At 40.0% G+C, this 144,179-nt stretch overlaps 2 protein-coding genes, 1 long non-coding RNA gene and 1 other non-coding gene across 5 annotated transcripts in view; 2 read left to right on the forward strand and 2 right to left on the reverse strand.

Moving 5' to 3' along the window:
- HOMER1 (homer scaffold protein 1) overlaps positions 1-8,003 on the forward strand; it is a 135,012-nt gene extending 127,009 nt beyond the window's left edge. For both annotated transcript variants that reach the window (XM_040225900.1, XM_040225899.1), the window contains exon 9: positions 1,022-8,003. In XM_040225900.1, coding sequence (XP_040081834.1) covers positions 1,022-1,210 — 189 coding nt within the window. In that variant the 3' untranslated portion in view covers positions 1,211-8,003. The remainder of the gene's footprint in view (positions 1-1,021) is intronic.
- A 10,399-nt stretch (positions 8,004-18,402) lies between these two features.
- LOC120852575 lies at positions 18,403-24,561 on the forward strand. Its single transcript, XR_005718588.1, has 3 exons — positions 18,403-20,906; positions 22,117-22,202; positions 24,250-24,561. It is a non-coding gene; the product is annotated as an uncharacterized LOC120852575 (long non-coding RNA).
- Positions 24,562-28,464: 3,903 nt separating this feature from the next.
- JMY (junction mediating and regulatory protein, p53 cofactor) lies at positions 28,465-106,743 on the reverse strand. Its single transcript, XM_040225901.1, has 11 exons — positions 103,742-106,743; positions 78,121-78,294; positions 63,636-63,786; positions 59,980-60,149; positions 56,767-56,932; positions 56,084-56,271; positions 52,013-52,099; positions 43,369-43,464; positions 41,594-42,191; positions 40,219-40,529; positions 28,465-33,734 (listed from the first exon to the last, which is right to left on the reverse strand). Exons 1-10 carry the CDS (start codon positions 104,780-104,782, stop codon positions 40,222-40,224), a joined length of 2,979 nt encoding a protein of 992 aa, XP_040081835.1. The 5' UTR covers positions 104,783-106,743; the 3' UTR covers positions 28,465-33,734; positions 40,219-40,221.
- TRNAC-GCA lies at positions 69,242-69,313 on the reverse strand. Its single transcript has one exon. It is a non-coding gene; the product is annotated as a tRNA-Cys (tRNA).
- Positions 106,744-144,179: the final 37,436 nt, after the last annotated feature.

The following is a 144,179-nucleotide window of genomic DNA, read 5'->3' on the forward strand; positions in this document are numbered from 1 at the left end:
GGTTACTTTCTTATATGTATTCAAATCAGTTTTTCAATTATTTTTCTTAGAAGTTTAATTTTGCAGGCATTGTAGGATATGTGGATTTTGGAAAGAAGTGTACATAGTCCCAACAACCAGAAGGGTTTCCTATTTTCTACGTGTACTTTCATTCCCATCGTTCATCTTCACACACACAGCTTTGCCTTCTTGTAGTTAGTGCACTGCTTCAAATTCTGTTACCAGATTCTTTAAATAATTGTTTAAAAATCTACTATCCTTTAGATATAGTATATAGTAACTTGTGAATAATTTGTAAGTACGCCAGGAATTCTGGCATTTATTTTTAAAGTTTAAAAAATTTTTGTTGTCGTGAACTTTTGGCTTTCCTTTTGGCATTCTTTTTCTTCCCTTAATCCACAGTATGTTGGAATTGTTTTTGTCTAATTCTCTTACGTGTACAGGTCTTCACTACAGTTTTTCACAGGTGAGCTATGTCCTCTACCATACACATTCATTTGATACTGAGGTGAAACGAAGGATAATTAACATATTCAGAGGATCCTAAAACTTATTTGAGAGAGTCATTTCCTTCTCCAGATCTTTCTCCAGCATTGCCAAGAAAGAGAAAAAATTAACTTGTCTTTTTTTTCTGCCTGCTTTCACTTGAGATTGCTAACAGTTGTGCCTGAGGAAAAGGAGGTGGGCACAAATAGAAATGAGATGTACCTAATCCACAAAATGCGTCACCAGTCCTATCCTGGTATTTGAAGCACCTAGACGAATGTTGCCTTCATGGAGCAGGCAGGGAGGAAATTTGTGCTTAGGGATAGATGGATTCATGAGCAGCCAGTCAGTAAAACTACATGGATTTCTTAGATGGCACAATCTGAAAACCTCCTTACGTTGTGTTGAGATTCAGAAGCTCATCCTGATTATCAAACTGCATGGACCATCACAGTATTCTAATAATAAAAGTTATATTGTTTCTTAAATCTTCGACTGACACACATATCTATATATCACACTTTTGTTTCTAAAGGAAGTAGAAATTCGGAACAAAGACCTGGAGGGACAACTGTCTGACTTAGAGCAACGTCTGGAGAAAAGTCAGAATGAACAAGAAGCTTTTCGCAATAACCTGAAGACCCTGTTAGAAATCCTTGATGGAAAAATCTTTGAACTAACAGAATTACGAGATAACTTGGCCAAGCTACTAGAACGCAGCTAAGGAAAGTTAAATTTCAGTGCCAATTGATTAAAAAAGATACTGTCTCTCTTCGTAGGATTGTTTGGGCTCCGCATCAAGATTGCACAAAAAAGATTTGAATATCTCTTCTCCACGAGGAGGATCTTTTGAAAATTGGAATTGTATATTTCAGTGTAAATTTTAAAATTCAGCTTGTAGCTAGTTGGGGAAAAAAGAGATGAAAAACTTGAACTACAAATTACCTCCATGTATATCGTTGGCCATAGTTAACTAGAAAGTTATAAATAGACACTTAATGCAATCTTTTTTTCTGATATTAGCCACTGGGAGAATTAACAAATGTCTGGGTCACACCCCCCCCTTTTTGTGTTCAACACAGTGAAGGTTATCTGCTTTTCAAATTAATTTATTTATGATATCTAAAGCTGTGTTTTGTGCAAAACCTTAGTGATGAAAGCCCTGTCTTTTGTTGTAATCTGAATAATTTCTCAGGATATTTTTGCACTGCCAAAGGCAGTGCCATTACCAATTAATTCTTGCCAGGAGTGAAAGAGAGCTGCATCTTTAATTGAAACACACTATAACTGGGTGTATAGAGTTCTTCCCTTTTTTTATACTGGAAGATATTTCACTCTGGTGGCCACTCTGATACACTCTGGTGTTCTCTAATCTTGTCTGCTGTATAGTTTACTTTTCCATATTGATTCCATGTATTTATGAAAAGATACTGTCTCCCATTTTATTACACATTTTAAAGCCAACTAATGAAGGCAGCTGAGTCCCTCCAAAATTTTTCTTTTTAAATTTCTAATAAATTTGACACACCGTACTGAAACATAGCAGCCCGTCACTGACGGTCTGGTCTAGCAATGTTAAGTATATTTACAGAATATGCAGTTACATTTATTTATATATTTTGCAAGAAATCTTTTCTGAATGATTAATGCATTTCAATTTACAAATACTAATGGTTGTTGGGGAACTGTTTATTATAGATCATTTTAAGGTGTATAGCTATTTTAAAGGTGATCCATTTCCATCAAGCAGCCAATCAGAGGACTATTGGGATAGGAGCCGTTTACTCTGTCTGGGTCTTCACATCAACCACATCTCTAGTCAATCCTCACAAGGCAATATTCTAAACTGTTAACTAGGCATTTCAAAAGAGGAATTCAATTCAGTGGGCTCTCCTCAGTGAACAGGTTTTAATGTTGTTTTGATGTAATTTTAAAGGACTTTTAGCAAACAGGCATTTCTTTATATATTTCTTTCAAGGAGCTGTTTTAAAAAGTAAGTCAAGTGCTGGCTAGTCTGCTTATGGAATAAGAATTGCATCAGAGTCCATATATTCTTGCTGTACAATGCTTGTGATGTTGAGGAGGGTTCTTTTTTAACGTGTATGCTTGAGTATCGACTCCATGAAGTCTACACATGCACTGACTTTTTGTTTGTACCCCCAAATAATTGAATTGTTAAGTACAAAATTAAGCTGATTAATCAATTTGTAACCATTTTTTCACTCACACAGCTACTCAACACCAGACAATTTTGTTTTATATATGTATGTGTATGTATGTAGATACATACATATTAATTTATATTAGAGTGAAAAATAAATGGTTTGTTTCTAAAGTTAGTTTCTAAAGTGAGTTTTCAGGTGTCTCTGAAAAGTTTATATCAGACACTTAATCATCATGTATTATATGTGCTATAATATCATGTACCTCCATCTATTTTAGGGTATTTTCCTCACCTATTTCTTGTAGGGAGGATAATTTAGGTACACAAGCTCAGAGCTATTTCTCTGATAAATCAGGTAATAAAATTTATTTGATTGATGGAATTTTGAAGTAGATGTGACTTTATCCATCAGTTTCTGAGTACAGAGCACCATATTTTAATTTAAATAGGGGATTTAACACTAGGGATCAGGGAATTTAGTTATGAAGAGTTAAAAAAATTAAAGAAAAAAAAACAGTATTAGCTATTGAAATGGTAAGTGAATTATTTTAATGATGTAATAAGATATTTTTAAATTTTGACATAGTTGTCATTTAATGGGAAAATAAGTCACCAAACTGTCTCCACTTGAATTGTATTGATATATGAGACATGTGTGTAATTCAATATATACATATACTCATATGTATATACAGAAAATTATTTTTAATATTTTCCTACTGATGTGAAATTTAAAATTGGAAATTTTGTGAGTTTTTTCCTTTCCAATAGAGTCTACCTTTTTTTTTCTTTTTTTAAGTGATTTCAACAATTTCTTGAGGGCTGCACCTTTAAATTCCCAGATTGTCTTTAGACATGTATAGTATATGGGATAAGGTGGACACAAGTGCACATATAAATAAAATCTTCTTATTAAGACTATTTTAGACACTCATTTACAGTAGGAGAGTACCTAGAAATCATCGTCTACAAGTCATAATTAGGCTGTGTGCCTACCGTCATTTTCTCCATTTCTGTATTATATAAATAAACGTTTGCATATTAAAATTTGATTTTTTTCCCAGAGACAAATATTATATAATGTATCTATATTTAGATCAAACTGTGGTAATATATTTATCAGAAAATAATGTTGGGGGACTATAGCCTGAAGATGTGGACTGGAAGTGACGCAGGGAAGGAGAGCAGAGATTGATTCCATTGTGTAGAAGTTATTATATGATGACCGAATTCTTGTACAAAAAAACAACTGAAAAAAAGAAAAACAAAAATACAGTTTTTATTTTGAAATACCTTTGTTGTTCTCTGAAGAATGTAGTTTATCTTTTTCTCCTTCAGTCTTTTACAGATATTTTTAAAGAAGCATTTAAGTAATGGCAGCATTTACTTAAATCTTACAGGTGCTACTGGCTTTTGCATTAGTGTGTTATGTTGTGAAATCCTAACTTTGACATAAAAGGTTTTATAAGTATTTCCCTGCCTGGAAAATTAGTTTTTGTTGCTCCTCTCTCTTTCTCCTCTCTTTTTTCCTCCCTCTTTCTTCCTGCAGATTAAAAAAGGCCATGAAGTTGCACCCCTTCTGTCCCTATGGGAGAACTCCAGCATCACCATAGATTTAATGTTTTGCTGTCATTGAACTATTGAGAAGCAGTTAGAGGAAAAACTTATACCATTTTTTTCAAGTGGAACTAAAAGAGACACTCACAGTTGAACCACAGCCACCTTTTAAAACTCATTTCTCTGCCTTGTTAAAATTAAATGTGGTGTTTCACATGTGTGCTTCAGTCTTCCATGTTCTTACTTAACTCTGGAGTGTGTTCATCCGCTCTCTCCCTTCTGACTTTCTGACAGCTCTGGAACGGGAGGCGAGACACAGGAAATATTTATTTGGTGGCAGTGGTTTATTGTCGTTTTTATTTATTGAAATCCTTTTGTTTGATATCAAATGACTTTAACCTCCTGATATTGTGATTGAAGTCATGAAATAGTCTTCATTGAATTTTTCTCTTCTGGATACTTAGCATTGTTCCTTTACCCTTTGTGAAGTCAATTAATTTATATAAATCTTAAAGAGGAAAACTTTCAGGTAAGAAGTAGTTGAGAATGACACATGTAAGAAAAAAAACATATTTCTCCAGTAAGATACTATGTTATAATCAGTATTTGCTGTAAAGATAATTTTCATGTGAGAAAACATTTAAAAAATTGCTAGAAAGGGATCATTTGGGGATGGAAACAGATTTATCATTCACCTTACTCTAAATTGTGCGAATGTATTTTTTAATAATATTCATGTTAAATTGGACCTTAACTTTTTTTTAGCCTTTTATTTTGTACTGGAGTATAGTCAATTGAACCTTTAATTTTTATGGCAGTTTTTCTCTGTGGGAAACTGATGTATGGTTGTCACAGAAATAAGCATAGTTAACGAATTGAAGAAATGAATGGTTTTCTCTTTTTGTTTACATGTTGTAAAATAGCTTCAAATAACTAACAATTTTACTCAAGAAAAGACTTGATCAGCTCTACACTGCCAAGTGATTTGTGCTTAGTATACTAGATGAAAAAGAACGGAGTTGTTTTTACCAAAAACAGGTGATCCAGGGAGAGAAATTGCACCCAGAATAGGAGAAAGGCCATAAGCTCCCAATAGATTTCTAGTCAATTCATTGATCTCTGTAAGTACCCTTTTTATCTCTTAGATTAAAGCACACATTCCAGAGGATACCAGGAGTGTATGGGGCGAGGAGAGGATATTTTTCGTGAAACCAGGACCAGCAAAAGAGTAGGAGCATAATGCCCTCTGTTTTCATCTAAGACACGTCAGGATAGAAGGAACGTAAAGTGCTATTTCCTACCTTGCTGCTGCTTTTAACTAAACAATTTGGGATGGCCCTCATGAATTTCAGAGGCTTTCAAAAGATCCTCTCGTTTTTGCCTGTCAGGATTTATAACCTAATATGACACATAACGTTCAGAACTCAGCATTCTGTGGCATTCTGACCTACTTTGTCAATTATTTTCACGTCAGATTTACCCAGGGACAGAAAGATTACTCTGTTGTCTCCTAATAAAACCAAATTAAGTGACAATGGGTGCCTAGTAAATGCAAAATTAAGCCCATTCTGTAATATAGAAAAATTTCTTCTGTGGGTATTTTTTCTAACTACATTCATCATTTTATCTTGTTGTCTGTGGTTTATAACTATGTTACTATATATGCATAAATATATAGTAAGTCATATCTGTATGACTTGTATTATGACTTTTTGGGTTATTATACCTTAAGTGGAATGACTGTTTCAGAAAACAGGGCTAGAAGTAAATGTTTTCTCAACAACTTCAATATGAAAGCAAATAGAAATAGGTGTTTGTTGAATATCTGCTATGTGACAGGCACTGTTCTGTTTGATATTTCATTTCTACATATAAGGTCCCTGCCAGGGGTGTTCCTTTGGAGGGGGGATGCAGGGAAAAGGCCCAAATGATTGCACCTGCTGTGTTCCCCAGCAGTCAGTCTGGCTATCCTGTCCACTGTCGAAGGTGGAGATCTTGCTCATGTAGCTGGCACCGTTTTCCCCTCGAGCTTGCCTGCCTTACCTCTCTGTAATATCTCTGTTAGGACACTTCTTAACTCTAAATCCTGTGTTCGCTTTTCTTGAACTTCTTCCTGCAGCCTCCTTTGGTGTTCACAATGCTTATCAGTCAGTCGCAGGCCATACTTTGTTTGTGAGTGTCATATTTATGCAGTATGTTTTCCTCTCCAGTTTTTTGAATTTATAGACTTCAGATAATCCAAGAAAAGTAACTTTCATATGCAGAATTTCAGTCCGTAAAATTTAAGGAGCAAACTGCTTATGAAGGCCTTGGGGAGACAAATTACCTGATAAAGTTCCTAGTGAAATAAGTTGTAGACTTGTAAAACTCCTCCCCCAACACTAAATTAGTAGCTAAGCAGGATGTGGGTTTTGCAGTCAGCACTGGGTAACTTTGTGGTCAGTTCTGGTTCCACAGAAGTTAAAGCTGCTTCAGGTTGATCAAGACATTCGATCAGCCACAGAAGTGACTCATGGCCCTAGGTACTTTAGATGGGTGATAGTCCTCATATAAAGGAATCCTGTATTGTGTCTTTTTTGCATCTGACTTAATGTTTTCAAAGTTTCCATGTTGTGGCTTATATCAGAATTTCATTCCCTTTCATTGCTGAATAATATTTCATTGTATGGCTATACCATCCATTTATCTTTTGATGGACACTTGGACCATTTCCACCTTTTGGCATTTGTGAGTAATTCTGCAATGAATATTCATATACAAGTATTTGAGTCGTGCTTTCATTTCTTTGAATATATACCTAGGAGTGGAGTTGCTGGATCATACAGTAACTATATCTTTAATCTTTTAAGAAAGGGTTGGGTTTGAACTAGAATAATTTAAAAGTCTTATGGAGCGAGGTGCCATCTCATTGGGAAATAACAGTTGTGGGGTTAGTATTTGTTAATAGACCTGTAAGTGATCCATTGGTCTCTTATTTGTGCCTTCAACTCTCTTAAACCTAAAACATAAACAATCTAAAACATCTGTTAAGCACCTGCTCTATCCCAGGAATAGAAACATGAAGAGAGATGCTTATCCTTTGGTGCAGAACATAGTTCACAGTGCATAAATGCTGTGCTAGAGAGGAGCCCTAGTATGAGGGGGACCAGAGGGAAGAAGAGTCAAGAAATCTTTCCCAGAAGAGGTGATCCCCAACTGAGTTTTGGTGGAGAAGTAGGGGCTAGCTAGTGGAAGAAGGGGTGTGAGAGAATTGTAGAAAGTGTGTCGTGTGCAAAGACTTGGATGGATGAAGGCACTGAGGCATTTGGAAAATTAGAATGCGTTAGTATACTGACACATAGGGTGTTAGGGGAGGGTGTATGGCAAAAGATAGTGATTGAAGAGTAGGCAAAGGGTCGATCAGGAAAGCCTTTTTAAGCACATGAAAGATTTGGGTTTTATTCTCTAATAATCTGGAGATATTGAAGGATTATTTTTGTAGAGAAGTAATGTAGTGTTAAAATAAATGGTTTAAAAATCTAGGTATTGAGACTCCCCTTGGTGGTCCAGTGGTTAACTCTGTGCTTCCGTTACAGGGAGCGCGGGTTCGATCCCTGGTCAGGGAACTAAGATCCCACATGCTTATGACCAAAAAAAGAAAATAGAGTCTAGATAGCTCTGGAGATCGCAGTAGTCTCTGTTAAGAGGCTGCATTATGTGGCTATGCTGGAATAGAAAAGTTGCAATGGATTCAGAGAGTATTTGGGAGATAGAATGAGTACGGCTTCTTGGTAGAATCAGTAGATGGCAAAAAAAAGAGAGGAGAATACAGGCTGATTCCTAGCTCTCTTGAGTTGGACAACCAGGTGAACAATCCTATTTACTGAGACAGTGAATTCAAGATGGGGAATGGCTTAGTTTTGGTGAAGGCAAGACAAAACAAGATGAATGATGGGTTAGATCTGTTTTAAGTTTAAGATATCTGTGAAATATCTGAGTGGAAATATGATTCTAGTTGGGGCTTAAGAGAAAAATTGATGAGCTGGAGATAAGCTATTTGGGGGTTATCAGCATATGTAATTATAATTGAGAGCATGGAAAATGGGGTGATTACAAGATGAAAATGTCACTTTGGGCCAGGTGTAAGACAAGAGCTTGCGAAAGAAACAGAAGGAATGACCAAGAGTACTGAGTAGACGGCCAGAGTTGGGGACTCATGGAAGCCCAGGGTGGAGTTTCAGAAAGCCAGGTTTCACATGAGGTTCAAAACACTGACATATCAACTCATATCTTGAGGTAATGATATTCCAAGTATGTTCTGCTGAGACCTTTTGTTAATATTTGCTTGATATATTTTAATATAAAATTAAAAATGAACAAACTCAGATATGCAGTTTATAACATTTTAAAACATTGAAATCTGGCAAACATCAGCACCAGGTTAACTGTTTTTGTGCAGATGCCAACATAAAGCCATCTCTGGGCAACTGAAGAGCATCTTGGTATTTCAAGGTGAATTATTAAAGAACCACTACCATTTCTTAATGTGAATCGGAAATTTCTCAAAACTGTGCAACTAAAACAAAATATAGAAATAGGATCAACATATGATAATATCTGTCTTCTGTAAACCTTAAATGCTGTTTATGAAAATAGCTTCAGTTTTCTTATTGACATATTATTAAATTAAATGTTACATACCATTCTGTTAATGGTTTTCTATGAAGCTGTCATTTCTAAAAAGCTATAAGGATGGGGAGGGGGGTCACTCTTTCCTAGTATAGCTTGGCTTATTACCTTTTCTGTGGCCGAGCTGCCTCTCCTCAAAATCAAGTTCTAGAAGCTTGAGTGTATTACATGTATCGTTTTTAAATGTGTTATTTTGATATTGAATTCACCACTAGGACCAGATGGCATTTGTGTTTTCATTGCTATAGAAAGTTTAGAGAGCTAATATTTCTGTTAATCTTAAATGATCCTTATTCTTTTTCATATTGATTCATAAACAGGTCACTGTATACAAATTATCTCTGGTATAAATGATCTCAAACAAGGACAACAACAACAAAATATTCTCTGTACTTGGTTTTAGAATGCTGTATGGTATATTTGATTTTTATTTCTAGTTTGAGTTAAAATTAGCTTGAATTCCTTGAGTAGACACGACTTGCACTACTTAGGCAACAAATTAGAGCATGTTAGATATTCCAGGAAGAAAAGAGGAGCTTCTGGTTTTCAAATTTGGCTCCAACTAATCCATAAAATTTGCAAATCACTTGTGAATTGTCAAATAAACTCTTACTTTTAAACCACTTTTGTTCCTATTGTTCTTATGTAGTGGTTAATCCTGGTCTGCTTTGGCAGAGCCTTTATTTTAGATTATGTCCTGTGCATTAAAATCCTCTTATATAAATGGTGCAGAACACCACTGTCTATGGCACGTGTCCTGCTCACCGCACTCACAACCAGTTTTCACAGCAGTGTTGTGACTTCAGTGTTATTGTTATCCTCATTTTATAGATTTTGTAGAGTCTGAGGTTCAGCACCATTAAGAGATGAGCCAAGTAAGAGGCAGAGCGTGGAGTAGAACACAGGTCCTTTGCCTATTCATCCTGTTCCCTTCCCACTGCATCGTGTCTGAACTATGAACTGCAGACCTTTTGTAAGAAGGCAGGTACAAAATTTACCAACTCACAATATTTAACAAGCATTACTTAATGAGAAAAATCATGTTTTCTTTCAAAAACATACTATGTTTTGAATACCTATCTCTCTGCTTCTCTCCTTTTTAAGGAAAAAATCCTTTATTTTTCACTTAAATTATGGAAGTGGTTCACATATGCTTTCCTTTTGCAAATATCTTTAATAGTACAGATAAAGCAAAAGTCACCCTTGATCTTTCAGTTCCAGTCCGAGAAATTACTATAATCTGTTTCATGCATATCCCTTTAGCATTTTTATATGTATTTATATGTGCTTATAAAAATAACTAGTTGTGTTTGAGGGGAGGCAGTACCTAAATTTTATCAAATGGTATGTCTTGTTATACAATTGCTATTCTTAATCTCTTAGGAAGATCTGTCCAGGTTAGTACACAGAGACTTGCCTGATACTTTTTAACTTCTTCAGTGTATTGAATTTTATGGATGGGTGATGGTTTATTTAAGCATTTCTGTATTTACTTGCTTTTTTCTTCTACCCCGTCTTTCAGACCCTGATGCTATTTTGTTAAGAGCTAGAGGTATTCAAGATTATTTACTACCCAGTTACCAAATGTTCCACAGTCCCTCTCATGTCCGTAGTAAGAATGAACTCTGGATATTAGCTTTTCCTGAAAACTGAAATTCACCAAAAAAAAATTAACTGGTCTTGATGAAAATCCTTCTGAATTATACTACGTGCAACACCTAGCAACATGCTTTGGACGTAGTCTTTGCTCTTGGAAATGTGCTGAGTGACTGAACATGCCTACTGCCATTGAAAAGAGAGGACTCTCGGTGTAAATGTTCACCTTTGCATAGAGACTGGGTGTACCAACTGTCCAAGGCCACCGTCTGGGGCTGCCTGGAGGACCCCAGGTGTGTGTAGGACAGTTTAAAACTCAAAGTGCTCTGCTTGGAGCCTTCAAAGCAGGAAAGAAGGACATAAGTAAAGACTCACTTTAACCTCACTTTATAAGACTCACTTTTGCAGGAGTCTTTTGTCACCTAAATGGTGGCTTTGCTTCTGATCCATCCCCTACCAGGTGGCTGCTCATTGAGTCAAATATTTTATGATACCTGCAGTGTTGCAAGGAACTGTGCTGGGCCCTAGGAGTGCAAAGATGGTAAGACACATTCCCTGCCTCGAGAAGATTATACTCTAAAGTGAGGAAACGTGTGTTAGCCAGTAGGTGCAATACAGCATGAACCTTACCGTGAAAGGAATGATAACTTCTGGGGAATATACAGGGAGGAGGGAGATAGAGGCATTGAGGAGGGGGCCTTTGAGCCGAGATATAAAAGGGGAAGATCGGTGAATGGGTGGAGAGCCGAGCAGAAAGGCTCATCACAAGAACAGAGCCACGGGCTCAAATTCCGTCTCCTGCTCAGCAGCTTAGCTTGGAGCACCAGAGCAGGAGGGTGGACAGACTCCACGTGGGACCTTAGCGGGTGTCCTCAGCAGGTCTGACTTTCCCTAAGGGGAATGAAAAGCCACCTAAACCTCAGAGGAAGAGAGGAATGGGACTGGATTTACATTTTAGAGAAAGTAAGTCACTCTGGCCACAGCATCAAGAACAAATTCAAGACTATGTGAGGTGATGGAGGTGTTAGCTAACCCTACTGTGGTGATCATTTCACAATATATACATGTATCAAATCATCAGTTGTACACCTTAAACTCACACAATGTTCCATGCCAATTGTAGCAATACAGGTAAGAGACAAAAAAAAAGGAAAATGGAAATGATGTGAAAATAGCTGAACCAAATGCAAAAGATATTCAAGAGATGTGTTTTGAGATGATATGTTAAAAGTTTTAATTTCTGCTGCTTTTCTGGCATTTATTGCTCCTTTCCCCCACTTAGTTGCTATTTAGTTGCAAAGTCGTGTTTGACTCTTTTCAACATCATGAACTGTAGCCTGCCAGGCTCCTCTGTCCATGAGATTCTCCAGGCAAGAATACTGGAGCAGGTTGCCATTTCTTTCGCCAGGAGATCTTCCCAGCCCAGGGATCGAACTGCATTGGCAGGTGGATTCTTTACCACTGAGCCACCAGGGAACCCCTTCTCTCTGCCCTTGCCCCCCAGTTCAGGCAACAGCACAAACATCCTCTTCTCTGGCCCGTGAGATTGGATCGTTACTGTAGTAAACAGAGTCAACTCTCTACTTTTGGATTTCTCCCCTTGAATGATACCTTTTTAAAAAGACACCCCCCTCCCCATGAAACAAGGAAGAGAAACTGAAGGGAGAGAGGTGAGGAGAGGGTGGCAAGAGTCACCAAGAAAAGGCCTGAGCAGTGCCTCTCCTACCGACACGCCAGCCTGAGATCAGAGTTTGGCGAACAAATACGTGAGTCTGCAGAGAGGACGGAGAACCAAAGTGCAGAAGACATCCAACTGCCTCAGTTTCCATGCTTTGCCTAGAGGTTTCTTGGGGGTCCAAGGTGGCCGAGGGCGGAGCTGAGGATTTTCCCTGCCTCGCCCTCTAGCAGGCACATGCCACCAGCAAAGGAACCAGTGAGTCGGGACAGGAGGTCACCTGTGTGGATGTGGCACCAGTGAGCAGATGGACATCGGTGGGTGCTGATTCGGAAGCACGCGAGTGGCCAGAGCCAAAGGGGACTCAGCCGTGTCAGCAATGCAGCATCAACAGAAGTGCTCCGTAAGCAGGACCCACACTTCCCTGGCCCCCCAAGTGCTGATAATGAGGGGAACTTAATTGTAATTGCAGGGAGGAGGTGGTTTCAGCTGGGAAATTCTAATTGGCTGGGTCTGTCTTAAGTTGACAAAAACAATGTTTCTGCTGCTTGCAGGAGGTATTTTAGAATAACAGTCTAGCTGTGGCCTGGGATCATGTATCTGCTAGCAGTATACGTTGTGGGGCTTGGCAACCATCTGGAAGAGCGCTGGGTTCCTAGTCTGGGTCTAGAGAGAGGCAACTGCCATGCCTGGTGACCCTGAGGTGCTCCTCCAGAGGCTTTACGGACCTGAAGCTTGGGAGGTAAGTGCAGGCTAGCAAGATGAGTTTGAAAGTTACCAGAAGACAGGTGATTGGTGAAGCGGCGAGTGGATGAAGGTGGGTAAGGAGGACAGGACCAGAGTCCTGGAAGCACCGACATGTAACCGAGTGTGCAGAGAAAATGGAGTTAGACAAGAGCCTATGAGGAAAGGTCCAAAATAGAGAACCAACAGTTGATACCGGATCTTTCACAATTTATTTTCAGAGATTAAGACTAAAATATTTTTTTGTTCTTTGGGCCTAGGCTTCTTATTTCTAAGCATTGACAGCTACATAAATCCATTATTCCCTTATCACCCTGGCTGCCAGGAAGCTCAAGACCAGATGTTGGGCTTAATTGCTGTGGGGTTCCTCAGATAGGGATTCTTAGAATTCTAGGGTTTTTTTCTTCCTTTTGGCCCTTATTTATTTGTTCCTATTTTCTGGTTTTTTGTTTGTTTTTTTTTTATCAGTAGTTTGGTTTTGTTATACTGGTCTGATATTACTTTTATTTTTATAATAAATTACTCCAAATCTTTTTTTTTTAGTTTGGCACAAAGGATATGTCATCATAATTTTGCAGGGTTTTTTTTAACCTGTATACCTAAGGCTGACCATTGTCTGTCAGTAACTGCTGTCTTCATTTATTATTTGCAAAGGTCATTCTGTTGAATAATCAGAGCATCTTTTTTCTCCATGAAGTGAAAGTTGTTCAGTTGTGTCCGACCCTTTGCGACCCCATGGACTATCCAGTCTATGGAATTCTCCAGGCCAGAATACTGGAGTGGGTAGCCTTTCCCTTCTCCAGGGGATCTTCCCAACCCAGGGATTGAACCGAAGTCTCCCACACTGTAGGTGGATTCTTTACCAGCTGAGCCACCAGGGAAACTTTTTCTCCTTAGTCAACTCATATATTAACAATAGCAAAACTTAAACATGTGATTGATGTAGAGCATTTAAGAAAACAAGGTAACCTCAGTGAAGTGATAAAAAGCTTTCCTTTTTGTCTGTCTGATATCTTTCATGGCCATGTTGGTTAGAATGATGTCCGCTAATCTTGCAAGTCATTGATATAATTTTTTTCCTCCATATTTCATGTCAGAACTGATGACAAGCTTCTCACTCTGACTGTTGACTATCACAAGCAAGAACTCAACAGAAATAAATAATAGCATCGATTCCCCTGTACTGTTAAGTCCGTAACTGTGGGCGTGCATTCATTTGCCACGTCTGTTGGACTCTCATCTCTTCTTTAGGTGTCAGGATCCACTGTTCCCATCACCAGTGAGGACGATTAGTACTAGTTTCCCCTCCAAAGAGCTATTGAAAGAGATTTTGTCAAGCTCAAAGTTTTCCCCAAGAGTCCTGCTGAAGATTGGCCCCTGGAGAGAATGCAGCCTTCTTCAGAGAGTGAAGAGTACGCCATGCAATTCTCCTTTTCCTCTCCTTGCTACTCACTTAATGTTTAAGCCACATATGCCGGGTTAGAAGGCAGTCACCAATCACCATTGCTTTAATTCTCCCAACTCGGTTGGTGCTGAGCCACCTGAACAGAGAGTTGGATGAGATTCTCTGTTGAATAAGGCTCAATGTAAGGACTCAATAAGGACTTAATATAGCTTGGGGGCCTCAGCCAATGCCTGCTAAAGACTAGCTTGGGTTCCTGCAAAGAGGAAAACGGTCTAAACTTTCCTTTTAGCTAATGATTTGATCATCAAATCAAGATATCTCAAACATATAATTCTAGTTTTAATTGATAGCATTCTGTTTGAAAGAGCAGTAGCTTCAAGGGAGGGGAGTAAGAACTTAACCACAGAGCTTGTATTGACCTGAACATCAGGTCATTTGGTCCTTGCAACAGTCCTGGGAAGGGCTGTAGTTCTGCTTCACAGGGAAGCACCCAGGGACCCCAGGAAACCAGTGGTCACCCAATGTCATATAACTAACAAAGGAGGGAGTCTAGTTTGAATTCGCATGAGTGTGACTCCTTTTTTTCCTCTGAGAGACATAGTTTTCTTTGCTGACCTCAACAATGAGAGAAAAAGAAGTAGAAAGATAATCCAAAAAATGGAGTGACTGCTCACTTAAGAGGCTGTAACAAGACTGGAGCTTGGAGGCTATTGCTGGAATCTCCAGGGCATGGTCCTTAGGAAGATTCCTAAATTGCTGACCAAGACTCATTCAGTCCTTTCTGTTGCATGATTTACCATCTGACCCCAAGGCTGTGCCATCAGTTTGGGATTAAAAAAAAGCAAAGCTAAGAATCCATGCAGTGCTCACACCTCCCATCTAATGCCTTGATTCCTGAAATCTTTATACATAATGGGGGAAATACATGTGAGGAAATTTGCATTCAATGATTGAATAGCTCTCCAGATACAGCTTCCCACTCGAGCCAGGATAGATTAATTCCTGTCGACTCAGAGGAGTCTCAGGGACAGGTTTTTGGAAAACCAGACCTTGGGGCTTCTGGAAACTTGGCACTCAGGCTACAGAGCATTCCTGTTCCTGCCTCCTTTTTCCTCTGGAAAGAGTCCCAGGGTTGCTGGTGTTGGGGTCAAATGAGGAGGTCAGTGGTAACACAGGTGATGACATAACCCTTCCACCACCTAGAGAGCCTCCTTAGCCTTTCCCCAGATGTAGTCACTAGTAAAGAACTCCTTCCACTTGAGCCTGACTGAAATCCACAGATTTTAAATGAAGATTTTCATTCAACAGTGTCTAAAGCCTAGGTTAGGGTTTGTTGCAGACTTGGAGCTGGCAGCAGCTCTTCAGAGCCAGAATAGGTAGGATTCCTTGAAAATCTGTAGCATGGGAAGCTCAAAAATGCTTTTTGAGATTCATCTTTGGGCTCTGAAAGCAACTGCATGGTGATGTGGGCTTCTGCTCGCTTTGCAGAACCTAGGCTCCCTTTGAGAATTTGTAAATGTGAATTGAGACAGCTTTTCAATAAGCTGTTACTTCTTCCTCTCTCTTATTTGGGTCAAAGAACTTTCTAATTTCATTCCAGTTCTTTTCACTTTGTATGTTGCAAAAAATAGTCATACCAAGAAAGACTTGACAAACGTACTCTTTTCATATCACATATTCTCAAAGTTTTTTTGTTGTTGTTGTTCTGAGAGGAATGAAAGTAATTTTATTTGTTGGGTTTTGATCAAGTACTTATATATGACATGTTTTTTCTATTAAATACGTATTTTCTGACCTACCTGATTACAGTACTTAAAATGTCATGCGTCAGTGGTATCCTGTCTAAAGTAAGATTCATTGTTACTGCTAAAGATGACTTTATAAATATCCCTTCAAGAATTATGCATAGTATTGACAACAGAAAGCACACATAAATTGATTTTTGTTAATTAGAATTTTGTTAGCCTTATGTTTTGGATTAAGAAAGAGATGTGGTCAATTAATGGTTTAATTCCATTTTAATTGCAAACAAGAATGAAAAAAGGACCAAATATTTCAACACTGGATTCCTCTTGAATGAATTCATTACTAGTGGTTTTGCATCTGGTGAAGGTATGAAACTGTGCCCAGAGTGGCACTGATCTGCTCCACTCAAGGGTCCAGTCCTTCAGTGGGCAGTGCTGGCCTAAGAGAAGTGATCTTCTCTGCACGTCTGTTAAGTCTCAGGGGCTTCTGGGGTTTGGTGAGAAGCTAATGCTAAAAATGATTTTTTTCCGCCAGATTCTAGGTGGAGAAGATATGTCATCCAGTGTAAATGATGGCTGGATTGTTTCTAACTCTGACAGTATGAGCCAGGTCTTAGGACTGTGCAGTTTTGCATGCCATTTCCATCCATGAACAATTTCACACACTTGTGTTTGCCTTTCAGTGTTATTCACACACACAGGACCTGCCAACAGTTTTAGCAGTCCTTGGACTCTGCTATTGACAGACCCCTCACCTCCCCAGGCTCCCATTTCCTCCCTTGCAAAAGAGGAAAACGGTCTATAACTTCTTCCATCTTTAGAATATTCAATACATTCAGGGAAGGAAAAGGTTAAGAATCATTGCCTTGAAAAAAAACTCTCAAGTTTCTATCATCTAAGGGCAAAGATGGCCCGCAAATCATTTTCATTGTCTCAAAAACTTAAGACCTTTTGAAACACACACCTGTCATATGACCCAGCCATTCTACTCCTAGCTGCTTACTCAGGAGAAATAAAAACATGTCCACAGAGAGTGTTGTATCAGCAGCTTTATTCCCAATAACCCCAAGGTGGAAACAACCCAATGCCCATTAACAGGTAAATGAATAAATGAAAAGTTGTACATCCATACAATGAATTATTATTGAGCAATGAAAAGGAACAAACTGGTACATGTGATAACATGTATTAAGCTGAATCAAAGAAGCCAGACACAAGATTACATACTCTCTATTCTGAAGAATGCAAACGAATCCATTACTATTACAGAGGGAGGTCAGTGGTTGCTTGTGGACTGTGGAAGGAAGTGGTGGTCTGTAGTTTCACAGGCGGATCCAGTCCAGGTTCAATACAGGATGCTTGGGGCTGGTGCACTGGGATGACCTGGAGGGATGGTACGGGGAGGGGGTGGGAGGGGTGTTTAGGGTGGGCAACACCTGTATGCCCGTGGAGGATTCATGTTGATGTGTGGCAGAACCAATACAATACTGTAAAGTAAAAAAAAAAAAAAAAATATTCATCTAAATGTACACTTTAAACGACTACTGCTGCTGCTGCTGCTGCTAAGTCACTTCAGTCGTGTCCAACTCTGTGCGACCTGACCCCACAGACGGCAGCCCACCAGGCTGCTCTGTCCACAGGAGTCTCTAGGCAAGAATACTGGAGTGGGTTGCCATTTCCTTCTCTGTTAAATGACTATAACTTATGTAAACTGTTTCTCAAAGTTATCAGGAAAAATTGTTTTGTAAGCTCTTGACTGTTCAACTTAAAACACATAATGGGCAGCAGATCAGTTTTACATGGCCATATCGTCAAAAAAGCGTTGATGAAGCCAAAATGTTCTTAAACATTCTGGAAAGCCGTTTAGTTTCTGAGCAGCATATGTGGATTTGTAGGAAAGGAATTTATCTTCTGTTTTCAGGTAAAGCCCGAAACAAAGAACTGCCATGGGAGCGATGCCAGCTGTGCAGGGGGCTTGAGCTCTGCTTATTCCCTGCCCTTCTGCAGCCCTCCAGAGTCCTGAGAACCAGCTGGTTCCGCAAAGGCAAGTACATGGTGGGGGGCCGCTTTCTGTCTTTTTAGCAAGTCACGCTTCTTAACACCGATTTCTTCCTTTATTCTGTGCAAGGTGGTATGTGTCTGCTCAGGGGTGGATTCCTTTCTACATTTTGAATGTCCATTCAGAAACTAAGAGGGCTTTCCCGGGTAGTGCTAGAATGGTAAGGAACCCACCTGCCAGTGCAGGAGATGTTAAGAGCTGTGGGTTCAATCCCTGGGTCAGGAAGATCCCTGGAGCATGGCATGGCAACCCACTCCAGTATTCTTGCTTGGAGACTCCCATGAAGAGGGGAGCCTGGTGGGCTACAGTCCATGGGGTCGCAAAGAATTGGACACTGCTGAAGTGACTTAGCACTCAGAAAACAGAAAGCTGTAGGGTACCTTCTTTATAGGCTACATGGAGTGACCAGTTTTAGTTGGCACCACTTATAGCATCACAAGATGTGAGATTTGGAAGGAACTTCAGAGATTCTCCTGTCCAAATTCCCAGAGGAGGAAGCTGAGGCCCGGAGAGGGTAAGGGACTGGTCCAAGCACATACGGCACAAGCAGGACTAAAAATCACTGCTCTCCAGGAGTCTCTCCACTTTAATGCACTGGCTTATCACTTACTGAATAAAATGAAGCCCCAAGTCTCTAGCCAGATCCTAAGTCTAAGCTTAATTAGCCTGCAGCACTTTTTTTTTTTTTTTTTTTAATGAAAGCTGTAAAATTGTTGGATTCTAGCTGAGAGAAAGACCACAGATTCTCAGCTGTGGCCTACTGTGAGGAAACTTAAGGATCAAACCTCAGCATGGGAGTGAATGCGAGGCATTTATGATTATTGTGGAACTTGGCCTCAATAACAAAAGCCTGTTCAGTGGTGGAAAGGACCATGTTACATTTCCATTCTTACTGGCATTTGAAAAAATAGAACAAAAATTATTTCTTGGGTAGAAGCAGTTTCTGTGACTGGGAAAGACTTCTTGCTCATTACTCCTCCCTTTACCGTTCATATATTTCCCCTTGATGGCTATTGAAACAGCAGATACTTCATACAGAGAACATTTATCACAGCAGATTCTTGATTAAAGTTGAATCAGGTTCTTCCAGTGAAGCAGTCACGGCCAAGGGAGTAAATTAGGCTTTTTCTGGAAGCTCCACGAACACTCAGTCTAACATGGCTTTAATTTCCAAACTAGAGTTTGGCAGGCCCAGGTCTCAGCAACGTCCCCAGCCTCCTCCTGTCACATCTGACCTCTTGGTACCTGGACAGGAGTGGGGTTTCACGGGGCTGAGACCCCTCAGGGGCTGTCACGCTGCTTCCCAGTGGCACCTGGACGGCACCTGGGATGCCGCTGCTGGTTCGGGGAGATGAGGGTTATAGCTGTGTGATTTCACAGGGGCCTTGCCCCTGTGATTGACTGGTGTGCTGGTAACATACTCTTCACGTGGGTTCCCCAGAAGGTCAGTTGTAGAGTTTGGTAGAATGAGTAGGACAGTAACTTCCACAGGAAGACTTTGGATTGTTAGAAGCTGAAGAAGCAACATCAGTGGCCCGCACTTCTGGGGCGGGGGGCTCCTGGATCACCAAGCAACAGCACTTTCTGGAACTGTTGGCAGTGGTGAGCCCCACCCTTCCTCATGGTATCGTTTTCTGGGTCCCTTTGTCTCATCCTGAGGGCCATGCGTACCCTGGCCGCAGCAAACAAATTTTGTGTGTGGGCTCGGTGCTCGGGGTCGGGGGGCTTAGGGAGGTGGTAGGGGGCCAGGGGGAGGCGGGCAGAGCGCTGTGCCCAGCCAGCCCCTCCTCTGAGCAGTGTGACACATCGCAGACACCTGTGCATCCACAGGGCATGTTGTCAGCACACTGAAGGGTTAAATTACTTGTTAAGCGAGTGGACAACACAAGGACTGACCTTAAATGTGGACTAATCAAACCCGTGTAATTGTGACACAAGAAATCATTGAAAAACTGTGGGAGAAGAGTTGGAACTTTCTCTAGAAAAGTTCATTAATGCCCATTGACAGGGAAGCCTGGCAGGCTGCAGTCCAGGGAGTTGCAAAGAGTCAGACACGGCTGAGCAACTGAACATCATCAATCACTAGAATAGACCATATACAATAGATTATAGATGATATATAATCTATATACAATCATGGAGAACTGAGATGGATACTTGAGAAAAAAAAAGGCTTGTTCTTCCCTCCTCTAATCCTCTGAATTTAAATCACTCCCATCATTGAAGTCAAAGGTGAAGTAGAGAATTTTCTTCTCCATTTCCCATTGATTTATCGATTGTAAACGTAGGCTTGTGCTTACCTAAACGGACAAGAATACAATTAGTATTTCAAGTCACTTTTGCTTTTTTCATGCCCTAGTCTCTCTCACCTTAAAATATACCTTCCCTCACCCAGTGTTTAGGACTCGACAGTTTCGCTGCCATGGCCCAGGGTTCAAAATCTGATGGGGGAACTACCCACAAGCCACTTGGCGCAGCCAAAAAATAAAAATAAACATCTGCCCTTAATCCTTAGAACTATCAGTTGATTTCTCCCCTTCTCATTGAAAAACCTGTGAAAGAATTGTGGGCTCATGAATTATCTCCATTTCCTAGTTTTTTGTTTGTCCTTCAGACTTCTCCACCGTGGCTTCTATTCCCACGGCTCTGCGAAAAGCGCTCCCTCCACGATAGCCAGTAATCTCCATAGCGTCCACTCCGCAGAGTATTTCTGGGTCCTTGTCTTCCTGGAATGTTCCTTGGAGGACCATCTGAGAATCATTCTATCGCACATGAAAGAACCCACTCAAATTGTGGCAGACAAAACCGTTAAGCTTCGCGTATGGTTTCTTTAGTAATTTCCCCCCCTTCACTTCTCTCTTCTAGCATTAATCAGATATTGTTGCTGTTCAGGTGCTAAGTCACGTCTGACTCTTTGCAACCCCATGGAATTAATCCTCAAACTTTTCTCTCTGTTTATTCAGCACTGAGTCCTTGCCTCTCTTTTAAACCTTGTCTTGCATTTGCAATGCCTCCTATCACAGTTTTTCTATCACGTCTTGTTCTCAGATGATTCCTTTCTATTGCAACACATTCTTGTTTCATGGATGTGGTATTTTGCCTTATTTTTTCGGCAAACCTAATTAAAATTTTTCCTCCTACTTCCTGGATTCTGAGTAATGTTGTTTGTTGTGGTCTCTGTCCATCGTGTGGAGACATTCTGAAAATGTCCGTGACTCAAAGCCAAATGTTCACATTCTGTAGGCAGGTCCTGGCAGCTCTAAAGGGACAGGGAGGCTGGAGCTGGTGGACTGGTGGCTTTGAGGCTAGGTTGACTAGATGGGAGGCCAGCTTTGGTCATTTGATAAATCTCCATCTTTCCTCACACCCAAATATCACCACGTGCTGGTCTTTTCCCTGGGGCGATTCTGTTTCTCCAGAAAGGGATCTTCCAGACTCCTCTGGGGAGGGTGGGTGTAGATGCGTAGCTGAGGGCTGTCTCAGGACCAGGTTGAAGAAGGCAGCCAGGGGCCTTGTAGTTCTGAAGGCAGGTTGTAACTGCATCCTTCGGTGCTCAGCATTACCTCTGCCCTCCTCTTGGACCTGCTATTTGAGACCACATCTTCTCTGGCTCAGTTTATCCAGAGGATGAGCCTCTAGACTCCTGCTGTGGGGGAGGAGGGCCTCAGAGGTAGGAGGGCTATTTGAGACTCCCTCCATGCTCCCCCTTGTCACCTCACACTTCATCCATACCTTTCCAATTGTGCAGTGCCTCCCAGTGATGCTGGCCCGTCAGGCGCTGCCGGGCCCCCAGCGTCTCCCAGCACTCGTTCAGGTCAGCTTCCTCCACCCACTGAAGTCACTGACCTTCCATACATCTCTCAAGCCCTTACTTTCCTTGGCCATAACTTTCTCCTCTGTTTATTCCTTTACTGTCATGTTAGGGCTTTAGGAGTATCAATAAACACATTTCAAGCGACCGTATTTAACTAGAAGTATGTTGGCCTTCTTTATAATTTTGGATTATATTTTCTTTAGGTCTGCCTTTCCACAGAAAGTCGGGAAATAGAAATTCTGACTTTTTCAGCTGCATCCAATTCTTTCTACAAAGAGTAAACACGAAGGTAAGGATTTTGCTAATTTAAAATGTTGCCTGTTATATAACATTTTGTGTCATGTAAGTGAAATTATGTTCTCTGGAAGAAGGAAATGTGTATGTTATGTTATGGCTGCTTTCTCAGATTATCCAGGAGCATCTGTTTTACTCTCAGATGTCCTTGCTTCTAAACTACTTAGATCTTTGTAGTTCTTTGTGAAGGATTTTTGACTCAGACCTTCCAAATAATAACAGCTAACATTCATATATGTCAGGCATCCTTCTGTGCACTCATTTAGTTCATACAACAAGCATATGAAGTTCATATCATTATTGTCTCTGTTTTGGAGATGAACAAACTGAAGCACAGAATGTAATTTGTCCAGATTCACACATCTAGCAAGTATCTCAAGAATCCTTGCTCTTAACCACTATGCTATGCTCTGTTGCAAAATCTTTTTCTTTTTGATGAAGTTTCAAAAGATTTTTCCCACCTACTTCCCCAGAGGAACCTTACAATACTAAAATACCTAGAGACAGTTTAAAACACCACACACACACACCAATTAAAGGAAAAGCCAATTAAAAGAAGCTGTGCAGATAAGAAGTCTGAGATGAACTGGTTTTTCCATTGGAATACTAAATTTGGCTCTGACTTCCCGTCAACTAATGGAAAAAAGTGAAATGTTAGATTATATGGTTCTCATTGTTTTGTAGAGCAAGCATGCAAATTATTTTGCAGAGAGGTTTTTGGCAACCGAATTGTAAAAGCCATTTCTAGAATTCTAATAAAAGAACTCTACGCTAGGGTTTTAAAAAACCTTTTTTATTGGAAATGTAATACATAATCAGAAAAATACAAAACATAAATGCACAGCTTATTGAATTATTATAAAGCGAACCCCACCTCACCACTGCCCTGGTCAAAAATAAGAGCTTAGCCCCCCAAAAGTGGTGTGCGCCTTTCTAGTCATGAAGCTCTCCTCTCCCCAACATGCACAGCTATCATGACCTTTGTGCCAGTTGCCTTTGTTTTTTTGGTTATTGTTTTACCACCTAAATAATATCCTAGACACTATGGTTTTGCTTATTTTTAAAAAACTTTTGATTGGAATCATATACTAGAGAGCATTGCTTTTTGCTCAACTTTTTGTCAGTGAGATTCGTCCAAACCGTTTTGTGAAGCTATCTTCATTTTTACTCTACAGTACGCCACCGTATGACCATACTACATTTTAGGGGTATATCAGCTGTCCATTCATCAGCTGATGAACATTTGGGTTATTGGGTTCTTGGCTATTAGGAATGATGCATTCTATAAACATCTTGCATGTGTCCCAGTTCAAGGATACACACATTTCAACTGGGTCAAAGAGGGACCATCTTTTCCTTACATCCCTTCACATCAAGTTCCCTCTATATGTGTCTATATCTAAATTTCCCCACTTCATGAAGATACCTGTCTCAGTGGGTTAAGGCCCACCTTAAAGACCTTATTTTTAAGGTCTCCAAAAATGGACATATACTGTAAATCAGGACATACGAATTTCGAGGGATATAAAGAAGTTGGCCTTACTAAAACAAGGAACATTCTAGGAAGAGGACAGTTTGGGCAAAGGCCCCTAAGTAATGAACAGTTATACACAATGCTGGAGCTGAGTAACTCACTAGGCTGATAGGAAGGACCGAATCACATTTGGCCTTGTGTCCATAGGAAGGAGAGTTGAGGCTTTCTTCTAAGTCCGATGGAAGGAACTGGAGGGTTTTATATAGTGGAGACACATGTTCTCAGCACTTCTGGGTGGAGAACAAGTTGGAAGGAGTAGCCTGGTTGAGAGACAGGTGTGGTCTGGACCAGTGGGGGTAAGGGACAGAGAACGCAGTGGGTGAATGCCAGAGTCAGGGTGGCCAGGACTTGGACAAGGAGGCTGAAGGTGAGAAAGGCAGCAAGAGTACCTACAGGTTCTGGATCACAGAACTGGATGAAGTGTGGGGAAAAAAAAGGTAAACCTGGGAAGAGTTGTTTGGCCGATCCTGTTCGTGATGCCAGTTGTCTTGCTCTATCTCGTGCACAGTGTTCTCTGAACCCAGGGAAGGCAAGGCGCGAGCTCAGAGGCTGCAGGAAAACTCCAGGAGCCATGGGAGCTGCAGAGGCATTTCTTCTCTCCTGGCTGGCACAGCAGCCACAGCAGCAGGCTCGCTCTCTTCTCTCCTCTTGTGGCTGAGCCAGCGGACACAGCCATGAGGCAGCAGGAATGCCACCGCTTTTTAGGTGAGCTCGCACAGGCCTACGGCACGAAGCCGCCAGGATGAAGTGAGCCCCTGTGACACACACGCGCAGTGCTGTGAGCTCAGCTGCTACATAATCATTCCTTACAAAACATGGGGCAAGACCGAGAGGTCGTGGGGCAACAAAGCCTGACCACGCCATCTTGGCTAATTCGCTCTTTCCCTACAGGTTTTAACAGAGTGGGGGGGGGTCACAGGAACCATTTTGGACATGTTCTCTTTGAAATGTATGAAGCGTCCAAATCAAGAGATCGCTGGGCAGTTGAATACATGCAGATCTAGTATTCTGAGAAGAGAGGCGGTGGTGGTTGTGGTTGTCACTGGTCGTGTCCGACTCTCACAACCCTCTGGACTGTAGCCCACCAGGCTCCTGTCCGTGGGATTTCCCAAGCAAGAATACGGGAGTGGGCTGCCATTCCCTTCTACAGGGCATCTTCCCAGCCCAAGGATCAGGCCCGTATCTCCTGCACTGCAGGTGGAGTCTTTACAGCTGAGCAGCCAGGGAAGCCCAAGAAGAGGTATATAGGACAGATAAAATTGGGAATCATTGACACAAATGTCATTTAGAACCATAAGGAGAGGTGAGAGTGAGAAGACAAAGTACTAAGACAAGGAGTAAAGTCTAGCAATACTTCCTTACTGCTTCATCTCAACCATCTGTGAAAACCAAAGCGTAAGATCATCACGCTTCTATACAGTGCAGTGAAAGCACTGCTGGAGTTGGGGAGATAATACTCTAGGTGTTGCCCTCTGGTGATTCACCTTAATGTAATACCAAAGCTTAGATAATATTTGAAATTCATAATAAAAATGGAAAAACCTTTTAGCAAGTGCTGGGTCACAGTGAAATTACTGTTCCGTCTTCTTATGGCTATTGGAAGAGTTACTCTTCTGCTTCAAAAACTTGGCACTGACCCACACACTTGTAGGGGCAGGCCATCCTATTTTTGAAAAGAAATGGGTCACAAAGTGGCCTATAAGTGAGGCCAGAGAATTTTTAAATTCAGATTTGAGCCACTGGAACTCAACATTCACTTAAAGAAGATTCCAGAGCTTTGGGTCTTTAAAGCATGAAAAAGGTAATCTTGGCCTAAAACATTTATGGGCTGCTGTTGCCAACTGGACTGCTTCCAGTAGAACCATAGTGTGGCTTTTGCATAATGTAATTTTGAATATGACTGTACAGCAAAACGCCCATGTTGGCTACTTTCCCTCATCTTACTCCTCCCCCAAGTCAATAATGTTAATTTATTATTCTAGCTTAAATATATACTACACACTATAGAATATCTGCAAAAAAATTCAGAGTAGGGCTTTATTCTAAATCTTTCATAAGAAGTTTTAGGAATAACTGTATGATTGATTCCTGCTAGACTTCATTTTCTCTTCATTGGAAAATGGTTACAAACAATATTTCTTTGTAGTTTGCAAACTTACCATCTTCGATTACACAAAACATCCATTGGTGGAGGAAGTTCAGTGCCCTTGGGGATAAATAACTTTTTAATTGTTCTTGATAATAAACTATTCTGACAGAAATTGGGCAGTAGGTTTAATTGCTTAAGGCTTTTCCTCAAAAACCAGTATTATAGACTTGCAATGACTTGATAAAAGAACTTTAAAATATTATTTCAATATAAAAGGGTTCCAGATGACCATATAAATAGACTAAGACGTTTACTCAGGATTGAAACAAACTGGCTGCAGTCACCGGGAATTTTCTAGCTGTAGCAGCACATGAAGACAGGTAAGTTGCTGAGGCTGAGTCAGCACCAAAGCGTCTACAGCTTGGGGACTGCATGGGAAGTGAGACATACAGTGGTCTAGAAGTTTTATATATGACCATGTATGTGTCCCCAGGATACTCCTCGTGGGAACTACATTCCAGGTAACAAAGTTCCTAAATCCATACAGCATATTAGCCCTGTGTTGTGCTCAAAGCACTTCAAAGGAATGTGCTCTATAACTCATTTATGTCTTAAAATAAGTTACCTCTCAAGAGGTTTGAACTTAATGGTTTTTTTCTGGACTGACTTTATTTGAAGTCACATCTTAATGTCGTTGATACTCTGTTTTTATCCTTGAAAATTTTTAGTGATCAAGAGTTTCTCTAGCGCATCTTGACACAGGGAAACTCAGACCTGGTTTTAACATAAAATGAAGTACTCTTCTCAGTCTGAATTGAATCCTGAGCACACTGGCACCTAACAGGGTTAGGGTGGAGAGGAAGTTGAAGATGCTGTAGGGAATAACAGAGGGGTACGGTTAAAGGAAAGCTCCCTGACACTTGGTAGCTGTCACCCCAGACAATACCTAAATCCCTTTCTTATGCCTCAAATGACTTGTGAAGATTTGATTCTGTAATTCTTCCTTTTGCTTCTTTGCTTTCCACAAGAACATTTCAGACATGTGTGCAGGTGGAAAGGCATGAGCTGAGCATAAAAATGTAGATACTAGAGGTAGGCTTAGGAGACCTACAGAAAACCTTGCAGCATTGGTACTGGATTTCCTTAACCAGCATGGAGGCAGTGAGCAAGGCCTGGCCACTGGAATGACAGGGTGGAGGACGCTTACTGGCCTGAGTGTACATGACGATGATGAAGTTACCCATGGCAACAGGAAGAGCAGGTGGAAGAGGCAGGAATGAGGGAAAGGAGGAGGGGACCATGCCTAGAGATGGACCCGTCTGAACTATAGAAGAATGAGAGGGGTCAGCCATCTGTCAGAGGTTAAGAAGTTTAACAAATAGCAGAGTTTGGAGAATTATGAGAGTGTAAAACTGGTGAGCTCTTGTGAACAACCAAGATTATTAGTAAGATCAGGAGAAGATGTTAGCAGTGAGGAAGAACTAAGTTCCTGGTGAGCAGCCAAGTTGTGGGTGTCTGTGGAAAGAGTATCCACTGGCAGAAGGACAGAGTGTTTGGGAAACATGATTCAACTTCAGTAACCGTCAGAATGTGATGGAATGTTGGTGGTTTTGCATCAAAGAATTTTAAACCTCTTCCACACAGCTTCCTGCAGCAAAGAATTAATGAAGCTTCAACCAGTTTATAGAACTCAGCAAGGTCAAGATGAACGACAGCATCACAAAGACAAAGGACTAAGGAATTCTATAGGGCCTAGATTTCCAGGTGAGGTTTCCGGCTGTCCAGGTAGGTCACCCGGTAAGCCCATTCCAAACCAGCCACAGCATGATTTTCACAAAGATGGACTGCCATATATTGTGTTGAGACTTGAATTAAGTCCATTCATTTTGAGGCTGAATGTGATATTCTGTCATTTTGGCTAAAGCACTTCTATTAACTACATTCTCTAAACTCTCATAGAAAAACCATCTAGTAATCAAAGCCCTCTATTTCGTATACATTTATGGAGGGGATACAAAGGAGTGAGGTCCTTTCTTGTGAGAAATGGCTCCCTTAGCCCTAGAGACCGGAAAAAGTGCCATTTCCTACTTGGCCTATCATTTTATAAATGAAGGGAAGGAAAAAAGGATGTAATACAAGAATGTGGATCTTCTCAAGCAGAGACGAGCCCTGATTAAAAACAAAGAGCCATCTACAAAAAGTCAGTTATCCAAGGAGATGAAACTGACTTGAGCTGTGTGGGGTACAGAGAGGGACTGGAGCCCTTACTCTGGCCCTGGGTGGAATCTGAGACCCAAGTCCATTAACGAAGGTCCATTTAGACTCGTGCATCTTGTGTCAGGGCTGCAGCGAGGCAGCATCGGCTCAGGGAACCTACTAGGCTCTAGTTCAGAGTCCTGTTACTAAATGTGAAGACAACAATCTTCCCCAACTCAGATGATCACAAATTGACTGCTAAAAACATTCCTAAACTGTATTTTGTTACAAATAGTGGTCAGGAAGAGGCAGAGATACAGAGGTGGAGAGTCTGAACCCTGCTCATCATTTAAAAACAAATGTATAGCTTGCTCCTTCTTACTAGAAAGGAAGTGACATTATATACCACCATTATGATTTTAAACAAACAAAATGAGCTTAACTCAATAAATATCTTTTATTAAAGAAAAAAAGAATATTGTTAAGCACCAAAACTGTATGTTGTTACGTTGCATGTACAAGAAGAGAAAGGTGATTGCAATACTTGGTGTACAAGTACTTAACTCTGAAGTCATGAGTGTAAAAAACATGAAATACGAAGCAATACAGTCATTACAATGCAGAAAGTTGCACTAAAGAGCAAAAGGCAACAGTCAGAACATTACCAGCAATCTCGTAGTATTGCTCTAAATGCTTAGGTTTTTTTTCTCTGTACTTTTAATACTTTAGAATGTTAACTGAGCATATTTTAAGTACTGTAAATCTGCAAGAGCTGCCATTTACAATACATTTTGTACAGTGTCCATTTTAGTGTAACGGTGTTAAAGCCATCCTGAAAAGCCAAGCACAATGGCTAGTGTTCTGCCTCTACCACCATAATATTGCACAAGGCCAGTAAGTGGTGAACTGGTTTGCCATTAAAATTTTCATTTAACCGGAATGGCTAAAAGACATGTCAGTTTCATTAGCCCAAATGGGCTTTTTATTCATGCGAAAGGATCGGTAGCCTTCAGTTCTTCATAAATTATATTATGGTTTCACACCTGGCAAGACATACAGTACAATAAGAAATTCAGTGGTTCAATGGGGATCCTGTCCAAGGTGAGGAAGTAGGAAGTCACCTGCATGGGTTGTACTGTCTTCCCTTCTTTGGTCACAAATGAAGGGATAATGTCATCTTGTGATTATGGAGAATTCTTAAAATCAATATAATCAGTATTGGGAAAAGCTAGAATAACTTGTTGATAGTTAACCATAGAACATGCAAGTTTAAAAAACAAAACTTCCCTTCTTAAAATTGAACTCTTGAACCAACACCCATACCTTTTCTATACATCTCAAATCACTTTCCAGAGACTTTCCTGAACTCACCAACTGGAGCCTCTCTTAGTCACAGCTGACCAGAAAACCCCAAACTTTCTCCTTACTCTCAAAACAAGACTGCTTTAAGATTCAGTATAACATTGATAATATATTTAATATATCAGCCTCAGAGGTATTTTATGTACATACACCTTACAGTGGTGTAATTCATGTGTTTGGAGAGGGGGAGAGACACTTATGAATTTGGAATTCAATCAATTAAATCCCTCCACTATCAAGCTGTACATTTACTGTGGGTAAAACAGAAATTTTTAGAATGAACATATCTCTGAAATAATTCAATGAACAAACATTAAACACACACACACACACTCACAATCCAGACACCCTCTCTCACCTTTTTAAAAATCCTTTGTTTACACAGATGACAGTTTAGGCAGCAATATAAACTCATTTCGTAGGAAAAACTTTTAAATTAGACTATATTTATAGGATAAAAAATACCATTGCTTCACTTTACAAAGCAATTAAGCAGAGACTTTTTATGTGCTTTAAACAAAGAGCACTTTGCAGCAAAGTTCAGAAATCACTACTGCATTGTTCAGCAGCGCGAAGTCAACGCAACAATGCTCCACAGTAAGGTGCTTCTGCTCTCTTACCGTCTTCCATCTAAAACCCATCTTGTGATCAGCTCCCTAACACTAAGCATTGTTCTATGCTAACCGATAAATGAGAAATAAAATCTGTTTAAAATGCACATTTAACTTTATATTATTTAAATTCAGTGCAAGAGTCAGGTAAAACTTGTTTGGGTTTCTGCTTTCACTATCAAATGGATGTGTGATAACTGCGTCTGCCATAGTTTTTAAACGTTTTATAGCTGTTCAAAAAGACTTTTTACAAATAATTTGGTGTTATGTATATAAATTTCAACTCCCTGATAAGGCCTGTAACCCATAAGCACTTTACAGTTTGATGTCATAGAGGTTTAAAAAAAAAATTATAAAGGTTTAAAAAGAAAACCTTGTATTTAGTGAAAGAAAAGGCTTTTCTTATATACACAATGAATGAAATTTAAAAACAGTCTTAGGGAATGTATAAATTTAAATGTATTAATTCTAATACTGGTCCCATTTCAAACAGAGAAAGTGCTGCCCATTCATTTTTGTTCCACTGATCCAAGAGTTTTAATTCTTAGTGTCTGCTATGGCCAAAGTATGCTTTTCAATCTAACACATTTTATGACAGAGAGAGGTCATGCCTTGAGTTAACAAATACTGCTACGTATTTCAGCTTTGTAGAAACAAGGCTTCTTTTCCCTCCCTCATTAAACAGAGTAATAAATTTTCTGTGTGTCCATATAATAAGAAAAGCCCCCATATTTTTCACTGTGGAAATACTACTCCTGATCAACTGTTATAGCGGTGCATTGTATAGAAATGTATCAGTTCTACAACAAAGAACTAAAGAATGATTGTTTTTATGCTGCTCACAGACTCAGTAAGCCTGTAAAATATACATTAAGTGAGCAATTCTCATCTTTTAAAATTCTTCTTTAGCCAGGTATTTCTTCCACGTACTGCTGCTACACTACAGTACCATTAGGATTTTAAATCATTAGGAATACCTTTTCTATACAGGCCTTGTTGATTATATGTACATAATTTTAGTTGTATTAGTAAAAGAAATATTTAAAATTGACAGTCAAGTGAGCACTAACATTAACCTCCAAACAACTAAGTCACCACCTACTTGTTTCCCTATTTTAAGTATACTGAGTTGAGACTAGATTGGTAAGTTAACTTATAAATTGATTCAGTATAAGCAAGCAGCTCTCTGGGGATTTTTGATATGGAAATGATATATTAACAGCAATATAACTTTAAAAAATAAACCACAGTAGTAGTATGGGCAAATTTGGAACTGGAAACATGATCATATATAAGCACCGTCCTACCTAAATATATTCAAATTTAATACTAAGGGCAGAGATGTTCATTTTTTTTAGGGGCAAAGATAAAAAGGAAACCATATTTACATTGATATAGATTTTGGGGGGCTCTGAAACTGATTTTTAATTAACATGAGGATTCAATGGGACAAATGGACTGCAGTTATCTGAAACTCTATTATTTGTGAGAACTCCGAAGGTTGATGACCTCCAGTAACACGTAATTTTGTGGAAGGAGGAACCTGAATCTGGAGGAGGGGTGTTGGAGAAAGTTGTTATCAGAGAATGGCCACTGGAGGCTGCTAGTGAGATTCTGCTTTAACCTCCTATCTTCAGGTATGAGGACAACCTTCGCAGAGTGCCAGGGTGGCTTGTGCTTACAGCCATGGATTCACTCCTCAAGGATTCACATGGGTCTGAACACCCTGCATCATCTGCTAGAGATTTATTACAACATGGCTCAGGAAAACAGGTTACAAGACCCTTTTAAAAGGGAGCACTGCCTCTTGATGGAACCCCAGCTGTAACACTAAGTGGGTAGCAATTCCCTCTAGACATATTAAAGTTCCAGTGCTTCTGCTGTTAATATGACGCCAGATCCTTCTGTATTTTTCTAAATGTCAATAAATGAAACAACCCCCAAAAAAACATGATATGAACAAGCATTCAAAGGCATAAAATTGATACATGATTTAAGATTTGCAAATGCGCTACAATATTTTTTTCAAATATATCAATCAAATCAATCATTAGGTTAAAAGGCATGTTTCAATACATTGCTGAAGGTGTGTTACAAAAATCTAACCCACCTCCACTGTAATCAGGAGACTGAGTTAACTATATTAAATCTGTATTTCTAATATTCTCAGACAAGGTATGAGAATGATGCTACAATAAAGCCAATATATTGTGACAATGCTCATAGTCTCATCAATAAATATATTTTCAACATTTAAACAGATTTTTTTAATATAACCTGTTGACAGAAAATTATCTCCATAATTATTTTAAAAGAAATAACATGTTCAAGTGACAAAGGTGTGAGCATAATTTTTCTTCAGGATCACCAACGCAGATACGTTGGAGGACTTCTACTCTAGGACTGCTTTCTGCGTCTAGGCCAGAGAATTGCCTCAAAGTTCATTTTGGTACATCAGCCATTCATGTACAGGTGAAGACCTGTCTTATACAGAATCACACTTACAGAGTACTGTAAACTGAGATCCAGCATATCTACCTTCATTCAAGCCCACAGCAGTCCTGCTGAGAATTCATGTCGGCTCCATGCATTCTTCAGGATTCCATTACAGCAAAATCGGCACCTAGAGCTACATATATATGTTTAAAAATTTATTGACAATAACGAAAGCTGTCTCCTGAAATTCAACTCAAACCATGTGAAGTGTGAAATGCCAAAGAGGCTTTTCTGCCTGTCTACTTTCTGCACATTTGTAGAGCATATTTTTCTCCCACTGTGGAACATAAAAATAAAAACTTTAATGATCTGTGTTAGAAGGACTTAAGATCTGCATCCCTACTACTGAATCCTAATTTTTGATTCTCAATAGGAAAGTCATGTTGAGTTACAGTAATCAAGCAATAGTTCAAACGAAAAGGCTAAAAATAATTTGAAATATTATCAAATTACAAAGTATTGCTTCTCATAAACAAAGCTGCACATGAAATTCAAACTATTATAAATTCACAATTATGAAGAGCTATTTAAAAGCATGGAAATTGTTACTTTGAAACTTTACAAACTGTTACGTGTGTGGGCTTCTAAAAGTATGCCATGTTAAATGTATCACGTTGTGGTAAACACAGTTATAGGTGTATCTCCATGGTCATGTATCTTTTCAGATGTTGCTGAGCATCTTTATGAAAATCTCTTGGAGATGTATAATGTGGGAATTGTCAGTGCATTTCCATCTGATTCTTCCAATTCCTACCCTATAGCTATCACAATTAACTTCTTTTTCAGAGGGTCACACTATTTAAGCTGATACAGAACAAGCTCTGTATCTTGGGCAGGTGACTGTTCAGTGCACTGAACGATAGATTTTAAAGCAGTCTCAACACAGCTCACAGCAGATCCGTCAACCCAGTGTTTCTTCCAACTCATAGCGACCCCGAGCTTTACTGGCCACTATAAGGATGTAAACGGGTGGACAGGTGGGGAAGGTGCTTAAAAACAGGAATCTTCAGAAGGCCGTTTCTTCGTTGCAGTCAGGAACATTGCACATCTAAAACTCAGGTAAACCACCATCTACTGGAATGACTGGAAAAGTGGTAACTTGCCCGTTGTGCTTCCTTTTTCACACCACTGAGCCAATACATTTTGGATCTAATAGAATCCAATCGTGGAACCAAATGTTTACAATTTTTCAAGAGCCAATGTTCAACTGTAGGTGTTTTTTTCATTCTGTTGAGTTACCTGTGTACAGAGTAATACAGTATATTAAATAGAATGGCCTATGAAAGACATTGTATATTATGTTGCCCCATATCTTTGCAAAATCCAGCATGAATAATGGATTTTTTCTTTTAAATGGCCTTTTTATGCCATTTGGCCATTATAAACGACCATTTATACCAGATGATGTATAGAAAACATCAAATAAAAGTGAGACACAAAATAATAGATCTTAATCACTGTTAAAAGGTTGCATGTCAAGATTACTATAGTTAACACTGCTGTAATATATAGGCAAATTGTTAAAAGGGTTCTTATCACAAGGAGAATATTTTTCTTTTAAGATGGAGGTTAGCTAAACTTGCTGTGGTAATCATTTCACAATATATGTAAATCAAACCATTATGCTGTGTACCTTTAACTTATGCAGTAATGTATGCCAGTTACTCTCAATAAAGCTGGAGGAAAGAGTTGTTTTTAAAGATTGTATGTTAGGTTCACTTTCATGTCAAAACTTATACACAAGAAAGAAAAGTAAAATTTAACATCTTTACCTCATAAACTGACAGTATAATAAGAACTATCAAAAGGCATTTTAAGTATATCAGAGAGAATTTTCATAATGAGATTCAGAAGACAGCATTAGTATTGGTCTTTAAATGGATGCTTTTAGCAGGACTTTTTGGAGAAGGAAATGGCAACCCACTCCAGTGTTCTTGCCTGGAGAAGAATCCCAGGGACGGGGGGAGCCTGGTGGGCTGCCATCTCTGGGGTCGCACAGAGTCAGATACGACTGAAACGACTTAGCAGCAGCAGCACTTTTTAAAATTCAAAATAGTTGTGTTGGGAGACTCATGCACTGATCCATGACACATGAGAAATATATATATGACCTGTTTGTCAGATAAAAGCTGACACTTTGCTTTTGAGCACTTGAAATGTGTCTAGTATGACTGAGAAACTGATTTTAATTTGGTTTAAATGAAAATCTTGTATAAAATATTTTTCCATTAATCAAAATGTGGTTGTTTTGGTATGGCAATTTAATTTAACCAATGAATACTTGGCAACCAAACTGAGATGGTGCTATTATTAAAGATGCATACCAAAAAAAAAATAAATAAACTACACTGTGGAATTTTATACTGAATATATCATGTAAAATATTACTAAAATCAATCTCCCCCATCATCTTTAACTTTTTAAATCTGACTCACATATTTCTATTGGACAACATTGCTAAAGTTATTTCCTAAGTTTAAGAAGGGCTCTACAGGAAACAAAACAAATAATAAAAAAATCTATTCAAGTACATGTATTTCCTTATGTTTAGAAATTCCTTTCAAGGCTACTATTACCTATGGCTAGATAGATCTAAGATGAGCTTTTAGAGGAGGGTGAAGCTAAGCATGTCCAGGACCTTAAGTTTTAACTTAATAAAGTTTTAAGAAATTAGTTCTTCAAAAACAAGTATACAATTATATTATTTTAAATCTATAGGAAAGAAACCAATTAATAGGAAATACAAATTATAGCCTTTTAGCCACCTGTAGAAAAGTACCTAAAAATTCAGAGCCTTTAAAAATGACTAAGACCACCCACAGGCAGTAACACATAGCCCTTTATCAATGGCTGCTCAACTGGAAGGGATTACAACTAGTCTATAGTTTGCTTCTGGCGTAGGATACATTTAGTCTTTAGCTGTTTCAGCTCATGCATTTTCTGGCAGTATTTCACTGTTCCTCTTAACATTATACTAGGTATCAGTCATGAACAATCCACCTAAACAGGAAGATTCTAGGCAACTTTCAAAGGATTATTCACTATTGACAGAAACATAACGTAAGGACCTAGCAGAAGAAGAGATTAAGAAGTGCAAGAATACACTGAAGAATTATACAAAAAAATGGCTTCATAACCTGGATAACCATGATGGCATGGTTACTCACCTAGAGCCAGACATCCTGGAGGTGAAGTCAAGTGGGCCTTAGGAAGCATTACTACGCACAAAGCTAGTGGAGATGGAATTCCAGCTGAGCTATTTAACATCCTAAAAGATGAAGTGCTGCATTCTCAATATGTCAGCAAATATAGAAAGCTCAGCAGTGGCCACAGGACTGGAAAAGGTCAGTTTTCATTCCAATCCCAAAAGAGCAGTGCCAAAGAATGTTCAAACTATTGTACAACTGTACTCATTAAGCGTCTGCCTCCAATGCGGGAGACCTGGGTTCGATCCCTGGGTCGGGAAGATCCCCTGGAGAAGGAAATGGTAATCCACTCCAGTATTCTTGCCTGGAGAATCCCATGGACGGAGAAGCCTAGTAGGTTACAGTCCACGGGGTCGCAAAGAGTCTGACACGACTGAGCGACTTCACCTCACCTCACTCATTTCAAATGCTAGCAAGGTAATGCTCAAAATCCTTCAAGCCAGGCTTCAACAGTACATGAACCAAGAACTTTCAGATGTACAAGTTGGATTTACAAAGGCAGAGAAACCAGAGATCAAATTGCCAACAAACCAGACAGCCTATTAAAAAAAGACATCACTCTGACGACAAAGGTCTGTATAGCCAAAGCTATGTTTTTCCAGTAGTCGTATAGATGTGAGAGTTGGCCCATGAAGAAGCTTGAGTACTGTAGAACTGATGCTTTTGAATTGTGGTATTGGAGAAGACTGTTGAGAGTCTCTTGGACTGCAAGATCAAACCAGTCAATCCTAAAGGAAATCAGTCCTGAATATTCATTGGAAGGACTGATGCTGAAGCACCAACACTTTGGCCACCTGATGCAAAGAGCCAACTCACTGGGAAAGACTTTGATGCTGGGAAAGGATGGAAGGCAGAAGGACAAGGGGACAAGGATTTATTAGGTTGGTGTAAAAGTAACTGCAATTTTGCACTGCTGAAGTTTACCATTTGGTATTGGAATACATTCTTAAATGTGGTTATGTTATATATCATTTTAATGCACATTTCTCGCTTTATGTTTTTTGCTAATGACATTACTTGTTTTAAACTAGGGAAATGATGTTAGACAAAAAGCAAATTCGAGTGATTTTCTTATTCAGGTTCAAAATGGGTCATAAAGAAGTGGAGACAACTCGCAACATCAACAACACCTTACACCTTTGGCCCAGGAACTGCTAACGAACATACAGTGCAGTGGTGGTTCAAGAAGTTTTACAGAGAGGATCAAAGCTGATCCTCTTACAACTGCATGAGAAGTTGCTAAAGAACTCAACATTAACCATTTTATAGTCATTTGACATTTGAAGCAAATTGAAGAGGTAAAATAGCTCAAGAAGGGGGTGCCTCATGAGCTGACAAAAAAAAAATTTTTTTTCAAGTATTATCTTCTCTTATTCTACACAATAAAATGAACCACTTCTCAACTGGATTGAGAATGTAAAGAAAAGTGGGTTTTATATGACAACTGGTGACAACCAGCTCAGTGGTTAGACTGACAGGACGCTCCAAAGCACTTTGCGAAGTCAAACTTGTACCAAAAAATGTATTTGGTGGTCTGCTGCCTGTCTGATCCACTACAGCTTTCTGAATGCCACTGAAACCAGTACATCTGAGAAATATGCTCAGCAAATCGAAGAGGTACACCAAAAACTGCAATACCTGCAGCCAGCAACGGCCAACAGAAAGGCCCAATTCTTCTGCACGACAACGCCTGCCTGCACATCGCACAGCCAACACTCCGGAAGTTAAAGCGGACTGGGCTACGAAGCTTTGCCCCATCCGCCACGTTCACCTAACCTCTCGCGGACCTCCTGCCACTTCTTCAAGCCTCTCAACAACTTTTTGCAGGGAAAGGTTTCCATAACCAGCAGGAGGCAGAAAATGCTTTCCAAGAGTTCATCAAATCCCAAAGCAAGGATTTTTACACTTTAGGAATAAACAAATTTATTTCTCGTTGCCAAAAATGTATTGATTGTAATGGTTCCTATTTTGATTAATAATGTGTCTAAGCTGAGCGCCAAAGAATTGATACTCTTGAACTGTGGTGTTGGAGAAGACTCTTGAGAGTCCCTTGGACTGCAAGGAGATCCAACCAGTCCATTCTAAAGGAGATCAGTCCTCAGTGTTCTTTGGAAGGACTGATGCTAAAGCTGAAACTCCAGTACTTCGGCTACCTCATGTGAAGAGTTGACTCACTGGAAAAGACTGATGCTGGGAGGGATTGGGGGCAGGAGGAGAAGGGGACGACAGAGGATGAGATGGCTGGATGGCATCACCGAGTCGATGGACTTGAGTTTGAGTGAACTCTGGGAGTTGGTGATGGACAGGGAGGCCTGGTGTGCTGCAATTCACGGGGTCACAAAGAGTTGGACATGACTGAGAGACTGAACTGAACTGAAGCCTAGTTATGATTTAAAATTTACAGTCCGAAACCACCATCACATTTGTACCAGCCTAATAGATAGCATCACTGACTCAATGGACCTGAATCTGAGCAAACTCTGGGAGACAGTGGAGGACAGAAGAGCCTAGTGTGCTGCAGTCTATGGAGTCATAAAGAGTTGGACATGACTTGGCAGCTGAACAACAAATTAATTATGGACATATTCTTAACACCTGATATAAGGTAATTAGCAGTCCAAAGCTGTAAATAACATCCAAGCCACTTGAATATGTGAAATGCATGCTTATGTGAGGTTCTAGCTGTGGGATTATGTAACCAGTGTGCCAACACAGTAGTTTCTGGATAAGTTTAGCAGCTTATTGAGAGGCTACATGCTAAAGGGGACAAGGGAATGGGTAGCAAGCATTGTGAAGTGGGACACAATTTGTAATCACCCAGTGTGGGGATGGTTCCCAATCAGGCACATCTGAGTCTCTAGACACACTCACACAATAAGTGGACACGTTCACATTCCTTTACAAAGCACAGTGTACATATGTACAAGCACAAAGAACTTGAAATTATTTTGGGATGGAAAAACACTGCGTGACTAATAATTAAGGCCTCCACACCTAACAGGGAAAAAGGATGCCACCAGTCCCAAGACTCATGGCCATAGCAGGACAGTGTTACTGTCAAATGCTGGTTAGAACACACTCAGATTACACACAGCCACTTGTCAGAGTCTTCATGCTTTTGTCAAGCTGCTGACTGGGGCAGGTGCTGGTGGGGAGGGCCAGGGCTGGGAGTGAAGAAGCAGAACATTTTTCTGACCGCAAAAGGATAAAACTGCTTTTAGTAATATTCTGACATATCCAAAATAGTATCTTCCAACATCTAATCAATATTTTTTTTAAAGAACTAATGACAGTTTCTGTTTTTTGGGTTTTTGTGTTTTTTTTTGGAGTAAGTCTTTAAAATCCACATGTATGACTACGTATATATCAGTTCTACTCTGACAGGATCTTTGGGAATGAAGGCCATGAATCTGCAGTTTTAATAAGCTCTCTTGGTAATTCTTAGGATTTGGCACCAGGATTCTTAAAGTAACTGTGCTAAGGATAAGTTTCTCATTCCTCTACCTCACCTACTTCCCCCTTTTTAGTGAAGACCATAGAAACATTCCATCAAGAGAACATAATGATTAACAGAACATACGTGCATATTTCATATCTGTACAAGCATTTCAGCTGTGGTCATACCAGTTCAATATACTATTTGATTTATAGCATGTATTATCTTTGTGTGTGTGTACTCAGTCACTCAGTCATGTCCAACTCTGTGATCCTCTGTCCATGGATTTTCCCAGGCAAGAAATACTAGAGCGGGTTGCCATTTCCTACTCCAGGGTATCTTTCTGACCCGGGGATTGAACCTGTGTCTCTTGTATTTCCTGCATGGCAGGCAGATTCTTTGCCACTGTGCCAGCTGGGAAATCCCTGTGTTATCTTTACCAATTCTATATATTTAGCATAATTTGTGCCAAATAACTATACAAATTAGCTTATTAAAATGTACTTGAGAAAACTCTATTACCTTGGGAGAATACCAACACCCACAGGGTTAACTCAATAAGATATTCATACAATTTTATACAGATAATGCAGTAATCATGATAAGTCATAAATGATAAACTTTAAAGGCTTAGAAAGCTAATTAGACAATGCAATTAGATTCCTTTGTGGGAAACCAACAAAATATCAAGATTCAATATGCGTAACAGTTTGCAACTGAAACATCTAAGTCAGAAAAAGCTTTTCCTATTTTTTTTTTGAAGCTAGAGTAAGACTATCACTTTACTAGAGTAAGGCTATCCTTTTTACTTGCATTATAGCTTGTACTGAAAAAATGTTTAATGAGCAGGATATTAAAAAAACACAGCATTTACAAAGCAACATCTTTGTAAAGAATTTTTTCGTGTTATGTTTCTGGAAACTACAGAAGTAAAGCCTAAAGTTTACAAATTTATGATCCAGGCTCTAACTGACCTATATAGTAAACAATAACCCTCAGATGCAATGAAATATGACAGACCTCATCATCCAACATAAAAGCTGTATACTGAACGCTACTGAAGAAAAGTAAGGCCATTTACTTGTTAGTTTTCCCAGTCTGTGCAAGGCAAAGCCTCCTCTTCGTCCTCTGATTCAGGGGATGCTTCTTTGATTCTTCTAAGAGCTTCATGGATGCTCCGTGTTAAAGGGTCTGTGTCAGGCAGAAGCGTGAAGGATTCTCTCAAGACTTCCTTCTGTACCTTCTTCAATTTTACCCCCTTTCTTATTTGTGCCAAGATGTTATTACTATCATCTTCATCAGGAAAAGGAGGCAGAGTTCGCTGTTCAACCTTTTTCAGATGGAAACTACCACGCTTCAAGGAAGCTAGCACCTCATCCATGGGTGAGCTCACTTTAGAAAATGGAAGAGAACAAACAGCTAGTTAGGACTGCGCTTAAGAGTGGGGAACTATACAACTTTTAAGACTTTAGTACTGTGACAGCCCAGGAAGCTGAAAGCACATCAATAGAAGGGACCATTAAGCATGGACAGAACTTTGTCAGAACACAGGGGATACTAATTATGTTTGTTTAAAAAAAAAAAAGTTCCAAGACTCAAATTCCATGTCAAGCATTACTAGTACTTCTATTGTTTCCTGTGTGAGAGAAGAGAGCAGACTGGGAGCTGTGAGCGGGGATGATCTTTAGTAATATTATGGTTGAGACTCCGAAAGAGTTTCCATAATAAAAATCCAATCTAAATTCAGACAGTGACTGGACTGCACATTTAATTAAAGAAACTTAACTTCTGGCTCATTATGGTGATGATTTTCTTTTTTTAAAATAACTTTCACATATGATACTCTACTTGGGTTATGGTAAGAAATATCCTACAGGATGGTCTCTTAGATTAAAATTTAATGCACAGATAAAATAGTCTCTCCATGAAAGTTAAAGCTCCTTAAGGGCCAAAATTATTCACCATGAAAGTTAAAGTTCCTTAAGGGCCAAAATTATTCACTGTTTCAAAAACAGCTTTATGAAGGCATATCTGAAATGCCCTTTTCTTCTTTGCTTCTTTATACAACAACATACCAGGGTCCTCAATAAATATGTAGCCAAATGTTACATGAATCTGCCAATGTTATTCTGACCAGACAGCTTCCCTGTTCTTATATTTCTGAGATTTAAAATCAGATTCTAACATTAAAAGAGCCACCTAAAATACATTACCAAAGAGATCAAGTCAAAAGATAAAATTTTAAAACATGCCTAAGAGCTCAAGCAGGCCCACATTTATTCGTGTCTGCACCCATCTGCAAACATGGGTTGGTAAGAATTCTGCCAAGGTGAGACATTGAGAACCTGTTTGCTATCAAATAATGTTCAAAAATATAATGTTTAAAGCTTTGTAATTCTGAGGACAAAAATGGTCTTTAACTATATGCCTCAGTCAACAGATGAACTCAGTGTTACCTCTCCTCCTTTGCAAGCCTTCAGCCGTCTTTCTGAGCTTCTTCCTGGCGCTGACGAGCTGGCTGCTGTCGAAGAGGTGTGCTGAAGGGGCACTGGCTGACTTTGGGATCCTCTTCTCGCTCCCTTCCATCTGGGGCAGGCCTTTCTCCAGGGTCTCGGGGGTGCCGTCCTGACCCTCGGGCAAAGGTGGCGGTGGAGGGGGCGGAGGAGGCGGGGGAGGCGGGGGAGGCGTGGGAGGCAGAGGGGGTGGGAGCGGCCCCGCTGGGACGGAGCCTGCTTTGCAGTCAACAGTGTTTAACAGTGGATGAGACACAGGGGGAGGCAGCTCAGCGGTAAAGCCGCTGGGAAGCGCTGAGGTGGCTTCAAGTTGTGCTGATGGATGACCTTCAGGTGGGGTGAGGCTCTGGGCGTCTGCTGCCTGTGATGACCTGAGCTTGGCCCTTCCTTCGTCCACTCCCTCCCGTTTCTCTTCGACCTGCAGCACTCCTGGCAGGCTGTCACACTGGTCTTCACAGGACACAGGGCTGGCTGTACTTCTTCTTCTTGCATGAGCCAGTCGCAATCGGGTTGATTTAAGTATGACCTGGCCTGGGTATCTCTAAGAAATCAGAAGTTATTATAACTCATTAGATTAGAATTTATGAACAAATGACTTTATTTTCTCCATCTAATGCAAGGTGTTATTTTAGAGCTTTTGTGATTTTTCATGGAAAGATATACAGAAAAACAAACATTAAAATGTAATACTTTACAAAAAATTATCACTAAACTCTCTTATTTGCTTATCAAATCCCTATAAAAAGACTGTTAGTAATAAAAGTACTACTTTAAATGGAAAAATATTAGCAGGTAAAATTCAAAACAAATGATGTCAAACATATATATGCTATTTTATTGCTAAAAAACTATTCTTAGTTTCTTATATGTATTTTCCAAATGCTCAAAAATTAAAACATTAGTGTTCTTAAATGGTTAAGTGGTATTTTTTTTAAAGCTTGGAAAACAATATATGCATTTTATGATAAAATTCTGTAAAGCAATTATTCTTCAATAAAAAAACAAATTAAAAAAAATGACAAGAGAATCAACCTACTGAAAAAAAAAAGAAAATGATAAAATTTGTTAGATGTACTGATAGTGCTCCAATCTTTTTATTATGGTAAAACATAGCCATAATGCATTTGGTAAACAACATTTTCTTAATACAAGGCTTATCCCTTTGTTAAGGACCCCATTCCCACCTCACTCTTTCACTTGATCAAAAGCCTCCTTCTCCTGCAAGGAGATCCTTCAGAATAAAGAGGAGAAGTAAGGCCTTGAGTAGCTGCTAAGAACTAAAACTACTGAGTTTAAGCACATTCCTAGAAAATGCTCAGCTGCTGTAGTGTCAGTGTCTGGAGTCATGGATGAGCATGGCAAGAGACCTGCTAAAGCCTTTCTCATGTATGCTAATCCATCTTCTAATTCTCCCACTGGTCAGATTATTACCACAGGCTGATGTGCACAGAATTAATAACAAGCTCATGCTTGAAATGGATGGTTAGTTACTAGCTAACTTTTATTAAACTCAAGAGGAATCCAGACTTCCCAAAAGTCCTGACTATTCCTCTTATACCATTGAAATGGTAAGCCAAGACTGCCATGACTGTAATTGTTTTCTAAATAACAAAAGGAAAATCAAGTTTTTCTCATAAAAGAGATGTTACAATAGGAGTATATATGTAGCTCTGTTTAAAAAGCAATCAACAATAATAAATTGACCACACTTTTACTACCTGTTTAAAATTTCGAAGTCTATCCAGTGTTTTCTGTCTTTCTTGGCTGACCCAGGCACTTTTTCTTTCTTCTTCTTCATGTAATTTATCTCTTTTCTGGTTAAAAAAAAATTAACAGTAATTCCATTATGATGTGTCCCACTGTATTTTATCATTAATAGAAAAAAAGGAGTTTTCTCTCAATATATATGCTGTATTACTCCAAAGAATGATATGTTAAGCAATGTTTTGTGGCATGAAACACTGTTAGCTTTAATAGAAATGAAACTGTTTCACTTTCTACATGTAATACCAATTAAAAGATGTTTACTCTGCAAAGTAAAATAATATTTTCTATGAACTGAAAAATATTTCACATTTGCAGTTCTAGCTAACTCAAATATTAATAGTTGACCTTAAAAATAAAAAATAACCACTTAGTAATTTAGATATTATATATAGGTTAAGCCTGGTCTTCTGCAAATGTCTACTATTACTGAACCTGTTCCTCCTGCTACAAATCTATGTCTTAGTATCTCATTCATTTTTTTTTCCTTCCCATTCCCTAATCCCAAACTGGGAATACACTATCATCCACCCAATGTTGGTCAAGTTAAACGTGAATTCCTCTTCCTAAAGGAAGGAAAGTGAATTCTTGGCAGGAGGTTAAAGACTAGAAGGAGTGTTTCTGACAGACTCACTGCTGAAGGTCAAGTGACAGATATGTGGCTGTCATTGATGGAATGCGCTGAAGAGTGCTACTATGGCCAACCACTTCCCCAGAGGGAGGCACTACCACATACAACAGAGAGCGGCTTTATCTCCTGGTTAGGTGGCTTGGATCCTCTGTATAGAAATCAGCCTCTGGACTCACGATCAGGGTGGGGCAAGGGTGAATAAAGACAGGTCAAGAAGACCCTTTCCCTTTAGAGGGCTCTCACTGGGAGAGTCTGCAAAAGCCATTTATTGGTAGGTTAAGTCAGGTAGTCCAGATTGCCCTATATAATGCTTAAGGTTTCCAGATGGGAAAAGATATGACTTATCTTTTTTTGAAAAGATATGACTTATCTATATTTGAAAAGATATGACTTGAGTTTATTAAAAGAAATAAAGATCCCAGGCAGATTCTCTCCTTTAGAGAGGAAAGCCCAGAGTGGCTCAAGGACACAGTGAGGCAAGAACTTTTTCCAGCTCCTCACCCCTACTCTGTATTCAGTTCCATTTATAAAGCTGAGCCAGTCATATGCACATGTGGTAACCACCTGGAATGGGAGTGGGCATGTACCTTCCCACACTGGGATACAGGCCACAGAACTCTTGGGGACAAAGGGTCTTCTAAAGCCTTGTCTCAGAGATGAACAGTTTTCTGTACTGAGAGAGTACGATCTAATGCATACAGGGCTTAGTACTTGAGAAAAAGTTATCTAAAAGATACTCAGTGTTTCAAACTGTGAATCTGCATCTCTAAACATAATAAACAAATAGTTGGAGTTTCAGAAATATTTGAAATTCAGAAATACAACTGGTCAATCATACTGCTGGTCTGTTAGCAGATATATCCAGAGTCAGATCTTACTATTATCTAAAACACCCCAAATACAAAGTTTCAGACATGTTCAGGTATGAACTAATGAGTTTATAAGGACTTTTCATAAAGCACAGTATTACTGCAACTGAAATCAACAGGCCTGAGTTGAATATCACCCCCTATTTCCACCCCTTGCTAGCTAGCAGCAAGTCATTTAATGAATATAATCTACCCTTTGGGCAGGGAGTGGTATGTATTAATCACTCAATCGACCCTTTTGTGGGTGCATAGAGAAGGCAATGGCACCCCACTCCAGCACTCTTGCCTGGAAAATCCCATGGACGGAGGAGCCTGGTAGGCTGCAGTCCATGGGGTTGCAAAGAGTCAGACACGACTGAGTGACTTCACTTTGACTTTTCACTTTCATGCACTGGAGAAGGAAATGGCACCCCACTCCAGTATTCTTGCCTAGAGAATCCCAGGGATGGGGGAGCCTGGTGGGCTGCCGTCTATGGGGTCGCACAGAGTTGGACATGACTGAAGCAACTTAGCAGCAGCAGCAACAGAGGATACTTATTAGATGGTGACACAAGGAGCTTTGAGTTTCTGTTAACACTGTGTCACCTGGGTGCTGGTTGCATGCATATGTTCATCTCATGAAAGTTAAAACTTATGAGCTATACACTTGTGTGTGTGTGTGTATGCATCTGTAGATTGATAAAGGTGATTTAAAATTAGATTTGATCTAAGCCAACTTTCATTTTCCTCTAGCTTTGCATGTTAAAGAAAGGTGGATTCGTTCTCCTACAATGAGGTATTCCACCCAAAGTCAGTAGTAGGCAAAACTACTAACATGAGGCAGATGACATTTATCTTTGAGATTTCCCCAAATATCAATTTCCTCGTTTTTACTCATCTTTGCCACATAAAATTCTTTGAGAAAGGATTTGACACTCATCCATTCTAAGAAGCTAATTAGCTATTCCATTCACAAAATATTGGCATTTTATCAGAATCCACAATCTTCATGTAATAAACACATTCTAAGTGTGGAATCTAATAACAAGCAGACAGTGTAGGTGCCGACAGTGATAATAGGAGGCATTCTTTTTCACTGAATTCTTTACTGGCCCATAGTCTGACTTTTCTTACAAAGCAGCTCTTGACCCATGAAAACAGTAATGAAAAATAAAAATACAATAAATTTTCTGTTAATTTAAGATTATTTTACAGCTTATGGGTAGTTTGGTTACTTTTTATGTTTGAAATTCAAGAGTTTTAGCTGTGTGCCATAATGAGCTTGAGGGATAACATCAAAACCCCTACAGCAGCAGCTAACATCACTCAATCACAACACATTAGAAGTTTTCTTGTTAACAGATCAGGAAAAGACAAATCTCTCACCACTCCTTTCAATACCACACTGGAAATCCTAGTGAATGCAGTAAGAAAAATAAATAAAAGGTATACGGATTGCATTCAAAAGAACTAAATTGCCTTTATTTGCATATGACATGACTGTATGTATAGAAAATCTGAAAGAAGAACCAAAAGAATATGACTAGAACTAATAGGGAAATTGCAGGATACAGGGCTGACATTGCGCTGACCACAAATTAGGCTCCTGCTGCTGCTGCTAGTCACTTCAGTTGTGTCCAACTCTGCGCAACCCCATAGACGGCAGCCCACCAGGCTCCCCCGTCCCTGGGATTCTCCAGGCAAGAACACTGGAGTGGGTTGCCATTTCCTTCTCCAACGCATGAAAGTGAAAAATGAAAGGGAAGTTGCTCAGTCATGTCCAACTCTTCGCAACCCCATAGACTGCAGTCTACCAAGCTCCTCCGTCCATGGGATTTTCCAGGCAAGAGTACTGGAGTGGGTTGCCACTGCCTTCTTCACAGATTAGGCTAACCTAGTATAAAAGCCAATTAGCCAACTGCTTTCTAATAAAACTAATGAAATGCTGGAATAAAAAACCTTTTATATCCTACCTACAGCACTGTTTACATTCAGTTCAGTTCAGTCGCTCAGTTGGGTCCGACTCTTTCCGACCCCATGGACTGCAGCACGCCAGGCTTCCCCGTCCATCACCAACTCCCAGAGCCTACTCAAACTCATGTCCATCGCGTCAGTGATGCCATCCAACCATCTCATCCTCTGTCATCCCCCTCTCCTCCCCCCTTCAATCTTTCGCGGATCAGGGTCTTTTCCAATGAGTCAGTTCTTCACATCAGGTGGCCAAAGTATTGGAGTCTCAGCTTCAGCATCAGTCCTTCCAATGAATATTCAGGACTGATTTCCTTTAGGATGAACTGGTTGGATCTCCTTGCGGTCTCAGTTCAGTTCAGTCGCTCAGTCGTGGCCAACTTTTTGCGACCCCATGAATTGCAGCATGCCAGGCCTCCCTGTCCATCACCAACTCCCGGAGTTCACTCAGACTCATGTCCATTGAGTCAGTGATGCCATCCAGCCATCTCATCCTTGGTCGTCCCCTTCTCCTCCTGCCCCCAATCCCTCCCAGCATCAGTCTTTTCAATGAGTCAACTCTTCACATGAGGTGGCCAAAGTATTGGAGTTTCAGCTTTAGCATCATTCCTTCCGAAGAACACCCAGGACTGATCTCCCTTAGAATGGACTGGTGGGACTGGTCCCTTGCAGTCCACAGGACTCTCAAGAGTCTTCTCCAACACCACAGTTCAAAAGCATCAATTCTTCGGCACTCAGCTTCCTTGGTGGTCCAGTGGTTAAGATTCTGCCTTGCAGTCTGAGACTCTAAAGAGACTTTTCTCCAACACCACAGTTCAAAAGCATCAATTCTTGGCACACCCCAAAAAAGACAACAAATTTAGGTATAAATCTAATAAAATGTGTACAAGATCTATATGGAAAGAAAACTTTCAGACATGTTTAGGTATGAACTGATGGATATTTATACATAACCATCAGTTCAGTTCAGTTCAGTCACTCAGTGGTGTCCAACTCCTTGTGACCCTATGGACTGCAACATGCCAGGCTTCCCTGTCCATCACCAACTCCACTCCTGGAGCTTGCTCAAACTCATGTACATCAATCAGTGGTGCCAACCAACCATCTTGTCCTCTGTTGTCCCCTTCTCCTCCTGCCTTCAATCTTTCCCAGCATCAGGGTCTTTTCCAATGAGTCAGTTCTTCGCATCAGGTGGCCAAAGTATTGGAGCTTCAGCATGAATCCTTCCAATGAACGTTCAGGACTGATTTCCTTTAAAATTGAATGGTTTGATCTCCTTACAGTCCAAGGGACTCTCAAGAGTCTTCTTCCACACCTGAAGGGACTCTCAAGTGTTTTCTCCAACACCTCAGTTTGAAAGCATCAATTCTTCGGCATTCAGCCTTCTTTATGGTCCAGCTCTCACATCCACACATGACTCCTGGGAAAACCATAGCTTTGGCTATATGGACCTTTGTCAGGAAAGTAATGTCTCTGCTTTTTAATATGCTGTCTAGGTTGGTCATAGCTTTTTGTCCAAGAAGCAAGTGTCTTTTAATTTCATGGCTGTAGTCACTATCTGCAGTGATTTAGAGCCCAAGAAAATAAAATTTGTCACTGTTTCCATTGTTTCCACATCTATTTGCCATGAAGTGATGGGACTGGATGCCATGATATTAGTTTTCTGAATGCTGAGTTTTAAGCCAGCTTTTTCACTCTCCTCCTTCACTTTCATCAAGAGGCTCTTCAGTTCCTCTTTGCTTTCTGCCATAAGGGTGGTGTCATCTGCATTTCTGAGGTTATTGGTATTTCTCCTGGCAATCTTGAGTCCAGCTTATGCTTCATCCAGACTGGCATTTCACATGATGTACTCTGCATACAAGTTAAATAAACAGAGTGACAATATACAGCCTTGACATATTCCTTGTCTAATTTTGAACCAGTCCATTGTTCCACGTCTGGTTCTAACTGGTGCTTCCTGACCTGCATACAGGTTTCCCTGGAGGCAGGTAAGGTGGTCTGGAATTCCCATCCCTTTAAGAATTTTCCAGTTTGTTGTGACCCACAGTCAAAGGCTTTGGTGCAGTCAATAAAACAGAAGTAGATGTTTTTCCTGGAACTCTCTTACTTGTTTGATGATCCAGTGGATGTTGGCAATTTGATCTCTGATTCCTCTGCCTCTTCTAAATCCAGTTTGAACATCTGGAAGTTCACGGTTCACATACTGTTGAAGACTGGCTTGCAGAATTTTGAGCATTACTTTGCTAGCGTGTGAGATGAGTGTAATTGTGCAGTAGTTTGAACATTCTTTGGCATTGCCTTTCTTTGGAATTGGAATGAAAACTGACCTATCTTTTCCAGTCCTGTGGCCACTGCTGAGTTTTCCAAATTTGCTGGCATATTGAGTGCAGCACTTTCAAGCATCATCTTTGAGGATTTGAGATGGCTCAACTGGAATTCCATCACCTCCACTAGCTTTGTTTGTAGTGATGCTTCCTAAGGCCCCCTTGACTTTGGACTCTAGGATGTCTGGGTCTAGGTGAGTGATCACACCATCATGGTTATTTGGGTTGTGAAGATCTTTTTTATATAGTTCTGTGTATTCTTGCTACTTCTTCTTAATATCTTCTGTTTCTGTTAGGTCCATACCATTTCTGTTCTTTATTGTGCCCATCTCTGCATGAAATGTTTCCTTGTATCTCTAATTTTCTTGAAGAGATCTTCTAGTCTTTCCCATTCTATTGTTTTCCTCTATTTCTTTGCAGTGATCACTGAGGAAGGCTTTCTTATCTCTCCTTGCTATTCTTTGGAACTCTGCATTCAAATGGGTATACCTTTCCTTTTCTTCTTTGCCTTTTGCTTCTCTTCTTTTCTCAGCTATTTGTAAGGCTTTGTCAGACAACCATTTTGCCTTTTTGCATTTCTTTTTCTTGGGGACAGTCTTGATCACTGACTCCTGTACTATGTCACCAACCTCCATCTATAGTTCTTCAGGCACTATGTCTATCAGATCTAATCCCTTGAATCTATTTGTCACTCGCACTGTATAATCATAAGGGACTTTTTGATTTACGTCATACCTGAATAGTCTAGTGGTTTTTCCTACTAGTGGTTTTCCTTTCTTTAACTTAAGCCCATATATAACTATATGTAGTTATATAACTCTTATAATAGAAATTAAAAAAAAACTAAAGAGATTCTCAGTTCATGTATAGGAAAACTCAACTACTGTTAAGATTTCAACTACTCCCATCTTGAGCTATACATTCAGTGCTATCTTAATCAAAATCTCAGCTCTTATTTTAAAGTTTGTTTGGAGAGGCAAAAAAAACCTAGATCAATGGAACAGAATAGAGAGCTCAAACAAATATAATCAAAATATCCTCAAAGGAGCAAAGAAAATTCCATGGAAAAATTGCAGTCTTTTCAGCAAATGGTGCTAGAGCAACTAACTACCACATTTAAAAAAGAAGAAAATGGGGGGGGGGGGGAGACAATTTAGCCCTACACTCTTCAGAAATTTTAACTAAAAATGGATCACAGAATTAAATGTAAAATGGGAAATTATAAAGCTTGTAGAATATAACACAGGAGAAAATTTATGACCTTGGGTTTGGTGGTAACTTTTTAGATACACCACCAATGGTACATCAAACAAAGATTTGGTAAGCTGGATTTCATTGAAATTAAAAACTCTGTTTTGGGAGATACTGTTAAAGAATGAAAACGCAAGTCACAGATTGGGAGAAAGTATTTTCAATAGATATATCTGAAAGGGGCTATTATCCTGAAGAAAACAAATAACCTAATTAAAAATGAAAAAGTAACACTTACTAAAGAAGAGGTACAGATGGCAGATAAGCTGTGTGAGAACATGACCAATATCATACAATTAGGGAACTGCGAACTAAAAGCAGCTATGAGATATTACTACACACTTCATAGAATGGCTGAAATCCAAAACACTGACAACACTAAATGCTGGTTAGGATGTGGAGTAAAAGGAACTCTATTCACTGCTAGTGAGAATGTAAAATGATGTAGGCACTTTGGAAGACCGTTTGGCAGTTTACTACAAGGTAAGCGTATTCTTCCTGTAAGATCCCATCATACTCTTTGCGATTTACCCAAAAGAGCTGAAAATTTAATGTACACACATAACCATTCCCACGTTATCAGCTTTACTCCTAATTGTCAAAACTTGGAAGGAAGATGCCTTCATTGTGTGAATGGACAAATACACTGTGGTACATACAGACAATGGAATATTATTCAGGGCTAAGAAATAAGCTACCATGCCATGTAAATAACACAGAAGAACCTGAAGTGCAAATTACAAGTTAAATAAGCAAATACAGAAAAGCTACACAAGTGTGTGGTTCCAATTAAATGTTCTGGGGAAAGGCAAAACAAAAACATCAGTGGTTGCCAGGAGTTTGTGGAGAGAGGGATATGAAGAGGTGGAGCACAGGGAATTTTCAGGGCAGTGAACACATTCAGTGAATACATTATTCACTACTGTAATGGTGGATTCATGTCATCTATTTGACAAACCTACAGAATGGACAAGCACTAAGGATAAACTATGGACTCTGGGTGGTAATGATGTCAAAGTTGATTCAGACTATAACAAATGTAACATTCTTGTGTGGGATTTTACTGGTAGGGGAAACTGTGCTATAATGAAGTATATGCATAATTGGCCCTCTGAATCCACATCCTTGGATTCAAACATCCTTGGATTGAAAATATGCAGGGAGGTGGAAAACACACAGACACACACACACAGACACACACACAGACACACACAGACACACACAGACACACACACACACACACACACACGGTTCCAAAAAGCAGAATTCAAAGAATTTGCCCACTGGCAACTAGTTACATCACATTTACACTGTATAAGTAAGTAATCCAGAGATGAAGAATACAGGAGGCCATGTGCAGGTTATATGTAAGTACTATGCTATCTTATATAAAGGACTGGAGCATCCAGAGATTTGGGGGATTGAGGGATGCGGGTAGGGCAGGTATCCTGGAACCAATTTTCCCACTAATGCTCACATCTAGCTGTAACATTTTCTTAATCTCTGTAGATTTTATTCACTTGGTGATATATAAAATTCAAAGTTTTATTCTAAGTTTTCCAGAATGCAAACTTACTAGTTGTACTGTGTGGTGGGTTCTATACTCATCTTCACTCCGAAGGCGCTGTTGGAATTTTTCATTGTGTTTTGCAATACAAATTTCCTAAAAATACATGAAATGTGTTTTTTAATACAACTGAATAAATTAAATGTTAATCAACATATACCTACACGATAAAATATCAAGTAAGCCACCTCTGGTTTCTCACCTGGAATACTGAAGCAGCATAAACCAGCATAATTTAGTATCTTAAAAGACTCGTTTATTAAACTACAGAATTCCTGATTTCTCCCTTTTTTTGGAAGCGGAGGAATGGCCATGGTAGAGTGGAACGGTATGTGGGAATCTTAAAAGCCTCTTTCAAATCCGAAGATTTAGGCCATAAGATTCTAAGTATTATTATACTCTTTAAAATAGTCTGAACAAAAATAGATATATAACTCTTAAATTCTGTTTCTTAAATGCTCTCTGAGGAATTAAAGAACATGATTTTGCCTGGATTGGTTTAAACACTATCATGAAATCTGAATCTTCTGGTCACTGGTAGATTTCAAAGCTAAAAAGAGACCTTAAAGACAAGAAAGTATAATACAGATATGCTAATTCTAATCACATGAAAATATATTAAATAAGAAATATGTGCTCTTTACAGAATAATGCACTATCTTATCATCTGGCAACTTTCTAGTAGTACCAGGCTGTCTTCATTTTCTCTGGGTCCTACAGAGATACAAAGGTTAACACTAATTTCCAACACTTTCAAAGTTATACCAAAAGATCACTCTTCTAACCTCATTAAGTCATATATGAATAACCTTTCAAGCCAGAAAGCTATATTTTAAAGCAATTGTTTTATCACTTTCCTATCTTCACCCACACTGGGTTGACTATATTGCCTAAAAAGTATTGATCATGAAATGAACCTCTCCAAGGCAATCTCCACAGAGGGAAGTGGTATGATGTAGTGATACAATGGCTCAGGCTTCCAAGTCACACAGACCTTGGATAGAATCCTATCTCTGAGCCATACTTGCTACCTTCCCTTGGGCAGACTTAGTTCCCTTGGTTATAAAAATGAGGATACAAGTCTATAATTCCTTATCTAGAACAGAGCTCAGGTGTGTTTCAAAATTATTTATTTTTATTTTAGAAAGGTGATATGTTGCATATGCCATCGTTTGCCCAGTAACTCCAGCAGGATCCAAAGCAATACCTCACAGTAAGTATCACTAACATTTTTGCAGTGAAATAAATAGTCACAGCAAATAGGATAAAGGAATGTTCAAGTATAAGAACGCTTTTTGGCTACTGGGAGAATTAAGATATAAAAGAACAATGTTGTTTCTATTTATTCTTCCTGAAAAGTTTAATCACAAAGGACAGACCTCAAGTCATCATGGGACAACCAGAGATCATCTTTTGTTCTTTTAAGAGGACAGGCAGGGTGTGATTTACTTGTAGCCAAAGAACTACCCCTGGGTGTGGAATTCTATCATGGATGCCAGATTAACCAGGGAGGCTGTGACTCTGGGAATGCTGATATGCAGACAAGGAATGCAGCTACAAGAGAGTCATCTTGATCTGTCGTACAGTATGTATGGTTCATCTTTCTTTTCAGAACAGTGTTTCTAAATTCCTCTCTTGCCAGCCTTCTGTCACTCCTTTCCCCTGCAGTTCCGTCACCTCAGCTGTGGAACTTGGGGATCTGGGGGCAGGGAAAGGGGAGGGCAGGGGACAAGACCATTTGGGAACCCCAGACTATATGGTGTGATCACTCACAGCAGATCAGAGACTAAGTTTAAATGTGCAGAATCTATACGGCTAAGTTTCTCTACTTCTGATTTAGTTTAATATAAGAATGAAGAGTGAAAACTATACATTAAGTTGGTACACACTTTTATCAGTTCAGTTCAGTCACTCAGTTGTGTCCGACTCTTTGAGACCCCATGGACTGCAGTATGCTATGCTTCCCTGTCTATCACCAACTCCTGGAGCTTACTCAAAACTCATGTCCATTGAGTTGGTGATGCTATCCAACCATCTCACCCTCTGTCGTCCCCTTCTCCTCCTGCCTTCAATCTTTCCCAGCATCAGGGTCTTTTCAGATGAGTCAGTTCTTCCCATCAGGTGGCCAAAGTATTAGAGTTTCAGCTTCAGCAACAGTCCTTCCAGTGAATATTCAAGACTGATTTCCTTTAGGATGGACTGATTGGATCTCCTTGCAGTCCAAGGGACTCTCAAAGAGTCTTCTCCAACACCACAGTTCAAAAGCATCAATTCTTTGGTGCTCAGATTTCTTTATAGTCCAACTCTCACATCCATACATGACTGCTGGAAAAACCATAGCTCTGACTAGATGGACTTTTGTTGGCTTTTTAATATGCTGTTTAGGTTGGTCATACCTTTTCTTCCAAGGAGCAGGCGTCTTTTAATTTCATGGCTGCAATCACCATCTGCAGTGATTTTGGAGCCCCCAAAAATAAAGTCTGACACTGTTTCTACTTTTTCCCCATCTATTTCCCATGAAGTGATGGGACCAGATGCCATGATCTTCGTTTTCTGAATGCTGAGTTTTAAGCCAACTTTTTCACTCTCCTCTTTCACTTTCATAAAGAGGCTCTTTAGTTCTTCTTCGCTTTCTGCCATAAGGGTGGGGTCATCTGCATATCTGAGGTTATTGATATTTCTCCCGGCAATCTTGATTCCAGCTTGAGCTTCATCCAGCCTGGCATTTCGCATGACATACTCTGCAAATAAGTTAAATAAGCAGGATGACAATGTACAGCCTTGATGTACTCCTTTCTCAATTTGGAACCAGTCTGTTGTTCCATGTCCAGTTCTAACTGCATACACAGGTGAGGTGGTCTGGTATTCCCATCTCTTGAAGAAGTTTCCACAGTTTGTTGTGATCCACACAGTCAAAGACTTTGGCATAATCAATAAAGCAGATGTTTTTCTGGAACTCTCTTGCTTTTTAGATGATCCAACAGATGTTGGCAATTTGATCTCTGGTTCCTCTGCCTTTTCTAAATCTAGCTTAAACATCTGGAAGTTCACGGTTCACGTACTGCTGAAGCCTGGCTTGGAGAATTTTGAGCATTACTTTACTAGCATGTGAGATGAGTACAATTGTGCAGTAGTCCGAACATTCTCCGGCATTGCCTTTCTCTGGAATTGGAATGAAAACTGACCTTTTCCAGTCCTGTTGCCACTGCTGAGTTTTCCAAATTTGCTGGCATATTGAGTGCAGCACTTTCACAGCATCATCTTTCAGGATTTGAAATAGCTCAACTGGCATTCCATCAACTCCACTAGCTTTGTTTGTAATGATGCTTCCTAAGGCCCACTGGACTTCACATTCCAGGATGTCTGGCTCTAGGTAAGTGATCACACCATTGTGATTACCTGGGTCGTGAAGATCTTTTTTGTATAGTTCTTCTATGTATTCCTGCCACCTCTTCTTAATATCTTCTGCTTCTGTCAGGTCCATACCATTTCTGTTCATTACTGTGCCCATCTTTGCATGAAATGGTCTTCTTGGTATCTCTAATTTTCTTGAAAAGATCTCTAGTCTTTCCCATTCTGTTGTTTTCCTCTATTTCTCTGCAATGATCATGGAGGAAGGCTTTCTTATCTCTCCTTGCTATTCTTTTCTCAGCTATTTGTAAGGCGTTCTCAGACAACCATTTGCCTTTTTGAATTTCTTTTATACATAAATAAAAATTTCCTTGAAGAGTAAGGTTAGAACCAGTCAATTATAGAGCACCCCTGACCTCCTTAAATAAAAAGGAGCCAGGATTTGCATTACATAGAGTCCTGTAGTCATGCCCAAGCAGAATTACCTTTGGGTGACTGAGGCAAATAGCACATCACCACTGGCTATTCTAACGTGTTTAAGAGGGTAATTCTCTGACAACCATATGTCAATATAATGGCTTGAGTATTGAGAAGACATTATTCTTACTTAGTTTTAAAAGATATGCAAGTATTAGTGACAAATCAGGTTAGAATTATTAGATATGGGTCAAGGATTAAGTAATGAATAAAAGAAAGATGTAAATTAAGGTTACAGTCAAGCAATTATACCTTTTTATTTCTGAGGTATGCTTTCTTGGCCGAAACCCGTCCACGTCTTGCCTCCAGCTGGCGTGCTTTCTGCTGAAGTTTCTGAAGTTCTTCTCTCTGAAAATGCACAGACGCTGCCATCCCTTCCTTCTCCAGCATAGCCTCCATGCTTTCGTAAGTGTCATAGTATACCACTTCATCTCTCTTTTCTGTTACAGAACAGAAACAAGGGGCAATGGTTAACAGCACGGGCTACAGAGCTGGACAGAGCAACTCTTATCCACTCACTAATTCTGTAACCTCAAGCAAAGCCATTACCTCTTGACTTTCTCTGTAAAATTGTGATTATTAGGAAATACATCTCAGAGGGGGTATGTGTGTGCCAGTATCTGGCACATAGTTAAGTATTCAATGAAAGAAGCTATGAACCTTGTCTGCCAAATTAAAAATTTGAGAGTACAGATTCTGGCTGAAACAACAAAGCAAGTTAGAAAGTACTTTACAAAGGTAAGATCATAGTTGAACTGCTACCTCTACTAAATCACTTGCTTGACTTTGCATTAAGTTTTTTTAGCCTCAACAGAAGAAATAAAGCTAGTATCCATGTACATTTTTCCTATGCAAGCAAACAACTACATGGGGAAATTCCATCATTCATTCAAAAGTATTTTTGTGGACTTGTGTTGTTAAGACACACATCATACCTGATATAAGTCTTTTGATGCTTTCCAGTTGTGCTGTCAACAGCAACTCTTCACACTTCAAGATTTCAAATTGCACTTCATACAACTGAAGTTGCAGATCATAATAATCGGCTTCTAACTGATCCAATCGAGCTATGGCTTCTGTACCGCCCTGTAGACTCTGCATCTGCATTGAAAATAAAAATAAGGACATATCTAGTTGGAGAGAACAAGAAATCAAGTTATGTTTGGAAATGTATTCTAACTGATCAGACAGGGTAAATCCATGAAGCAACTGAACACCAGCAGACAATCTGGGGTCAAAGGCTCAGGTACAGATGACTTAAGAACCTACTAAATTTGTGTAGAAAGCTGTGTGTACATGTATTTTTTTCCTCCGAGTAGTGTTTCTAGCTTTCAAATTTACAAACAGAAGAGTCTGTGACCTAAAAAGAGGTGAGAATGATTATAATCAAGACTCAGTTAAAAAGGAGATAAATTTAAAAAGATAGTACTTATTCTAAAGTGTAGTTAAAATTTTAAACAAATAGGATTTTGCTTCCCTGGGTGATATTTAATATTTCAATGTTAATTTAAAAGTTATTCGAAGTTCAGGTTTGTATAATGGAATGTACCACTGTCACATTTGGAAGAAGTCTTTGTTTTTAAAATAACCTAAGGAGACGTAACATATCAACATTTTTATAAACACCTCCTCATAATTCATCAGGGCTTCCCTGATAGCTCAGTTGGTAAAGAATCTGTCTGCAATGTAGGAGACCCGGTTTGATTCCTGGGTTGGGAAGATCTACTGGAGAAGGGATAGGCTACCCATTCAGTATTCTTGGGCTGGTAAAGAATCCGCCTGCAATGCAGGAAACCTGGGTTCAATCCTTGGGTTGGGAAGATCCCCTGGAGAGGCTCAAGTTTACCCACTCCAGTATTCTGGCCTGAATTCCATGGACTGTACTAAGTCCATGGGGTCGCAAAGAGTAGGACATGACTGAGTGACTTTCACTTTCATAATGTAACCCACAGGGTAGGACTGTATCATAAAGCAAGGGATTTGTCTGGGATGGGCTTAATAAATCACATTTGGTCTGTGTCTTATGAGTCATGTGGTTGTGTTAAATTAACTTAATAAAACTAGTGTAGTCATCATCACAGATGTATATAAAAATCACAATGCACATATTATATCACTCAACAAGCATAAACCTGGCAAGAATGACTGACAGTTTTACCAAATCCTTTGAAGAACTCAAACATAATCTAGAACATTCAAAACAGTCTATTATGGTTCTGGGATGACCCCAGGGAAAATGACCCCACCGATAAATGCCAAACCCCCTGGCCCATTTCAGCCTCACCTTTCCTCTACCACAAGGGACCAATTCCAGTAAGAAATGTTCTTGCAATAGCAAAGTTATAAACCTAACTCTCTGCAGCTCTTTTAGGCACCCTCTGTTGTTAGTACTATTCATCCTGGTTAGAATAAAGCTAGTCACTGTGATAAAGAGCAGCACTCTATTTCAGAGTCAATAAAATGCTAGTATTTCAAGTTTTAAAGTTCTAGAACTTAAGAAACATCTAGAAACATAAAGGAGAAAGCTAACTAGAAAAGCAAGTTCGAGTGGAAATGCCTCAGATGAAGAAGAGATAGAGCTAAAATCTGTAAGAGATTCTGAATAGTGTGAAAAAGTTCAGAACAAGTTCTAACTTTTCCTTTAACAATAGTAGCAAATAAGAAGAGGGAAAAATAAATCCATTAACAAAAGTTCTTTCTAGATCAGAGCCATAATATATTATAGATTACCTCATACAGTCTTTTTTGAACAAGAGTTAGACATGCATATTGGAGGTGATGGCTTCCCACTCCAGTACTCTTGCCTGGAAAATGCCATGGACGGAGAAGCCTGGTGGGCTGCAGTCCATGGGGTCGCTGAGAGTCGCATACGGCTAAGCGACTTTCCTTTCACTTTTCACTTTCATGCATTGGAGAAGGAAATGGCAACCCACTCCAGTGTTCTTGCCTGGAGAATCCCAGGGACGGGGGAGCCTGATGGGCTGCTGTCTATGGGTCGCACAGAGTCGGACACAACTGAAGCGACTTAGCAGCAGCAGACTTGCATGTGCACATTCATAAAGCAATGTGTTTTACATAAAGCTATATCAATAAAAGCAGTGATGACATTCTGTTCTTCTCTAGAGTAGAATGTACATCTTTGACAGATACATATTAGAAGCCAATCCAGTCAAGCCACGGAATGGGAGCAAATACTTACAAATCATATATTTGATAAAAGACTTGTATCTGGAATACGTCAAGAACTTAAGAAGCTTCCTTGCTTTCCAGTAGATCCACAGGCCATGAAAAAAAAAGTTAAATGGGCAAATGACCTGAACCAAAACTTCTCCAAAGATGACATACAAGTGGCCAATTTAGCACACAAAAGGATACTAGACATAAATGCCATCAGAGAAATGCAAATCAAAACCCCAAGACACCACTTCACACCCACCAGGATGGCTAAAACAAAAAAGACAGTATTAGTGATAACGTAAAGAAAGATGTGGAGAAATTCTATCATTCTGTACACTGCTGGTGAGGATGGAAATGGTACAGCTGTTTGGAAAACAGTCTGACAGTTCCTCAATAGGTTAAATTGCATTTCACACCAAGATAAAGGAAAACCTTGCCTAAAATGTTCATAACAGCTTTATTCATAAACCTCTAAAAATAGAAAGAACCCAAAAGTTCATCAACTGCTGAATGCATGAAGTGTGGGGTAACTATAGAGTGGCGTATCATTTGAAAAAGAAGTAGACTAAGCAATGAAATGTGCCACAATATGGATGAACTGTGAAAACATATTATGTGGGGTGAAAAGCGTTAAAAAAAAAATCACGTCTTATTATTTCATTTACATAAAATGTCCAGAACAGCAAATCTAGAGAGAAAATAGTTGCCAAGGTGTGGTAAGAGTTGAAGGGGAGATAGGCAATGAGTGCCCCTTTTTCTTTTAACAACTGTTAACAACTGCTGCCTACAGTCATGCTGGGATGCTGTGAAAATGCGATAACTTGAATTCTATCATAGGCCCCATTGTGAAAGTTATCATTACCTCATGAAGATAGTGCTGTCAGGAGGGTCAGAAAAATTTAAGTCTTGTACCAAATATAGCACATCTTAATTAAAAATAATTTTTAATATATTTTTCTCATGGTTGTTACCTCTTCTTTTAGAGCATGTTTCTTCTGTTCCAAACAGATCTCTTTAGCTCTCATCATCTGCAAAGTCTCCTTAGAAACTGCATATTGAAGTTTTTCCATACGTTCAGCAGCTGCTGCCCATGACGCTTTACCAAATTTCTTCTGATCTGCTCGCATTCGATCATACACAGCTATTGATAATTTTAAAAAGGACAATGAGACATTAAGACATGAAACAACTTGATACTAAAGAATTTGGAAGTCTTAAGATCGCAGTGATCACCCACTCAAAGATAAGCACATAAATCCTACCCTCATGATAAATTACCTATACTGGTTCATGACAGATTACCTATAACATGATAAAATACCTATCACCTATATAAATCAATACTATCTTAGATTTTCTCTAATGTCTCCAATAAGAATTTTAAATAATCATCCTGAGAAATAACTTTCTGAAGATGAAACTTAGTTTTCAGGTTAATTCTAAAACTTACTTAAAAATACTCTTTTCACATTTTTCAGTATTATTAAATTTCAAAGTTTCTATAAAACTTCATTCTGTGAAGGTTCATACCTTTTCTGAGGTATGTTACTTGAAATCAGAACCATAACTATTAAAGGTTATTTAAAAATTATTTAAATTCATGTACTTTTTGAGTTCTCTAAATGGATTTTAATGATATAATATATAGGGTGAAATAAGTGTCTAGAGATTATCGTGAAGCTTATGCCGCTAAGGTTACTGCTGGAGTACAGTTAAGCCCCAAGGAAGACACCCAACTTCTGGCCACCACACAAAAAAGGAAAAACTTCCAGTTTGCCACAACAGAGGCCTCAGCCAGGAAACATTTCTTGACACTCAAACACATAATATCTTCCAGTTAAATAAGTTTTAACTGATATCAGTTAACTGTTTAACTGGTAACAGTGTGGTGCTGGCTCATCTTGGGTCCTTATACAATGAATCCAACCATCCTATGTCCCTTCTGCTTAACAGGTCAGAAACATATTTTAACTAACATAAAAGAGGCAGGCAATCTGATTATGAAGTATCTAATAGAGTCTTTAGGTCAATATACATTCTCTAGTAGTTTCTTATGCTCAGAGGTTAAGCGATTAATACTTTTGTATTGCAACTACATCATAACTCTCTGCAAAAAGTATCTCAATAACATCTGCCTCAGAATTTCATGAAATTAAAAAATTTTTTTACAATAATACTGCTGCTGCTGCTAAGTCACTTCAGTCATGTCCGACTCTGTGCGACCCCATAGACGGCAGCCCACCAGGCTCCCCCCATCCCTGGGATTCTGCAGGCAAGAACAGTGGAGTGGGTTTCCATTTCCTTCTCCAATGCGTGAAAGTGAAAAGTGAAAGTGAAGTTGCTCAGTCGTGTCCGACCCTCAGCGACCCCATGGACTGCAGCCTACCAAGCTCCTCCGTCCATGGGATTTTCCAGGCAAGATACCAGAACATACTTAAAAATTAAAATTGTACAGAGAAGCTGATAGTGGAAAGAACAACTTCTCAGGCTCAACTCCCTCCCTCTACCCTTAGTCCCAATGACCAAATGCAACCAACTTGGAACCTGCTCCTGGTAATTACCTGCATTCAAGAACATTACTATTTCTTGACTTAAGTCTTAAAAATCTATTGAGTTTTTATGACAAATGAACAATCCACTTACTCAGAATCATCTCTCAATATAGTTCTTTTGGTTTCTCTGTTTTTCTGTGGCCTTTAACTGCTAACATATTTGAACATTAATCTGATCCTTAATTTTAGGGTTTAACAAATAACATCTACTTATGTTGCCTACATATCAAATGATTCTGCCATTTTAAATCTCTGCCTATCTCTTTAAAAAAAAGTATGGCAATATTTATGCAACCGTAATATCAATATAGCAGTGTACTGTAGGGGCAAAAACAACAGCAGGGGGTTAGGAGACAGCTTCGAGTTAAATTCTCACTTGTACCCATCAACATGTAACTTAAGGCAGAAACTTAACTGTTGTTAGGCTAAATTCCCTTGAATGAAAAACCTAAGGAAATACCGTACGTCCTTGGAAGGCTTGTGGAAATTAAATGAGAGGATAACATGTACTCAAGTGTTTCTCTCACTTTACAAAGCAATATTAACCAAATACGTGGTCTGCTTTGTTTCTTCTCTCCCTCATGCACACAACCACAATCACTCATATTAACACAATGCTATGTTAATTTCAAAGCAGTTTTTCCATGTATTCTATTTATCTGCCTATCAATCCTATAGAATAGGCAAGGTGGCATTATCAACACCTTCAACACAGATATATGAAACTGAAGAGTTTTGGTGACTTAAAATCAAGGAGAGTTAAACTAGTTGCTTAAATACCTAGTCTGCCACTCCCCTGATTTTTACCGGAATCTGTAATCACAACTTAATAAAGCCAAACAAATACAAGCAAAAATAGTCTGGAGCCTTTTCTCTCGCTTTCCACTTAAGGACTATGTATATAGAGCACTTTCTGTCCTAATTCAGTCTCATGCTGTTACCTACTAAAAGAGCTAGTCAATACTTTGTCTACCAACATCTCTTGACAGAATGTATTCTTTCACCTAACTGCTGCTCACTTCACTGGAAATTATTTTCCAATAGCTCAGGAATATGAAGGTAATGCAGAAAATTATGAATACAGAATGCTCCATATGAATATGAATAATTCAAGCTGCTTCTCAGAGAGTGGTGGAAAGAGTTCTGTGGCCTCCTATGGAAAGGAGTTGGAAGAAATGGACCTAGACAGACAGACCTTGTCACATGTATCTCTTCATTTGGCTTGATGTCTATCTTTTTAAAAGAAGTTTCCTCGTTTATTTTTGGCTGTGCTGGATCTTGGCTGCTGCACGGGCTTTTCTCCAGCTGCATGAGCAGGCGCTGCTCTCTCGTTGCGGTGCGCTGGAGATGCACTCACTGAGGTGGCTTCTCTTACCGTGGAGCACAGGCTCTCGGGCATGCGAGCCTTCAGTGGTTGCAGCTCCCGGGCTCTAGAGCTCAGGCTGGACAGTCGTGGCACACGGGGCTAGCTGCTCTGCAGTGTGCAGGATCTTCAAAGATCAGGGATAGAACCCGTGTCCCCTGCATTGGCAGGTGAATTCTTTACCACTGAGTCATAGGGAAACCCTTGATTTCTATCTTTTATAAATTGTAATGGGAACTATGTTTTCCTGAGTTCTTTGAGTCACTGTAGTGAATTTTTCAAACTTAAAAGGGCTATAGCAGAACCACTAAATTTGTAGTCTACTGCTTAGAAGTACAGATGACCTGTGGACACCCCAAATTTGCAAGTAGTGTCTGAAGGGAAGGCAGTCTTCTTGGGAATTTTGCCTTTAAGCTGTGAACTCTAACTGCAAACATTTATTGTCAGAATTGAAATCCGCTATACGAATACCCATTATTTTTAATTATTTTAAAGGTGAGTATATGTCAACACATAATGCCTAGAAAAAGACTGAAAGGATATACCTTAACTTGTTAATAGTGGTCTTCTTTAACTGCTAGAATTGAATGGTCTTTATATTCGTTTCTATAACTATTGTGAACACAAAATATTTAAACCACTCGTTAAGGAAAAAAAACCTCCACTCACTTTTAAAAATACCTAACAAGGCTAACTTTACTGGGAAACTCACCTTTTTGAGCTTTAGCTGTTATTTCAAAGTATTTGACGGTAAGATCTTGAATGGACAGCACGGCCATGTGGGCTTTCCGCTGCCAGTCAGCATCCTCTTTCTGTAGACTTTCAATTCTTCGGGGGCCCAGGTAGTCATTTTCCATAGAAATCTTTGGAGAGAAAAAAGAAAAACTGAAAAAATCATTTCTTTCTCTTATTCATTCCTTAAACATCTACTGAACGTTTGTGTGTCAGGCGTTCTTGGTACTAAAAGAATATTTACTTTTCTCTGCTCTTGAGGAAATGCTATCAATTTACAAAATAATTAAATTAACAATAATGTTGAAGACAGTTAATACAGAAACCTGTTTCCCTTCTCCTCTATTGGATTCTTGATCCTTCTCTCTTCTATATATATATATAAATGAAGAACATAGAACAAAATGTTTGACTAATTATTTTGGGATGCTGAAAAATTTTTATTTCCTCCTTTATGATAATTATATTTTTAGGTTAAGAATTATTTGTGCCAATAAAGTGCTTATTTAATCATCAACATAAATAAATAAGGTTGACAGTATATAAACAATAAGCCTATCTGCCTACTGAAGGCCTCTGGAATAAATAAGTAACAGAGAAAAACTGGCTACATATTATTTATAAGAGCCACAGCTAAAATGAAAGGACAAAGGAAAAGTTGAAAATCAGATAATGGACAGAGATATGCCAGGTAAATGTCACAGAAATAACAATATTAATATCAAAGTACAGAAAAGCACTACACAGGTATGTTAACATGGATTAAAGGTACAGTTCAGGAAGCATAGCCACAGACCCTCTGTATACTCTGTATTATTTTACCACATACCGAGAAAGAGATTAAAAATTGAGCAGTTAAGTTAGTAACACCAATATTAAGATGATCGGGAAAAACTTTATAGTGAAAAATGTTAGCCCATCCCTGGCACACTTAAAAAAAAAACTGATCAAGCAAATTTCTAAAGTAGAAATAATGAGGGTCATACTCTTTAAACAGTACAACTAAAGGAACAGAAATCAAAAGAACAGTCTATAAGATTTGGTTTAGTCTCGAAGCAACAATATACTGCTCCTTAAAGAAACAGTCTTCCAAATAGAGGGAAAAAATGATTCCAGGGCTACCGAGAAAAAATACGTACATGAAATTGCCAAGAATTTCATTTTACCTATGTTAAGTTTAACTCTGCAGGTCATGTTCAGAGATATAAGCTTGGGTACTCTTGACACCTGGGCTTGCTAGGTGGTGCCAGCGGTAAAATACCCACCTGCCAATGCAGGGGGCATAAGAACTGTGGGTTTGAACCTTGGGTTGGGAAGATCCCCCGGAGGAGGGCATGGCAACCCAGTCCAGTATTCTCACCTGAAGAATCCCACGGACAGAGGAGCCTGAAGGGCTACAGTCCATGGGGTCACAAAGAGTCAGACACGACTGAAGCAACTTAGCATACACACACCCTTGACACAGTAGAAGACACTTAAAGCAATGAGAGTGAATAAGTTCATGTAAGGAATCACAATCACATAAGTAGGAAGAGTCAATGGAGGAGAAATCAACTCTATCAAGCACTGCTTAGGTGTCAAGTAGATACACCACCAGTATTCATGGACCTAACAGCATGAACTTGGCAACAACAGCTCTGGAGTACAGGCAAACTCCTTCTGCCTATTAATTCCCATCATATCTTCAGATCTCAGTTCAATTACTGCTTCATGGATGTCTTCCCTGACTCAATGTTATAGCTGTTACAAGCTCTTCGGTGTAACAAATACCTTTCCTTCTTACCTCTTCAGTTCAGTTCAGTTTAGTCGCTCAGTCGTGTCCAACTCTTTGGCACCCCAAGAATCACAGCACACCAGGCCTCCCTGTCCATCACCAACTCCTGGAGTTCACTCAGACTCACGTCCATCGAGTCAGTTATGCCATCCAGCCATCTCATCCTCTGTAGTCCCTTCTCCTCCTGCCCCCAATCCCTCCCAGCATCAGGGTCTTTTCTAGTAAGTCAATTCTTCGCATGAGCTGGCCCAACTATTGGAGTTTTGCTTCAGCATCAGTCCTTCCAATGAACACCCAGGACTGATCTGCTTTAGAATGGACTGGTTGGATCTCCTTGCAGTCCAAGGGACTCTCAAGAGTCTTCTCCAACACCACAGCTCAAAAGCGTCAATTCTTCGGTGCTCAGCTTTCTTCACAGTCCAACTCTCATATCCATACATGACCACTGGAAAAACCATAGCTTCAACTAGACAGACCTTTGTTGGCAAAGTAATATCTCTGCTTTTCAATATGCTTTCTAGGTTGGTCATAACTTTCCTTCCAAGGAGTAAGCATCTTTTAATTTCATGGCTGCAATCACCATCTGCAGTGATTTTGGAGCCCCAAAAAATAAAGTCTGACACTGTTTTACTGTTTTCCCATCTATTTCCCATGAAGTGATGGGACCAAATGCCATGATCTTCGTTTTCTGAATGTTGAGCTTTAAGCCAGCTTTTTCACTCTCTCTTTCATCAAGAGGCTTTTTAGTTCCTTTTCACTTTCTGCCATAAGGGTAGGGTCATCTGCATATCTGAGATTATTGATATTTCTCCCAGCAATCTTGATTCTAGCTTGTGCTTCATCCAGCCCAGCATTTCTCATGATGTACTCTGCATATAAGTTAAATAAGCAGGGTGAAAATATACAGCCTTGAAGTACTCCTTTTCCTATTTAGAACCAGTCTGTTGTTTCATGTCCAGTTCTAACTGGTGCTTCCTGACCTGCATATAGGTTTCTCAAGAGGCAAGTCAGGTGGTCTGGTATTCCCATCTCTTTTAGAATTTTCCACAGTTTGTTGTGATCCACACAGTCAAAGGCTTTGGCATAGTCAATAAAGCAGAAATAGATGTTTTTCTGGAACTCTCTCGCTTTTTCGATAATCCAACGGATGTTGGCAATTTGATCTCTGGTTCCTCTGCCTTTTCTAAAACCAGCTTGAACATCTGAAAGTTCACGGTTCTTGAGCATTACTTTACTAGCGTGTGAGATGAGTGCAATTGTGCAGTAGTTTGAGCATTCTTTGGCATTGCCTTTCTTTGGGATTAGAATGAAAACTGACCTTTTCCAGTCCTGTGGCCACTGCTGAGTTTTCCAAATTTGCTGGCATCTTGAGTGCAGCACTCTCACAGCATCATCTTTCAGGATTTGAAATAGCTCCACTGGAATTCCATCACCTCCACTAGCTTTGTTCGTAGTGATGCTTTCTAAGGCCCACTTGATTTCACATTCCAGGATGTCTGGCTCTAGGTGAGTGGTCACACCATCGTGATTATCTGGGTCATGAAGCTCTTTTTTGTACAGTTCTTCTGTGTGTTCTTGCCATCTCTTCTTAATATCTTCTGCTTCTGTTAGGTCCACAGCATTTCTGTCCTTTATCAAACCCATCTTTGCATGAAATGTTCCCTTGGTATCTCTAATTTTCTTGAAGAGACCTCTAGTCTTTCCCATTCTGTTGTTTTCCTCTATTTCTTTGCACTGATCACCGAGGAAGGCTTTCTTATCTCTCCTTGCTATTCTTTGGAACTCTGCATTCAGATGCTTATATCTTTCCTTTTCTCCTTTGCTTTCACTTCTCTTCTTTTCACAGCTATTTGTAAGGCCTCTCAGACAGCCGTTTTGCTTTTTTGAATTTTTTTTCCATGGGGATGGTCTTGATCCCTGTCTCCTGTACAATGTCACGAACCTCCATCCATAGTTCATCAGACACTCTATCAGATCTAGTCCCTTAAATCTATTTCTCACGTCCACCGTATAATCATAAGGTCATGTAAGTCTGAATTTGGCAATAAGGAGTTCATGATCTGAGCCACAGTCAGCTCCCAGTCTTGTTTTTGCTGACTGTATAGAGCTTCTCCATCTTTGGCTGCAAAGAATATAATCAATCTGATTTCGGTGTTGACCATCTGGTGATGTCCATGTGTAAAGTCTTCTCTTGTGTTGTTGGAAGAGGGTGTTTTCTATGACTAGTGCATTCTCTTGGCAAAACTCTATTAGCCTTTGCCCTGCTTCATTCCATACTCCAAGGACAAATTTTCCTGTTACTCCAGGTGTTTCCTGACTTCCTACTTTTGCATTCCAGTCCTCTATAATGAAAAGCACATCTTTTGGGGTGTTAGTTCTAAATGGTTTTGTAGATCTTCATAGAACCATTCAACTTCAGCTTCTTCAGCATTACTGGTTGGGGCATAGACTTGGATTACCGTGATATTGAATGGTTTGCCTTGGAGACGAACAGAGATTATTCTGTCGTTTTTGAGATTGCATCCAAGTGCTGCATTTTGGACTCTTTTGTTGACCATGATGGCTACTCCATTTCTTCTAAGGGATTCTTGCCCACAGTAGTAGATATAATGGTCATCTGAGTTAAATTCACCCATTCCAGTCCATCTTAGTTCACTGATTCCTAGAATGTCGACGTTCACTCTTGCCATCTCCTGTTTGACCACTTCCAATGTGCCTTGATTCATGGACCTGACATTCCAGGTTCCTATGCAATATTGCTCTTCACAGCATCAGACCTTGCTTCTATCACAGTCACATCCACAACTGGGTATTGTTTTTGCTTTGGCTTCATCCCTTCATTCTTTCTGGAGTTATTTCTCCACTGATCTCCAGCAGCATATTGGGCTCCTACCGACCTGGGGAATTCCTCTTTCAGTATCCTATCATTTTGCCTTTTCATAATGTTCATGGGGTTCTGAAGCCAAGAATACTGAAGTGGTTTGCCATTCCCTTCTCCAGTGGACCACATTCTGTCAGACCTCTCCACTATGACCCTCCCATCTTAGGTGGCCCCACATGGCATGGCTTAGTTTCACTGAGTTAGACAAGGCTGTGGTCCGTGTGATCAGATTGGCTCTTACCTCTTATCACACTCATATTTTAGTTTATATCACCTGCTTCCCACTCTGAATGTTCCGTGAGGGCAAAGAAGGCACAGTATCTCTGCTTGCTTGCTCTTCACTAGTACACTGCCTGGCATGAACTAGGTAATCTAAAATATTTCCTCAAAGAGTGAATAAAAATCCACTTCCATACATGTTTTTAAGGAGGACAGAAATATAGAAACATGTGTAAATACTCTCTTTTCAGAAATCTGTGTAAGTGAATAGGAGAAGGGAATAAGGTTTATTAAGGGTAGGCACTATGCTTCACTGGGAGGCCATGGAGCAGGTTAGAGGGAGAACCTATGTTTTCTCCTGTGAATAAAGAATCCAGTTATGAAAAGAATCTGAGAAAGAACAGATGTATGTATCGTGTACAACTGAATCACTTTGCTGTACACCTGAGAGTAACACAACTCTGTAAAGCAACTATACGCCAATATAAAATAAAAAGTAAAAAAGAAAGAACCCAGTTAAAAGTAAACTGGTAGAGAAGAGGGGAGGAAGAGGACACAAAACAGCTGTTTTTAGATGAAAACAAAGTGGAGTCGCTCAGTTGTGTCCAACTCTTTGCAATCCCACAAACTGTGGCCCACCAGGCTCCTCTCTCCATGGGATTTTCCAGGGAAGAACACTGGAGTGGGCTGCCATTTCCTTCTCCAGGGTATCTTCCCAAGCCAGGGATCGAACCTGGGTCTCCTGCATTGCAGACAAGCGCTTTACCATCTGAGCCACCAGGGAACCCCCTAAAAAAAGCCACTCTGACCCCAACGTGACATGAACACACAACCTTCTGATTGTTTTTAGATGGTAGGATGACAAACCGTTTAGAAAAATTACTAAGCAAAAATTTAAATTTCCTAAGCAAAAACTAAAAACAAGAATAACTAGGGTTAGTGAGGTCACAGAGAGACAAGACACACGTAATATACTGCTGGTAGAACTATAAATTGACTAAAACCTTTTCTGAAAAGTAATTTATGATACCATAATCTTTGAACACATTTAGCTGTTTAGATCAGGACAAACAAACTTTACTGAAGTCTATAAATTGCAGAGGGATTTAAAGGAGGGGTATGATTTTGACAGTTACCTGGGGAGGATATGGGAAAAGAGAATCACCCAAAATGTGTGCTGTAGATAAGAATTAACCTGAGCAGAGCCTTAAGGCAAGTTAAGTTCAATGTATGGTAAAGGACAGAGAGCAGTCCAGCCTACCTGGAGTTCAGGTAAAACAGATGAAGGTAGAGGAAGATAAAACTAGACAAGTAGGCTATGATCACCATGAGGAGGCTGTGGAGCTTGTACTGCACATGACAAGCAACTGGAAACCACTGTGGCATTCTCAGCAGCACGTGGCATATTTAGACTTGTTTGCATTTAAGATTCTAGAAAACTTGTTTTCTGTAATAAAACCATCACCATTTTTGTGCTTTCATTTGTTGTGATTTAAAACAAGTTAAAAAGCAAAAGATTCACAAATATGAAAAAAAGATTTAATAAATTGATCACTGCAGCAAAACTTAAATTCCTATTCAGCACGTTATGACAGAAGTCCCTTTCAATGACATGACTAAACTCCGTCTGTTTATTATACCTAAGACTGTAATTTAGGTTAGCTACAGTTTTTCCCTGACTTTGAAAGTCAAAATGTATTTAGATTCTATCACCTCCAAGTTCAACCTTCTGCCTTGTGATGCTAGGATTCGGGCTCTGAAAACCACATTTAGCCCTTGCCAGGAGGAAGGGCTGGAGAAGATTTCAGAGTTGAAGGAAAGAGACACCTTGCATCTTCCTATCTGTGTCACTTGACTTTCCTGTTTGCTGTTCCTGTGATCATCATTCCAGTCTCGCTTTTTAATCTCAGCATCTAGTACCTTCTTCAAGAAGTTAAAAGAAATGAGTCTGCAGTTTTTTAAGCTCTGCAGAACTGGCCTCATTGTGTGTGCCCAAGACAAAGCAGCACATTAGTGCTTTATCCCCAGGGATCTGGTTCTCTCAAACAGCAGTGTCTTCTTCCTCAAAGGTCAGCTTCATAGGGCCTATCCTTCACCTTTTCCCTTTGTAACCCCCAATCCTATGAGTGGGGCCGTTTCTGCAATTAACTCTGGTACCTGAGAGCTGCCTTATGGTTCTCTGTTGAAATAACCGGTTTGATCTTCCAGTTAGATCCCAACAAACCCAACTACAGAACAGAAAATGTAATAAACAGAATGAGCAGTGCTCATAATTCAAAAATCTTAACTCAGATCATGAAGATAGAAACTTTCACTTGCATAGTTAAACACTGTACAGAAATGAGAATTAAAAAAATATTTAAAAATCTGGTTATTTGGAGATAACTTGTACTTTGTTGTTGGATTATCTTTACCTTCATTGCACATATATACCCAAATACACAGAAGAACATGCTATGCTTTTTAAATGCTGTGTTTTCAACTGACTTCTAAAACTCAGTAGCTAATGCTACAGCCTACTGTTTAAAAATGTGATTATAGTTTATTGTACCAAAGACGTTAAGCTAGGATACTGAGTTCTTTTCCTAACTTGGCGAATCTGAAGATGTACAGCACTGGTCAGCTGGGTCATGTGCTAAAAACAGTGACTCCTCTGTTGTCAATTTCAGTGCCAGAAAGAAAACAGTGTCTGTTTTTAACATGGAAAAAAGTATGTGTCAGTTTAGGTAGCTAGGATAGTGAGACTAGTTTATAAACACAGATTTTCTTAGCAAGGAATTACTTATTATAAAGTACATCACTAGCTTGGATACTCGGTTTTATATGAGACACTTAAGTGTTACTTCTGTTGTTGAGATAGTAATTTTTAAAAAGGCACTCTGATTCTTGGGTAAAACAAATGCAAAGATAAACTTGTGAATATACTGATGCAGTGGTGATCTTAATGCGAATTTTCCAGGTCCAGGAGTTATACGACTCTTGACTAACAGGATGACATAATTAGATTCAGCATCATGTATTTCATGCATTTTTACATTCAAAGTAAATGTTAAATGTAATATCCTCAGGAAAGAGTATGAAATGATGCATTTTTGAAAGTAAAAGGCATCTAAAGATAAGGAAATCAATGAAGAGTTCAGGTGACAGAGAAGTATCTTAATGTACAGTGTTAAGCACTGTATGTATAGTGCTTACATATAATGTATAGTGGGGCTTTCCAGGTGGCTCAGTGGTAAGAAACCCTCCTGACAAGCAGGAGATGTGGATTCGATCCCTGGGTTGGGAAGATACCCTGGAGAAGAAATGGCAACCTACTCCAGGATTCTTGCCTGAGAATCCCATGGACAGATTCTGGTGGGCTCCAAAGGGGCTCCATGGGGTCACAGAGTTGGACACAACTTACCAACTAAACAACAACAACAACAAGCACTATATATTTCACAATGTACACAGTAGAGGATACAGTCGTCCAATGATGTAAAAACTGCACACTGCACAAAAACCAGGAGGTTGGCCAAGCCATCTGTGCTGCTGCATATGCCCACTTGTCTGTTGGAATAGTGTGGAGATGGGTGTCTTTTTCTATTTCACACAAAGACACCTACAGATTTCCCTGGGGGAGGGGAAGGGTGGAGGAAGAAGAGTATATTCAAATTACAACCAGAAAATAGTCAAATTGCAAAATGATATGACTGGATGCAAAGGGGAGGGAAAAGCTGAGGGTGCCTTCTAGTACTTATGTACTTTTAGCAAGTTATTAAAAATAAGTGGACAATGTGTTTGAAATGCTTATAGTTAATCCAGGAAGACTTTCAGTAGGTGAACTCACTGTGACTCATCAAGACACTGGGTTTAAAAATCTAGAGAGGATCATCTGATTTATTTACTTTTACTTATTTATTTAAGCTTCTCTTTTTTCTTTTTTTTTTTTTTTTTGGAGGCAGGGCGTGCTGTATGGCTTGTGTGATCTTAGCTCCCCAACCAGGGATCAAACCCTGGCCCCCAGCAGTGAAAAGTCCTAGTCACTGGACCACCAGGGAATTCCTCAAGAATCATCTAGTTTAATTTTCGTTTTATGGATAAGAAAACTGAGGCCCAAAGTGAATGTATCTTAGAATTTAGTGTGCTCCATACCTTAGCCATTTCAGATTTTATTAGACATGTGGTTCTCAACTTTACAGTGTGTCATACTTACCAGGAAGACCCGTTAAAACAAAGATGGCTGAGCTCTTCCCTAGAGTTTCAGTTAAGGGTATCTGAGGTAAGGCCCAAGAATCTGTATTTCTAACAAGGTTCGAGGTGATACTGATACTCCCTGTCTGGGGGTCACATTTTTCACATGTTAAAGAACCAGTACATTAAAGTCTGGGAGCTTCTGAAAGGGATGAGGCTAAAGAATAAAGGTCAAACTCCACAGGATGATACAGCTTTCTAGGTCCTGACCATACCTTCTCTCCTACAAATCCTCAGACCTGAGGCATACCAAACAATTCATACCCTGTGGAAAAACTAATAGAACAGGCTTTGCAGTCAAATGTGTTTCAGTCCCAGCCATGCCACTTATTGGCCTCCATACACGGTGCTGGGTTGGTGATTCAATAAGGTTTGAATAATTTACTGTGTCTAAAAACCCAAGTACTATGCCTGTTTATTATACCATTCCTATTCTTATATATATGGAATAGTCTCAATTCCAATCTCTAATACAAACATATGTACTCACTTCCTACTGAATTCTTATTCTTCAATAGTGAAGCTCACTAATCCCTCTTTTACCATATGTCTTCAGGCTATGTTGATCGCCTCATTTTGTGTCTCTATATAAACTTGTACATTTCGCTCATTTCTCTCTTAAAAAATCACCTGAGTTATAATTTATATACAACAAAATGCACCCATGTTTTAAACATAAATTTTGACAAAGTTTTATACCCATGTTAACAGCCACCATAATCAAGATTTAAAACACATCAATCTCTCCAAAGGATTCTGTTACATCTGCTTCCTCTCAGAGAATCTCCCCGGCCCCACCACAGGCAACAACTCTTCAGAACAATTTTTTAGAATTCCATGTAAATGGAGGCATAGTTTATACTCTATGTCTGGCATCTTTTGCTCAGCACAACTTTTTGTAAGCTGTTTAATCAGGATTTAATTAATTTACATATAATCAAGTATATCAATCTGTCTAAAGTACGTGATTTGATAAGTTTTGATTGCCATAAACCCAAGAAACAACCACTACAATCATGATACAAAACATTTCTGTCACCTCCAAAATATTCCAATACCACTTTGCCATCCACCCCTTCCACAGTGTATATTCTCTTGTATCTGGCTTCTTCAACTTAGCATGACTTTGAGGTGTGTCTATGTTGCTGTGTCTTGTGTTGTTGCTTAGTTGTTAAGTCATGTCTGACTCTGCAAACCCATGAACTGTAACCCTCCAGGCTCCTCTGTCCATGGAATTTTCCAGGTAAGAATACTGGAGTGAGTTGCCATTTCCTTCTCCATGTGACCTTCCAGACCCAGGGATTTAACCTGCATTGACAGCTGGGATTCTTTACCACTGAGCCACCAGGGAAGACCACCTTTTGCATTGTCGAATATTATTCTATCACTTGGAAATACCGCCTTTTATTAACTCATCCACCTATCGATGGTTATTTGAGCTGTTCCAGTTTGGGACTACCAGGAACCCAGTCGGCACAAACACTGGCAAGTTTTTCCTTTTGTGAACAGATGTTTTCATTTCTCTTGTATAGGTAACTAGGAGACAAACAGCTGAGTTGTAAGATATGTACAGTTGACTCTTGAACAACACAGGTTTGAACTGCATGAGTCCATTTCTATGCAGACTTTTTCGCCAACAAATGTTACAGTGCTGTAAGATCTGCTGTTGTTGAATCCACAGATGGGGAACCATGAATCTGGAAAGCTTTTGTGCCATTAAACATCTGAGAATTCTGGTATAAATGGCAGGTACTGGAACCACACCCAAGGGTTGTTCAAAGATCAACTGTATACGTTTAATTTTGGAAGAAATTGTCAAGGTGTTTTCCCAAGTGGCTGTACCACTTTAAAATCCTATTAGCAGTGTATGAATATTCCAGTTACTCTACATCCTCATTACCATTTGGGAGGGCCAAAATATTTCCATTACACTCACTTGAATAATCAGTGTGTAACAGTGTCACATTCTGGTATCGATCTGTATCTCTTAGGTGAGTGTGTACAGTGTCACACTCTGGCATCAATCTGTTATTTCCTAGGTGAGCGTGTACAGTGTTGGACTCTGGTATTGATCTCTATTTCCTAGCTGAGTGTGTACAGTGTCACATTCTGGTATCGATCTCTATTTCCTAGCTGAGCGTGTACAGTGTTGCACTCTGGTATTGATCTGCATTTCCTAGGTGAGTGTGTTGGACATCTCTGCATGTGATTATTGGCCATATCTTTGTGTCCTTTTAAATATTTAGCTCATACTGAAAATTTGGGGGTTTTATCTTACTGAGTTGCACAGTTCCTTTCTCAGATATATTGATATTACAAGTTATTTTGTCTCAGTGTATGGCCTGCCTTCTCATTTCCTTAATCTTTCAAATAGCAAAATATTTAATTTTAGTGAAGTCCAATTTATCATTCTTTTTATTAGTTTTTGGCCCAAGTTTTCTGCATTGTATCTACAAAAACATTTGCCTTTCCTTCCCAAAGACTGTAAAACCTTTTGCAGTTTGCTTATAAAAGTTTTATACTATAAGCTTTATGTTCTGGTCTAAGATGTACTCAAATTAATTTTTGTGTATGGTGTAACATAAGGAAGACTAGGGTTCATTTTTTCTATATAGATATCCACTTCTGGCAGCATTTGTTGATAAGACTATTCTTTCCCCCTACTGAACTGCCTTGGTACCTTTGTGAAAAACTAATTGAATATGTAACCACAGGTCTATTTTAAATTCCATCCTACTGGAATTTTAATTTGCATCTACAGATCCACTGAGAGCTGACATGTGAACATTATTGACTATTTTAATAGATTTTCTTCTAATCTATTACCATGGTCTATCTCCCATTTATTTATGTATGCTTTAATTCCTCTCAGCAAAATTTTGTGATTTTTCAGTATATAGTCCTTTAATAGATTTTATAAAATTTATCTTTAAACATTTCAAGCATTTTTTAAAATTTCTATTTCAGTTTCATTTCTGGAAGACAGAAAATACAACTGAATTTCTAAGTACGGACCTTGTAACTAAACTTACAGATTATTTCCAGTAGCTTTTTTAGATTCTTATTTTTCACATGTGTGATCACATAATGTATGAATTACAAAAAGCTTTACTTTTTCCCCTAATGCCAGAGAAATAGTGAATAAAAGTTGTGAGAGCAGACAATTTTGTCTAGTTACCAATCTTAGTGGAGGAAGAATTCAATCATTCATCATCACATATGATGTTAAATGAGCTCTACATAATACCCTTTATCAGGTCAAGGGTGGGCTTCCCTGGTGGCTCAGACAGTCAACAATCTGCCTGCAGTGCAAGAGACCCAAACTTGATGCCCTGGTCAGGAAGATCCATCCCCTGGAGGAGGGAATGGCTACCCTCTGCAGTACTCTTGCCTGGGGAATCCCATGGACAGAGGAGCCTGGCGGGCTGCAGTCCCCGGGGCTGCAGAGTCTGACACGCCTGGGCGACTAACACTTTCACTCTTCTCAGGTCAAGGAAGTTCCCTTCTCTGCCTGCTTTGCTGACATTTTACCATGGATGGGCAATGAACTTTATCAAATGCATTTATGCACCCACAGACACTGATTCTTTTTTCTTTATTGATAATATTGTGAGTTACATTGATTACTTTTTGTAATGTTAAACCAATCTCGTCTTTCTGAGATAAACCCTAGTCATGGTATATTATTGAATCCTATTTTTCAATATTACATTAAGGATTGTTACATCTACATTCATAAGGGATATTCATTTGTAGTTTTCTTTTTCTCTGTAATGTCATTTGATCTGGTTTCTATAAGAAATGTGTCCATTATTGTGTCTAAGTAGTTGAATTTTTGGCACAAATGTGTTCCTGTTCTCTTTCTAGCTCATCATTATAGTTGAGAGGCATTAGAAGACCAATGCAGTAAAATAACCATTTTTACCTCTGAAAATATTATAAGGTTAAAAAAATTGTCTGTTCCTCCTCACATATATTCTGCTTCCCAGGAGAAAAAAATGGAGTAGCAAGTGATGCTAGTGGACAACAGAGTCTGACATGGCGGTTCAATCAATTTGCTAATGTTAATACTCAATATAAATTATGCTACTGCTGCTGCTGCTAAGTCATTTCAGTTGTGTCCGACTCTGTGTGACCCCACAGACGGCAGCCCACCAGGCTCCTCTGTCCCTGGGATTCTCCAGGCAAGAACACTGGAGTGGGCTGCCAGTTCCTTCTCCAATGCATGAAAGTGAAAAGTGAAAGTGAAGTTGCTTAGTCGTGTCTGACTCTTAGTGACCCCATGGACTGCAGCCCACCAGGCCCCTCTGTCCACAGGATTTTCCCGGCAACAGTACTGGGGTAGGTTGCCATTTCCTTCTCCTATACAAATCATGATATATTAATAATTAATATGAAAGCAAAAATTCACTAGACGCTGACAGTCAATGTTCAGCTGTATGGAGTATGTCTGCTCTGCACTGCAACCAGTTTAGAAGATGGGGCCTCCATGTCTTCTAGTTCATCCCTGCCTTCCAGTCAAGTTTTCAATGGGCAAAAATTCTACAGTTCATTTTTAAAAATTGAAGGAAACTGTAGTGCCTAAAAATTCTTAGTTACTACTTATCACTTTAACCAAAATGCCAAGTTTATGATAAAACTGCCATTTTTTCCCAAAATGCCCATTTTTTCAAAATTATTAATAAAGAAGAACACATCAATTATGTGATGGTCTGTATGGCTCCATGTTGATTCATTAAAGGGAAAAAGACACACAGACATGCTTTACTTTGTTATATTTTTTCAAATATACACTCATTCTTGCCCCTAAGCATAAGGTTCTCAGAATAATTAGTAATTTCTCACATATAAATTTATTAAATAATGCTCCAAATTAACCCATTATGAAAAAAAAATTTAATATCCTAGTTCAGCAATATTTTCATGTGAATTAAACAGCAACATTGATTTGAGGTCAGCTATAAAACCAAACCCTTAACACTCACCTCAAAAAATGTAGTATTACTTTACACACAAAAATCAAATGTCATGAAGTTTAAAGCACTACCATTAAGGCCTTGTAACTTTTAAAAAGGTCCTCCCAAAACATATGTTCCCAAAACTCCTGCTAAAGAAGTCTAGGAGGAGACTAGACAAGGTCCTCTCAACTCTGCCTACTCAGCACAGTCACCTTTTCAGACGGTTTTAAAATGAGGTATTCAGGCTCTGTGTAACACAAAACTACCAAATTAGCATCTTTGGGAACAATAGACCAGATATATACATTTATAAAAGCTCCTCTAATAATTAAAATGCATAGCCAGCCAGACTGAGGACTATGAAATAGGTAGGTAACATTTTAGGTTTTAAGGAAAGTACCTTGATCTGCTGTCTTCGCAGCATAGCGAGTTCTCGCATGTCTCGGAACGGCTGCAGTAAGTACTGATAGAGTTCAGTTGTGGCTTCTGCGAGGCTGCTGTACGCTTCGTCCTCCATCTGATACAGATCCAGAAGCTCTACCATGCTCTCCGTATTCTTGTGCTTATCCAAGAGCTGTGGAACAAGAGAGTTTCACTGCAAAGAAATCCAACTGGAATAGCCTGTAAACATTTGCGAACTCTCTATCATCTCAGGACTTTGGGACTCTGAAATGAGGAATTAAGAGAGAATGAGAAGCAATGATTGCTTGCATCACTCATCTCCATGACTCACGTGTTTTACTACAAGACCACTGCCTGACACATCCTTTTCTAACTGTGTCTCTAGCTTATTCCGGTTCTCTGCATATTCTGGTATTCTGGAATTCCATACTATCTGCCTACTCGTAACTCTAAAAAAAATTTTTCCAGCATCTAGTAGCTTTCTCCTTTTTTATATAAAATTTTTTTCCCATCATTTATCTAAGGCCTCCTCAGACAACCATTTTGCCTTGTTGCATTTCTTTTTCTTGGGGATGGCTTTGGTCACCATGCAAAGAAATACAGGCAAACAATAGAAAGGGAAAGACTAGAGGTCTCTTCAAGAAAATACCTACAAAACAATACCAATAAAGTTAGGAGACTGGCACTCTCCATTCGACTTCACTAGTTACTAAACCTAGAGCCTATTATACAGAGTGAAGTAAGTCAGAATGAGAAATATAAATATGGTATACTGACACATATATATGGAATCTAGAAAAACAGTACTGATGAATTTATTTTCAGGGCAGCAATGGAGAAACAAAGGTGGAGAACAGACCTATGGACATGGGGGCAGGGAAGGAGGGTGAGGGTGAGATGTATGGAGAGTAACATGGAAATTTACATTACCATATGTAGAACAGACAGCCAATGGGAATTTGTTGTATGACCGAACTCAAACAGGGGCTCTGTGAAAATCTAGAAGGGTGGGGTGAGGAGGGAAGTTCAGGAGGGAGGGCACATGGGTGTACCTATGGCTGATTCTTGTTGATGTCTGACAGAAAACCACAAAATTCTGTAAAGCAATTATCCTTCAATTAAAAAAAAAGTGCCCCCCCCCAAAAGATACAGTAATCAAGACGTTATAATACTGGTAAAAGAATAGATCAATGGAAGAATCTAAAAGCAAACCCACACACAAATAGTCAAGCAGTCTTTTGACAAAAGAGCAAAGACAATTCAATGAAGAGATCAGTCTTTTCAACAAATGGTATTGAAACAAATGGATATCCATGTCTGAAAGAAAGAAAAAGAAATCTACAGACCTTAAACTTTTCACAAAAATTCATTTTAAATGGACCACAGATCTAAATATAGATACAAAGTTATAAAACTCTTAGAAAATAACACAGGACAACATCTAGGTAACCTTAGGTTTGATGACTTATTAGATATAACATAAAAACACAACACTTTTCTGTAAACCTGAACGTGATAAAACAAAGTCTATTAACTTTTAAATGATGATAACAAACCTATTTAAAGACATAGTTTTATATTTCACTGTATGCATGATTTTTTTTTAAATAAACAAAAAATCATTAAAAATAAATCCATAATATTCAATTAACACTGATTTTCACCCCTCTTAAGTCCTAGTGTTTTAAAGTGATTGGACCAATCAATGTCCTTCTGCTTTGTTAACAAGGAGTTTTGGTAGGCTGGTTTTGTTTGCTATTTGTTTTTAATAGAGGCCTACTAGAACAAAAAGAATGAATTCAAACATCAGTGATTTTAACAACTGATAACACACAAACGATTAACAGATGTAGACAGAAGGCCAGACCAAGTGCCGATCTTGCTTTATGCTGAAAGCAAAGAGATGCCATCAAAGGTTTGCTGATTTGCTTTGTTTTTCCTTCAAAAATCTCTCTGGTTCCAGGGAAGCATCAAGGAATACTTCCCCAAGTAAAGGAATCTTGACTTGTTATTCTGAAGGGTAAAAAAGGACTAACTAGGTAAAATGGGGCTTCCCTAATGGCTCAGCTGGTAAAGAATCCGCCTGCAATGCAGGAGACCTCGGTTCGATTCCTGAGTTGGGAAGATCCCTTGGAGAAGGGAACGGCTACCCACTCCAGTATTCTGGCCTGGAGAATTCCATGGACTGTATAGTCCACGGGGTCACAGAGTCTAACTTTCACTTTCTTTCAGGCAAAGTGTAAAGGGAAGACTCGGTCAGAAAAACATAGTGACTTGTCCCTGGATAAAATAAGGTTTATAAATTGGAGCAGACAGAGAAAGGCAACATAATGAAAGACAATTCTGGAGACATCAGCATACATGATGGACTGGAGTTATACTACAGTGGTGACAACGGACTGGAAGGGGCAACAGAGTGGACAAACAGGTTAGTTCATAGCCTCCTAGGTTGGTCCATGAAAGTTGCTGGTAAGCTTAGACTGGAGGAAGAGAAAAGCACGGATTCATGAAATGTTTTGGAGGTAAAAGCAACTGGACTTGTTAAAAGACTGGATTTCCCCTTGACTCTAAGATCTTTGGTCTTCACTGATACAAGAACCCAAGAATAGAAACAGGTTTTTAAAGCAAAGTTTACAGATTCAGGGACAGTGTCCAAACTGTTTTTTAGCTATCCATGAAAAGAGGTCATAAAGGAAAGGCACAATGTCCCCAAGCTAGACCTTTACCTTTAGTTGGTCTACAATCTAACTAGGGAAACAAACCAAGAGACAGAAGTAAAATACTGATTGTAAAAGACAGTAAAAGCTTAGAGAAAAGATGGTTCAGAGTGGGCTAAAGCAGCTGAAACAGATGTCCGAAAACTAGGATTGGAAGTGGATCTTGAAAGATGGGAAGTGAAGACAGGTGAAGAACAACAACCCAGTCTTTAGAAATTACATGAATAGGAGTGTCACAGATTTGAAATCTGGATGGGAGGAGGAGGGTGGCAGAGTGTCATTGCGCTCCTTGAGGTAGAGTGCATGCACCAGTAAGCAGGACACCACACTGAGTCAGTGAATGCAGCATTGCTAACAAGCAGGGAAACCGTCTATGGAATGGGAAAAAAAGAATGATACATTTGACCAATGGGATCTGTTTAATGTTTAGTTTACAGAGTTCACCTTATCTAGAAAACCATATCAAAGTGATGGTCATTCAGTACCTGGTTACTTGAAGCAAGGTCTGGGACCAGCATCGTCTGAGAACTGGTTAGAAATAAAGAACCTCAGGGCCCACTCCAGACCCACAGAATGAGAATGAGCGATGGGTATGCACAGCAAAGTCTGAGAAGCTCTGCTTCAGTAAACGCCTTCTATGCCCACACTGACTATGCGTGCTTGGTCGCTCGGTGTCTCTGCGACCCCATGGACTGCAGCCCCCCAGGCTCCTCTGTCCGTGGGGACTTTCCAGGCAAGAATACTGGAGTGGGTTGCCATGCCCTCCTCCAGGGGATCTTCCCAACCCAACAATCAAAACCAGGTCTCCGGCACTGCAGGCAGGTTCTTTACTGTCTGAGCCACCAGGGAAGCCCCCACATTAACTATAATGTGAGACAAAAGTCTCAGTAAATTACACAAATTATGTAGTGCATCTTCAAATTGAAACTTGTTAGAATTATGATATGTAACATTTTTTCTTGTATCTAAAATCATTTTTCCCTCACTCTTTCACTATTTAACTATTATTTTATTTTAGCTCAATTAGCACTATTCAGACCAAAATTAAGGCAAAATTCCCATTTCTCATGGTTCAGTTCCATATTAAAGCATTTTTAGCTATTCTAAAAAAAAAAGTTACTACTGAAGCCAACCACAGAATCGTCTTCACCTTTAAAAGACAGGTCCAAAGAGACAAAGTCTGCCTGCCATTATCTCTAGCACTGGCCAGATCTTATCTCCGATACATGGGCCATTCAATGAAACTGAATGTTTAAAAGCAATCTCCCCACTCCCCACAAATACATTAAATAAGTAAAAATAAACAAAAAATACTGAACAAATAAAAAATGAAAGCGATGCCCATTAAAATAATCAAATTGACTGTTTTCATTCTGATATGTTTGCTTGTTTTTTAAAAATTATAATTTGGCCTTTTACTACTGCAAAGAAATGATGAAATTATAATGAAGATATTCCAGTTCTTCTGATAGAATTCTATGAATTTACAAACTGGTAATTTACAATTCAATTTAGAATAACCTGAAAAATCACAAAAGAAATAGAATTCAATAAGCTGTTATAATTTATATGCAGAAACCAACAGCCCTTTCATATTAAATACAAAACAATCAGCAAGGATTCCATCTGTAATAAAACAAAAAAATACCTAGGAGTAAACTTAAACCTATTAAGAGCCATGTAAATAAAATGTTATGGTACTAAAAGACCATAAATAAATGGAAAACTGAATCTATAAATTTCATATGGTAACAAAACACCTCGATACTTCTATGGCACAGGAAAAGGCCAATTTTAAAGTTCAAGTGGAAAAATAAGAGGACAAAATAGCGCAAAAAAAAAAAAATTTTTTTTCTTATAAAGAGTAAATGTGGAGAAAATAATGGCCTTCCCAGGTATTACAAATATTTGATATAAGCACTGAGAATATGAAGTAATAAAGATTCAGATATATGAAAGTTTACTGCATGATAAGCAAGACTCATTCAAGAAATATTTGTGATAGCTGTCATTTCCCCAGGAAAAAAAAGAGTTGGACCCCATCTTATTCCTGAATGAAGTAGCTCAGTCGTGTCTGACTCTTTGCGACCCCGTGGCCTGTAGTCTGCCAGGCTCCTCCGTCCATGGGATTCTCCAAGCAAGAGTACTGGAGTGGGGTGCCATGTCCTTCTCCAGGGGATATTCCCGACCCAGGGATTGAACCCACATCTCCTGCATTGCAGACAGACACTTTACTGTCTGAGCCACCAGGGAAGCCAAAATAAATTCTTGCAGGGTCAACAATGTAAATGCAAACAGCAAAATCAACTGGCTACAGACATAAACAACTAAATCAAGAAATAAATGACAAAGGGGAAAACATTGGCAACACAATTTCCAAGATCAAAACAAACAACAAACAAGTAAAGAAATTACTCTTGAACAAATGAAGATTCATTCATACTGCAAAATAAATCACAAATTAAAACTTTTCATGGGAGACAGGGTGCTCAGGGCTGGTACACTGGGATGACCCTGAGGTATGGGTTGGGGAGGGAGGTGGGAGGGGGTTCAGGATGGGGAACACATGTACATCATTGCTGATTCATGTCAATGTATGGCAAAAACCACCACAATATTGTAAAGTAATTAGCCTCCAATTAAATTAATTTTAAAAAATAAATAAAACCTTTCATGGATAAGATAAAAAAGTTTTGAAAGTCAGTCTTGGGTTTAAAAGGATATATTAGGTTGGTACAAAATTACGGTTTTGCATTGTTGAACTTTGCCATTTGATACTGGAATACATTCTTAAATAAATGTTATGTTATACACCATTTTAATATGCATTTCTCACTTTATGCTTTTTGCTAATGAATTATTACTAGCTGTTTATACACACTTTAGACAAAGGAAATGTTAGACAAAAAGCATATTTGAGCAATTTTCTTGTTTGAGTTCAAAATGGGTCATAAAGCAGCAGAGACAACTCGCAACATCAACACCACCACTTGGTCAAGGAACTGCTAATGAATGTACAGTGCAGTGGTGTTTCAAGAAGTTTTGCAAAGGAGACAAGAGCCTTGAAGATGAGGAGTGAAATGGCCGGCCACTAGAAATTGACAACAACCCACTGAGAGCATCATCAAAGCTGATCCTCTTACAACTACACAGGAAGCTGCCCACGAACTCAATGTCAACCTCAGTACAGTCATTTGGCTTTTAAATCAAATTGGAAAGGTGAAAAAGCTCAGTGAGTGAGTGCCTCATGAGCTGACTACAAATTAAAAAAAAAAAAATTTTTTTTGAAGTGTCATCTTCTCTTATTCTTTTCTTAAAATTTTAATTGGAGGATAATTACAATATTATGATGGTTTCTGCCATACATCAATATGAACTGGCCATAAGCATACATTTGTCCCTTCCATCCTGTAGCCCTCTCTCACCTCCCTCCCCACCCCATCCCTCCACACTGTCACAGAGCACCAGCTCTGGGTGCCCTGCATCATACATCAGGAAAAAAAGACACATGTATCCCAAAGTTCACTATTTATGACAGCTTGGACATGGAAGCAACCTAGATCTTCACTGGCAGATGAATGGATAAAGAAGCTGTGGTATATATACACAGTGGAATATTACTCAGCCATAAAAAGGAACACATTTGAGTCAGTTCTAATGAGGTAGATGAACCTAGAGCCTATTACACAGAGTGAAGCAGGCCAGAAAGAGAAAGACAAATATCACATATTAAGGCATAGATGTGGAAACTGGAAAGATGGTACTGACAATCCTACATGCAGGGCAGCAAAGGAGACACAGACATAATGAACAGACTTCCAGACTCAGTGGGAGAGGGCGACGGTGGGGTGATCTGAGAGAACAGCACTGAAACCTACACATTACTGTACATAAAACAGACAGTCTTCTGTTATTCTATGCAACAACAACGAGTCATTTCTCAATCGGATTGTGACAGGAGACGAAAAGTGGACTGTATACAAGTGTGATGACCAGCTCAGTGGTGGGACTGAAAAGTGCCAAAGCACTTTCCAAAGCCAAACATGTACCCAAAAGAGGGTCATGGTCACTGGTGGTCTGCTGCCTGACTGATCCACTACAGCTTTCTGAATCCTGGCAAAACCATTACATCTGAAAAGTATGCTAAGCAAATCGATGAGATGCACCCCAAACCGCCTTGCCTAAACCCAGCGTTGGCAACAGATAGGGCCCAATTCTTCTCTGCAACAATGCCCAACCACACGTCACACAACCAACACTTCAGGAGTTGAACAAATTGGGCTACAACATTTTGCCTCATCTGCCATATTCACCTGACCTCTCACCAACCGACTACCACTTCTTCAAGCATCTCAACAACTTTTTGCAGGAAAAATGCTTCCACAACCAGCAGGATGCAGAAAATGCTTTCCAAGAGTTCATGGAATTCCAAACCATGGATTTTTAGGCTACAGGAATAAACAGACTTATTTCTCATTGGCAAAAGTGTGCTCACTGTAATGGCTCCTATTCTGATGAATACAGACATGCTTGAGCCGAGTTACAATGATCTATGATTCAGGGTCCCAAACCACAGTCGCTTTTGCACCAACCTAACAGAAACAACAAAGGTCCGTCTAGTCAAGGCTATGGGTTTTCCAGTGGTCATGTATCGATGTGAGAGTTGGACTGTGAAGAAGGCTGAGCGCCGAAGAATTGATGCTTTTGAACTGTGGTGTTGGAGAAGACTCTTGAGAGTCCCGTGGACTGCAAGGAGATCCAACCAGTCCATTCTGAAGGAGATCAGCCCTGGGATTTCTTTGGAGGGAATGATGCTGAAGCTGAAACTCCAGTACTTTGGCCACCTCATGCGAAGAGTTGACTCATTGGAAAAGACTCTGATGCTGGGAGGAATTGGGGACAGGAGGAGAAGGGGATGACAGAGGATGAGATGGCTGGATGGCATCACTGACTCAATGGACGTGAGTCTGAGTGAACTCCGGGAGTTGGTGATGGACATGGAGGCCTGGCGTGCTGTGATTCATGGGGTCGCAAAGAGTCTGACACAACTCAGCAACTGAACTGAACTGAACAGAAACAAATAGTAACCACCTTCTTTTGTTTCAAACAGTGTGAATTGATACATCCTCTACAGAAAGCAATTTAAGCAAAATACATATTTCTCTTTGACCCAGCAATTTCTCTTACAGAATTTTATCCTATAGATACATATACACATGTGGGAAAAGATATGTTATTTCAGCAGCAAAAGACCAGGAAAAAACCTATATATCAAACCAAATCCATTCAATGGAGCATTATTTAGCCATTAGAAGAAATTGTTTGTTACAGGAAAAAGAAAACTAAGATATTAATAACATGCTACCATTTGAGTTGTTTAAAAGTGGAAAATAGGACATATCAATATGTACTGTCTATGTCTTTATGCATGTAACTGAATCTGTAAGACACACAAGCAACTCTTATGGGTGGCTCCTCTGAGGAGATGAGAAGATGGGGGAAGGAGTTGGGTTTATACTCCAGCTTTCAATCATCATCTATGGAGTAAATATACTTTTTTAAAAAAGGAAAGTCTTATAGCCTATTTCTTTTCAACCCCGAAAGTATCTTGGCTTACACATGAAAAGAAGAAAATTAAATTATACCCTTTGCCACAACATCTAAAACGGCACATACAACTTTTGCTAAAGTATGAGAAATATGAAAATGATATATGCTTCTCTTCCTTTGCTCACCTACAACCGTACCTAAGTCATGTGTTAAACCACCTATTTTAAGCTACAGCTGAAAGGAAGATTATGAAAGTAATAGTAGCAGTGTGAAAAATCAATTTCTAATCACAACACTCTTCTGAAGTCCCAGAAATCAGTTCTAATTATTGGCAAAGATGCTCCTAGGCTTAAAACCAAGGCTACAACATATCTGAAATAAAATAACCAGATTAAGGAAGGACAGGACAATAAAATGGGAGGGGGTGTTGTCACATGAGTGTGTAACCGCAACAAAGCAGTGGCTAACTTTACAATGAGTTATGAACTGCCCTTTTTTTTTGGCCCCACCTCACAAGCTTGTGGTATCTTAGTTCCCTGACCAGGGATTGAACCCCGGCCCTCAGCAAAGAAAGCACTGAGTCCTGACTACTGGACTACCAGAGAATTCCCTAAACAATCTTTTTATTGTTATAATAAAGGCAATAATTCTCTCCTTGCAAGAAAATGTACATTGAAAGAAGCCCCTTATCTATTATTCTGCTTGAAAATGGAACTTACGTTGATTTTCTACCAAGTACGAGGAATAGCAGAACTGTTAAAAAAGATGTTTCAATAATAAAAAGTTCTCCAAGCCATTTACAAGCAATCGAATGAGAGGATTCAACAGTAAGACAATCCTCAGATACTAGGCTGCTCTTCTTACAGAGACACTAAAGTAAATGTAAGGCACCAAACAGCTTAGATACTACTTAGTACCGACACAAAAACATTATCACCATATGCTTGTCAATTAAATCACAATCGGATTCTACACAGGTGTGCAACCACAAGAAAATCAGTTATTCTACTCAAATATTAACAGTTATATATTTCCCAAATGCCTCTGATCAACAAACAGAGCAGTACTTTACAAAGCTATTATGCACCAACTAAACTTAATACTCCTGCAGAGAAGCCCAAGGCATCTCACCTAACACTGCTAATTTATTAATTTGTCTTCTTAGCTATAAAGTTTCACGTTTTTCCAACATTAGATTACCTAAAAACCAATTATAGCTTCAATCAGCAGTTTATTTTAATCTAAGTATCTGAAAATAATCTTAAAGGAAATGAATTTTAAAATGTCAAAAGAGGCAATTTACTAAGCATTTGACTGTTTAGTCTAAACCATTTTCTATAATCCATGATAAAAGATTTCAACTGTAAAAGATAACCACAACCTGTTACAATAATGCATTTAATTTTCTATTTTGCTAACCAAAACTGACTAAATCCAGGGACTAAATAAACTGAACTGTGGATATTCGCAGGTTATTAACTGTGAAATGTAAAAGGTGCTATAAATAATATGCACAAAAAAAGAGTAGCAAGAAATTGGAAAGAGAGTTATCTTACTTAGGATTAAGAATATCTGAGACAGATGTATAGAGAATGCCTGAATTTAAAATGGAGAGAATAGTGTTTGCTAAACTTGAGAAGATTCACTGACGGACACAAACTGAGTCAGAATACAGATGGACCTATGAGACTACAACATGCCTACAAAGGGTGATTTTGGAAGGGCTCAAGTGCACCCAATACAAAATAGAGATACTCATTACAGGATGCAGTGGAAAGGAGGGCAGACAGGAACAGGGCTTAGAAAGAAAAAAACTGAATTACTTGTTTCAAAATCTGACACATCGCTCATGCAATTTATTTAGAAAGTCATTTTGCTCTACTGAGTCACTTGAAATGAAGCAGAATTGTATACAGCATTAATTAAACACATTAACCTAATAAGTATAACACTTCTTTTCCCTTCCTTCCAGCTTCCCTAACAGATACCTTTTTTGTTTCCCCCAGTCTAATTCTGATAACAACTAAGCTCCTAACCTACTCTGATATTTGAAACAAAGCTCAGCTTATTGCAAAGTTTCTCTAGGGCAAGGACCCCACAACTTTCATCAGGTTCTTAAAGGAGTCAGTGACAACAGCTTTTATAAAATTTCTTTCAAGACTCCCTATAACCATTGTAACAGAGAAAGTACAAAATAAATTTGTGCCATTTACTCCCTTCTTTAGCCCTATTCAACCCTTTTTAACCCTGTGAAAAGTTACAAATATAGGGGAAAGGAAGAAAGCACTTCCTGTGCTTAACTGAGTCCCCATCCCGCAGGGTGCCAAACAGTTATACAGCCTGCTGGCTGACTTCAGGATTACAGTGAAAGTCACTCAGTCATGTCTGACTCTGTGCAACCCCACAGACTGTAGCCTGCCAGGCTCCTCTGTCCATGGAATTCTCCAGACCAGAATACTGGAGTGGGTAGCTGTTCCCTCCTCCAAGGGATAGGACTGCCACTATCCTTGAAGATCCTCGGATAATTTGTGAAGTCCTGGGTATAATTAGAAGCTAAACTCTCTCCTGCCCAGAGTCTCAGAACTTTCTTCCTACTTTAATGTGTCAAACCCAATACAGTGCCTCATTTTTTAAATTAAAATGTTTAAGCAGCAACATAAAATCTACAAATAATACCATCCTTTAAATTATTATTAAAACATGCAATTAATTATCTGCTTGTGGAAAAGGGTAACGCAAAACTAGCAATGTGGTGCTAAGATGGAGACGGAGGCCTGCCCCAGCAATCCACCTGGATCTGTGGTCCTGGGAATTTCCCTTAGGCCTAAGGGACTGGTTTTCCCAATGACAAGGAAGGGCCAACACCATGTATATTTTCACACAAAGCACACTGCTCAACTCTGTTCTTGTTCTGTACAAGTGTTGAATCATTTTTATTACTATGTCAATCATTGATTATTTATTAGGAACTGTTAATGCTGAAATCCAATTTTGGAAAGTATAAGGGCTACTATTTTGAAATTTGGTTTTCAGATTATTTCATAGGTGAGTGGCAAATTTAATTTCATTTTACTTCTGGTGAGGAAGTACCTTTAATTAAAATGTTAGGTACATGTATACATGTCATATACAGAAACCAACTTTATAACATATCAAAAAATGTCCACTGAGTACAGAAACACTGGGGAACTGAGGCATTAGAAAAGAATAACAGCAAACCCACCTTTGTCTCCTGGGCCTTACAATGCATTTTAAAGGGTAGGAGGGAATCCATAAAGAGAAAGCCAGAAAAGCAGTCATCAATGAGGTGAACCATATGTAATATAATGCGGCTCTGATCTCTGAATTACTGACAGAAAGCCCTGGTTTCTGAAAGTGGTCATAAATGACTTTCTTCAGGAGGGGTACCTGACCTGGCCCTGGAAAGAAGGAACTTAAACCACAAAAGGACAACATGGGCAGGGGAGGAAGGTGTCCTTCCTATTATACAATACATGGTATACGGTAAGTTCAGTGAACAATGTGTAAAGGAGCTTGACTAGAATAATGAAAGGTTCATGTAGAGAAAAGAAAGAGATTAACTGTCAGGTTAACCAGAAAATGGATGATACTGAAGACCAGGATTTGGGCTCTGTTACAGGACAATGGTAAGCAATAGAAGAGGTCGGCTTGACGCGTGTATATTACAGCTAAGAGTTGGGTATGAAGATGTGCAAAGTAATGCTTGGGAGCAAGTATTACAAAGGCTACTTTGCAAGGAAGACATTGAAGGAGAGCTAAAATACGTCCAGGGATAAATTGTGAGATTAGGTGTAGGAGCAAGGTGTATGAGAAAGCAGAAACTGATGCATAAATGATTCCATAGTTCTAAAGTTCTAAAATTCACATTTAACATTTCTGAATCACTACGCATTTACAAATCAGTGATGCAGATATAACTATTATGGCCACTTACAGAAATAAGAACCAGAGGCACAGGCTCGGTAACCTGCCTAAAGTTAGGGAGCTGGTGAAAGGTTGAGGTAAAGTGTGAATCCTTGCAGCCTAACTCAAGCCCTTAAGCACTGCCCTACTTGTCCCTATGCATAATCAGTCTATTACCTTTCCCTTACCTGAACGATACCAATCTTTTGGGTCTAGGAAGACTGAAAACATGATGAAATACATATACAATGGAATACTACTCAGTTACTCTAAAAAAAATGAAACTTTGCTATTTGCAAAAACATGGATGGACTTGGAGGATAACATGCTTAACTCAGAGAAGAAGACAAATACTATATGATTTCACTTATATACGGACTCTAAAAAATAAATGAATGAACATCATAACAACAAAAATGAAACAGACTCACATATACAGAGAACAAGCTAGTGGGTACCAGTGAGTAAAGGGAAAGGGGGATGGGCAAGACAGAATTAAGGGGATTAAAAAGTACAAATTTATTGTTTATAAAATAAATAAGCTACAAGGATAAACTATACAGCAAGGAGGGAATATAGGCAATATTTTATAGTAACTTTAAATGGAATATAATACATAAAAATTTTGAATCCCTATGCTATATACCTGAAACTAATATTGAAAATCAATTATACCTCAATAAAAATAAAAAAATTAATACCTTTCCCCCCAAGTCTTAGGTCTCATAAGACTCAACATATAAAGTAAAACCTGCTCAAGACCTAACTCCAAGGCCCTCCAGGGAGCCAGAGATCTTTTATTAACACTTTACAAAATCAAGCACTCTGACAGGCTTCACTGTGAGCCGTCATATAATTTCCTTTTATTAAAATAATGTATGTTTTTCAAGTTTAGATATTGCTAAAGTAATTCTTGTTCCCTTCTCTCTTAATCCTCCATTTCTTTTTAAAATTTTTTATTTTATATCGGAGTATAGTTAATTAACTATGCTGTATCAGTTTCAGGTGTACAGCAAAGGGATTCAGTGATATAATACATGTATCTATTCTTTTTCAAATTCCTTCCCCATTTAGGTTATTACCCAGTATTGAGTAGAGATCCCTGTGCTATAACAGTAGAGCTCTGTTTGTTATCTATTTTGAATATAGCAGTGTGTACGTGTCAATCCCAAACTCCCTCTAACCCTCTTGTCACCACCTTTCATTTTCAGTTAGCAACCCCAATACCCAAATTCACAGCACTTAGTAAAAAAGAGGCGGGGGGAGGAAGAACTTCCAACTAAAAATAAATCAAGAGAGTTAACATACTTAATTGCCCTCCTATAGTTATGACAGAAAAGGGAGTTCAATATTAACTATTCAAAGTTATGCACTACTTGTTTGAAATGGTAATAAACAGCAAGAGAAAGGAGGTAGATTTCAGGTCTTACCTTATAATACACCAAATTCCCTATTACTACTGTGGAAGGAAAAAGTATTAGGAAATGCTTAGAGGAGAATATTATCATACCATCTAAACCAAGTCACCCTTAGCTAGCTTAATACAGAACAGAATTTGTAATAGATTAAATATCAGTATAACATTTATTCTTCTTGTAGTTACAAGAAAATTTTTTATGAGTCTGTATGAGACATATGCATTCTGTCTCACATTAAAGTTTTATGTATAATACATGTACAAATTTAAATTCACTTCCTTTGGGATTACAATGTTCTCCAATGATAGACAACACAGTATATGTACATAACCAAGGTTTTGCAGAAACAGTCATCAGCCAGACACTGTTGCAATATTTTTGTCCAGTGATGAAGACATTGACCATGTATTTCAATTTGACAAAGGCTAAGTTTATCAGTTAGCCTCATTCCCTTTCTACAGGGATGAAGAGAGTCCAGTGGTTAAGAAAACTGGCTAGAATCAGGCATGCAATTGAAGCTGGTTTTCATATATGCATATGTTATCTTAGGCAAGTTTATCTAATTTCTTTGAACCTGTTTGGTCCACTGTAAAATCTCTGCCTCTTACATTGATATGAAGATTAATACTAACAAGAGTTAACATTAAGTGTTTATTGAATAAATGACACTAAGTACTTTACATAAAAGCTACTTTTCAGTCACTCTATGAGGCAGTAGTAGTATTCTCCTCACTTTACAGATGAGGAGGCTAAGGCATTTAAGAGAATTAAGCAGGCCCAAATTCATAAAGCTATTAAATGGAGGAGCCAGGACTTAAACTCACTTGAACCCTACCTCTTAACTCCTATCAATATGCTAAGTTCATGTATTTAAAGACCTCTGCACAGTGCCCGACCCATAGAAAGCATTTAGTAAAGGTTAGCTACTGTGATCACTAGGAGAAGGGAATGGCAACCCATTCTTGCCTGGAGAATCCCATGGACAGAGGAACCTGGTGAGCTATAGTCAACGGGGTCACAAAGAGTCGGACACAGCTGAGTGACTTTCACTTCACTCACTGTGATCATCAAAAACTAGGGCCTCACACAAGTCTCTATACATCGGTCATTCCAGTTATGACCTTGTTAACAGTCAGTAAAGAAAACAACAACAAAAAGTCAGCAAAGAGGTGACCGACTCACCTAGATAGGACGGTGAAGGGGAAGAAAGGCTTTCAGTTAGTAATCAGACATTGGTTTTCTAAGTGTAACTTTAGCAAGTTATCAAAACACTGATGGGAGAGCAATTTTAATAATAAAGTCTGTAGGGAAAAGCACTCCCATCAAAATCCACCTCAAGGACAGGTAACAAAGTGAGGAAAAGAAAATAAACAGAAAAAACAGAAACACCACTCCTGCCTGCTTTAATGCCCCCACGTACTAAAAAATGAATTAAACCTTTTTCAAAGCCTAAAGAAAGAGAAAATGAAGAGACGGAGCCAAAGCAAAAACAACAGCAAGTTGTGGATGTGACTGGTGATGCAAGTAATGTCCGATGCTATAAAGAGCAATACTGCATAGGAACCTGCAATGTCAGGTCCATGAATCAAGGCAAATAGGAAGTGGTCAAACAGGAGATGGCAAGAGTGAATATCGACATTTTAGGAATCAGCAACCTAAAATGGACTGGAATGGGTGAATTTAACTCAGATGACCATTATATCTACTACCATGGGCAAGATCCCTTTGAAGAAATGGAGTAGCCATCATAGTCAACAAAAGTCCGAAACGCAGTACATGGATGCAGTCTCAAAAATAACAGAGTGATCTCTGTTTCCAAGGCAAACCATTCAATATCACAGTAATCCAAGTCTATGCTCCAACCAGTAATGCTGAAGCTGAAGTTGAATGGTTCTATGAAAACCTACAAGACCTTCTAGAACTTACACCCAAAAAAGATATCCTTTTCATCACAGGGGACTGGAATGCAAAAGTAGAAGTCAAGAAATACCTGGAGTAACAGGTAAATTTGGCCTTGGAGTACAGAATGAAGGAAACAGAATGGAGTACAGAAATAGAGAACAACAACAGAATTGGAAAGACTAGAGATCTCGTCAAGAAAATTAGAGATACCAAGGAAATATTTCATGCAAAGATGGCTAATAGAGTTTTGCCAAAAGAACACACTGGTCATAGCAAACACCCTCTACCAACAACAAAAGAGAAGACTCTACACATGGACATCACTAGACAGTCAACACAGAAATCAGATTGATTATATTCTTTGCAGCCAAAGATGGAGAAGCTCTACACAAAAACAAAGACCGGGAGCTGACTGTGGCTCAGATCATGAACTCCTTATTGCCAAATTCCAGACTTAAATTGAAGAAAGTAGGGAAAACCACTAGACCATTCAGGTATGACCTAAATCAAATCTCTTACGATTATACAGTGGAAGTGACAAACAGATCAAGGGATCAGACCTGATAGAGTGCCTGATGAACTAAGGACGGGAGTTCCTGACATTGTACAGGAGGCAGTGATCAAGACCATCCTCAAGAAAAAGAAATGAAAAAAGGCAAAATGGTTGTCTGACGAGGCCTTACAGATAGCTGAGAAGAAAAGTGAAAGGCAAAGGAGAAAAGGAAAGATATAACCATTTGAATGCAGAGTTCCAAAGAACAGCAAAGAGAGATAAGAAAGCCTTCTTCAGTGATCAATGCAAAGAAATAGAGAAAAACAATACAATGGAAAAGACTAGAGGTCTCTTCAAGAAAATCAAGAGATATCAAGGGAACATTTCATGCAAAGAAGCGCTCAATAAAGGACAGAAATGGTATGGACCTAACAGAAGCAGAAGATATTAAGAGGTGGCAAGAATACCCAGAAGAACTATACAAGAAATATCTTCATAGACCAGATAATCACGATGGTTTGATCACTCACCAAGAGCCAGATATCCTGAAGTGCGGAATCAAGTGGGCCTTAGAAAGCATCACTACAAACAAAGCTAGTGGAGGTGATGGAATTCCAGTGGAGCTATTTCAAATCCTAAAAGATGATGCTGTGAAAGTGCTGCACTCAAGATGCCAGCAAATTTGGAAAACTCAGCAGTGGCCACAGAACTGGAAAAGGTCAGTTTTCATTCCAATCCCAAAGAAAGGCAATGCCAAAGAATGCTCAAACTACCGCACAATTGCACTCATCTCACATGCTAGTAAAGTAATGCTCAAAATTCTCCAATCCAGGCTTCAACAGTACGTGAACCGTGAACTTCCAGATGTTCAAGCTGAATTTAGAAAAGGCAGAGGAACCAGAGATCAAATAACCAACATCTGCTGGATCATCAAAAAGGCAAGAGAGTTCCAGAAAAACATCTACTTCTGCTTTATTGACTATGCCAAAGTCTTTGACTGTGTGGATCACAACAAACTGTGGAAAATTCTTCAAGAGATGGGAATACCAGACCACTTGACCTGCCTCCTGAGAGATCTGCATGCAGGTCAAGAAGCAACAGTTAGAACTGGACATGGAACAACAGACTGGTTCCAAGTCAGGAAAGGAGTACATCAAGGCTGTATATTTTCACCCTGTTTATTTAACTTAAATGCAGAATACGTCATGAGAAATGCCAGGCTGGATGAAGCACAAGCTGGAATCAAGATTGCTGGGAGAAGTATCAATAGCCTCAGATATGCAGATGACACCACCCTTATGACAGAGAGTGAAAAAGAATTAAAGAAACTCTTGATGAAAAAGTCAAAGAGGAGAGTGAAAAGTTGGCTTAAAACTCAACCTTCAGAAAACTAAGACCATGGCATCCAGTTCCATTCAGTTCAGTTTGGTCGCTAATCGTGTCTGACTCTTTGCGACCCCATGAATCACAGCACACCAGGCCTCCCTGTCCATCACCAACTCCCAGAGATTACTTGTCTGCAAATAGATGGGGAAACAATGGAAACAGTGACGGACTATTTTGGGGGGCTCCAAAATCACTGCAGATGGTGACTGCAGCCTTGAAATTAAAAGACGCTTGCTCCTTGGAAGAAAAGTTATGACCAAACTAGATAGCATACTGAAAAGCAGAGACATTATTGCCAACAAAGGTCCATCTAGTCAAAGCTATGGTTTTTCCAGTAGTCATGTATGGATGTGAGAGTTGGACTGTGAAGAAAGCTGAGCACCAAAGAGTTGATGCTTTTTGAACTGTGGTGTTGGAGAAGACTCTTTGAGAGTCCCTTGGACTGCAAGGAGATCCAACCAGTCCATCCTAGAGGAACTCAGTCCTGAACATTCATTGGATGCTGAATATTCATTCAGCTTCACTGATGCTAAGGCTGAAACTCCAATACTTTGGCCACCTGATGCAAAGAACTGACTCATGTGAAAAGACACTGATGCTGGGAAAGATTGAAGGCAGGAGGAGAAGGGGATGACAGAGGATGAGATGGTTAGATGGCATCACTGACTCAACTGGACACGTGTTTGAGTAAACTCCGGGAGTTGATGATGGACAAGGAGGCCTGGTGTGCTGCAGTCCACGGAGTTGCAGAGTCAGACACGAATGAGCAACTGAACCAAACTGCACTGAAAGAAACTATTAGCATCATTTTTAAAAATATAAATTTATTTATTTAAATTGGAGGTTAATTACTTTACAATATTGTACTGGTTTTGCCATACATCAACATGAATCCGCCACAGCATCATTAAACGTGCTATGTCTTAGTCACCTTGCTGCAGAGAAACCCAAACCTGGAGACAAGTACACAAAACAAGTGGACCAGGTCCCAGCTCTTGCCATACTGTGCTTGTAAACTTCCCTGGATCCTCAAGGAAAAGAACAACGTATTTCCATTTTCCAAACATGAAATTAAGGCCCAAATAGAGTAAGTGACAGCATAAGTTCAAGCCACTAGTATCAGAACTAGGACAAAAACACAGATTCTCCTGAGCCATGTTCAGTAAGTTTTCTTTCCACTAAGCACTAATTAAGATAGTGCAATGAGACATTCCTTTAAAAGCATAGCCTGCCTCAACTAATTCTTAGCAGCAGCAAGTTGGTGACCAATTTTAATTAAAACATTTTTCCTGAGGAAAATGACCATTCCTGTTTATCACTGTATTCTCCCTGTGCCTATATTATATGAATGCACTAATACTGGTTGAATAAACTAAGCCCCAAGCCATCACCCTCACTATAACCTTAAAAGCAACAATAAAACCCCAAATCATTAAATGAACTTCATTTTTCCTTAAGACGATTTTCTAAAAATGTCTAGCCCACAAGGTTTATATTTCTTTCACAGCCTATTACACAAAAGCTTCACTGTAGTTTGAAGTTATAGGTTATACCAAATTATAACTAAAATTTAAAATTCAAGGACAGGGATAAAGGCAGTTCCCCATATTTAGGAAAAACAACTCACAAAATTTTCTAGCCTTTTGCTGAATGAATGCTTCTCTGCCCCACACAGTTTTAATGACTTAGACACTCTGTGTTAAGCCTAGTTGGCATTAACAGTACCCTATAAGAAGCTTGAAAAGCCGAATGAACTTCACCACCTATACCAAAAATCAATTAGCACCAAGAACTACTGTTTAGTCTTCATTGCCTGTCTTTTGCCCTTAAAACTTAATTTTTCTCCTATGACAGCTAAGGAAACTGGGCAGCTTCAAAGGGAGCAAACGCTGGCCTATTAATGAGTAATAAAAAGAGCCACAGGGAAATTTCCCATTACAAAAAAATAAGCACACATAAATCTAACCATCAGTGGGAAGTCACCCTGCGCTTTCAAGTACCACTTCCAACAATATCCTACCGTCAATAAAAGGCCAAATAAAGCAGCAATGGAGAACACTGAGACTAAAGCTAAATGTGAAGATCTGGGGAATAACGACTGCTAATTCAACCATAACAACTGTTATGTTTGACAAACCAAACCTCCCACTCACCTTCTCCCTTCAGCACGCAAGCACACACACATGCACACACACCCTTATACTCACATTACAGAAGTGGTATATTTGTCCAAGCTGGCCTTGTTTTTGCAAGGAGGAAGCATGTCTGTGAAATATCTGGTGGGCCAGGCATCTTGTGATGTCAAACAGCAAGCAGAGAAACCACCACATAAATTATTTATTGGGAAGGCTGCCATCCTGCCACCAGCCTCCATTTGAAAGACTAACACAGAAGCACATATTCAACTTTTTTCCCACACCTATCTTTTTTTTTTTTTCCAGTTATATGAAAAATGGCCAAAAGTTTATTAGGGCACAGGACTGAAGAAAACGACAAATATCTAAGTGATTATTTTAACAGCTTCCAGCTTTTAAGTCTTTCATCATAATTTTCAGGAATCCCACAAAATTCATTTAGCTTCATTATCCCATAACTGTGTTTTATAGTAAAAGAGCAGTTTGCACTGTTTATGTAACTATCCAGGCAGAAGGGCTCGCTCTCCACTGCAACTGAGTACATTATGTCCCTCCCCAGCCTGCTTCTACTACTTATGCCTAATCATGGGTCGGGGCTCACTGGCCCAAAGACTAGCATCCTACGGCTCCTAAAAGACTATCATTTCTCTAGTGACATATTAGAGATATGTGTGTATATATATATATATATATATAACAGATACATAACAAGTATACAGCAAGTATAACAGATCTTCCTTGACTTGCATTGGGGTCACTGCCCAATAAACGCGTCATAAGTTGAAAATACTCTTAAGTCAGAACTGCATTCAGTATACCTCACCCACTGAACATTATAGCATAGCCTAGCCTAAGTATGCTCAGAACACTCACCTTACCCTATACTTGGCAAAACTCATCTGAAACAAAGTCTACTTTATAATAAAGTGCTGAATATCTCAAGTACTTGATTTTAATACTGTACTGATGTGACAACAGAAGGGTTGTATGACCACAGAATGGTTGTTTACCCTTGTGATCGCATGGCTGACTACGAGTGACAGCTCGCTGCCCAGTGTTACAAAAGAGTATGGTACCCAGGAGAGGAAGTCCAGTTCCTACTGAATGGGTATCTCACTCATATCATCTTAAAGCTGAATGACCTTAAGTCAAGGACTGTCTGTAGCTGGGATTTTAGCAGTACTCCAGTTTTATAGCTAATCTTAGTTTTTCTGGGAAAATCAGTAAAGTCAAATGGGAGGAGGGAAATAAACAATCTTCATAGAGCTCCTTGACCTTCTGCTGAACAACTCAAGTCGAAGTTGTTTATAGACAAGTCATTTTAAAACACAAAGGAAAACAGTGATTGGGCACTCCTGTCTAACATAAACCCATCCTGGCATCCTAGGCAACCTGCTTCTAAAACATAATGTGAGGACTATGCCCTACACTATGCCTGTCACAATTAATTTGAAATAAAACAAATGCATTACCTTAAAAGCGCATCACCAAACCAACTAGATTTTAAAATACTGATGCCACCCTCCCATTCTCAGGAGTGAAGACTGACATCCCTTCTAATGTTATCACGGAAAAAAGGCAGAAAAGGCACATGCAGAAACATATGCAGAAAAGGCATATGTTTGAATGAGGACAAATCAAAGTTGAATCTGAGTTTAGTCACTATTTAGCTGGTTCAGTTCAGTCACTCCGTCGTGGCCGACTCTTTGCGACCCCATGAATCACAGCACGCCAGGCCTCCCTGTCCATCACCAACTCCCGGAGTCTACTCAGACTCATGTCCATCGAGTCGGTGATGCCATCCAGCCATCTCATCCTCTGTCGTCCCCTTCTCCTCCTGCCCCCAATCCCTCCCAGCATCAGAGTCTTTCCCAGTGAGTCAACTCTTCGCATGAGGTGGCCAAAGTATTGAAGTTTCAGCTTTAGCATCTCCTTCCAATGAACACCCAGGACTGATCTCCTTTAGGATGGACTGGATGGATCTCCTTGCAGTCCAAGGGACTCTCAAGAGTCTTCTCCAACACCGCAGTTCAAAAGCATCAATTCTTCGGTGCTCAGCTTTCTTCACAGTCCAACTCTCACATCCATACATGACCACTGGAAAAACCATAGCCTTGACTAGATAGACCTTTGTTGGCAAAGTAATGTCTCTGCTTTTTAATATGCTGCCTAGGTTGGTCATAACTTTCCTTCCAAGGAATAAGAGTCTTTTAATTTCATGGCTGCAGTCACCATCTGCAGTAATTTTGGAGCCCAAAAAAAGCTGGTTCAAGTTGGCCAAAGCAACTTCTCCTTCCTATAAAATAGGTACAAAACATCACCTGCCTCAAAAAATAGTATGGAGGATGAAGATAGGTAATGTGAAGTACCCAACACCTAAAATAGTGCCACTAAATATTTACATTCCTTTGAAACAACACTTTCTGAACGCCACTTTGTTAGGTACTTTTTCATAATGTCTTAAATCTTCAGAAATCCTTTAAGTATTTCCCCCATTTCTGTTTTAAAGAGGTTAAATAACTAAGTAGGTCACAGAAATGATGAGCACTCATTTAACCCCACATCACATCTTTCTGACCCCAAACACAAGTTAGTCTCTGTCTACTGTGTGCCTTACATGGCTACTTTTGAAAACACATGCTTCTCTCAGTGGTTTCAACTGGAAAAGTTGGAATTGAGCAATTCTATAAACATAATAAATTCCAAAGTGAACACTGATTTTTAGATTTTAATCAACTCTATCATCATAGTTGAGGTTTACTATCTAAAGGACCACAATGATTTCAATAGTTGTCCTGATACTGAAACTTTTATTTCATATCATCAAACTGTAAACCACACTATGGCTTATAATACAATACTCAACTTTTAACCAACAACCAAAGCTACTGTTGAAACCATTCCAAGAGGTCCTGATGGCACTTGATTCATCCAGGGATTGAGTGCTTGCTATATAAATAGCACTACTTACAGTAAATCCTTGTTAAAGTTCAAGACAAGCCTACCATGTAATAAATTTCACATTTCATTTGTATTCAAGATTAAAGGCCTAAGTAGTATACAATCTACAATTCTTAACTCATCTAAAAATACTTTCATTAGTATTGTATAAAGTACCTCCTTACAAACTAGTCAGTTGACCAAATTTGTTAACTATTAACAAAAACTTCTCACAGAAAATGTAAGGTTTAGTAAATACTTCAATACTCCACAAGACAGATATAGGAGTACTTCTTACAACCCCATATAAATCATAAATATATTCCCCAAACTAAACTCCAAAAGAGGTTATGTCCTAAGTTTACAAAGTAGATATTTTATAATTGTGATTTTAAGGCTCTTTTTGAAGAATACCTTTCAGTCTTTCTCTCCAAAACGGCAAATACACCTCTGCATATAAAACTCTGCAAACTACTTTAGGTATTCCATTAAAGTCTATCAATAGCTCCTCTCAATTCACAGGAAATTCACCAACCCCAGATAACCACTCCTTATTTAGGAGGTTATGTTTTTATAGTTTTAAACAGATTTTTCTCCTCATTTATAAATAGCAGGGTTCCCTGAAGAATTTACATTTATCAGCTTGAAAATTTACTTACAACTTTATATTAAAATAACACTTCTTCCAAATCTTTTTTAGAAACTGGTGTCTTTTGTCCACGATTATTAAGAGTGCTCACAAGATTTGTGGCCCTGAACTAGGGGTGGCAAAGAAGAGAATTTCAAGATGCTGTCAAGGCCAGTAACCTTGAGAAGTTTACAATCTCACTGTACAGTCTGTCCTATTAAAAAAACAAATAAAACAAACCTCTCCTTCAACAATTTACTGACATTTTGAACACAAATTGGTGTGGTCTTTAAATTAAAACCTTTAAATATATTGGAAAAGGAAGACTGTAGAATAAAGAACTGGAAAACAGATTCAGAGAAATTAAAAAAGGAAAAAACACGACCAAAGGATCGCGCAACGCATACCTGATTCACCACATATTACCTAGCTTTAAAAAACCTATGGTTAATTCCACACAATTGTGAGACTAAGAATTAAAACCAGAAACCAAGACTGATTTAGACATAATTACTAACTCAATAGAACTGATAACAAAAAATGACACAACTTCTACAAAGATTTTACCTAAAAGAATGTTACTGCAAGCTAGTAAATCGGCAAAAAGTTTAAGCAGATGGGGTAGAAAAAATATATGGCAGTTATACTATACACTCGCACTATCACACTCATGGTAGATAGCACTGATTAATCATGCAACCCTTTCCTGCTACTGAGCCTAATTTCTTCCAAAATAGCCAGCCTTCCAGTAGAAATCAGGGTGGGCATTATAATTGAACCTATCTGTTGTTCTTCCCTGATAGCTATTTTTCAAATACTGTCCAGTCAACTATGTGAAGAACCCAGAATTTATGTATTTAATGTTCAATGAACTTAAACTCCATTTATTGAGTTGCTCCCCTTCCTCCAAAATACTCTACAAAAATTCAAATATCCTGTTAGAGAATAAAACATATGGTCAATATAACCTTAATTATGAAAAATAATCTTTCTAACAAAATGGACATGAGTTCTAGAAAACTATTTCTCAGCAGTCCTCATTTTTGACCCAATTTGAATGAAAAAAAAAAACAAAACTACAATTACTTTTCCTGAGTATCAAAAAAATTAAAACCAAACATATCTTCAACACTTAGGGATTAAAAAATAGAAAAGTAAAAAGAAAAAAATAATAATATATACCTGTAAAACAAATAACCAAAAGAAGCACTTTGTCCTTACAGTTTAAAAAAAATACAGGTCACTATGAAAACTCTAAAGAGAACATGACCATTTAAGATTTGTCACTTCCTTCCAAAAATGATTTAAGGTATTAATAGAACAAAGACTCCAGAAGTGAGATGATAAAAAGGGAAATAAAAAGAGATCCCTAGAACTATGGGATCACATCATGATGGGTGATGTTTAGGATCAAGTAATCTAACAGGACGAAGTGAAAACCTGGAGTCACCAGGTTTTAAGAAAGCACTGTGGAGTAAGTGAGGAAGAATTACCTCCTAAATCCCGAATAGAGAATATTCTACGAGGAAATCAGGAGGTTCCTGCTTCCTGGCACATATTCCAAGATTCCAGTAGTATGTAAACACAGGCAAAGAATATAAACACGACAAAAGGAGGCATTTCCCCAACCCAACTCCAACCTCAATTGGTACTAATACTAAAAATAATAGCTTTGAGAACGAGAATACTTTTTTTAGTAGTTTTCCGGCAGAGGCTCTTAAGTACGCACGACCTCCAATTATACATCCTACACATCGTAGAGCTCTCTATGTATAACCATTCAGACCTTTTCCCATTATTTCCTGGAATTTTAAGGATTCGTTTGAAAATAAGCGCCTGAACTACTTTTAGTCAAGTCCAAAAGTATAATAAACATTCCTACCCAAGACCTTTTTCCTCCCTAAAACAAGGGAAACATGAACCCTCCTTAAAGGCTTGAGATATTCCTAAGGTATGTATAAAAGTCTATTTGCATCCAACTGTCAATAGGGGCTTTTTATTTGGACAGGCCACTCATCTGGAGGAAAATTATTTAAAATTTGCCAAAGTTGCCAAATCACATTTGGAGACAAGAAAACGGACCAGTTTTACTTCATAAGACAAATCATTTTGAATAAACGAACATGACACCAGGAAAGTAAGTTTAATGATCCGGACAATTATTGCTGGAAATAACTTTAGGAACAAAGAGAATCACTCACTTAGCTTATATTTATGGGACATCTTTCTTCTCAGTGGCTTTAATCTTTCTACCATTACTTAGTAGTAAACAGAGCATTTTCTAGAACTTATATGATAAGTAGGAGGCGGAAATCTAAAGGTTTATCCAAGTTCCTTCAGAGGCCAAATTAAAGAAAGCCATGGTTTTTTCCACCTCTGAGGGGAATGAAGGGGGAGAAAGGTCAGGACCCCCTCCTGTACCCTTGTTTAGCTAGGAAAACAAGTGTCCCAAATGCGCACAACCTAGACCGAGGCTCCAGTCTGTGGCAGCGTGGAGCCAAAAGCGATGCGTGGAGGGGTCCTTACCTCCTGGATGCGCTTCCTGGCCCGCTGGAGCACTTCTTCGTAGCCCTTCTGCCGCAGCTCGCTCAGGCTTTCGTAATACTCCTCCGGGTCGTCGGTCTCGGTGAACAGCACCTGGGACAGGATCTTCCAGCCGCAGGTGTCCAGGCCGTGGCCCAGGTACACCTGGAGCTGGTAACACAGCGTGTCGATCTCCTGCTCGGACATCTCCGGGGCGCCCCCGAACAGCACCGTCCACATGCCCGACGGCTCCTCCGGAAACACCGGCAGGCACGGCTCCAGCTGCGAGTTCACGGAGCACAGCTGCTGGTGCACGGCGCGCAGATCCTGGAAGGAGAAGAGCCCGGCCCAGCTGCACTCCTCGGCCGGGGACTCCAGTTCGCCGGCCGGCGGTGGCTGCTCCGCGGCCGAGAGTGCCAGCGCCGCCGGGTCCGCCTCATCTTCCCTCACCACTTCCAGCACCTCGATCTCCTCGGTGACCGTCCCGCAGGCGCTCACTACCCGCACCGACGACATCGGGGCCTCCCTGGCCGCCGGCGGGGCTGCCGCAGCGGCGGACCCCGCCACATCTCTGCCTCCGGATGCCCTCCGGACCGGGCTGGGGTTGGCCCTCACCGGGCTCCGGAGAGGACTCTCCGCCCCTTTGCCGGCCGGACTCCGCAGCGGCGGGTCCCCTCGAAGGCTGCACGCGCTCCGCGGAGAGCTGCCCTCTGGCCAGGCTGGGCGCCTCCGGGACCCGGGGCTCCTGCCCAGAGTCCCGGAGGCAGTGGCCTCGGGCCGACCCTTGCCCGCCGGGCTGCCCGGCCCGCGAGTCCCGTCGGATGCGAGCGCGCCTGACTCGGCACCGCCTCGCGCCCCCGCCTGATCCCGGGTGCCGCTCCTCTGCCTCTGGGCCGTCCGGTTGTGGCAGGTTATGGCAAACTTGCCCTCAATCTCGTTCCAGGCTACGATGAAGACGAACTTGTGCTTCTCGCGCTCGTCGAATACGTGGGGCCGCACGGCCACCCAGTCCGACTCGACCGTCTCCTCCAGCGCGAACGACATGGTGGCTCCGGCGCCAGGCCGCGGGGAAGGCGCCGCTGGCCCTGCCCGCGCGAGGACTCGCCGGCTGGCTGCGCCGCGCCCCCCACTCACCCTCGCCGGGCGCCTTCAGCCATCTTAGCGCGCCGGCCGGCTCTCCCCGCTCGCTCGCCTGTCTCTCCGTGCTCGGACTCGTCGCGCTCCTTTGTGGCGCGGCTCGCGGGAAAGACAATGCGCGTCCCCGGAGCAGGTAGTTCACATGGTCACGTGCGGCTGGGTCTGTTTACAAGCCCCGCGCCCGCCCGGGCCGCCCCCCGAGCGAGGCCGCGGGGCTGAGTCTGCGGCGCTCCGGAGGTGAGGCGCGGGTGGCCCGGGGCCGGCCGGGCGGATGGGTGGTCGGGGCCCTGAGCTTGCGAGCCTCCGCTGCTCGTCCTGACGGATCTCCGCGCCCCTCCTCCTCTTCTTCCCGACAGCCAGGAGCCGGCCTGACGAAGGGACGCGTCTCCCGAGCGCGGAGCCTCAGTATCGCCACAATGTTGCCATTCGGCTGCTGACGTAGCGGCTCCACGAGGGACGTAAACACGGGCACGTGCCGCACGCTGGTGACGCGGCGGCGGCGGCGCGCACACCTCGCTCGCGCGCGTCGGCCCCGCCCCTCCGCGTCTCCCGCCCCCGCCCCCGCCCGCTCGCGGCCGCGCGCGCGAGTCTTCTCTGCCTCAGGCTCGGGTCCGGAGCCGGTCAGCCGCGCAGTGAGAATGGCAGGTGCGACCTGCGGGACAGGTGGCCTCCAAACCCCAGGAGAGAAGGACAGAGGCGAAGGAACTGAGCATTTTTTGAACTCCAGTCATTCAGAGGGACTCTCAAGTGTACATTTCCTTCCATTTCGGAGGGATAACTCCCATATTCAGAAAGAAGTACGCCGTGACGTTACGTGAGCTGTGTGCTCAACTTTGTCGGGATCCCCTAGACTGTTGGGTTCTCCCCTTAACACTCTTGGCGATACACTGTCAGATACAAAGGGAAGGTGTCTGAAGACAACCCAGTAGAACTCCAAAGCAGAATAAGTGAAAATTCAGTCGTGTCCTACCGGTATGCTACGTTCCCGTTCATCAGTGCTTTATCGCTTCTGGCTTCATCATTGTGTATTGCTCCGTGAACCTCGTTTTGAGGTCACCGACTTGAGCCCTTTTGAAATTGTATTCAATTATCAAAGTTCTCATAATCCACATACAAAAAAAAATCACGTAAATCTGAAGAATTACGCTATTTATACTGAACTATGATGAAACATTCTTAAAATTGCCTCATTGGTCTTATAATCTAAATTATTCACATACTCTTTCCTGCTACTATCCAATCCATATTACAGGTATTCTGCATTGAATTATTTGTTGCTTTTATCCGTATTTCTAAAATACATGCGAGACCATTTGGATTAACCTTACATTGTTAGCCATACAGTTTTGTCCCGACATCTGAATAAACAGCCGAGAGCTTTAGCCCTGTCAGTCAGTTGGACATTTCAGACCTATATTTCTGCTCTGACCATAGAAAAGGGGAAGGATAAGCTAAAAGGGAAAAGGGCTGGTTTTTGAACCTTTTTACAGTTCTATATATAAACCATATGTTTTCAAAGCTTGTAACAATTTATGGTAATTCTCAAATGCAAGTCAGAAATACACCTTTTGAAAGGCAGTAAGAAACAGAGAAAATCCATTTCATATCTGCTCACCAGCTAAGCAAACAATAGCACATTATAGAAAAATTTCCTCTTTTCCTCAGAAAAGTTACTGCTAACAGTTTTTCTGATAAAAAATGATAGATCATAGCTCTTCTTATAATACATTATAGATAGGTATGAATACTAAGAATGAACTTCAAAAGTATGTTTATGAGAAGTATTTTTATTTACATGTATGTTAACATTGCAATATTTATCCACAACATTATGTCTTATCACAATAGTGCTAGAGAAAATTGGTTTGTGGTCACACAGGTGTTATTGTTTCTCCACAATACTCTTTTTTCTTAAGGTTTTTCAAAAGAGTTGTTTCAATGTTTCTCATTTTGTCTTAGTAATTGTTAGCCCACAAATAAACAGAAACAAACAGAAATTCCCATGGCACATTACTGTGGTACTTTACAATTCTTTATTTAGGTCTGTATATGATTTTAAGATCTCTGAGCGTATAAATACTCTCTGGGTATAAGTAAGGTTACAGAAGGCCACATTTTTACCTAGGTGGATAACCCCAGGAGCCTGGGTTGTGATTCTTCCTCTGATACTTGCTGAAAGTGTTACACTGTATCTTCTACTACTAACATCTTCAGTCCCACAGGGTGTGCTGGGATTTTTATTCTAAGCAGCAGTGCTGCTTGTTCTGCAGTGAGGACTGCTGGACAGCCAGTCTCTCCTCCCAGCCCAATTTAAATTTGGCATCTTCCATATCATCTGATATATGAGCTGCAGCAGTTTTCCTAGGTATGGAATGTGTTGTATCCAAAGCCCAAGGAAGCTTAACAGTCACTGTGTTTCTTTTATTGTAGAGTGGCTGCATGGTGCACAAATATGTCCTTTGCTTTAGATGGAATGTCCTGACATACCTAACCACGGGATGTGCAGAGACTTCACTGACTTGGCCAGGGCCTGAATTTTTGTAGAGTTTGTCTCCATCCCTCTGAAATGCATATGTCTTACCAAGGTTGCCAGCATGCCAGCGCCCTATCCTGCCAGATCAGCATGGTGTAATATATATATATGTATATATGTAACATATATGATATTCTGTGCTACGTCCAGGTGGTCGAGATGTCTATAGATTGTGACAGATGGTGGGAGAGTTAATGTGGCCCTGGAGCCAAGTGTTTCTGATCTTTTCTCCCTGGCTGGAATAGAAAAGGACACATTCACCAAATCAATGGTTGCATATTGAGATGTTGTTGTTCTGTCTTGTGTCTGACCCTGTGACCCCATGGACTGCAGCACGCCAGGCTTCCCTGTCCTTCACTATTTCCCAGAGTTTGCTCAAATTCATATCCATTGAGTCCATGATGCCACCCAACCATCTCATCCTATGCTGTCCCGTTGTCCTCCTGCGTTTGGTCTTTCCCAGCATCAGTGTCTTTTCCAGTGAGTCAGCTCTTCGCACCAGGTAGCCAAAGTATTGGAGCTTCAGCTTCAGCATCAGTCCTTGCCATGAATATTTAGGGTTGATTTCCTTTTGGATTGACTAGTTTGATCTCCTTGCTGTCCAAGGGGTCTCAAGAGTCTTCTCCAGCACCACAGTTTGAAGGCATATTGAGTACCAGAGACCATATTATCTGCTCTAGCAGAGACTACATCTAGCTGGGGAACTGTGATCAGGACTATATTTTGGTTGAGTTAGCAGTAGTCTTCAGAATCCATCTGGTTTCTGTAAGGACCAGACCAGCAAATTAACAGAGATATTCTAGGGACTGCCGTGACTACATCTTTAAGAGTGGCACTAATCTCTGCTATCCCTCTCCAGGGTTATACTGCTTTTGCTTCACTATCTCAATGGGAGATGAACCATTTCAGAAGCTTCCACTTGACCTTCCCTACTATGATAGCTCTCATCAACAAGCTCAGTGTATGGGACTGCCACATATGGCAATCCCAAGATATATTTGGGGACCAGGGAAATGAGTACCAGGTGAATTCACAGACCTGGTAGACCTAGACTTTGGTCAAGACTCCATTAATTACCTGACCCTTGTAGGCCCTCACTGTGCCCCAGAGCTCATGATGAAGTTTCTGGTTGTTGGGTATCGGCATCAGCTTGGACCCTGTCTTCAACAGTCCTTGAAAACTTGGTGAGAGACTAAGTACTTCCCTCAACCTCCCCCCTTGTCCATTCTGGCTCTTTTTTAACCATGTAGTGAATATATTAAGCAGTGTCTATTGGCTGCTCAGCTATTTTAGCTCAGCTGGTAAAGAAACTGCCCGCAGTGCAGGAGACCTGGGTTCAATCCCTGGGGTGGGAAAATCCCCTGGAAAAGGGACGGCTACCCACTCCAGTATCCTAGACTGGAGACTGTATAGTTCATGGGGTTGCAAAGAGTCAGACGCGACTGAGTGACTTTCAGTCAATCAATTGGCTGCTCAGCTATTTTTCCCCTTGGGATGCTTTGTTTTATTAACCATCCCATAACTGTGGACCCTGTCACCCTCTGACTTCTGATGGTGAAATGTTGACAGTAGCCTCTGTTGCTCCAGGGCCTTCTCATCTCCGTTGTTATCAGTGAATCAGATTCTGTGACCACTTCTGCCTTTAACCTTGGCCTGCAGAAGAGAGCCACAGTGAACTTCATGGGGGTGCTGGTGCCCCTCTCACCAGCACATTTCTAACGAACACCCTTAGTGAATGGCATATCCTTGGGACCTTCCTGGGAAACATATTTGTTCTGGCCTCACCTTGCACATCCCTTCCAGCATTCCCACTTCCCTGCCTCTTTTATCCCTTCCTCTTTTGTATACCTTGGCAATTCAAGCATTTCAAATTGGGCTCTGTGAGGCCCATTGCTTTTCCCAGGTTTCTAGGAGTCACCCTCATGACAAGTTTTCAACATACACTAGGATCTTAGCTTGGATGTTAAATTCTTTTGTCCTGAGAGAGTGACCTTCAAGTCTGTAAATGATGTTAGTTATTACCACAGCTTCTAATTATTAGTCTTAGTCTCAGCCCGATCTTATAACAACCCTCCAATTCCATTATCCTTAGATTTATCATTCCTCTAACGTTTCAAATGCCTAAGTTTTCACATCTCCATGAGTACATTGTCCCAACTCATGCCCAGTGAAAATTTTAGGAAGAGGACTCTCACCTCTTGGCAGGGCCTCTCAGGGGCAAAAAGAAGGAAAGGAAGTTGAGGGGAAGTGAGAAGGTGAACAAAATGTACATCAGACATAAATCTGCTTCTACTATCTGACAGTACCTAAGAATAGCCATGCTTCATCAAGATGCCCCAAGAAGCAGAGAGCATGATGGAATTAGATGTGGAAGAGAATTTAGAGGGAAACACCTGTCAGGGAAAATGGGGAGGAAGCAGAGCAAAGGGAAAGCTTGTAATTGTGAAGGAGTGAGGAAGAAGGGAAGTTTTAATGAAGAGCATCTTGGGGGGCAGCAGAGTCTAGAGTGTTTTCTCTAGGTCAGTGGGGATCCTCAAGCCAAAGTTTCCTGTCACAGGAGTTTCCTGTCTCACAGCCAACAGGCCCTGCCATGTTCCCCGTCTCCTCAGACAGTGGCTGGGAGCAACCTGGAGGAAATGTGGTGGATGCATAATGGAGCAGCCCAGGCTGTCAGTATTAAGCTCAGGGAGCTGAGACGCACATTCTCATGGCTGTCACAGACACAAAATAGAACCCAAAACTTGGTTCTATTCATTAACTGATCTGTGACACACCAAGGGCACAAACATGAGTACAGCGTGGTGCTCACATTGTAGTAATTGGCTTCAGTTTGACTGGATCATCACAAATAATTTTTTTTTTTAATTAGAAACAGAAATGGATAGTTTTTCAGACTCTCTGGAGGAAGATCTTGAGGGTGTGGCTTCATTATCTTGTTTGAGATGACTTTCCAGGTTCTAAGGTAAATTCTGAGCTAAATACTAAATGGGGTTTGAGCTTTTCCTTACTGTGTAGATCCAGTCCTGTTTTCATCTCACATGATGCAGAAAACCTGGGTAAGAAGTCTAGAACCTGAAACAGTAGTTGCCATTTCTAAAAAAAAAATGTTTGAGAGGGACAGCAACATACCACTCCCAAACACACTTACTTCCCTGCATCACTCACTTACTTTCCTTATACCGTTTCTTTTATATCTGTATGGTTGGTGTTCATTTTCTATGGCTGCTACAACAAATTACCACCAATTTAGTGACTTGAAACAACTCAGATTTACTATCTTTAAGTTTTAGGGGTCACAAGTCCCCAGTGAGTCTCACTGAGCTAAAGTCAAGTGGTCTGTGAGGCTGCAAAGTTTATTCTAGAAGCTCTAGGGCACAATCCGTTTGCTAGGCCTTTTCAGCTTCTGGGGCTGCCCACATTCATGGGCATGTAGCTTCTCCCTCCATCTTCTAAGCCAGCAATAGTGGGCCAGATTCTTCCCAAAGCATATGACATTTCTTCTGAGACAGATCATGTTTCTCTTGTCATGTCTCCTTCTTTGAATCTTTGTTTTAAAATAAATATTTATTTATGTATTTGGTTGCACCGAGTCTTTGTTGTGGCACATGGTATCTTCCATCTTTAATTGCTTAATGAGGGATCTGGTTCCCTGACCAGGGTTCGAACTTGGGTGCCCCGTGTTGGGAGCATGAAGTCTTAGCCAGTAGACCACTAGAGAGGTCCCTCCTTTGATTCTTGGCTTCCACTTCACTCTTCCACTTTTAAGGATCCTTGTGATTTTATCAGGCCATGAGGATACTCCAGGATAATTTTTGTGTCTGCTGATTAGATGGAATCTTAATTCCATCAGCAACCTCAATTCTTTTTTTGCCGAGTAACCTCACAAAGTCACAAGTTTTGAAGATTAGTTTATGGATATCTTTGAGGGGACATTATTCTGCCAATCATAGTTCTCATAGCCAAGTTCTCTGAAACAGTATCTGTTGGTGTTTATTAATCTTATGGATGTTCATAGGAGTGAATCTAAAATTTTGTCATTCCTAGGATATTTTTCCTAGTTTTTGTTAGTTCTGCATTATCATGTTATCTATTGCTATGGTTTCTTTATATGTTACTTTGTAATAAACCACCCCCAAACTTAACAATTTAAAACAATCTATTATTATCTGTCACGTCACTACAGGTTGATGGGTCTTAGCTGGTTGGGTCTCTCTTGAGGCTTGAGCAAGCTTGGTGTCCAGTATGGTTACTTCCCTCATATGTGCTTTTGTGCTTCTCCATGGGGACCCTTTCCCACATGCTTGTCCCATGTATTGAGATAATCATATTTCTTCTTTAATCTGTTAATGTTGGCAGAGTTCAACATGCAGATTGTTTACTAAGCATGCCCTTGGGATCAAGGCTTGAAAAAGAAGGACGAGGGGAGGGAGCTGGAGTGGGGCAATGGAGGTCTCAAGCTGTGGTGGGGGCCTGACACCCCTGAGGCCCTGGGGATCTTCTTAGCTGAGTTGCTTCCACAGTGGACCAGGTGTTTATGCATTCATCCAGGCATTGGTTGTGGGTTCTCCCTGGAAGAGAAGATAACCCTGAATGAAGCTGATGTGATTTCCGAAAGGTGAAGCCTGAATGAAGGTTGTGAAGTGGCAGCTCTCTCAACAGATGAGCCAATGAGCCCCTGTTTGGAAGACGATCTGAGTTGTGTCTCTCCATGTCTCTTCCATAAGGTTCCTGGTAGTAGTATGTGTAATAGTAAACAAACAAACAAAATACTCTGGAAACAACCTAAATCTCTATCACTCAATAGTCAATAAACATATGTAGTATAGTCACATGATGAAAAAAATATACAGCAATGGCAGTAAATAACTAATACCACATCTGTCAAGAACTGGAATCACCATCTGTCAGCATGCTTAAAGCCCAGAAACATGATGTTAGTGAAAAAAGCAAGTGCAGAGAATAACATGTCTCTTATCTCTATAAAAGTTGAAACCACTTAAAATACAGCTATACCCTGTTTATGGATCATTAATATATATGTATATGGAAAGTAATAAAATATTCATCAGAATCATATCCACTAACTTCATACTGTCTAGACAGGGAGGGTGGGAACTAGGATTAAGGAAAGGGGTTCAGAGGCCACAAATGTATTTGGAAGTTTTGTTTCTTTATTTTATTTTATTTTAATTGGAGGCTAATTACTTTACAATATTGTACTGGTTTTTGCCATACATTGACATGAATCAGCTATGGGTGTACATGTGTCCCCCATCATGAACCCCCCTCCCAACTCCCTCCCCATCCCATCCCTCAGGGTCATCCCAGCACACCAGCCCTGAACACCCTGTCTCGTGCATCGAACCTGGACTGGTGCTCTGTTTCACATATGATAATATACATATTAATAATATTTCAATGCTATTCTCTCAAATCATCCCACCCTCATCTTCTCTCACAGAGTCCAAAAGTCTGCTCTTTATATCTGTGTCTCTTTTGCTGTCTCGCATATAGGGTCATCATTACCATCTTTCTAAATTCCATATTTACGTGTTAATATACTGTATTGGTGTTTTTCTTTCTGACTTACTTCACTCTGTATAATAGGCTCCAGTTTCATGGACCTCATTAGAACTGATTCAAATGCATTCTTTTTAATAGCTGAGTAATATCCCATTGTGTATATGTACCACAGCTTTCTTATCCATTCATCTGCCTATGGACATCTAGGTTGCTTCCATGTCCTAGCTGTTGTGAACAGTGCTGCGATGAACATTGGGGCACATGTGTCTCTCTCGATTCTGGTTTCCTCAGTGTGTATGCCCCCTCGGTGTGTAATCCCACCAGTGAGCTTGGTGGGTCATATAGCAGTTCTATTTCCAGGTTTTTAAGGAATCTGCACACTGTTCTCCATAGTGGCTGAACTAGTTTGCATTCCCACAAACAGTGTAAGAGGGCTCCCTTTTATCTGCACCCTCTCCAGAATTTATTGCTTGTAGACTTTTTGATAATAGCCATTCTGACTGGTGTGAGATGGTACCTCATTGTGGTTTTGATTTGCATTTCTCTGATAATGAGAGATGTTGAACATCTTTTCATGTGTTTGTTAGCCATCTGTATGTCTTCTTTGGAGAAATGTCTGTTTAGTTCTTTGTCCCGTTTTTTGATTGGGTCGCTTATTTTACTGGAATTGAGCTGCATGAGCTGCTTGTATATTTTTGAGATTAATTCTTTGTCAGTTGCTTCATTTGCTATTATTTTCTCCCATTCTGAAGGCTGTCTTTTCACCTTGCTTATAGTTTCCTTCGTTGTGCAAAAGCTTTTAAGTTTAATTAGGTCCCATTTGTTTATTTTTGCTTTTATTTCCATTACTCTGGGAGGTGGTCATAGAGGATCATGCTGTGATTTATGTCAGAGTGTTTTGCCTATGTTTTCCTCTAGAAGTTTTATAGCTTCTGGTTGTACATTTAGATCTTTAATCCATGTTGAGTTTATTTTTGTGTATGGTGTTAGAAAATGTTCTAGTTTCATTCTTTTACAAGTGGTTGACTGTTTTTCCCAGCACCACTTGTTAAAGAGATTGTCTTTTCTTCATTGTACATTCTTGCCTCCTTTGTCAAAGATAAGGTGTCCATAGGTGTGTGGATTTATCTCTGGGCTTTCTATTTTGTTCCATTGATCTATATTTCTGTCTTTGTGCCAGTACCATACTGTCTGGATGACTGCAGCTTTGTAGTATAGTCTGAAGTCAGGCAGGCTGATTCTTCCATTTCCATGGAAATTTTGTTTCTTTAAAAAAGATCATAAAAAAGATTGAAACTAACATATCTCAGTGCTAATATATGATGAAATTTGGTCTTGAACATGAATGTTTATTATATTTATTTTTTGACTTAAAAAAACTTTATTATAAAATTAATAATTTAAAAAATACCATGCAGTCATTAAAACAAAATTAATTATACCTATATTTCAAAAGCAATGTTAAATGAAGAAAAGAATTTGCAGCAGGGTATATACACATTATGATGCCATTTCAATTTTTTGTGTGTATGGTTTTTCTTTTTTAGTTTGTTTCTTTTTATATTTTTGCCATTTTAATTTTTAAATAAGTAAAATGACATTCTATATTATTGATAGATGTGGTACAAGTATTTAAAAGTGTAAGGGCAGGACACACACCAATGTTACCTGAGTAGTTTTACCTCTGAGGCGAGGTGATGAATAGTACTGCAGATGCAAAGATTCCTGGACAGTCACGTTGGCTCAGTCTTGGTGTTGAGTACATGGCTACTTATTGTATGACTCTCTGTATTTCTTGGTGTGTTTCAGATAGTTCATATTTTTAAAAATTAATTTATTTTTAATTGGAAGATAATTGCTTTACAATGTTGTGTTGGTTTCTGCCACACATCAACATGCATCAGCCCCAGGTAGACATGTGTTGGACACAGCTTAGTGACCAAACAACAACAGATACACTTGTCCCCTCCCTCTTGAGCTTCCCTCCCACCCCTCACCCCATCCCACCCCTCTAGGTTGTCACAGAGCACTGGGCTGAGCCCCGTGTCGCACAGCAAGTTCCCATCGGCTATCTATTTTGCATATGGTAATGTTCATGTTTCAGGTTCCTATTTTTAATAAAGTAAACATTCTATTCTGATTGGTCTTTCCCTTTGATTATAATGAAAGTAACCACATAAGTATATGCCATTACTTGACTGGCATGAAAAGGAAAGGAAAAGAATGTCTATAACCTCCAGTTGCCATATCTTTCTGGTACATTCTTTACTGCACCCGTATTTTCAAAACACTGACCATATGCTTGATTAAAAACAACCACCCCAGTGCTTATGTACTCAGTCATTTTTGTGGTGTTAAACTGCATTGCTGCAGGAGGACAAAAACACTGGCTCAGGCACCAGAAGTTAAGAGAAGAATCATGGTAGGCAAGTCCTGGGTCATGCATCTCTCCCATTTAAAAAAAAAAATGCAGATTTTATGGTTCAGATGAACCTAGTTCCAGGACAGGAGGGGTTGTGGTGGGGGTGGGGAGAGTAGGGTGGGATAAATTTAAATGTTAGGATTGATATATAGACACTACTATGTGTAAAGTAGGTAACCAGTAGGAACCTACTATAACATCTTGGTGATGATCTAGTGGGGTGAGATGAGGAAGGAGGGGAGAGAAGTCCAAGAGGGAGGGAATATATGTATACATACAGCTGAGTCACTTCATAGTACAGCAGAAAATAACACAACATTGTAAAGCAATTATACTCCAATAAATAAGAAAAACAAAAAATTTACAAACAGCTCACAAGGCTTAAAAAATCCAGATTTTATATAATTTTATGGAGAAAGGATAATAAGTTACCTATTTGCACCCCTCCATGTTATCCTCTGGTCCCTACAAAGGGATTCTGGTGTTGTCTTTTTATTTAACATCAGTTACCATTTCCGTATATCCACTTAGTCCACACACTAGTCAGTGTTCCATAGTTTTCCATCTTGATCATGCACAACGGTTTACTTAGCCTTGTCACTATTGTTGAACTTTTGAGATTTTTCCAACTTGCCAGTATTATAAATAGCATTTCTATGACTATCTTTGTGCAAGCTACCTTTTTTCTTTCTGGTCATTTCCTTGAGGTATAATCCTAAAGTGGAATTAGGCCAAAAGGTATGAATAGTTTTGTGACCCTTAAGTTCATATTCTAATATTATATCCACTTACCTTAGATCCAAAATAGTAGACTTACACATTTTAATATACTTTAAAATTTTAATAGATATGGAGTGATTGTTAAAAGGTGATTAATGAAAAGTTCTCTCAGCTGCTTTTTAAATAGTGTGTGTGTATATGTGTCTAGTTATTAAAAGTCATACTCTCATTGTGAAAAAATAAAATCAGGTAAGTGAAAGTACACTATAAACTCTGCTCTTAAAAGATTCCATGTTCCAATTTGACTTACACTCTTTCATATGATTCTATATGCAAGCAATAGTTTCATTCTTGAGACTTCAGGCAACATTTAGAAGTTATTTAGAAACCCATTCAATTAATACATCCTGTGTGCTTGGGTCTCTTCTCTCTTGACTTTGCAATTCTTTCATTATTCCCTTGCTCTTCAAATCTGCAGCCCTGCTGTCTTCACCAGCTCTTTTTTTCTGAAACTTCCAATATAATCCAAAATCTTTATTTGCCATGTTAAACCTTTCAACTGCAAGTTTGTTTTTATTCTTTACAATCTGTTCCAAGCCATAGCAGCATCTCAGAACAATATCCTTGACCCACCCCAGATAAGTGAAGTCAGGATTTTAAAAGGTGGGGCCCAGGAATCTGCTTTTTCCAAACTTCCCCAGGTGATTTTTAAAAGAAGCAGGATGAAAACCACGGTGTTGCTCTAATTTCTGGAATCATTTCTCCGTGTCTGCTTGTTTTTACTTTTTTACTAATCGCTTTCTCCTTAATTTTCTATAAACTAGACTCTTGAGTCTTTTGGTTTACTGAAACCAATAACTTTCTTTAAAAAAAAAAAATCAAATTCAATGCCATTCAGTCCTGAGAATAGGTGATAGGTCTAGAAGTTGCCTTTTCTGCCCTTGATATGCTTTTTTGTTACTTTGCAAGTTTCATATTGATTTCAGAATTTCATGTTTGTTAATGTACATTTACCTACTGCAACACTGTAAACTACTGCAAAACCTAGTGGCTTAAAACAGCAAACCATTCCTTTGTTCCAATTCTGTGATGTGGGCAGGGCTGGATGGGGACTGCTGGTGTTTACTCCTAGTGATGTTGGCTGGGAATGCTTAACTGGGGGCTTGAGTGCTCATGAGGCTTGATTTGCGTGTCTAATGCCTCAGTTGCCTCTTTCTCCAACAGGGAGAAAAAGGGAGGCTGGACTTTTTTTTACATAGTGTCTTGGGACTCTCAAGAAACCAAAAGCTGAGGTCATCAGACTTCTGAAGGCCCAACCCTGAGATCAGCAGGGTGTTACATTCTATAGGTTAGAGCAAGTCACAGGCCAGCAAGATTCAAGGAGAGAGGAAATAGACTCCACTCTGGCTGGAGAGGAATGGCGAGTATAAACTGGGACAGGAGGTTTCAAGCAGGAGAATATATGCATGTGCCAGACAAAGAGTATCAGTTGTAATTATTGAGTGATTGAATGAATGAACAAAGAAATGGATAGAGTAACAAAAAGCATAGGACAGAAAATATTTTAAAATATACAGACAGTACAAAGACAACAAAAATAACCTTTTATATAAAGGAAATGTATTTAATGGTAGAGATTGACTGCCTTCAGTTTTGTATCAAAAAGGAAACCGAGGGAAGCAGTAGATATTTTACATTGAGACAGACTGTGTCAGGCAAGACCAGACTGTGCGAGGTGAAGGACGCTTCAGCTAGACCAGGAGGAAGTCTCTATGGCGCCTAAGGGACTTAGGTGCCTAAGTCAGGCAGGACAGAGGTCAGATCCACAGAAGTCAGTTCTGGGTGTGGAACCAGAGCAGGAGGGAGATGTGAGAGAGATTCTGAGATCAGGGCAGCAGGTCCAGATCAGTCGTGTCAGACTCTGCCACTAGAAACTCGGGATAGGAAAATTAAAGATAAAATAGAGACCCAGGCCAACAGGAGACCAGATACCAGGCATGAACATCAAGCATGGCCCTTGACCCCATGCATGCTGCTCAGCCGGCCTGATCAGTGGGCTGGGGTCTAGGTCGACTGGGGCTGACCTGGCGCTGGGTTTGTCAGGACCTCTTTTCTGTTTCGTTACTGGACCATCTGTCCTATCTGAATTTCAGAAAGAAGTAGCTCTTAGTCGCTTTTGCCAGGTTTACCCAAAATGTAGTGTGGCCATAGCCTCCAAGATGGCCTCTGGTGACCCCCACTTCTTGGTATTCATACCTATGTCTAGTCCCCTCTGACTTTATGAGTATGAGTCTGTGTGACACGTGAAGAGAAGTCGCTCAGTCGTATCCGACTCTTTGTGACCCATGGACACCAGGCTCCTCCGCCCATGGGATTTTCTAGGCAAGAGTACTGGAGTGGGTTGCCTTTTCCTTCTCCAGGGAACTTCCTGACCCAGGGATTGAACCTGGGTCTCTCGCATTGTAGACCGACGTTTTACTGTCTGAGCCACCAGGGAAGTCTGGTGTGACACGTAGAATATGGCAAAAGTAATGATATGTCACTTCCATAATCAGGCTATTAAATATGGAGAGCTCCATCCTGGCTGTCTCTGTCTTTCTGACCACTCTGTGGGAAGGATGTTGCCGGGTTGTGAGCAGCTCTATGGCGAGGCCCATGTGGGAAGTGGGAACTGAGGCCTCTAGCTGACAACCATGTGAGTGAACTTGAAAGTCAGATTCTCCAACCTAGTTGAGCCTTGAGATGACTGTAGCCTCCGCTAACGATTTAACTTCAACTTTATGAGAGACCCCAAGGCAGTAACATCCAGTTAGGTCCCTGCAGAATTCATGACCCTCTGAAACTCTGTGAGATAATAAATGTGGAGTTTCAAGTTGCCAAGTTTGGGTAATCTATTGTGTAGCAATAAATACCTAATACATGTAGTCTGTATCAGAATTTTCTGGAGAGCTTATTGAACAGGTAACTCTCCGGTTGAAAAAACACTATCAGATTAAAAAACTCTCTTGGAGCAGGGGCCAGTCATCTATACTTTTAACAAGCTTCTGAGCTGATTCTTGGGTGCTAAGTGCCCTGCTAAGTTGTGTCTGACTCTTTGCAACCCTATGGACTGCCAGTCTCCTCTGTCCATGGGATTCTCCAGGCAAGAATACTGGAGTGGGTTGCCATGCCATCCTCCAGGGGATCTTCCCAACACAGGGATCAAACCTGGGTCTCTTATGTCTCCTGGATTGGCAGAAGGGTTCTTTACCAGTAATGCCACCTGATTCCGTGTACTTTCAAATTTGAGAATGTCTTATGCATTTAATCCCTTAGAATTACTTCTTCCAAATGAATTTGCATTTTAATCCTAATTTCTATGACCCTTAAGTATTACTGAAGGCTTAAACACTAAACCCAGAGATTCTGATGCTTTGGGGTTCAGGACACTATTTCAAATATTGCAAGTTTTCTTGATATGTTTGAAACAACTAAAAGACAAAATGAGTGCTAAGCCAGCCAACGATGGTTATAACCAATCACTGCTGTTGTACAGACTTGTCCTTAAAGTGTCTGTGTTAAATATGCTTTTCCCTGCTAACCCTTCAGCCTTGAGGATGAAAATTTATTGCTCTGTGTGTGCTCGCTCATAAACTCAAGAGGCCAAGTTTTTCCACATTCCAACAGGAGTATGTCAGGCTTTGTGCTAGGCATGCATTAGGCCTCACCCTTATTTTTGCCATCTCTTCTATGCCCTATTATATATCCAACTCACCACAACGTCCCACTGGTAAAAGATTCTACCTGGTTGGGTACCATAGCTTAAACTCTTGCTAATGCTCAGCAATAGAGATAGTTGTTCTATTAGTTAGGGTTCTGACACGAAACATATTACATCTTCAAATTGTGATCATTCAAGAAGAGTTTAATGAAAGGAGGGTGAACAAAGGTGTAAGGTGAGAGTAGGGAAACACAGACATAGACGCTAGTGGCAGAGCTATCCCTAGTGCAAGAGGAGGGGTCGGCTCTAGGGCTGAAGGCCAGAGGGCTGTGTGGAGAGGACCACTTGTCAGGAGCCGAGAGCTTTGGCAGGAGGAAGCCCTCAGCCTCCAGGGAACCCCGTGTGGGGAAAGTAGGAGAATAATCCCCAGACCATACATTCTTCCCTTCCTCTTATCTCTTCCCAGTGCTCCACATTGGTCAAACCCAACAGGAAGCCAGAGGTAAGACAGTTTGTGGAGGTAGTTCATAAAGATCAGCATCTTAGAGAAGGGTGGGCGGTGGATCTGGGGTTACAGAGATGGGAGAGATACAGAAGATGCCTGACACAGATATCCATCTTTGCATAAGGCTGTCCTGAGAATTATTCAGACCTAAAATGAACTACTTCAAGTTCATTGAGACATAGCTTATTTAATAATGTGAAATTTCACGCATGCTTGTTGTTTCCAAAACCTTATGACCACAAACACAGCAGTCATACCCTCTTTAAGCTTTCATATTTCTCAGCCGCATCTTACCATCTTATTCTATTTCAATCTGTGAACCTACCTTTGTGGTGATTTTACTTAGAAGTTGTCGAGGAAATGGGCTATCAGAAATTGAATCTGGACTTCCCTGGTGTTAGAGTGGACAAGAATCCGCCAGGCAATACAGGGGACATGGGCTAGCTCCCCGGTCTGGGAAGATCCCACGTGCCAAGGAGCAGCTAAGCCTGTGTGTCACGACTGCTGAGCCCACACGCTGCAACTCCTGAAACCTGAGCACCCTATAGCCCGTGCTCCAAAAAGAGAGAAGCCGTGACAGTGAGAAACCTGGGCCCTGTAACGGGCAGCAGGTCCTGCTCATGGAAACTAGAGAAAGCCTATACAGCAGCCAAGACCCATTGCGGCCAAAAAAAAAAAAAGGTGAATCTGTGTTTGGATGCCAAAGTTAGAGGAAGACGAAAGTGTCTTCACTTTCAGTAGAATGTTGGAGAAGTTTCAGAGATAGAAATGGACACCTGGAGATATAGGCCTGAAGTGAGTGTAAGGGAAGAATAGACTGGGAGGAAAGAGTTAAATGGTTCGAGGAGCACTTTTGAATGTTTTTGAACATAAGAAACAAATGGTTAGATTGACTCCACAAACTCTTCCTAATTGGTAAGAGTGGTCTGTAGATGGTCCTCTTCTCCCTATTTGGGGGGTTAAGCAGGGGCTTTGCCAGCAAAAATTCAGTGCCCAGTAATTCTTCACTTCTATGGGCTTTGGACCTCTGAAATGTGGTACAGTGGAGAGGAGGTACTTTGTGATACTAGATCATAAAACCCGGGGTCTGGAAGGGATCTTTTACCACTATGAATCTACTTTACAACTTTCTTGCTATGCTGCACATGTGGCTAGTGTTAAGGAGCTCAGTATTTTAATAAGCAGCTTTCCCACTCTTTGCCTCTGTGTGTGTGAGTGTGTGCCTGCACGCACCCAGTCGCTCAGTCACGTCCGACTCTTTGCAACCCGTGGACTGTAACCCACAAAGCTCCCCTGTCTATGGAATTTTCCAGGCAAGAAGACTGGATAAGGTTGCCATTTCCTCCTCCAGGGGAATCTTCCCAACCCAGGGATCGAGGCCATGTCTCTTGTTCCTCCTGCATCGGCAAGCAGGTTCTTTACCACTGTGCCACCTGGAAATCACTCTTTGCCTGTGTGTGTGGAGGGGTGGGTTAGTCACTCAGTCATGTCCGACTCTTTGCAACACTATGAACTGTAGCTCTCTAGGCTCCTCTGTCTATGGAATTCTCCAGGCCTACTCAATCATAAAACACTTTTCCCTAAGGGCAGAGATATGTTTTCTTATAATTTCTGCCTGTTATTTTTTTTTCGCCCATTGATTCTTTTGATGCCATCTAGATAGATTTAGAATAATCTATTCCTTCTGCTATATGAAAAACTTTCTAAATGTTATCCTTCCTTTTTTTTTTCCTTCCAACTTTCTTTTATCCTGGTGAAATAACTAAAATAAGCAAATATACACCATTTTTTCCCCTTTTTGCTGTGCAATGTGGCTTGTAGGATCTTAGTTCCCAACCAGGGACTGAACCTGGGGCCCCAGCAGTGGAAATGCTGAGTCCTAACCATCGGCCTCCCAGGGAATTCCTCGGTATGTGTGATATGTTATTGCCCACCGTGACCCAGACACTGGCCTAGAGGTTTTCTGGCAGGGGAGCTGGCCATGCTGCTGTCATGTGGGATCTAATTATCAGTCGCATCCGTCGCTTCATTCGTGTCTGACTGTTTGTGACCCTATGGACTGTAGCCCACCAGGCTCCTCTGTCCATGGGATTCTCCAGGCAAGAATACTGGAGTAGGTTGCCATTTCCTCCTCCAGGGGATCTTCCCAACCCAGGAATCGAACCTGTGTCTCCTGTGGTCCCTGCATTGCAAATGGATTCTTTACAGCTGAACCACCAGGGAAGACCTTGAGTTCCCTGACTGGGGATCAAACCTGTGGTGGAAGCACGGAGTCTTAACCAGTGGGCCCTCAGGGAATTCTATGGCCTAGAGGTTTTGTACACTGTATTGTCAATCTTTATAAAAAGTTGAGGTCAGCATTTTCAGGCTCATTTTACAGGTGAGACAGTCATACAAGTTCTACGTGGCTAAGCTCAGAGTAGAAAGCAAGCTGTGTGAGTCCAAGTTTCAACTTTTGCCAGTTTCAGTTCCTTCATTTCCTGAGTTTCTCAGCATCCTGGTCACTCTCTGGATTACTACTTCCCAAAGCAATATTTTTCAAAATCTGGTTGAGCTGAATAGTCATTGTTCTTACAACCAAAGAAAAAGAAAAAAAAAAATTTTTTTTGAAGCACTTTGTGCTAATGAAGAAGTTCTATATTTTAGGGCTTCTCAGAGCCTTGAGTAACCTAGGTGCATTGTGAAGCACTAGGAAGAATAAAGAATATTCAGGGTTTTCTTTCTTCCTTTTCTTTTCTTTCTCCTTCCACCCAACCCCCCACCCCCTAAGGTTTTCTAATCTTATTTGAGACTGGGACTCTTTGGGGCATGGAAGATTTTACAGAATGATGTTTACCAGTCTTCACTTTGGTGGGTGCTAAGTTGCTTCAGTCGCGTCCGACTCTTTACGACTCTGTGCACTGTAGCCCACCAGGCTTCTCTGTCCATGGGATTCTCCAGGCAAGAATATTTGAGTGGATTGCCATGCCCTCCTCCAGGAGATCTAACTGACCCAGGGATTGAACCAGTGTCTCATATCTCCTGCACTGGCAGGTGGATTCTTTACCACTAGCATCACCTGATATCTCTAATTAGAGATACCAAGGGAGCGTATCATGCAAAGAGGCCCACAATAAAGGACAGAAATGGTATGGACCTAACAGAAGCAGAAGATACTGAGAAGAGGTGGCCAGAATACACAGAAGAACTGTACAAAAAAGATCCTAATGACCCAGATAACCACAATGGTGTGATCACTCACCTAGAACCAGACATCTTAGAGTGTGAAGTTAAGTGGGCCTTAGAAGCCATCACTACGAACAAAGCTAGTGGAAGTGATGGAATTCCAAATCCTAAAAGATGATGCTGTTAAAGTGCCACATTCAATGTGCCAGCAAATTTGGAAACCTCAGCAGTGGCCACAGAACTGGAAAAGGTCAGTTTTCATCCCAATCCCAAAGAAGGGTTGTTCCAAGAAATGTTCAAGCTATTGCACAATTGCATTCATCTCACATGCTAACTAAGTAATGCTCAAAATTCTCCAAGTGAGGCTCTAACAGTACATGAACTGAGAACTTCCAGAAGTACAAGTTGGATTTAGAAAAGGCAGAGGAACCAGAGATCAAATTGCCAACATCTGTTGGATCATAGAAAATGCAAGAGAGTTCCAGAAAAACATCTACTTCTGCATCATTGACCACACTAAAGCCTTTAACAGTGTAGATCACAACAAACTGTGGATAATTTTTAAAGAGATGGGAATACCAGACCTCCTTACCTGCCTCCTGAGAAACCTGTATGCAGGTCAAGTAGCATCAGTTAGAACTAGACATGGAACAACGGACTGGTTCCAAATTGGGAAAGGCATACATCAAGGCTGTATATTGTCACCCTGCTTATTTACCTTATATACAGAGAGTACATCATGAGAAATGCCGGGCTGGATGAAGCACAAGCTGGAATCAAGATGGCCAGGAGAAATATCAATAACCTCAGATATGCAGATGACACCATCCACAGCATGTAAGATCCTCTTGTACCTGGGATCAAACCCATATCCCTCAAACCCATATCTCCTCCTTTGGTAAGCAGACTCTACCACTGAGCCACCAGGAAAGTCCCTAAAGAAAGTTTTTTTAAAGGTTTGGAGCTATAGATAACATCTCACTCAACCAACTGGGACCCCATTCAAGCTAAGAAGATTGTATTGGTATAATTTTAAGCAATATTGTTTTTAATACAATCAGTCATTCATCAAAAACTATAGATTATCTCAGCATAAACTGGATAATTTTATCAAATTAGAGAATGACAATTCTTTAAGAATCCAAATTTTATATGTGGTTAAAACTGTATTTATATGTGGGAAAGTTGATGAGAAAAAACTGACATCATATGTAACTGAAAGTATAAATGTATATATATACACATATGTGTTTCTTCCTCTTACTGAATTTTTCACTGGGTAAAGGTAGTACTTTTTACAGTTTTTCATTATGAAAATCTTCATAATAATTTGAAGAATTGTACACTATCTATATTAAATAATTGTTAACACTTCATCTTATTTTCGTTATTATCCTTCCTGTATACGTGCTGTTTGTGTCCTGTTGCTGTATAGTTGCTAAGTTATGTCTGACTCTTTTGAGACCCCATGGACTGTAGCCCACCAGGCTCCTCTGGCCGTGGGATTTCCCAAGCAAGAATACGTGAGTGGGTTGCCATTTCCTCCTCCAGGGGATCTTCCTGACCCAGGAATCAAACCGGAGTCTCTTGCATTGGCAGGCGAGTTCTTTCCCACTGAGCCACCAGGAAAGCCCATTTTTGTTTTGTTTTAGTTATTTGAAATTAAGTTGTAGACATTGTGAAACTTCACCTTTAAAAACTTAAGCATGTAGAACCCAAGAATAAAGGCACTCATATACCAATGTCTTGATCATATATACTTAATCATCTACCAGTGCTAGGCTAATGCTGAGGCAGTGGAAGTGGTCTACCCTAGGTGCAGGCAATGATAGGGCTACATTGCCTGTAAAGAATGAAAAAGCAATAAAAACTGACCACCCACTGTCAATTCTAAACAATGTCAGTGATAAAATACTTCTCCCTAAAAGATTTTTTTTTGTTTAGTTGTAAATAATTGCTCTATAGTGTTAAATAATACATAAACTTCAAATTAGCACCTTTTACTGCTTGTATTTAAATAAACATTGTATTCTAATGGCAGAGAAATCTTGTGACACAGTTGGCCCTGAACTTATAAGCATTTGGGCTGAACTACAAACATTCACTTCTTAAGTTCCTAAAGGTTTTGAATTGTTGAACTACATTGGTTGGATGGGAGGTTACAGAGACACAGTTCGTATTTGAGGCCCCAGTGGTATTAATACTCCTGCATCTAGACGATAGATGAACAATGATGGCATAATAACGGTAAAAGTAAAGAGAACTTGAATACTTCAATTCCATTATTCTATGTGACCACTTGGATTTGTTACTTGGGTTTAAAATTTAAAACAGTGAAACAGTTTGAATGCAAGGTGAAATATTTTTGTTTGATAGTTTTACATTTTTAATGTCAAAACAACTTTTAGTTTTGTGGACAGACTTCAGATATGAGCTAGGCCTGATTTCATAAAGACTTACCAGGATTTGGGACAAACACTAAAACCTGTGACTTGGAGCACGTTGGAATCCCTGAGCAGAAAGCTGACAAGTTTTAATTCATGCATGGAATATCTCAGTTACCTTGTATAATACCTTTATTTTAGTTGGAATTATTCTTGTTTAAATGCAATTAAATTCTAATCGTAAGCGGATAAGGTAGGGGGTTTCTGGGGAAATAAAACCAGGCATGGCTTTCTTGACATAAGTGAAGCTATTTTGGGCCTAAATCATTGTGTAACTAAGTCTAGCTGCAATGCTTGCCCTTGAACACGTCTCAGTAGTTAATGATCTTAAGGGGATAAAAGAGTGAAGAAACAAGCTACTGTTATAAGGCAAGAACAGTAAAAACAGTAAAAACAATATTAAAAACAAACTAACAACAGTAAAAACAATATTGTTAGTTGTAAAGGTTCCCAGTTCTATTCAATGGTAAAGATTAGCTTGAAGTGCTGAATCACCACATCAACTGCAACCTAAGGGGTGATGATTTTGATCTTTTCTGACCCTTTGGATTTCAATTCAGTGAAGCTTGGACTCTGTAGACTGCCTGAACCCCTTGGAGAAGCCCCTTACTTCTTTCTCCTGATCTTTGGCTTGGTTGTATCTTTTGGCTTGACACCCACCAAGAAATGAATCTAGTTTTTGAGTAACATAATGTTATCATTAATTACTGTGAAAGGCCAACATGTTGGTGTAATTTTTTCCCTTAAAATTAATGTCCTTAAACAGGATGAATTCGTTACATTTTGGGGTATGTAATCTTTGTTTTGTTATTTCTTTATTTTACTGACATGTTTTATACATACAAAATTCAATCAATTAAAAATATAGTGTCAATTTTTCTGGCCATTATCAATTTGATTTCATGATTATTACTGGAAAATGTTTGTTGTATAGAGAGTTAGGAATTAGGTCAGCTCCAGACATCAAATAAAATAGGTATGTCAATGATCATGCGTTGAAAAAATTAGCAATAATCCCCTATCATTATCAAAATCCAACCAAGTGGTACATTTTAGGCTCTAGATTTTTCAGTACTTGGTCAGATCCAGCAGGGAGAAGGGCATTGATATTACTATTAACTTATTCCTCTAGAAAATAAGGTAAAGCAAGAGAGAGGAAACAAAATTATTAAAGATTAGTTAAACAATAACAACCACCACCCCAGTTATAAAGTATGAAGAGAGATTTTGTTAATTGGGCTAGCAGAAAATAAAGCACAACAGCTTGCAGAAGTTTACGGCCTTACTTCATCTAGAAAAGAACTGCCACAGGTAGAATGAGGATATTCTGAAAGGCTTGATAATTTGGGACCTCCAGGGCCAGCCTATGGTGGTCACAGACTCTGCTAGCAGCTTGATAACAATTCTAGGAGGTAAGAGTGCTTTCTTTCTGCTACCAGGTCAGTAATAAGTGAAAACGTGATTTTGTTTCTTCCTTCCAATTCTGGAAAATCTTTCACCACTTTGTCTAAGATTTCTCCCACTGTATCCTTTTTTCCACATGGGGAGTGCAGTAGAGGAGAGAGGATAAAAGGCTCATCTGGGTGAGTTTTAATCTTTTCATACTTGGATAAATTACTTTCTCTTCATTTGAGAAACAGAGAATTATAGTGATAACAGTTAACACGGTATAGTGAAAACTCACTCTGCTTCAGAAGAATCTATGCCTGTATTTCTTCGTTTAACCTTCACAACAACCCTACGAAGTCACAACTGTTTTTAATCCTTTTAACCGAAAGGAAACTAAAGTACCCTGCCTACATTTGTGATAGGCCCCTCTTAATCACACTACTGTTCTTAACAAGTAGAGAGGTTGAGAGGATTAAATAAAAGCATGCACTTAAAACTCTTAGATTAGTGCTGACAGTGTTGAATTTTGCCTTGAGGCCTGTGATCCTGGAAAATAGTTATGGTTAAAGAAATCCTTCTACCCTTTGTGTTCTGGAAAACGGTTTATAGCAAAGAATGATCCTTCCCCATAGATTTACATAAGACTCTTGGGTGCTCACTTGTTTACCTGTGATAAAGGCCAAACAGGCATCCTTCAAATTCCTATTTTTTTTCTCATAATGAGTTGAACTGTTTTGTCCCCACTGATCAATCAGAACAAAACGTTTGTTAAGCAAACTTTGATTAGGATTCTCAATCTTCCCTCAATCTCCTCTACTTTTTTGTTTGTTTTTTTGAAAGTTTTGGGTTAAGTTTTATTTGGGGCAAAATGACTGCAGCCCAGGAGACAGCACCTCAGATAGCTCTGAAAAACTGTTCCAAAGAGGCAGGGAGGAAGGTCAGCATATATGTGATTTTGGTGAAGGGGGAATACATGCAATCAAGCACATATTTTTCCAGAAGCTTTCTGCTAGTCACTAGGAGCAGTCATTACTACGAACATTTTAGTGCTTTTCTAGATATGAGGAGATATAAGAATTGCAGCCCCTCTACTTTGACCTGTCCTCAGTATAACTTAGCTTGCAGCCCTTCCTTAACAGCTTCTTATGAAAATAGGTTGACCTCAGGGTAACACATTCTCTGAACTATCAAATCAGTCACTCCAGCACTTACATCTCACTCTCCCACTTCACATTCTTTCTAGCCTTGTTTACTCCTCCCTCTGGAAAATCCCATGGACGGAGGAGCCTGGTAGGCTATTGTCCATGGGGTCGCACAAGTCGGACACGACTAAGCAACTTCACTTCACTTCACTAAAAGAATAGCACATTTTACCTAATCTCTGAGACACTTGCACTTGTCTTATTTTCAGGGAACCCTCCCTATCACATGAAAACCCTCTTCTATTACCATAAACTTCTTCCACTGCCACCTCCCATCCCTGAAATAATCCTTTCACATGAAGCTTCTCCTTGACTAAGTCTGGATTTGTTTTTTTAGCAGTGCTTGAACATACTAAGTACTCAGTAAATATTAGCTACTATTATTATATTTCCTTGTATCCATTTCCATTGTCCTGTGCTAAAACTTTGCTGCTATAAGCAGGAGGCAATGGAGGAAACCAACTTTCTCCTTATGCCTAATGGGTCTATATTAATCTTAGTCCCCAAAGGAAGCGGATTAATCAAATCTGGGTATTTTGAGCAGGATATATTTATAAGGGAGACTAGTTACAAATGTTTGGCTGGTGGAGGAGAACCACAAGTAATAATAGCAATAGAGTATTTACCTTCTCTGGATCTGAGAGGACTAAAGAGGTAGATGCTGCCAGAACCTGGAAGGACAGAGTCATGTGGACCAAGCCAATTTGAGAGCAGCATTGACCCCCAGTCAATCAAATGACCCAGCCAACCTCAAGCAGGCAATAGATATCTCACCTTACTGTCCTCTCTCCCTTGGATCTTCTGCTAAATCCAGCAGGAATGCAGGGACACAGGAACCCTGCTAATGTAATTCACACCAGTGAGCCGCAAGGGCCAGAAAGTTAGACGGAAGAGGGTGGAGATCTAGAGGGACAAATGGAAAACGTCTGTAACAAAGAAGTTCGCAGGTTTCTGTGTGTTGTCAGTTGGGTCCTTGGAAACAGACTCTGAGACCAATTGTCACGTGCAGGTTTATTAAGGATTTCATTCAGGAGACACAGCTTTAAGGAATTGAGGGAGGCAAAACTCCAACAGAGGGAGAAACTGACTCATGATGCAGGTGCAACCCAAGGCCTCAGCCTGTACTATCAGGACTTCTGAAACTGGGATGGTTGTTCAGAGTCATCCCCAAACTGAGACCTGGGAGGTAGCCCTTTTCACTCTGTGTCAGCTAGATAGATTATGACCTGGGGCTAAGGCTTGAGGCAGACACCAGGGAGCAGCTTTCCGGAGCAGGGTGTCAGGTGTATCTGTCCCCAGGTCTCTCGGTGTTTGCAGAGAGGCATGTTTGCACTGGGATGTGGCTGAACCTACCAGGGGACTGTACACCATCTGAAGGACAGTGACCTCTGTTACTCTTGTATCTTAAGCAGCTAGCGTAAGACTTTCTCTGACGGTTCAAGAACAAAGGCACCTTAAAACAAAGTGGTTGAACATAGGTGATAGCTGCTCAAAACTTTGAAATCTTGTGGGTTATCACTTAAAAAGGGAGAAATCTCATTGTCCTGCAAACCAGTTTGAACTTGTTCACTCATTGGACAATCCTTACTTTTTAATGGGGCTGAACGTAGATCCCTAACCATTAAAGGTTTTAAATATCCTTCAAAAGATGGCCTTTCAAAATTTAAGGGACCCAAGAAAAAGGTGATGAGATCGAACTTTACTCTCAAGGAAGTCATTTTTTCTTACTGGAACATAAGCCCTTTTGCCATAGCAAATCATACAGATAAGCTTCTGTATGCTTATGATATAATTTTTTTAAGGTGAAGTACAGTTGATTTATAACATTGCGTCAATTTCTGCTGTGTAGCAAAGTGATTCAGTTATATATATATATAATATATATATATACACACACACACACACATTCTTTTTTTAATATTCTTTTCCATTATGGTCATCATAAGATATTGAATATAGTTCTCTATACTATACCTTGTTTATCTATTCTGTACATAATAGCTTACATCTGCTAACCCCAACCTCCCACTCCATCCACCCCCTAAACCCTCTCTCTTGGCAACAACAAGTTTGTTCTCTATTTTTGTCTGAGCCAAGCTGCTTTCAGGATCTTAATTTGCCAACCAGGGATCGAACCCAGGCCCACAGTAGTGAAAGCAGAGTCCTAACCACTGGACAACCAGGGAACACCCCATGGGTCTGTTCTCTATGTCCATGAGTCTGTTTCTACTTCATAGATAGGTTCATTTCTGTCATATTTTAGCTTCCGCATGTAAGTGACATATGATAAAGTTTTAACAGCACATCTTATGAGAAGAGTCTTGATAAGCCATCATTTCCACCAGGTTCTACCAGAAAGAATGGCTCAAGTTCCGATCGCTGCCTCCCATGGTCCTCACCAGAATTCAAACAGCCTCATGCAGAGGGGCAGGTTACGCAGGTGCCTGGCTGTACATTTTGCAGCTAATTCACTCTGGCAGGCATGTCAGGAAACGATGCTGTTCAGAATCAAATGTTCCACAGGAACATTACTGGACTTTTTCTATGGCTGAGTGGCAAAACTGATGATACCTACTCTGAAAATTTTCCAGGCCAAACTTATGTATACCAGGCTCTGGGCAAACATTCTTGCTAGGAAGATGAGTCCTGTGCAATTCTGTAGGTTTGTGTGTTTCTCTGGGGACCTCAAGCAGGTACCAAAATAGAAGCAAAGGTGTTTTGTGAGGGAAAATTTTGGCTTTGGCTCAAGTATTCTGAAGTTTATCTTCCCTCAGAACAGAGAGTTTGGAACAGGGTATTTTGCAGGTTTTTGTTTTGTTTTTTCTTTTTTTTCTGTTCTCCAACCAGAGATTAAACCTGGGCCATAGCAGTGAAAGCCCAGAATCCTAATCACTAAGCCCCTAGAGAACTACCTGAGGCAGCATTTTCAACTTGCTTTAAGAGTGTCAGCCTTGCTACCTGCTTCCTTGATGCACAAGATTTATGTTTCTTCTATCAGTCAGCAACATAAAATCCCAACACTACACTCTGGTTGGAGAATGACCTTGACCTGTCAATTACTTTACTCTTCAAAAACTAAGCATAGACAAGTGACATTTAGTGAAGATTAAGGGACATGTTACTCATCTACTTTTTGGTGACTTTTAAGATCTGTCCTGGTATCACATTAGATCATGGTTGAGCTGTCTATTTATGTGACATTAACTGAGTCCTCTCCAGAATCACTGCTATCCTCTATCTTTTAGAGAGTGCAAGGATCAAATTTTGCTATAAAGCTTTTGAAGTTGTGGACTAAAATATCTAACAATGTCTTCAACATAAGACATTGTATGATGGTTTTATTTTATTTTAGAGTTTAGTATTAGAGGAAAAATCCCATTTAAAACACTGGCTTCCAAACTTGCCATTCTAAGAACAACACATTCTATAGCTCTTCTTTCTCTGGTTGGCAAAAATAGAATAATCATGCCCAGACAACATGTTAGCCTTTGGGGCCAGAGTATATGCTTCCCCCTCCTTTTTATGACTTTAGTATTATAGTTCTATCCCAATAAGTGTGTTCTATATGCATCTCTTATTGGAAGTTACTGTAAGACCTAAATTTCTTTTTAGAAAAAGTAGGGCTATGAATTTATATTACCGTAAAGTGCTTCCATTAAAAACAACATTATGTTCATATGAATAAATAAAACAACAACAAAAAACTATACCCAGGCAAGGAACAAGATTTTAAAAATAAGAAAGTCTGAGAAAGAAAGAGTAAAAGGACTCACTGTTTGTTTTTTCATTTATCCATTCTTTTGTTTTTGGCGACGTTGTGCAGCCTGTGGGATCTTAATTCCCCAACCAGGACCTGAACTTGTGCCCCTTGATTGTAGTGCAAAGTCTTAACCACTGGACCACCAGGGAAATCCCATCATTTATTCATTCTTAAAGTTATTCTTGGACTTCCAAGGTGGCTCAGCGATAAAGAATCTGCCTGTAATGCAGGAGATGTGGGTTCAATTCCTGGGTTGAGAAGATCCCCTGGAGAAGAAAATGACAACCCACTCCAGTATTCTTGCCTGGAAAATCCCATGGACAGAAGGGCCTGGTGGGCTATAGTCCGTTAGGTTGCAAAAGAATCAGATACTACTTGGTGACTAACAACAACAACAAATTCACTCCTAGCAGTTGAAGTTCCGGTAAATTTATTGATTCTCTAAATGTAGTAGGAAACATTAAGTATGCTAAACTTCATGTTGGAGGCTGCCACCTGCACCCTTTTGGGAGATTCCAGGAAAGACAAAAGTGGGGAAAAGAACAAGAGTGGGGAGGGCAAGGGTATCTTACACCCACTCAACGTGCCTGCCCACCAACTTAAGCTGCCTTAATGGGTCAGTCCTGACTCTTCTTGGCCTGGTTCAGAACTGATATAATCCTGTGAAGGCAAAGGTTTTTACCAGGCCCAATGAACTCAGATTTTATATTAAATATTTGGGGAATGAATAAATACATAAATGAGAAAATGCATCAGTGTTATAGGTACCCACTATGATGATGGCGATCCAAGTCTCCCAGGGCCTGAACTCCTGCCTTCAACCCCAAGCTTCTTTTGCCAGGAGATGGTAGCCCCACCTTGCGAGACCCTGGGAAGAAGTTGCCTCAGTGGGTTGTAGGTCTTGGAAAGGTGATTCACACATTTTCTACACCCAAACTTCACTCCTATAAATATAACATTGGTTATGTTTTAGAATACTGTGCTCTTTAGACCATTCATAAATTTCCAATATTCATTTCCCCTAATTTTTCATAGTTGGATACAAGACACTGTAATGTGAACAATATCTTGGGTCTTCTGAAGCTTTGTGATAAAATCATATACATTAAAAAAAATCATGACATTGGGAAATCATTCTAATCCAATGGTTCTCAAACCTTCTTTTTTCTTTTTGTTCTCAAGTCTTGCGAGATCGTAGTTCCCTGACTAGGGATTGAACTTGTGCCTCTTGCAGTGGAAGCCCATGGTCTTAACCATTGGACCAGGGAAGTTCCCCCAGTGGTTCTCAAACTTCCTTGTGCATCAAAATCACCCAGAGGGGCTTGTTAAAGTTCACATCGCTGGGCCCAACTTTCAGAATTTCTGATTGACTAGATCTCGGGTGAGGTGCAAGAATTTGCATTCCTAACAAAATGATGCTGAAGCTGCTAGTCTAGGGATCACACTTTGAGAAAGACAGGTCTTTAAACCAACTTTCTTTACCCAAGCATCTGCCTGTTGTGAGCCTGTGGTGGCATCTGCCCTGAAATGTGGTTAGCAAATGCGTAGAATGGCCTCAGAAGTGTGAGACTGACTAATCTGGTGACTGACTGCATTATCTGCAGCTGCTGGCTGGTTGCAAAATAGAGCAATTAAGGATTAAAACATAAATCACAGGAAATTAATATGAAGCACAATTGAGAATAAAACCCATAAAATTGCTGGCATTCCTCTGTTTTGGTCATACATGTGCATCCTGCTTTGCATTGCTGTTCTACCCAAGATGGATGAGACCACACCCAGAACAAACAAAGGACCGTCTCTGCCATCAGAGAATGATGAGGTCATAGGCAGGCAAGAGAATGGAAGTAGATTCAATGACATAAGATCACAGTGCTGATCATAAAGAAAAATGCCATTGTATTAATTTAATAAATATCCTTTCTCAGCCTGAGGCATAGTGGACATCTGAATTTCTATTGCCTCCAAAGAATGATTTTTTAATGCCAAAATAATTTCTCTCTGAATGTTTTTTATAAATCAAAACTTTGTAAGACTATTTCATAAGAATTCATTATTGATTTAGAATAAAAGCATGAAGCATATTATATGATAAATATGAATTTGAAATATAGGTTGTGACGTGGAAACAAGCTTAAATTTTATAATGCTGATTAATAATTTATTTTACATCTTAGAAATTTATATTTGGATTTCTTCTTATATACCCTCATTTAAAATATTTAAGTTGATTAGCACCAAGTAAAATGAATTGATATAAAGTCTGGAAAATCTGGTTGGATTGATGGGATAAAAATTAGTTTGAAAGCCTTCTTTTTATTTTGTCCCTGCATGGGGTCACACGGTCACTTTTCATGTCACAGACTTCCCCAGATGGTTACTTATTCCTTAATGTTTTCTTTGACTAATCAGAGAAAGATGACAGTTTCTTTTTTATTTATCCTACTACTAATCTCAGTGTTAATTATGCAAATCTGCTCCACCTACTATTCATAATGATTGCATTGATGCATATAAGTTAAGGTGAATTGATTTAAATAAAATTGATTTAAATTTAAATTACTACCCAGGAAGATAGAATGTAATAGCTTCAACTGCAGCTTCCTATCTCTTATTTGATTCAACTGCAATACAGTTCTCAACTGGTAAACAGTTTCATTTTTAGAAGGCCTATGCTATACATTTCAAGTATTGACTGATTTTGATAATTTCTAAAATTATTTTTACTGTCTAATCAGGAAAATGAAGCATTTGAAACATAGATGCAAATTTATTGAGAGGGTTAAACACCTCTGAGTCAATAGCTTTATCATGATTTTGTGTGATGTATATCGCAATATGTCAGTATATCAAACAAAACACAAAACAATGTACATGTTGGTAAATGTTTTATTTGATTAAAACAAAACATGCTGAAAGACACACAAAAACGTTGAAATTCACAAAACTTTCACCCCCCACTCCCTGACTCCCTGGGACTAGGGTACAGCACAGGAGTAATGAAGACTCAGGTTTGCAATGATTCCTTTGCAGAAATTAGCATAGACGATGATGAATGTCATGCTGCCAAATCTAATCTTGCTTAAAGAAGAAAAAGAAGGCTGCAGCTTTAGAGTCTTAGATTGGTTTGTGTACAAGGTAATGAAGTAGGTGAGTTTAGAAGCTTAGAACTAGCACAAAAAGCATATTAATGGAGCTAAGCAGTAATGCGGTGTGCCATCCCCACTGTGGATTGGGGCTCTGTGCTGATCACCTTATACTTTAAGTATATGACCTTTGAAAATTATTATTTTTCCTTAGAAGGTAGCTTGTGTGTATGTGATTTAACACTCACCTCTGAAAGGCAACCCACTCAAGTATTTGCACCTGAAGAATTCCATGGACAGAGGAGCCTGGCAGCCTGCAGTCTGTGGGGTCTCAAAGAGTGGACACGACTGAGTGCATCTCTGTCTGTCTGTCTGTCCAGGATGCTCTAGAATGGGTGTTGCTTCATGTCCGACTCTTTGTGACCCTGTGGACTGTAGCCTGCCAGGCTCCTCTGTCCATGGGGATTCTCCAGGCAAGAATACTGGAGTGGGTTGCCATACCCTTCTCCAGGGGATCTTCCCGACCCGGGGATTGAACTCGGGTCTCACGTCTCCTGCATTGGCAGGCAGGTTCTTTACCACTAGCACCACCTGAGACACCCATGCTCTAGAATAGTGAAGGCTATATCTTCAGGTTACACCAGGAGTCCAGGTCTCCAAATACTGAAGCTAATACTAGGCTGTCCTGGATTAACTCAAACATATAACTGCTGCACATTGATTGAGCTTAAGAGATTTAAAATTTTTTCCTTAGCAAGATATTTATAAACAATCTTTCAGGGTGGGTTAATTGTGCAGAACAAATGTTACCTAAGCCGCTAACAAATGCTTAAGTATTACCTCCTAACAGGCCCTCACAATGGCCCTGAAAACATTAGCTTCATTTTTCAGAGGTAAAAGCTGAGGCACAGAAAGTCTAAGTAACTTTCCTTAGTTCCCCCAACAGTAAGTAAGTGGTAGAGCTGAAATTAGGCCTTTGTCAATCTGGGTCATGAGCCTGCACTCTGTGTGTTTGTGATACTTTGAAAAAAGAAAACCTCATCAACGTCGGGGCACATTCTGCTCAGGGTGGCTGTTGTTGTCTTTGAGGATGAATGTTCTTTTAGTTCTTTTAAAAAGTGGGTAAACTTGAAACCAAGGGTAGTCATAAGTTAGAACCCTTGAACAGTAACTTGCTGAATAAGTAGCCCTGTAATGTGCCTTGATTGTTCCTGCAGGCTGCATACTCACCAAGCTGCATGTGGCTTAGACAATACACCACAAGACTCCTTTAACTGCCTGCTATGGCTAACACCTCTGAAGCGTGGGTTGCTATAGCAACGATAGCTTAAATTGTTTTTCAGGGAGGTGGAGCTAGCCTTACCCAGGTCAAACAGCTCAAGACTCTACCTGGGTCTGCCCGAGGTGCCAATGGATGACTTTTTAATGCCAGTAGTCCAAAACGCTACCCTCAGATCATGCTAACATTGCCATTTTCTGAACATGCATCCTATGAAGAAGCATGGCACTCATATAGGCCTGCACAGAACACCCATCATTTCACCTTTTCTTGCCTCCAAGCGTCTCTCTCCACACCTCAGACCACCCCACTTCCTTGTCCCATAAATATTCTGAGCCCCTCACCTTCAGGGGGACAGATGGGAGATTTGTTGTCCCATCTCCTTGCTTGGCTACCTTGTGAATAAACCTTTTCTCTGCTGCAAGCCTTAACATCTCAGCATTTGACTTGCTGTGTTTTGCACAAACCTGGTTCAGTAACAAACTGTCTTCTGAAGGACTGTGGGCCTTTGATGACAGATGTTCAGCCAGATCATGTTTTTGGGTGCCACTTCTCAGGAAAGTGGAACCTCTCAGAAAAGAGCAACAGAACTGGCAAGGGCATGGAACTGCTTCTGTATGAAGCAAGACTAAGAAACTCAAGACTGTTCCCACTGATATCCCCAACCCTCAGCCCTGCCAGAGTCAACAAAAGATGGGAGAAGAATTACTATTCTTGTGAGTTTTAGGATTTGTTATTTATTTGGCTATTCCTTTAACTAGGTATGTAGGATGTGAGTAAGCCTAGTAACTTTGCTGATCTTGGTTTTCTTACCAGTAAGATGGGTTCTGGATTTCCAGGGAACAATATCTACACCAAGGCAGTACAGAGTGGCAGTTCTGAGTGCTGAATCTGGAACCAGGTCATCTGAGTTTGTAATAGAGTTCTCAACTGACTTCTCACTTCTTAGATTCTTGTTCTATAAAAGAGGGTAATAGTTTCTATTTCATTGGGTTGGGGTAACAGTGGATTAGTATGTATAAGCTCTTTGAAATTGTGCTTATGGGCAAGGTAGTCACTCAGTCATGTCTGACTCTTTGCTACCCCCCCCCCACCATGGATTATAGCCCACCAGGCTCCTCTCCATGGGATTCTCCAGGTAAGAATACTGGATTGGGTTGCCATTTTTTTCTCCAGAGTATCTTCCCAACTCAGAGATCAAACCTGGGTCTCCCACTTGGCAGGCAGGCTCTTTAGCCACCAGGGAAGCTCCCCAAATAGCACTTGGCACTTAGTAAACACTAAAGAAACGTTAGCTATTAACACTATGGGTTTCTAGTACAGTTTCAAGGTCCAACTTTATACAATGGAGAATATTTAGACAAGCCATCAACTTGGATCCTTTTTCTTGGTCTCTCCAAGCTTAAGAGGCTCAGGAAATAACAATTCTTTTTGTGACCCCATTCTGTTCTCTTACCCAATCAGGCATCCCCCAGCTCTAAGCTATTGTCAGGGCAGGGTTTCAAGCAGGTGGAAGCAAGAGTTGGAGCAAGAGAAGAAGGAGGAAGAGGGTATTAAGGCCGGATGAAGGGCTGAGTATTATTAATAGAACAAGTTGTGTATAACTTGGCAAACACTTACGTACTAATACGTGTGAAGCTTGTTTCCCTTATGCAAAGTCAACATTGATAATGAGCTTGGACAGCTGGAGGTATCACCCTGCCAGGCAGGTCCCACCGTTTCCTCTGCCACCACCCGCCTTCCTCCTACCTTCCTGCATTCTGTTATTCTTCGTTTCCCATCAACATTAGCCCTCACCACTACCTACACGTCATAATGTCAAGTGAGGTGTCCAGACACCAGTGCAGAAATTGCCTGTCTCTATTCCGCCTCCAGAGAGGAACTTCATGAGTCAAGGCGTTTCCAGAGCTGGACTCATCCTCTTGAAAAGGGGGTGAATGAGATGAGATCATTTTAAAGTTGAAATGTTATCAAAATACATTTTAAAGCTCTCCTTGAAAGAAAAGTCCTATGGGATATTCCTTTAGGTATACTCAAGTTCAAATGTCATTATAGACAGATAATTTAAATTATGATCTACATCTTAATTTTAAAAAATACTCTTAATTTTGAGTATATTTGTCTTAAAACTTTGAAATTTAGGAATGAAAAAGTCTTTTGAGACCTTTCAGTTCCATGTCAACATGTTAATTTATTTTTAACTGGAGGATAATTGCTTTACAGTGTTTTGTTGGTTTCTGCCATATAACAACATGAATCAACCATAAGTATACATATGCCCCCTCCCTCTTGAGCTTCCCTCCCACCCCCTACCCCATCCCACACCTCTAGGTTGTCACAGAGAATAGTATTGAAACATATACATTACCATTACATTACTTGTCAAGCTGTCCTCAGGCGAATTGCTCTAAATATTATCAACTCTTCCTGCAAAACATTGATTCTCAAATTTTAGCACATATCAGAGTCCCCAGTAGGGCAGTCTCCCACCGGTTAGGCTTCCCTGGTGGCTCAGGGGTAAAGAACCCTCCTGCCGATGCAGGAACTCAGATTTGATCCCTGGGTTGAAAAGATCCCCTGCAGAAGGAAATGGCAACCCACACCGGTATTCTTGCCTGGGGAATCCCATGGACAGAGGAGCCTGGCAGACTATAGTCCATGCGGTCACAAAGAGTCAGACATGTCTGAGGGACCAAACAACAAAATACATTTTCATGTGTCAAATAGGTAGCTACCAGGAAATTGCTGTATAAACACAGGAAGCTCAACCCTTGTCAGCATTTTTTTAGATGAGGGAATTGAGAAGAAGTGAGGTGAAGACGCTTGCCCTTGTTTATGGGGCTCATTAGCAGAGCGGGGGCAAGAACAGAATTCTCAGTCAAGAATTATTTACTTTAAATCACAGAGGACTCTTCCTCCAAATTAGTAGCGTTGCACTGCAAAGCATTCCAGAATGGGAGGACAAGTAAAACTAGTTGCATCCTCAGCTCAGCCAGAGTGGTGGTTAAGGATGAGGCCCGGGGCCTGACCGGCAGGGTGGCAATCCTGTCTTCCTACTTCCTAGCAGTGTGATCATAGGCAAGTTATCCCATCTCTCTTTGAAGTCACAGTTAACCTGATTGCAGATGTTTTAATGTATTAGGGGCAGAATCAGTAGTGAATGCATGTAAATCAGGAACCATTTATGTATTTGGGTGTTCAGTACTGTTAAATCCTGTTTCTGAAAGGCACATTATGAGTACCTAGTGCAGTGATAGTTTTTAGCTTTGCTAAATTAGGACGTTTAGGTATGTCTACATCCTGGATCCTTTTCTAGGTGTCTCCCAACTAAGAGTCTTGAGAAATCAGAATTTTCTTTCTAACTGCATCTTGTCCCTACCTGAGTCCAAGCAGACACTCCCCTGACTCTATAATCCTGAGGAGAGAGACTTGGTCAGAGTATTGCGTCAGCTGTATCTCAGTGCCAGTCCAGTGCCTGAAAAAGAAATATTGATGAAAGGTTAATGCTATGACATCTCTGGGATTTGGATATAGAAATGCTTCCCTGGTGGCTTAGACAGTAAAGAATCCATCTGCAGTGCAAGAGACTTGGATTTGACCCCTGGGTTGGGAAGATCCCCTGGAGAAGGGAATGGCTACCCACTCTAGTGTTCTTGCCTAAAAAATTTCATGGATGGAGGAGCTTGGCAGGCTACTGTCCACGGGGTTGCAAAGAGACAAATACAACTGAACAACTAACACTTTCACTTTAACACTTTCAGTGCTGTGAGAGCTCTAGGATTTGTATATTGAAATGCTTCATGTTGATATGCCAGAAAACAGCAAAATGCTGTAAAGCAATTATCCTTCAATTAAAAAATAAAAACAAATGATTTGGGGTGGTCATCTAGTTGGGATTGAAAATTAGGGAGCTTGAACTGAAATTGTGCTTGCTGTATGAAATGCGGGTGATTAAAAGTGTCTGGCTAATGTCTCCTCATGGCAGTCCTTAAAATCACCAATCAATGAATATGTGAATAAATGAAGTGCTGAGTGAATTTGAATGAAGATGGTGGAGCTATAGCTTTGTTGCAGTACACCCCAGCAGTGGAATACAACCTCCAAGCAAAACTGGGGAGGAAAAATGCTTAAAATGGGGCCTGAGATGGACTAATCCAATATAAAATGGATATTAATGTGTCATCTTTACCTATGGACATCTTTAGGCTGTAGAAGTCTGTGTTATAATGGTTACACAAGAGATGCATTCAATGCCCTTGCAGGAAGACAAGCAACTTGAACCTGGCCTTTGACCAAAGACCTGTGACCTAGTTTAGAAAATCATATTGTAGAATGAACATACTTACTGATGAGGTCATCATTATGTTTTCATTTTTCTTCACAGTGGAGTAAGAATAATGAGTTAACCATTTTACATCTTGATGTAAAGGAAACTCATATATATAAATTATTACTGTTGAATCCAGAATGATCTGATGAAATAGCATATTTAGATACTTAAATGATAATGAAGAGTTTGTGCTGAGTTTTTAATTTATTTGATTGATTTGTTGAATTTTAAATTAATTTGAGTTTGTAACAGAACTGTGGGTTTTTTAATTCACTCGGGGCCAAAGGTTATACGGCTTCTCCTTGTTAACAAGCCACATCTTTCCTGGTCTCTACTTTTTTTGCATTTATTTTTATTTCTATCTGGAAACTTGTCTGACTGGTCTTTGCCACTGAAGGCATCAGGTTGTGTGAAAGTCTTGGCAATCCTTGCCTGATGACTGCACAAATGACTAATTAAGTGTGAGCAAATTCTTGTTGGATAACTTCATCACATAGTTCCAGAGAATCACTAGTACATGTCGGTCATTAAAGGATTTTTTTTTTCCTTTTAAATGACTGCCATACTTATTACAATAGCAAATTGCTTTATTTTCTTTCCTTTCCAGAGGTTTTCATTTTTCTTATTTAGTCTTCATGGCTAGACTTCTTTTAGAAGCTTGAAAATCATTTCTTTCTTGATATTAGGGCCTTTTTGGCAGGCACTGCTTTTTTGTTGGAGCTGAAATATGACTTGATTTATTTTTATTGTTTCTGGGTTTGTTTCCCAACATAATTAATATTATCAAAACTGTTCTTGGAACAGAGCTTAATCCCTCAGCTTTTGTTTCTGATGCTAGGATGATTAGGTCTGGAGAAATAAATTAAAAAAATAATTGTGTGCCAGGCAAAAGAGCCGTGGTAGCATTCCTTAGCCTTCCTGCTTCTGCCCACGTTTGTTTACATGTATATTCATCTGTGTCGTATCAGAAATAATCACAATTCCTCCAGTCTAGAGAAAATTGGGAGGTCTCATTTCTGAGCTTCTTTCAACACAGAGACCATAAGATCCACTCACTGACACAAATTCTTTTTTCTAAGAAAAGAAAGTCACTGCTTTTAACATGCCACTCCTTAGCCTCTCTTAGCTAGAATATTTAATAGAAATATCCTCATTGTAAAATCTTGGGTTCTTTCATAAAAGTAAATTTCGGCAATGCTGTTTTCATTCCTTCTGTCTCTTCTTTCTTTTTAATCCCATGCCTAACTCTTTGTGACCCAGTGAGATTTTCAGGTCCCTTAGTAAAAATATTCTCAGTCTGGGATGCTGGGATACTGGACCACAAGGATCTCAAGTAATGAATGTCATGTTAGAACTTACATTCTACTGATGACAGATTGTGCAAAAAATAGTGCAATAGTGAGTTACTGTTTTTTTTTTAAACCAAAAGAGAGTACTCTTTTCTCTTTAAGAGCACTAAATTTCAAGTTGCTAAGGAACCACAGTTCCGTCTACAAGGGTTATTCTGTAAATTTGGCTCTTTCCTTAATATGCCTACATTTCATTTATTTTATTGTTCTTTCTGCCACAAAAGTTGGTGCTTTACTCTAAGATCCTCTTCTTCACATACCCCCTCTCTGGTCTCTAAACAAAACCTGGGGAAAGGTCCAAGCCCAGGGACTGCAGAAAACAGACAAAGACGATGGGGAGGCTGGAGAGTGGGTGAGTAGACCTGCCCTCCACCCTTCAGGGCCTTTCTTACTCATCTAGCTAACCCGAGTCCAAAACTTGGCCCCCACAGCTTCCTTTGGCTTCCGCACTTGACTTGAAGACCATCCTCTGGGCTGACTGCCTTAGAAGGCAATTGGTTATCCTTCTTGTTGGCCCACAGGGCAATTCTGCCACTGTCCCCGCTGGCCTAGCCTCATGGAAATCTGACAGGCCTGCCCTGCAGAAGCATAACAGATTGGGTTCTTTCTCTTCTTTCCTTTATGACATTCAGAGAGAGGCCCAGAGGAGGAGGAAGCCGAGGGGGTGGAAGTCGCCGTCTACAAGGCAGCTCTTGTGAAATTCTCTAGGCAGAGAAAACAATACTGTGGGGGTGTCATTTTTAGTTGCGCTGTCTGTCGCTGGCATGACAATTTAAACAGCACTGTTTCCCTGATCTATCTGGGCTTGGTTTCCATTCTTGCATAATGCACACGCCTGGTTCTTTGTACTGTGGGTAACAGAGGACCCAAGGGTGCCTGGGCTAGAGAGTTACAGGCTTCTCTAATTTTGTGAGTCAAGCAGAGCCCAAGATACACATTTTTAAATCTCGTCTTTTTGTTGCTAAAACAATATATCAACATTAAAGATCAGTTTTAATCATTATGATCTATTTTAGCAATACAAAAAATAAAAATTAGCCCTCATCTCTCATTTTAAAAAATTCTCAACTAAAGGATAATTGCTTTACAATGTTGTGTTGGTTTCTGCTGTACAACAATGTGAATCTGTTATAAATACACCTATATCCCCTCCCTCTCGAGCCTCCATCCCAATCCATCCCCATCCTAGCCCACCAGGCCATCCCAGAGCACCGAGCTGAGTTCCCTGTGCTGTGTTCTTATCTCTCATTCAGTGGGACAGAACGGGGTGCTCATTAGAATCACCCAGGAACTTCTCAAATCACGAAGCCCAGGTCTTACTCTAAACCAGATGAATGTGTCTGCAGTGGTGGGGCCCTAGCATCCGTATTTTTAATAAACTCTTCAGATGAGTTGAGAACCATTTAAACAACCAGATTACTCTCCAACTAGCATAAGAAGTAATCTTTCCCTGTGACTCTGTCCCTGATCACATTTCCCTCCCAAGCCTTAAGGTAATCACTATGCTAATTTTGGTGTTTATTATCCCCATCCAAATACTTCAACTTTAATCACACATGTATGTATGTTTGTACCCTTAAATAATATAGCATTTATAAGTTTTTAAAACATTGTGTAAATGGAAATATGTGTATCTTTGTGAAACATTTCTTCTCAAGATTTATTCATATTGATACGTGTAGTTTATTCATTTTCGCTGTATAGTGTTCTATTGTCTAAATATTAAAAAAATGTGAGGGGGACTTTGCCAGGAGTCCAGGTTAAGATTTGGCCCTTCCACTGCAGGGGGCACAGGTTTGATCCCTGGTTGGGGAGCTGGGATCCCACATGCTTAATGACATGGTCAAAAAAATTTTTTTTGAAGAGAGTGCTTGTACCATGTTAACAGAATTATTTT

The sequence above is a fragment of the Oryx dammah genome, unplaced genomic scaffold (genome assembly GCF_014754425.2).
Source record: "Oryx dammah isolate SB20612 unplaced genomic scaffold, SCBI_Odam_1.1 HiC_scaffold_26, whole genome shotgun sequence".
Classification (NCBI taxonomy): domain Eukaryota; kingdom Metazoa; phylum Chordata; class Mammalia; order Artiodactyla; family Bovidae; genus Oryx; species Oryx dammah.

Excerpts from the sequence above, each read along its gene's own strand:
- JMY (XM_040225901.1), bottom strand. The coding sequence starts at position 104,782 with ATGTCGTTCGCGCTGGAGGAGACGGTCGAGTCGGACTGGGTGGCCGTG. Across the intron at positions 78,295-103,741 it reads CCAGGAAGCGCATCCAGGAG|CTCTTGGATAAGCACAAGAA; the intron begins GTAAGGACCCCT and ends CTTGTTCCACAG. Across the intron at positions 40,530-41,593 it reads AGGCTTGCAAAGGAGGAGAG|TGAGCTCACCCATGGATGAG; the intron begins GTAACACTGAGT and ends CATTTTCTAAAG.